Consider the following 144,179-nt stretch of genomic DNA (forward strand, 5'->3'; position numbering starts at 1 on the left):
ATTGCAAAGAGGTCTTATTAAATTGTGGAGGTTTTCTCTCTCATCTTTCTTTATGTTTTCATTGAAAGCTAAAATTGTACAACTTGCTCATAAGCAATTTAGAAGTACATTTTATTTTCAGTCCTGTGTAAATGATCATTTTTCTCACTTTCTGAGGCTGGCAAAATCAGTTGTTTCTAGCTTTTATACACACACACACACATACACACATACACACATACACACACACACACACACACACACACACACACACACACACACACACACACACACACACACACACACACACACACACACACACACACACACACTATTTCCCCTTCTAAGAAATCTTCCAGAGAGGAGACTGTGGAAGTACTACTGTTGGACATAGTCAAGGTTCATAAACAAGAGTTAAATTTCAGTTACCTGGAAATGCCCACATCCTGCCAGAGCTATACTCATTCTTTTGTTTATAAATTCGAAGTTGAAATTAAACCAAATCCCAGTCTTTCTTCATTCCAAATTTTCTCTTTTGGCAAAGCTTGTATTCTCAGTTCAAAGCAAAGAGAGGCATTTCTTTTTGTTTTTGTTTTTCTTGTTTTTTTTTTCCTTTTTCAGGGGCTCAAGGCTCTTGGACACTGAATGTCTTTACAAAGTACCATTTTGTTGAGTGCAAAAAATAAAAGTAAGAAACAGCTGGGTTACATTTCCTTTGAAATGCACACTTAGTTAAAATTAAGGACAAAAAAAATAAAAAATAAAAATACACTAGAGAAAAACACTTTTTGTTTTGCCAAGACCCCAAAATCCATTTAAGTAAAGGAGGCTGTAAGGAAAGAGAAGCGATTCGTGTAAAATGTTTTTGCCAAACCAATTCCCTCTTCCGTGGTACTGAACTTCATTAAACCCAAAATCAAATGGTGCAAGACACAGAATTAGTTTGAACTGGATTTGGAAACAGTTATGGGTCTGGCCAGCATAGAGGTATTAAATAAATATTTCCTCTCTCTTCTCCCTTCTACCTAAGAATAGGGTTCTTCCTACTTTCTCCATGATAGAAGATTCTCAAACAGAGGGATTGAATTTAAGTAGAAAACTACATTTTAGTTACTGAAGTTCCTGGAAACATGTTTGTGCTACAAATAGTAAATAAATAATAAAAGTGATTCCACGGAATGAAACGTTGCTGATTCCTGCCAACTGGCTTTCGTCACACAACAGAAAAACAAAAGCCCATCTTGCCCTAGAATTGTTGGTAAAGTGGGCCCATGTGTTGACTTCAATGCGATTGATCAAATACCAGTCAGCACCAGTCAGGAAACCAGGTGCTACAAAAACGTTAAAAATGAACGAAGATGTCCATAAACGGATGTAGGGAAAAACTACAGTAAAAGAGCCAAAAAACACCCCATAAAACAACTCCCATTGATTAATATGGAACTTATTCAAGAGTTCTCAAGATGCAACACTTCATGAAATTGTTTCTCCTAAAGTAGCTTAAAATCTGGGTATAGAAATGTCCACCAACAAATTGCTTGAAAGGGATTATGTGATTATTCAGTTGTACCAATTGAGAAGTATGTCAGAATGGCCGAATTGGTAGTGATTGTGTATTTTACAATCTCCCCTTAGAATTTCCAGAACCAAGCTAAGTAAGAAGAATATTATTATGGTGTTATACATTTGTTAAGCAGCGATTTACTGCCTCATGCCAGTGTTGACAAAAATTGAGAAGCAATCATCTGTCCTTGCAAATCTTCATCTTTTCAGATGTCTTTCTACCCCAACCCCAACCCACAGACATAACATTTGTCTTTGTTTTTGTTTTCTGGCCAGTACCAGTGTTTTTATGCAAGTCCTTGCACTTCGGTGGTTACTTGGTTACTTGGCTAGTGCTCAACCCCTTGAGCCACCCTCTAGCCTGGCTTTTTTTTTGCTGGTTATGTGGGAGAAGGAGTTTCTTGGACTTTTCTGCCCAGGCCAGCCTCAAATGTGCATCCTCTGAATCTCAGTCTTCTAAGTAGGATTGAAGAAGCCAGCCACCAGCACTGGACTCTAACTTTTATACCATCCTCCTATGCTGCCTGTGTTCTTTTTTATCACTGAGGGAAAAGAATCTAATAACACTAGGAATCTAATTAACACTACAGTGCCGCTTCCCCCGCCCCCCCCTCACCCACTTGCTATATAGAACAGGGTGGCCTTGTGTTCTTGATCCTCCTCCCTTAGCCTCTAAGGATTGTGAAAACAGACAGGTGTGTTCAGCTAGAGCTCGGCTCTTGTCACTGTTAAGAATGTGCTTGACACAGAGCTTCATAACGCAGAAGGCGTATTTCTCACCAGGGTTTTGGGATGGAAGTCATCAGTAAGATATGGACTCCAAGGACAAGGGTGGCCAAACTCAGGTGGCATTCTGCCAACAGCAGGAGCTAAAAAGCATGGCTCTTCGTGCATGGAAGATATGAGCATTGCCACCGAATTCTAGGCACATGGTTGGCGCCAAAGACACAGCATGCTACTGCAGGGGAACACGACCCCACAGCGAAGGAGTCGCGTGTGTCATGTTCACATTCCACAGGCCCCAAACATCCCTGAGGCTCTCCCACACTACCCAAGCCCCAGTCTTCGGACTGGGTTTAGGGGATGAACAGTATCATCTGGAGAAGTGAGGACAAGCAAGCCCTGGGAAAAAGATGTTCCCAGAGTAGAAACTCCAGTGGACTGGGAACCACCAATAGGTGGGTACCATGGTGTGTGTGTGGGGGGGGAGATTGGAAGAGTCATACCATGCTAGGAGAGACGCAAGCTCAACAGGAAGCATCTGGGGCTTCCAATCTCCCATCACCTGTACTCATTGCCGGGGAAGGAACAGGAAACAGAACACGGGAAGAAAGCCTTCTAGCCATCTTGGAAACACACTAGATCAGTTTAGTCCAAGAATCAAACCTCTGGCCAGAGGAAGGCCAAATCAGGAAGAGAAGGCAGGAGCTAGGACAAACAGATTTCAGAAACAGTGGGAGAAACAGACCAGGAAGGAGAGGCTGGGCTGCCTCTGTGGGCCAGAGGTACTCTCGGCTAAGTGGACGTTTATCTTGGGGACATACTGACTTTCACGTTGATTACAGTCCTGCCCTTCCTCCCTTCAGCAGACACCTCTGCTCTCCAACTTCCAGAAGGGCAAGGAGTGATCTACATAGTCTGATAGAGTAGGGTTTCCATGTTTCCTAACGAGGACAAAGCAACTGTTTTCAAACACAAGGAGAGCTCAAAAACGTTAGAGTAGAAAAAAAGTTCATCGTTGCACAAGTTCCTGCGAGTTGATCAGAGCATCCAGGAATGGAGGAGGTCTTGGGTTCGCGTGGGCTGGTGAAAGCTTCTGCGCGTGCCCCTCAGCCTGGCTGCGGACGCTCCTTAAGATCGGGCAGGACGGAGTCGTGGCGCACAGGAAGATACTGCTCAAGGGTCGGTAGGGACTGTCCCATGACGGGCCTTGCTTGCCTCTCAGTTTGTCTTGCTAAAGACTCCAGTCTACCTTGCCCGCACTCTGCCCACCAGCCCCGGCGCCTTCTCTCCCTGCTTAGCCTTCCTGGCAAAGACCCGCCTTCCTTCTAGTCTCTAGCCAAATTCGGTAACATCCTAGTTGCAAGATCGACCCCGTTCTAGAGTTTCCTTAGTTCAGCATCCTTCTTTTGTTCTTTGGAGAGTTCTTGGCACTTAACAAAAATGCCAAATGAATCAATTTAGTTTGATTCTGGCTGGACTCTATCAATATTAAATACAGTCAGACAGAGCAATTCTGACTTCAAGTGGGATTAGTGACATCGCTCGGTTGTTGTGAGGAACAAAATGTTCTAGCGAGGACTGGTGCACCAGCGATGTTGAGATTTATGCGGTCAGTCCACATGCAGGCCCACTCGCATCTGAAAGCATGCATGTGTGTGTGGAAGTGTGCATGTGTGTGCACGGCCCGTGCATGGAAGCGTGCATGTGTGTGCATGGCCTGTGCGCGGAAGTGTGCATGTGTGTGCATGGCCTGTGCGTGGAAGTGTGCATGTGTGTGTGCACGACCCGTGCATGGAAGCGTGCATGTGTGTGCACAGCCCGTGTGTGGAAGTGTGCATGTGTGTACACAGCCCATGCGTGGAAGTGTGCGTGTGTGTGTGCACGGCCCGTATGTGGAAGTGTGCATGTGTGTGCATGGCCTGTGTGTGGAAGCATGCATGGGTGTGCACAGCCCATGTGTGGAAGCGTGCGTGTGTGTGCACGGCCCGTGCGTGGAAGCGTGCATGTGAGTGCACAGCCCGTGTGTGGAAGCGTGCATGTGTGTGCATGGCCCGTGTGTGGAAGTGTGCATGTGTGTGCACAGCTCGTGCGTGGAGCCGGTGCTGTGGGCGTCACTGTGTTTGATTCTGGCTTTCCATAGAACAACAAACTAAGTGAGACTCCGAGTCCTCTGGGCATGGGTAGCCGTGGGGAGCGTGGCCTCGACCCTCCTCCTCAGACTAGAGCCTGAGAAGCCTCCTCCATGGCCACCGTTCCGCTTTGTGGCAGAAACCGAGGCCAGCTGTCTTCAGGACAGCTCATGGCTATTGCTGTGGCTGCTGCTTGATTCAGAATCTCCCCGACGGAACCGTCTCTTACTTTCCATGCTGGGCCGTGGAGCCTCGGCTTCCCTGTGCCACGAGAGGAGCGCCCCTCTCCCGCCCGGTGCGCGTGTCCACGGGCCCTGTCTCTTGGAGCAGTCCATTAGGACAGCACGCGCTGCCCTGGGCACTGGCATGACACAGTCAATGCAAGGCTGGAAAAGCATCCTCCAAGTGAAAGCCAATCTTCGTTTTCAAAGATCCAGACCACTGTTCTTCCAGACTGACTCCCGAGCGTGTCTGCAGTGGAAATCTCTCTGGGGAAGCCTCCTACTTCCTGAGTAGCAACATCTAACTCTTTCCAACTCAGCTGTACCCTGGCCTCAGGAAAAATGGACTCCAATTCTTCCGGCAGCCTATAGTAAGGCAGCCTACTGCTACGACTACTATTGTTGTTACTGAGATGTCTGCCTGGCATCCTCTAGAGAGTATAACTTACTTGAAGTACTCAGGGGCTATAAAATTAGAATCCTTTTTTTCCCCTCCAGTCCTGAGGCTTGAACTCAGAGCCTGGGCACTGTCCCTGAGCCTCTTTGTGTTCAAGATTAGCATTCTACCACTTGAGCCACAGCGCCACTTCTGGCTTTTCCTGAGTAGTTTATTGGAGACCTGCCCTGCCTGCCTTCCTGCCGCACTCCTCAGTTCTCAGCCTCCTGAGTAGGTAGCATTACAGGCGTGACCCACCAGCATCTGGCTTAAGATCAATTTTTTAAAAAGCTACTTGTGTGCTGAGTATCCCACATCCAGCCCTTTCCCAACTATAGGAAAAGGGGCATCCTGGCAAGTTTGATATTGCCCTGGGGACTCAGGCCTGGCAGGTTCACACCTGAGAGATCTAGAAGACAAGACATGGCAGCCACCGACCTAACTTACAACAGGGCTGACACGTAGGCCTTGGGAATGCCGGAGTCCTCCATTCCGTCCTAACCCGCGCACCGGCCTTCCTGACATCAGACCTAGAACCTTCTCTCTCTGCATTTGAGTTGTCTCACCGCCTTCTCTCCTTGATGATGAGTCTCATAGATTTGTGGTCCTTCCACAGTGTCCAACCCAGCCTACAGACGCCTCCAACAGCTAGGCATCATCTTCCAGATCACCTCCCTTTGAACATTTCCCTCCATTTTGCTTACCTTTAGGATTCCATGTGTGTAAAAGCAAAGTAAGATACCCGTGAGAGAAGTAACACTTAAGTTATTGCCTTTCTTTTGCATTTCCATGTTAATAAGTTTCAGACCTTTCTTCAGAGACGATGTCCAGGAGAGTTGGAGAACTAAGTAGCATGGAGCCGGGACACTTCCTAAGAAAGGAAACGAGACTTTGGGAGGCAAAGTGTGAAGCCATTCATTTTTTTTTCCTGTTCCTCACTTTTGCTTTGCACCCACATTAAACTGCAGCATCTAAACCTTAGTAAAGAAAAGGATTTCCTGAAGAGCACCATGGATCACGCCTGTAATACTAGCTACTTAGGAGACTGAGATCTGAGAATCACGGTTCAAAGCCAGCCCAGGCAGGTAAGTCCAGGAGACCCTTAGGTACAAAAAAGCTGGAGTGGAGCTGTGGCTCAAGTGGTAGAGCAGTAGCCTTGAGCACAAAAGCTCAGAAGTAAGGGTTAGGCCCTTTGAGTTCAAGCCTCAGGATCAGCACCAATAAAAGGGGGTGGGGGAGGAAGAGGAAAGAACAGAAGGAATGAATAAATGCAATAAGGGAAGAAAGGAAAGTGTTTCCCAACAGAAAACACTTGCGTTGCTGCTGGATATTTGGGAGATGGTGTGGCATGCCACCAGCCTGTGGTATTTATTAGTGTCACTCACTGAAAGTGTGTTCCCAGAGTTGCTGGGTGCCATGTTGAGACAGAGCCTGGCCATCGTGCTCTACGCCTGCCCCTCAGACATGAGCGAGACGTAGCTCAGCCCCAGAGCTTCAGCCCAAGCGCATCTGAAATAAGCTCAGGTCAACGCCCCAATCAAACCAGACAGCCTGACTTGTTCTTCCCTGACGAAAACGTGAATCCATAAAACGTATTCACTTCTCATCATTTAGGGATTTATTTCCGCAAGTCCTCTGTCGTTAAAGAGTTTCGTGCATACATTCCCCTTCCCGGGGCAGGGATTACAAACTCCTAACGATAGTAAATTATTCTCTTCTGTGCTGTAGACTACGATTACCCTGTGGAATTTTCTGGACGGTTCTGCAAGGCACCACAGCACTAATGATGTGTTATTTATACTGCACACTGATTTTCTGCTTTGTTTTTCTTGAAGTTTCTCCTCGGTCCATCTTTTTTGATTTATCATACATTTAGCAGACCTAAGTATGAAAGTCATTTTTCTGTCACTCTTCGAACTTTCAATGAACAAGACTTTATGGAGTGTAATTTTTCAATAACAATGAAATATTAGAAGCCCTACTAGGAGTTCCTGATTTGCTTTCGGCCTGCATTTTTCTCTCTCCTCCACTTCCCTCTCTCCCCTCCCCTCCTCCTCTCCCCTCCGCCTCTCCCTCCCTTTCCTTCCTCTTCCTTCTCTTCTGTCTTCTGCTCTCCTCCCCTCTCCCCTATGCTCCCCTCCCCTCCCCTCTCTTCCCTCTTTCCTCTTCCTTTCCCTCCCCTCTCCTCTCCATTCCTCTCTTCTCTCCTCTATTTTCCTGTTTTTTCTTTTCCTACTCCCTCTTTTTCCTGGCTTTCCATCGTGTCACCTGCAATTTCCATTGCCTCTGATCTATGAAAGTACATATCTAGCAGGTCGGAAGCCTTTGCTTGTAAACCATTACACAACCTCAAAGGAGTGAAACAGATGGCTACAACAGGCTGTGCGCACTAGAAGATCAACGGCGTTTGACTGTTGGACTTAGCGTGCTGGGGAAGTTGGAGGCATAAGGAGGCACAGGAGAAGCTTTCTAAAACATGGCGCCTTCCCGCTTTTCCTTTGATGCTCGTCTCTTTTATATTTGTATCTAAGACGCGCACCCTCCTACCATTTCCCCCTAAGAATGAACAAAGATATACTGTCTAAGTAATCAATTTGGATTCAAATAATCACTGCCGTGTTTGGGCTCTGTGATTGAAAAGTCTCAAGGTTTTCTAGAAAATGGGTAAGTTTCCACGAAGTTTCTTCAACATTCCAGTTGAAGAGCATTTGGCAAAGGATGCACATTGCATGAGTTATTTACGTTCTGGGTGCATTCTCCCGCATCTCCTCTGGGTCTGCTTCTCTCCTCTCCAATCATTTCATCCCATCGTTCCAGAAGCCAAAGAGTCCTTTCAATAAGAAGCTGGTGCGGCCCTCATGACAGCCGAATTGATTCCTTCCAAGAACCATGGCGGCAGCCCCTCGCCACACGGACGCTTTCCATGTGCTTGCTGAAGGAGGCTGACTCCTCTTTCAGACTCAGAGAGGAATCATTATTGATCTCAGCCAGTCCTAGTACTTCTCTAAAAGTCTGAAATGTGATTTACCTTTAGGCCTAAAAATGTGACTTAAAACTAGCCAGTGACACATGGGGAGAAAGCCCCTGGGGATACTGAAGCCAAGATGATTTTCTGTCAAGAGGGATTCAGGATTGAAGAGACTTTTGGCCAGGATCTATGGCAGAGCTCAGCTACTTGCCCTAATGCCCCGTAGTTCCCAGTTTAAGTCCCAGCTCTGTGTGGACGTCAGTTGGGCCGCAGGTCCCCTGGTAATTTTCCCCACCTCTGAGGCTGGCATCCCGTAGGACAATGGGAGTCTTCAATAAGGGATCCCTAGAACAATCCTAAACATCTCTGCAATTCACATGCAGAATGCTCTTAGTCACAGATGGCAGCTGGTGCAGAGTGCTTTGGCTGAAAATCTCAGTGGCCTCTGTATTCGATAGTGCTGCTCCGAAGGGCTGCCTGACTGTTCTCGCCAGCCTGTGTGTGTCTCCAGGCCCCAGAGATGCTGGCTGCCCACGACAAATCCTCAGACAGCAAAGGAAACGTGCATGTGACCTGGGTCAAGAACCTGTGGCCTGGCTTTGAGCAGGATCTTTCATCAGGGGAGAGGGGCAAAGAACTGGAACTCTTCATTTCCGTTTATAATAACTCTTTCTGATACAGTACCCCAAAGTCTCCTCTTCTACTCTTCGTGTAACTAACCCTATTATTCCTCTTCTCTGTGAATCAGAATCGCCAACCTGACGAGGCATTGGTTCCTGGGTTTTCTTATTCCTGAGTACTATACAAAACTAAATATTGTTTTTCCATGAAGTTTCTTTCCTGGACATCTTATTTCTCAGACAAGAGTCTCACTTGCTTGCCCAGCTCCGCTGGAGCTTTCAAACCTCCGCCCGTGGCCTCCTGCGTGCTGGCTGCCCAGGGAGTGCCACCACGCCTGGCAAGAAGTTTTTGTTTGCCGGGTTTAAAGCTAGAACTTCATGCTTGCAAGGCAGGTGCTTTCCTGCTTGAGACAGGCCTGCGGCCCTTTTTGTGAGACATCGTCTCACATTTTGCTGGTCAAACAATGCTGCAAGCCTCCTGTTATGCTTCTCACGATAGCTACTGTGAGAGGCAGGCGCGCCCATGCCCAGCATTTTCTGTGAGATGGGGTCTCGTGAATGTCTTTGCTTAGCTAGGCCTGAAGCTACCATCCTCTCAAGGAAGCCCTGGGAGCGGCTGGGATTACAGGTGTGAGACTTAGCACCTGGCTAGATTTGGAATACTTGAGGGTTATGCCCCTTTCCTCTTCATTTTTCTAATTCTTGAGATTTTCCCGGTTCTTGACCTGGAGGCTGTCATGCCGTTCTTCTCCTCTTCATGTTTATTTCTCTCTGCTCTGTTACCCAGCATGCCGTTCTTCTCCTCTTCATGTTTATTTCTCTCTGCTCTGTTACCCAGGAGGCTGCACAGATAGATCCCAAAGTTGAATACTTTGTTTCCGTTCTTGCACTGGTAAGTTGCTTTGAGTCTGAGCGCAGCCAATCAGAACAGGGGACACGGCACCCCCTTTTCTTAGCTTCTAAAAGCGCATTTGCTTGGCAAAGCCTGGCGGTACAGGCTTGAGGGCCATCCTTGGCACCACACCTGGTTGTACAGGTGCATCTACGCCTAAAACTGCAGCGTTGTCACCAAATGGCCAGGCCTGCCTGGCCTCTGCCGTGACGGTGGGATTCGGCGTCCAGCCGGCGGGGGAGAGTGATAGCGGTGCCAGTGGGGGCCTGGCATCCCTTCCAGACCTCCAGCCAAGACTCCATGGATGGAGGAGCTGCAGGCGCCCTTCCAGCCCTTCCCGGGGCCTCGTTAGCCAGCCCTGTTTCTGTTTCTCTTGCTTGCATCTCCTATCTCATGGTGTTCTATACACGATGGGGTCTTTACAGTGAGAGGCATGGGATCGAATCCCACCACCCATGTACTGGTAACCTTGGCAATGAGCTCAACATCTGGGCCTCGGCCACCTCCTGGGGAGCAAAGGGGAAAGACGGTCCGCTGCATGCGCTGGGTATCATGGAAGGAATAGTATTTCGTATTGCTGAAGGAACGAAATTTTATGTGTAAACTTTCTCTCACCTGGGTTGAAGTTAAAACCTGACTCAGTCGGCCAGGAATTCAGTTTAGTTGGGTAACTGGAATGTGCACTTATTACCAATAGGTCCCATTTATATTCATGCAGAATAGCATCGTGTGGGCTGTTCTACATACATGCAACTGCATTTATTAGTGGACTTAACCTTTGCGATAACCCGAGAAAGGAGATATTATTCCTCATATTTTATAGATGAAGAAACTAAAACTTCTAAAGGGGTCGAATGTGAAAGATCACACAGCTGGAACTGAAGCCCCAGGCCTCGGACACCGGAACCTGGGATTGGAAGCAGCTCACCCATATGAACAACAGGCTCAGAGGAGAGGCTGGGGTACAGAGGAGAGGCTGGGGGTACAGAGGGGAGGCTGGGGTACAGAGGAGAGGCTGGGGGTACAGAGGAGAGGCTGGGGTACAGAGGAGAGGCTGGGGCTCAGAGGAGAGGCTGGGGGTACAGAGGGGAGGCTGGGGGTACAGAGGGGAGGCTGGGGCTTGGAGGAGAGGCTGGGGGTACAGAGGAGAGGCTGGGGGTACAGAGGAGAGGCTGGGGCTCAGAGGAGAGGCTGGGGCTCGGAGGAGAGGCTGGGGGTACAGAGGGGAGGCTGGGGATACAGAGGAGAGGCTGGGGTACAGAGGGGAGGCTGGGGGTACAGAGGAGAGGCTGGGGGTACAGAGGGGAGGCTGGGGGTACAGAGGGGAGGCTGGGGCTTGGAGGAGAGGCTGGGGGTACAGAGGAGAGGCTGGGGGTACAGAGGAGAGGCTGGGGCTCAGAGGAGAGGCTGGGGCTCGGAGGAGAGGCTGGGGGTACAGAGGGGAGGCTGGGGATACAGAGGAGAGGCTGGGGTACAGAGGGGAGGCTGGGGGTACAGAGGAGAGGCTGGGGGTACAGAGGGGAGGCTGGGGGTACAGAGGAGAGGCTGGGGCTCAGAGGGGAGGCTGGGGGTACAGAGGAGAGGCTGGGGCTTGGAGGAGAGGCTGGGGCTCAGAGGAGAGGCTGGGGGTACAGAGGAGAGGCTGGGGTACAGAGGAGAGGCTGGGGGCTCAGAGGAGAGGCTGGGGGTACAGAGGAGAGGCTGGGGCTCAGAGGAGAGACGGGGGGTACAGAGGAGAGGCTGGGGGTACAGAGGAGAGGCTGGGGCTCAGAGGAGAGGCTGGGGTACAGAGGAGAGGCTGGGGGTACAGAGGTGAGGCTGGGGGTACAGAGGAGAGGCTGGGGGTACAGAGGAGAGGCTGGGGGTACAGAGGTGAGGCTGGGGGTACAGAGGAGAGGCTGGGGCTCAGAGGAGAGGCTGGGGGTACAGAGGAGAGGCTGGGGTACAGAGGAGAGGCTGGGGCTCAGAGGAGAGGCTGGGGGTACAGAGGAGAGGCTGGGGTACAGAGGAGAGGTTGGGGGTACAGAGGAGAGGCTGGGGCTTGGAGGAGAGGTTGGGGGTACAGAGGAGAGGCTGGGGTACAGAGGGGAGGCTGGAGATATGTGCAGCACATTCTGCTGAGACCGCAGGCCTGTGTTGAGGGGACCACAGACGCGTTTGGAGAAGAAGCGGCCACTCTTCTAAGACATCAGGCCACAGCAATACTAGAAACCCATTTCACATAATGTTCTCATGACTTTCGCCCTCTGCCATGCCCGCATCAGCCAGAGCCCAACTAGATCTTCCTCATTCTGAAATGCAGCAGATGTCGTCGCTCTAGAAACGCTTCTCTGCCTTTCCTTGGCTGAGTCACAATGCCTTCTATCTGCACACATAAGGGGCACCTCCCCATACACATATGGGCTCCTGTGTCTCCCAGTTACTTGCTTGTGGACCCTGTGGGCACAGTAGCATTAGGGGCCTTATTCTTACCCACTGTTTGTGTTTTGCTTATGGAGCACATGAGTTCTTACCCAGTGTTATACTCACAACTTCCACCACAGTGCCTGGCACTTGGTAAGTGCTCGACCAGTGTTTAGTGGGTGAATGTGGCATGAGGACCTCCAGAAGAGAAAACCACAGAAAGCCACGAATCTGGCCAACAACCGAATGTTTGGAGGAGGAAAACATTTGCCCGTGTCAGAACTTTGCCAGTGTCAAAATATTCTGGCCCCTTCCAGACCTTGATTGTGAAATGACGCGTGATGAAGGGTTATGAGGGGTATTAAATTCGAAGAGAGACGGGGATATTCTAATTAAATGAAAAGAGAGGGGGTATATGAAAGACACACGAGGATTTCCAATCTGAAGAAGGGGAAACTACCTGCGTGAGCTCATCGCCAGCCACGAGCTTTGAATCAGCGGCGATTGGGAGCCCAAGGCCTGTGCCTGTGTGTGGCTGTGTACGTGTGTGTGTTTTATGTGCAGTCCAGTCCTCCATGAAGTTTCGCGATGAATCATTCTGTAGACGATGGAATTCCACACGCACTGGTATTTTGTCCCAAGCGATCCTCCCCAAAGTCTCACACTCAGAAAAATATTGGATCTTTTTCCAACATAACATTTTGATTACACCGGCTCCAGAGAGTCTGGGTTTGTTCTCTATCTGCATGCCTTTTGAGGGAAAGAGAAAAAAAAAACCACATTTTGGTTGTGACAGACCAATACATGCACCTGAAACATTGTCTGGGTAATCTAAGTGTGTTAGGGTATGTGCCAAGAAGAGGAATGTGGGGAGGGGTGCAGGAGTCAGGGCAAGGCAGGCAGAGCGAGGCAGAATCAAAAGCAGGTCCTCAAGGGTAGGAGAACAAAGATCATGAAGGCCTTTCAGGGGCAATTCCTGTGAAACAGAATTGTTTTCCTGAATTGTGTAGTGCAGGCTGAGAGGTAGAGAGGACCACTTTGGAAAAGGATGACGGTGGTCAATAGAATGCAAGAGCAGGAGGAGTCATGAGTGCCACAAATAAATCTGAGGTTTTATTATGGATCAGCATACAGTAAGACAACTTATTCATGTGCATGTCTATGAATTAGCACATGTTCGGATTCATGCATGGCCGTGGAATTGTTCTATCATCCCTAAGGACTCTTTGTGAGGTCCCTTAGCAGCTCGCCTTCCTCCTCCTGGGTGGTTGCCTACCTGCTACCAGCACGGTGCTGTCTTTTGAAGAATACCATCTTGCCAGTAGAATTATGCAGTATGGAAAATGTTGACACTGCTTCTTCAGTCAGCATAATACCAATGAGATTCCATCAACAGTTTATTCTTTTTTTATTGCTAAGTACTATATCATTTCATACCTTACCGGCTCCCAGAAGTGAAATAGGCTACATTAAATGGTGGCTGGTTCTCGAGAAGTCATATATTCAAGCAGTTGCTCACAAAAGATCATTAGTGGAAATCTAAAAAAAAATTGCACGATAGACATCAATCTTATCTCTTCCATCTAGTCCTGTTAGATCCAGACATTAGTGGACTAGGTTTGATGCAGGTTTCTGGTTGAGACCACTGATTTTCTACACAAGACCTGAATCATTTAAACCCTGAAAGACAGAGAGAAATCGAGCTACTTTCATGAGTGATGTTGGGACCCAGGTCCACACCACATTCTTATGATTAAAATTTGATTTTTGCATATGTTACAAATCAGTCAGGGAAAAGAATTTCTTTGTATAGTGAATGTAGATTGGGTTAGCTGGTCTTAGAAATAATGGAAGAAAGAAATTCCTTTTACTAACAAAATTATTGAAAACATGATTGGTGTCCTTTCATTATCATAGAAGGGTATCGTTATTTAATTATCTGTGAAATATATTGCCTTTCACATACTTTAGTGCTGATCTACCACCTTGCCTGGTTTAACTATTTCTTATGGACTCAATGGTATTACTAGGTACCTTAATGGCTGGATTTTTGTTTGGCATATGTGATGTCGTGTGACAGAAAGTGTAATGCAAAAGCTGTGGTTTATTCCCTCAAACCGGATGAGAGGCAATGCCCTGCCACACTCAGACATGGGCTGAAATGGGTTCTTGCAAACTTTTTGACAAGGCTGGCTTTGAACGGCAATTCTGACCTCCTCAGTAGCTGAGACTACAAGCATGAGTCACTGTACCCGGCACACTTGACCTTGTCCCCCAGTCTCCATAGATTCCTAAGGGTGTGTCAGCCAGTCAGTATTAACGGGATGCTACTGGGATTTGCCTTTTGTTTCTTCTGACCTACTGTCACCACTCAGACTCCTACTCGTACTTCATAGGATTCTCAATGTTACCTTCATGACTCTGGGCGTCTAACACGTAAGCCAGCCTATGGAAGACACTTGGTGTGTGTGTGTGTGTGTGTGTGTGTGTGTGTGTGTGTGCGCGTGCGTGCATGTGTGTGTGTGCGTGCACGTGTGTCCCTTGTCAGAGTAATCCAAAGCAGCTTTTACTAGTGCCATAAAGTTCTAAAAATACTTGAGTAAACAACTCTTTCAGTTTTTATGCTCTACTTAGGATTTGGTCTTAAGTTCAGTGGAAACAAAATTGGGAGACAATTTCCACTAACAGACAACCGACTATCGTTTTTCCTCCTTTCAATAATTATGACTTTTCCCATTTCTTCTTCGCTGAGCCTGAGCTTTCTTCCTGAAGACCCCCCCATTCTCCCATTCCCTTGGGAAGAGATGTGCATCGAAGTTATCTCATCCGTGAGAACAGAAGATTCCAAAGGCGCCATGTGAACCCGCGCTGGGGAAACCTAACTTCCAATTAGACTCCTGCCCAAGTGCAATTTCTTATAACCCAATGCCTCAAGCATCGCAAGGAAGATGATATCGATGGCATCAAAGCTAGGGCTCAAATCCATTAAGTAACTTCCAAGGGATTTCTGGAGCCAAGATTTAAATCTCAATCTTCCAACTCCAAATACTATTCCTATTTGTTCCAAACTACACACAGAGGAACAGAAATCATCTCGGTGACAACTGCCAACCTGTTTAACCAACACCAATTGGACTCAGCTAATCTTCCAGTTCCTGCCTCATGCTTATCATGGAAAAACCAAAGCAGGATCTGAACACACATCTGCTAACCACAATGTCATAAAACTTGACAGAGCAATGAGGTATTATACTCACATAGAACGCTATTTGAGTTCCACCTCTACCCCTTACATGAATATGTTTCTTCGACTCTCTAAGGCTCCGTTTCTCGTGGACCAAATGCAAGGAGTCAAAACTACCCCTGAAGATCACTAGAGTAGGGAAGGAGAGTCTAGGAACACATCTTTAGTCCACTTCCTAGAATGAGGCACTTCCTCACTGAATGGCGGTGGGAAATGATCACTGCTGTTGACGTACTCATTATCATCTTAGTACGAACATATTAGCTAATGAATTACATGTACATTTGTGAATATTAGTAAGTGGTTTCCAGTACTTCTTCTTTCTATGCATAAGAACATCTAATCATGGGTAACAAGTTCCCACAGTTTAAGTGGGCCCCTCATTTACAATTAGATTAATTTTGGAAACAGCACACAGGGTAGCACCGCACTGGATTACAGAGCAGGTCTCAGGAAATGAGATGTAAAGACGGTTTCCTCAAAGCAATGAATTAAAATCTTGGTAGAATTTGTGCTATTCAGAGTGTATTGAAATGGTAGGGGATTATATTTCTGCCAACTTTCTGCCAAAGAAATACATAAAATAAAAAGTTAATTAGAGATACAATTTCCAGAGATTTTTTTAATTTCAAAATTAACATTCTCATTCTGTTTACTTCTGAGAAGTAAAATGAAACCATCAACCTTTTCCATTATAACCAGTTATTTATTCTATTTTGGTAAAATCTCCGAATGGAGGATTCTCCCGAGGCACATTTTCTTTTCCCTTTCTATTTTTTTTTTTTTAAATAAGACAACAGATTAAGAAACAAAAATAACACTTTTGCCACAGTCATATTTAGAGACTATAACTATTTTAAGAAGATAATGTTGGGAAACAAATCTAACATAATTTATCAGATGCTTCTTTTATGTGGAGCAATATGGTGAATTTAGATAAATAAATACAAAACATTAAGTTGTGTCATTAAGACAGAAATGAAACACATGGGCGATAATCCACAACCAATTTCAAAATTAAACACTGATGGTAATTACATAAATGTAACACAGAATGACAGCATTGGGTCTCCATGAAAATAAGGAAGCAACTGAGGAACTACTTAATGAATTATTATAAAATATATCCATGTTGTTATGTTTCTTAAAGAATAAAATGTAAATTCAGAAGAGTATTATAACCTAGGAAGGAGTCTGGAAGGAAATAGTAGGCTGCATCAGTGTATGTATCCAGCAATAATACCAAATTTCAATGGCAGATGCATTGTCAATGATGATGTTTTCTTATTCATTTCTATATCTTCTTTATCTATATAATGTTTTGCTTGCTCTGTTCAGATGTCTTTTTCCTGAAGAGATAGATAGATATTAGATAGATAGATGATAGAATATTAGATAGACATATCAGAAGAATACATCATAGATACTATCAAGGATGGATTTAAATCCTTCCTGAGACATAGTAGTTGGAAACAGTGATGAAGTACATATTCCTAAAGACTGAATCTAATTAAACTAAGAAGACGGAAATGGTTTGTTATTATAAATATGATGGTAATAAATATAGTAGACAGATGAGAGATAAACACCAAGCACTTAGAGAACTTTTAAGAATAAAAGAATATATCCAATAGTGATGAAACCTATAAAAGGCTGTATAGGAGAGAGAGACAGAGACAGACAGAGACAGAGACAGAGACAGAGACTGAGAATGTTTAGGGACACCTTATCTGAGTAGTTGAATGATTATTTTGAGAAACACCCGAATGGCAGAAAAGCCAGCCAAATAAAGGTCTGGAGAAGCATTATAGCCAGAGCAACCAGCTAAAGCAAAAACAGGCAACAAGTGTAGTGTGGTGGAGAACAGAAGATAAAACTCTCTGAATTGAATGCACTGGACAAGAAGCGATATGAAATGAAATGAAAGATACATCACAGAGTCTCAGTCCATTTGAAGTGCTATAACAAAATACCACAGTAATTTATAATGAGCTGGATCATTTTTCCTACTTCTGGAGGTTGGGAAGTTCAAGACAAAGGAACCTTTATTTGGAGAGGATCTTCATCATCGATCGCATAAGGAGAAAGAAATAATAGTATCAGTACGTTCATGAAGGCAGAGCCCTCTCGGCTTAATAGCTCTCTAATACCATTCTTGATACCTCTTCTGGATTCCATTAAGATGACAATTTTGAACATGAGTTTGGGAGGAGTCAAGCGGACACCATCTAGGTCTTTACAAGAGGAAGTCAATTACATCAGCAATGCTCTGATGTGACTGTTTCTAAACTATTGCTCCAGCTAATGTGTGGGAAGAGGTTCACAAATGTGCAAAGGAAAAGGAAGGTTCAGTTGTGAAAGGGAAAACATGGTCATGGAGACAAGAATAATGGTTTGTTGAGTAAGCGTGGTACTTAGCACTTATTGGTAGCTAGATTCATAAAGTATAGAGAAGAAGAGAATCAAAAATTGAAAGGTAGCTGGACCTGGGAGAGCGAAGCGTGGAGACGCCGTGAGGCTCGTGAGATCTGGATAGAAACTGGCCTTGGGAGGCGTTGAGACAGGAGAGGTAATGATCGATCTGCTTAAGGAGTCCGTCAAGGACACAAAACTGGAAGTAAGAAAACGTAGAAGCGTTAAATTCCAACAAATGTGATGGAAAAATCTGAAGTGCGAAGGAACTTAAAGGGACAAAGCGAACTATTTTCAGAATGTGTTGGACCCCTCCATCAAGGATGTTAATTAACACGCCAACTTGCAATCGCGGCTTTTCTCAGAGGTGAGCCCGGTAGCTGGATGAGCGGGAGGGCCGCCCTGGCCTGGGAAACAGGACTGGTCATTGTTCCCGTGTCCTTCATTCACACCCCCAATTTACCTCAGGGCTGAGATGTGTCCAGTTGTCCTCTCACAAAACACTAATTCTTTACTATGTAGATTTATATTTCATTCATTCGTATAGCCTCTGAAGTGTCTAGCCACACAGCTATTCTGATAGGAACAAATAATAAATATTTGTTGACTTAAGTGGACGCAGACGACTCATCTGTCTATCATACATTTCTATTTCATATTGCATTCTAAAAAATGCCTGTCTTCTGTCTTCTATCTACTTATATCCCTAAGTATTTGGCGTTCTTTGTATGGCTAGCTTTTATTCTGTATATTGTTACTTGAATTAAACTACAATAGTCACATGTCACTTGTGTTTCAGCCAGTGAATATTTGGCTTTATGCTCTCCATTTCTTCACGCCGGGAGCACTTTGTCCACACATAAAACAAACAATGCTGTCTGAAAGTTCATCCTAATAATTAACTTGAATTTATTACTCTGAAAGCACTGAATCCTTCATAGGCACTGGAAAGTGTAAACCGTTTGTGCATCATTACCCACAGCCCTCTTGAATTAGGTATAATTGGGAAGAGTCGAATCTCTCATTATTCACGTCATTCCTGTTTTGCTATTTATTCTCTAGCAGTTGCTCACATTGAGGTTGCATTGAACTGTTTCAACTTGTTCAACCAGTGCTGCACGTAGACCCCTATTTCTTTCCTAAAGCTCATCACCGCTCTTCCTGTTCTATCAAATTGTGACTTAATGTTCCATCTGCTACATTCTATAGATGGTCTCCATAATCCAGATTTCTTGGTGGATGTCAGGATGAACGGGACCACATTGTTTTGCTGTAGACAATGAACGCTAATGTACCCATCTACCTTCTTTTTCAGGTCTGCCACATTTATTTTTTCAAGGGATTATATGTATTTGTACATATAGCTTTGAGATATTCCTGAAACTCTTCCCTGAACAATGGAGTTATGTGGTTTAGTTCTTGAACCCAGTTCCAGGCTGTATCAATAGACATGGTGAAGTTAACTGCATCTCAAATAAGATTAAGCCCTACTGAATGGACGGATATGTACAAACCTGTGACATGACTTATCAATTCGCTAATAGGGTTGGGATTCCATTTAAATTTATCCGTTAATACTGGCGAGCTTATTCAGTTGAGTTGGCTTCATACCTCACTGCAACATTATCTTCTCTTGGTCTTGCTTTTCTTGGCAGAAGCTCTCACCTTGTGACACTGTAAGAGCACTAATTTTTTAAAGTACAGTCAGATGACACACCAGGGTTTGAATTCTGTCGCAGTGACTACAGTCGCAAGCTTAGATCTTTGTTTCTCTTGGAAATTCATCCCGTTCCAAATATTCTGACTAAAAGACTTAAAAACTAAGAAAAAAAATTTTTTTCTCAGCCTTCTGTCCTTACCCACAGATAAATTTGAAAAGTGTAAGTTGACTGATGGCCACAAAGTTGCTGGTAGAATGCAATCTAAACACTTCAAGGAGAATAAAATCTGTGGATGATCAGCTTGTTACTCGAGACTGTGAGACCTAGCCCGGTGCCAAGTGCGAGGTGCTCACAAACGCTCGCCACATACCTGACATCAGAATAAGTCACTCAGAAGGCGTTTGGCCAACACCACGACTTTCTCTAAACATTTCCCCCAAAGCGTCCTTCCTTCGGTGGAAGTTTAAATTTCACATCTTCAGGCTAAAATGAAATTCCTTAAATCTTTCCTTGCATGACTTGTTTTGAAACAGAGTAAGCTTTCTCCTTGATTGACCAAAATAATTATGCCTGTGTGCAGTTTCCAAGATTCAAATTGGAAATAAATCTTAGCAGGATAAAATGTCTGGCACGGTTCTCTGCTGGGTATGAAGAAGTGGGGGTCGGGAGCGTACTCTGAGAAGATTCGGGGGAGAATTCAGTGTTTTAGACTCGGAATGCAGCTAAGCGCATCTAAATACATGATTCCCATTCACGCCACAGCTTCTGTGCTTGGGTCGCACCTGAGCTGCCCTGTGCCCTGAACAGAAGGGAGATCTCATTGCCGTCACATTGATGTCACCCATGACATCGATGACATTCTGAAAGGCTTTTCCCACCCTTGGGTTTCTCCTGAGAAGTTCCTTCCAGATTTATTTCTTATGGTTCCTACTGTGTATGAACTTTTGAGTATGTTTCGAATGTGCTTTGCCTGTCGTAGGGGGAGGAATGGAGTTGGAAGGCAAGGCCTTGTATTTGCAAGGCAGGCACTCTACCATTTGAACCACATCTCCAGACCTTCTGCACACCAGTTTTCTGGTCGTGTGTCAGGGTCCTGCCCAAAGACAGCATCAGACCTAGATCTTCCTCCCTACAGCCTCCTGCGTGGCCAGGGGGATAGGAATGTATCATCGTGACTAGTTGGTTTGTTGAGCTAGCTCTTGCTAATATTTTGTCCCAATTGTTTCTTTCAGCTTCAAACCAAGATGCTCCTATCTCCACCTTCAAGTGGCTGGATTCCAGACACAGAGCACTCACTACCCTGGCCCTAGCTGACTTTTGATGTAAGGTAAGAATCCAATACGCTTTCCTGAAATAGTCAAGTTCAACACCATTCAACCTTTCATTGAGTAGTGTTTTTACTTTATAGATATCAAGGTTAAAACCTATCAGTACCAGACTAATCTCAGGGTCATGTGACCTACTAACCCATCAATTGAAGCCTTTACAAATAGCATAGGCTAAACAACTACCTCTCAGGATAAAGATGGTTGAACAATAGTCATCTGTGCGTGTGAAGGGTTGCATTACTGGGAAATAGTTTTAAGGTGAAAACTTCTGAATATTACATATCCAGAGGCTAGAATGAAAAAACAAAAAACACAAAACCTGTCTACCTTCCCTGCGTCTTGGATTTCTGGAGAAATCCTCGTCTCTGCTCCTCCTAGTAAACAACTGTCTTCTGATTCCTGGATTGCACCACATTTTCCTCCTGAATTCCTGTTCTCAAGTTAGCCAAAGTCAATTTCTATTACTTGCAACCAAAGAATCTGAACTAAACTAATAGAATCCCCACTTGATTGAAGTGAAGCTTCCGAGACCAAGTAACTTGAACAAGATTCCACAGCAAGCGTACACAGAATGTGAACCCAGACCGATTCACTGGAGAACCAGCCTTTCTCTGCAGCGGCACCAGAACACGCATGCCACTTTTGGTCTCCTGAGGTCCCTGTGCTTAAAGGTAGTGTATCGGTGCCAAGATTTGGGAAACAAATGTGACCTCAATAGCAGGCAAGAAAGCAAATGATGCTCACTGGAGAATTCTCTCTCCAATAGACAGATGTCTGGCTATTGTATATATTTTCTTACATCTGTGTACAGATGACTACGCTGAGTTTGAGGAGTTCGGGTTTGATATTTAACTACAGTATTTATCCCTTTGGCTTAAAATTGCTTCTGAAACTTGAAGGTAAAATCCATAAAGCCGAGCAAACACTTTGATGATGTACCTGTGAGTTTCATTTTCACACATATCAATGGGATATTAAAAAAAAAAAGACCATCTCTCTCGATCAAATCCTGCACACTTCACCTTCCTTTCTTTCATTAGTTAACCCCTTTGCAATTAGTTAACTTGTGGCTAAGGGATGCTCTAACTTTTGTCTGTATCTGTAGATGCTTTTTCTATTGCTGTTATTGTTGTTGTTGTTGGCAGTACTGGTGTCCAGACTCAGAGTTTCATACTTGCTAGACAGGATCTCAGCTGCGTCAGCTATACTCCCAGCCTCTACTAAGTGATTCTTTTGGATGTTCTGATTTATCCTATTGCTAAAAAATCAAGTTTCCCACAAAACAGCTCCATCTATTGATTTTTCTCCTTCTTCCCATCACAACCTTTTTTCAGCCTTTTGTTTCTGGATCTATCGAATTGATTCCTGTAAGTGGTTTGAGACAGAGCTCCCAGTTCATGAATTAACCCTGTTTCAGCACCATTATTAGTCTCTTCTTTCCTCAATGATTAGTCACACTACTTAGATCATGCATCAGAATGCCATATGTGGACACCATGTTTTGTGAATATTTTCCTAGCTAACCACAATATTGTCATTGCCCTAGAAAAATTCAAATATAAACTATCCGTATAACATAATCCTAGTTCATATCTAAATATCTCCACCTTGTCAACAAAGTATCTTTTTTTTGCTTTTTTCATAAGCAAAAATTCCATCATTTAATTCTAATGTTTACTAATGAAAGTATTTTAGTGTTTACTGATTGAGGATGGCATTGCCGTCTTTTCCTTTTTCTTTTTGAACGTTATTTTCATTACCTTTATGTCGCTGCACAAAGTGTTTCAATCCCACATGTCAGTTTGCAAGTACAATGCGATGCATCCCCCTTGCCTCTCCAGCAAGCTAGACCGTTCCGGCTTCGCATGTGCGCATTGAGCATTAGGACTGTTTTTCCCACCCTTCCTCTCTCTACTTGTGGTTCTGCTCCTTTTCACCTCCCTGCCGTCTGACAAACATGTTTCAGCTTTTCTGAAAGCTATAATTCCAGCCCAGCTTTTTAACTGTTTATTTTGGAGATGGAGTTTCACGGTCTTTTCTGCCTGGGCTGGATTCAAACCTCAACCCTCCAGGTTAGTAGCTAGGATTCCAGGTGCTAGCCACTGGTACCCACTCAATATATTTTTCTTTTTGATCACTCTGGCTCTTTAAAGAAATGGAACCAGTCATCTCATTGAAATCCCACAATCAAAATTTGGCTGGCTGAGGGTTTCCATCTAAATGTCATACTTCTTGCTTCTTTTATCTCTTATATTGATATAAACTGAAAGTTTGGTTTACTGGGAAAATGAGTTTCAGGTTAAATATGTCCAAGACAAACACATTATAGAGGATGTGGTGTGCTTTGAATTATATTGCATCGAGCGACCCATAAAATCAGACTCTGTTGTTTCTGATAATAGCAAATTTTAGGACTTAAAATGGTAGGAGTTAGATATTTCCATTGTTAGGTTTTAAAAATCCTTGTAATTAGAAATTTCATGTTTTGGCTCCAAGTATATCATATATCATTCCCAAATATTTCTTCTAATGGTCTTAGTACATTTGATCGTCATTACAGCACCCAATAATTTCATTATGGAGTTAAAAATGGTAGAAATGTCTCTCTAACTATATAAAATTTATGTTTATTAGTGTGCATTTATCTAAAAAGAAAAGTTTTCTTTCACAAATTAGAAGGAAACTATAGTCCTTTGTAAAATTATTATGTGCTCGTTTTCATTTATTTACCAATTTTCACAATATCCGTTGCTATAGAAAGATCATTTCCAAAGATGATTTGATCCATAAAAATGCCTTCCTCCTGACATATCTCAACTAGACTTTGAACTCTCGCTTTCCATTTTGACAAAATGCTCCCAGATAACTTTACTTTTTCTTTCTGACCCAAACCATCAACTCAATTATTTAACTAAACCATTCTGATTCCCTTAATCAAGAATTGTAGTGGAGACAAAAATCAACCCAGTTGCTTGTTTACTGGGAAAGTATATTTTTTAGTCATCATAACTGAACAGAGCAAAGAAATAACCTTTAAAAGAAAGTCTAAATTCCACACTTGTCTTTTTGGCCAAGGTAGACTAATGAGGACCAGACTTTCACCCTCTTCCTTGAAACAACCAAAAACACATTGGGCACTCCACATGGAATGATTTTCAAGACAATGACTGCAGAGTGACCAAAGACAGTGTTCCCTATAAACAAGATGAATTTTAGGATTATTTAAATTTATTCCCTTAAAAGTTTTTAAGGAAATAGCCCAAACAGCAATGTCTCGAGCACTTCCTAAGGTGAGAAATGAAGGCAGCCAGAATTTTCAAGTCAAGTGACTAGAGTTGAAAGGCTGCAAAGAAAGGAGACTGTAGTCGAAGTGGCACACGGAAAACAGGGGTGTAAGATTACCACTTAGCTGGCACTAGTGAAGATCGACACGCGGGATTAATAATATCAGTCCACGGGACACAGAGGAACTGACAATCGTGCCTATTCTCACCAGGAAGATGACAAAAACCTCAGAATTTACAGGTCACTGAGTGAAGTATTCAGAGAAGGCTTGTCTCAGCCTTACAGAAGCAGAATCATTAGTCTTCTTCTGTACCAACCTAAACAAACAATACTCCAAAATTTTAAGTCACTTCCACTGAACTTAGCAGTATCTCAGGATAAATTTCAAGGCTCTCGATAGGAATGTAAAGATTTGTAGCACCCAATAAGTTGAAATTCAGACTGTGATGTAAAAAAAAAAAGCAAGAATATATGACCTCTCATGAACTCTTAAATAAAAAATGATCCCAAACAAATATATGTTGAAGATTATTAGGAAAGTACAAAATAATAGTTATCACAAGTACATTCCACATATCCAAAAAAGTAACTAGAAATACTGAAGGGATGATACTGACAATAATCAACTTCTAGAAATGGAAGTTATGCTGAAATGAAAAATACACTGGATGAAATAAGACACAATGAAAGATGCAACCTCACAGAAGAAATATCAGTGAGGTTGAAGACATAAAAATAAGAACTCTGCAATATTAACTACAAGGGAAAATAATTACAAAGATTAAAATGACACCAATGGGGCATTAAATTACACAGATGTGTGTATGTGGGGTGTGTATTTGCAACACTAAAAAGGCTACAGAGAAAGTATATGAGGAAATGATGTGTAACACTGGGAGTTAAATGACAGTCTCATGCACTTCCCTCCCGGACTGCCTTCTAACCACCATCCTCAGACCTCAGCTTCCTGAGTAGCGCGGATGACAGGGGTGAGCCACTGAAGCTGAGCTACAACTTCTGCTTTATACCTTCTCCATTGCTCATTACCACCCAGCCCCATTGCCACTCCCTCATTTCCACTCTTATTATTTTTTAATTCTGTGCTTGGCCTGGGGCTTGAACTCAGGGTGTGGGCACTATCCTTAAAATTCTTTTTTTTATTAAGTTTTTTATTGTGAAAATACTGTATAAAAGGATTACAGTCACATGAGCAAGGTAGTGAGTATGTTTCTTTTGCTCAAGGCTAGCACTTTACCACTTGAGCCACATCAGTGAGTTCACAAAGATACTTTTAAGCAAAACTTCCAATTTTTGGCCTTTACAGATTGCAGTTAATTGGAGTTAATTGCAGTTCATTCTTCCTGGAGGAAGAACAGGAGCATTAATTCATCTCTTCTGAGAGAACTCTACCTCAGGTATCCGCAATGTGTGTGGAAGGAAATATTCCTTTATTTAAATAAAAACAATTGTTTTTATTCAACACATGGGAGGTAGACCAACGTTTGGGCACCCTTGATGAAATAATGACGCTACGGGCTCTCCAATCTTAGGCAAAATTGCCAAGGAACTTGGCAATTCTTGGAATACTATCACGTTAACACTATGAAAAGGGACAAAATCAAACGTTGTCTTCTGATGCTACTCAATACAAAAGTATCACAAATCAAAAAAAATAAAAAATGAAACTGTTCCCGTACACATTCCAAGTCCTTCCGGCCTCCCAGGCTTTGAGTCACCAGATCTGATTTGCTTCCGGAGTCCCCGTCAGGTCCGGTCCCTCCGCTCAGCTGGGTTCTCCTCCCGGAATGACTCAGAGCACCACTGTGACAATCCCCAGTGCGTCTCTCCATTTACATGCCAGTTAGACTTCCTATCTCCTCTCCTGCCTTAGGACAGAGTAGGTATGGGACAGGGGTGATTTTGACTCTCTTTCTTGCGAGAATATCCATCATTCTTATTAGTGTGTGTAGTCAGATGAAGTCTGAGTCGCCACTATCTACATGAGTCCTTCTGGTCTACCTCGCTTTCCATTTATTATTCAACGATATGCCAGGTAGCTTTGAAGCTATCTAGTACAACTGTCTTAGCAACGTCATCGGTGTCTTTCTCGCAGACTTTAAGGGACATGTGGCAAGGCTTTCCTTACTTGATGCTTCTGTGTGTTTGGATATTTTAAGCTGTTTGCCAATTCTTGATATAACATTCTTCTGGTTTCCTTGCTTCTTGGTCTTGTGAGTTCTTCTACTTATCTTTGTCTGTTTCTAGGTCTTGGCTAGATTGTAACCACTTTTTACACTAAACCTATTTTCTTCCTTCTATGACTTTCCTTTTCATCCCTCTACTAATGATTCTCAAAATACTTTCCTAAACAAGATCTCTCACCCCACATTCAAACTAGGAACCTGCCTACTGAATATTTCTATTTTAGTCTATAAAGCTGCTTCAACATAATCACGTCCCAGGTTAAATTCTGTACTACCTAATTGTACCCAATTCATTCCTACCTAATCCTTCTCTTCCCAACTCTACTCTTCTTAAACCGTGTAACAGTGATTCATTACCAGCCTATAATTCATCCAAACCTGAAGCCCAGTCATCATTCCCACCCTTCTCTCTCCCTCTTCTTCAGTGTCTTGACGAGTCTCCCTCTTCATTAGCTGTTGACTGCCCTACCTATTATAATTACTGTTATTGCGACCTTAGTTCTAGTCTTATCATCTCTTACCTGGATTATTCCATAGACTTCCATCTTCCTGCATAGAGAATGTCCCTCATCCAATCAACTACTCATGGCAGTCAGAAAACATTTTCTAAACTCTGAACCCTATCTCCAATTCCTTAAAATTCAGTGGCTCGGTCTGCCCCTCCGATAACGCCGTAACTGCCAGCATGCCTTACAAACGTAGCCCTTCAGCCGTTCTTCTGACTCTGTCCTTTTGCGTCACACTCCACATTCCAGGCATATGGAACTCTGCCCTTCATTTGGAATCAATCCCAAGACTTCCTTCTCACTGTCCCCACCTCTTAGGTGGCATCACAAATCCCCCTTCTTCTTTGAAGGCTCTCTTACCCTCTCGTGCCTCGAGAATGAATTAAGAATCTCTCCCTTTGTCTCTGTGATACCAAGCATTCATCCCTCATACACATGTTCAGACTGCAACAATAACTTCTTGTTCCCAGGTCTATAGCTCTAATAGATGATGAGTCATTTAGGCAAAAAAAATCTTCACTTGAACAAGAACCTGACATATGACAAGTACTCAATAGATAACAGTTAAAGGACTATATAGTTTATGCATACAAACACAAATGAATGATTTCTATGGCAATGCTTATTCTCATTTGTTAACGTATCTATTAAGATTCATTTTATGGGATTAAAATGTGCAAACATTGCTCTCAGGTGCATATGATTCTAGTATTTGTAAAATAATACCCATAAAATTCAAAGTTATCTGTATTATTTTAGGCTGAATGCTTTTCAGATCCCTTGAGAACGGCAAGTAGATAGTAGTTCCAAGAATTTTTCTGGATTTTACATTTTTAAATGATAACAAATTATACTTAACAAGCACTCCATGTGTGTCAGTGATCTGCGAGTTGTGTATTCGATAAATTAGCAAATCACCCTAATAACCCAGTAAGATTACTACCACCCCCTTTTGTGCTTTTTGTGTGCATGGTGCATTACTAAATCTTCCCTACAACCCATTTGCTGCTATCCCATGTTACAGCTGACAAATGAGACATCTTGTAGTTTAGTAACTTCCTGGAATAACTAGTAATCAGAGCTGAGATGCAGCCCAGAAAGTCTAGTTGCACAGCGTGCTCAACTACCAGGCTTCCCTGCCCCTTGCTCGTTGTGGTCAGGGAACTCTTTCATATGAGTATTCTGGCTATCCTTTGAACTAAAAACTAACTTTCTATGTTGACACATGTAAATAAGCCATCTGTTCATTTGAATTCCACAAAACTCACTCCAAATTAACTTTATCTTTTGAAATCAAAAGCCCCAAAGTGAATATCTATGTCTTTCCTTCCTCCCTCCCTCCCTCCCTCCCTCCCTCCCTCCCTTCCTTCCTTCTTTTCTTCCTTCCTTCCTTCCTTCCTTCCTCCCTCCCTCCCTCCCTTCCTCCCTTCCTCCCTTCCTCCCTTCCTTCCTTCCTTCCTTCCTTCCTTCCTTCCTTCCTTCTTCCCTCCCTCCCTCCCTCCCTCCCTTCCTTCCTCCCTCCCTCCCTCCCTTCTTTCCTTCCTTCCTCCTTCCCTCCTTCCCTCCCTCCCTTCCTTCCTTCCTTCCCTCCCTCCCTCCCTCCCTTCCTTCCTTCCCTCCCTCCCTCCCTCCCTTCCTTCCTCCCTCCCTCCCTCCCTCCCTCCCTCCCTCCCTCCCTCCCTTCCTTCCTTCCTTCCTTCCTTCCTTCCTTCCTTCCTTCCTTCCTTCCTTCCTTCCTTCCTTCCCTCCTTCCATTCTGATACAGGGCTTTGCACTCAAGGCTTGCATGCTTGCTAGGCAGGCCTTTGACCTCTTCAGCCACTCTCCCAGTTATACCTACTCTTATTATAATATAAAATAATGCCTCCCTTTAGGTGCTTTTGTTTTCCCATAAATTTGAACAAGCAAGCACATAGCACTGAATTTCCTTTCTAAGTCTCGGGACTAAGTGTTTTGCAGGACCAAGTACAAAATGAAAATGTAAGGCCCTGACTCAAAAGTTATTAAGCTTCTCGGGGCGTTGACAGCGTAACAGTAATCTAAGCAAGAAACCCTTCTAAGCACCAAGCCCTCTGAGACTGCTCAGGAACGCATCAGGAAGCTGGTCCCTCTGACTTCTCCAAAGAACACCTACACGTTGCATGTAGTTGATGCTCACTTGAGAACGGGGCTGCTTAGCTTTGTATTCTTAGGTTTAAAACACCACCTTTCAGGTCATCCTCAACATCGTATCACAGCCATGGACTCTTTATAAAATCAAAGGAGAAGCTATTAAGCACAAAGTGTCTTACATGTTTTATCCACCCTGATACCCACTTCTTCATAACTCTATGCAATAGAATTAAGTTCTTATTTTACAGAAGAATAAACACACTGAAAGATAGTTAAGCAACTCCCATAAAACCACTTAGCTGGTAAATTAAGGAGCTACTAGTTAAGCTAAGAGCCACCTGCCTGTAAATCCCCTGGATTTCCATTATGCTAGGTCATTTCTTTTGCAGCAATGGAAAAAAAAAATCTTAATCAGTCGTGGACTAATCATTTGAATCTGAGACAGTCAGTGTTGCTTCAAGAAAATGCAAACTTGCTCTTCTTTTCCCTGTGTCTCTCTGTGACTCCCAGATTCCTCACCCGTGGGCACAATTACGGGTAGGCCCAGGACAATGTATGATTTTCTTTGAAGGAATGAAGCTATCTTTTGAGGCTTGGCCACCTCCCCCTGGGAATGCTGTCATGGTCCTTCTCAAATATCAGGGCAGATGTAGTCTATTAGGAATTACAAGGCCAGCTGTTGTTTTATATCATTAGACTTTTGCAACCAACTGGGAAAATCCACTTCTGCCAGGAGGCAAGTCTCCAGGCTCTGCAACAAATATCAATTCTAATTTGGTTGAAGTTGTGCAGGGTCATTTTTTTCCCTATTTCTCAGGGTTTCAGAACTGATTCCCTGCACACTCATTGGAGGTCAACCTGAAGTATGTCACATTTTCCATATAGGTTTAAGAAGATGTGCGTTTCTCTGACCCTCTGAAATGAGCTGGGTACACGTTTTCCATCTAGATGGAGACATATGCCCTCGGAGTGAAACTGGGCATGAAACTGTCTGAGACTTTAGCTAAGAGCAGCGCATGGTTTGCAAAACCAATCATCTGGCCTTGGAAAAAGAAAAGAAGAATTCTAATTTGTTCTTCTCTCTCGTGAACAGTTATATTGTCCAGTCAGGGTTATTAGCCATCTAGCAATTCACAAGTGGCCTTCCTTGGCAAAGCCGATTCGAGGCTGACGGCAACCTGATGATTTCATAGCATTTTAGAATCATGAAGTGTTAGCATTGGAAAGGACGGCGGCCATCCCCTCATGTAAATACCTCATTTTCTAGATGAGGACACTGATGTGCAGAGATGTTTCAAGGTGGCTGAAGTCATGAAGCCAGCCAGTCAGTTTGTCCTTGAAATTGGAGCTTCTGGTTCCAGGCTAGTTCTCTTTTCTTTACCTCATAACTGCTCATTTTATCTCGCTGATGTCAAAATCCACTTGCTTTTATTCTGCAGTTACCAGTCTGGCAGGGATGCTATTGGAATAAGACCACTTAAATGAATCATTTAAATAAGCACATACTTAGCTTATAAAAAATATTGTAGTACGCAGGCTGGGAAGTTGGCTCAGTGGTAGAGCGCTTGCCTTGCATGCATGAGGCCCTGGGTTCGATTCCTCAGCACCACATAAGCAAAAAGAAAAAAGCCGGAAGTGGCGCTGTGGCTCTAGTGGTAGAGCGCTAGCCTTGAGCTGAAGAGCTGAGGGACAGCGCCCAGGCCCAGAGTTCAGGCCCCACGACCGGACCCCAAAAAAAAAAAATTGTAGTACGCATCCCGTGTGGCCTTCATTCTCCTCTTCACTTACTCAATCAATTAATATTTATTAAGCATTTAAAAAGGCATAGTAGACAATGCGGTAGAATTCACTGCTTATTTTTGCTAAGACAATTGATATTTAATTTTTGATCAAAAGGACATGCAAACAAAGAATTAATCATTTTTAGACTATGTAATTTTAAATCTAATCTAACATTTTAACTTAAAGGAAACTAGTAGGACAGATGTACAAATAGTTTTTTGTTTTAGTTAATAATCATATATATATATATGTATATATATATACATATATATATATATATGAAGACATGAAAACACCATGGGAAACAGGCTAAACTTGTATTGAATATGTTATATGTAATGTCATTGGATTGACTCAATTGGAGAAACCAGCAGCACAGGCTGAGGGAGGAGCATGGACAAGGCTTTGCGCAGAAGCAGGAAGGTCACGCTTTGTCTGCAGTCATGGTGGAGAAAAGGCTGCTCAGCAGGGGAGGAAGGTATGGAGGTAGAGCAAAAATATTACCTCTGTTATTGGAGGTTTCTGAACATCAGGGGATGTTCTTGGGTAGGAATATTAAGGTAAAGGCATGGAGATGAGTTAATCTGTATTTGTGGATGGTGTGAAAGTTGTGCTGAAAAAGCAAGAGAGCAGAAGCAGTTAATAACCACAAATGTGTCTTCCCCCCATGTACATGAGATGATCCATTACCAATTACGTTTGGTGACATTGCTTCAAAATCATTCCTTATTGTCACTCACGTAAAATCTGCATTTCACTATCTAAACTCAAACTGTCTCAAACCAAACCCCTAAATTTCTTGGCTGATATCCTCAAATCCGTTCCTCTAAATGTGCTATGTGACTCTGTGCGGGGCAATTCCATCCTTTAACAACGTGGTCAGACCAAATCTTGAGTCATGCCTGACTCTTTTCTCATGTGCTACATCCAGTATCTCAGGAAGTCTGTTTTTCTTTCCCTCCACAGTCTCTCCACTGCTCCTCGTCTTTGCCGCCACCGTAGTCTAAGCTCTAGGATCTCCATGCTGGATCATCACTGTAGCCTCCAAAACTCTTACCCCATTTCTATCCTTGCCTCTTGTTAGCCTGTCCAAGGAGTGATGGATGGCTGAACTTTTACACTCCCATCCAGGGATATTTGGCAATATCCGAAGGTATTTCTTATTTGATTATCACAACTGAAAGAGATCCTGGCCTCTAGCAAGGAGAGGGCAGGGACGCTCCAATTGACCGTGCGTAAGACACCCTGCAACATACAGGACTGTTTGATGGAAAACGTCAACAATTCTGAGCTTAAGAAGTTCTTATCTCCAGCATCACCACTATGCTGGGAAACAAACTACGTTGGGAAACAAAGCTAATGTGGAGCCCACTTCTATTTGAAATGATTAGAGATTATCTATTGCACTTGGAGTAAAGCTAAGGCCAAGAATGCCTCAGGAGCACCGTGAAGATGGCGCCTTGGCGTAGCGTCCTGATGTCACCTTCTGTCACTGTCTGCCACGCTCCTTTGCTTCAGAGACACGGCCTCCCTGTAAGCTCTCAGAGGTGTTTGTGTTCCTTTCCTTCAGTCATTCACAATGCCTGGGTGGTTCCTAAGGCAGTTCACTAAGTCTTTACCTCCCCTGACTCTCATACACTCTTCTAGTTAGCATTACAATCTGCTCCCTCCCTGTCAGTTTCTGACTCTCCTTGTTCTTTTTTCCATAGTCATGATTTACCTTCTGTTGTACTTCTTTATTGTGAGTATCGTTTGTTGTCCGTCTCTGGAAAAGCTCCATAGGGGCAGAGTTCATCAGTGTACCTGACCATGGAGTTCACCAGTGTACCTGACCGTGGAGTTCACCAGTGTACCTGACCGTGGAGTTCACCAGTGTGCCTGATCATGGAGTTCATCAATGTACCTGACCATGGAGTTCATCAGTGTGCCTGACCGTGGAGTTCATCAGTGTGCCTGACCGTGGAGTTCACCAGTGTGCCTGACCGTGGAGTTCACCAGTGTACCTGACCGTGGAGTTCACCAGTGTGCCTGACCGTGGAGTTCACCAGTGTACCTGACCGTGGAGTTCACCAGTGTACCTGACTGTGGAGTTCATCAGTGTGCCTGACCGTGGAGTTCACCAGTGTGCCTGACCATGGAGTTCATCAATGTACCTGACCGTGGAGTTCATCAGTGTACCTGACCGTGGAGTTCATCAGTGTGCCTGACTGTGGAGTTCATCAGTGTGCCTGACCACAGAGCTCATCAGTGTGCCTGACCGTGGAGTTCATCAGTGTGCCTGACCATGGAGTTCATCAGTGTGCCTGACTGTGGAGTTCATCAGTGTGCCTGACCGTGGAGTTCATCAGTGTGCCTGACTGTAGAGTTCATCAGTGTACCTGACCACAGAGCTCATCAGTGTGCCTGACCATGGAGTTCATCAGTGTGCCTGACTGTGGAGTTCATCAGTGTGCCTGACCGTGGAGTTCATCAGTGTGCCTGACTGTGGAGTTCACCAGTGTACCTGACTGTGGAGTTCACCAGTGTACCTGACCACAGAGCTCATCAGTGTACCTGACCGTGGAGTTCACCAGTGTGCCTGACCGTGGAGTTCATCAGTGTGCCTGACTGTGGAGTTCATCAGTGTACCTGACCGTGGAGTTCATCAGTGTGCCTGACCGTGGAGTTCATCAGTGTGCCTGACCGTGGAGTTCATCAGTGTGCCTGACTGTGGAGTTCATCAGTGTGCCTGACCGTGGAGTTCATCCGTGTGCCTGACCGTGGAGTTCATCCGTGTGCCTGACCGAGGAGATGTGTTTGCACCAAGGAATCAATGGAACCAAGGACTGTGAACTGAAATCTTCAAAGCTATGAATTCAGATAGATCTTTCTTCTTTGTAAAGTTTTTTTTTCCCCAGCCATTTTGGCACAGTGCTGAAAGGTCTAATACTTGCTGGCTAAATACTGATGCTGCATCTGTTTTAAGGAGGCCAGTTTCGATGTGTGTCGTTGGTGGATACATGTTTAAAGAACACATTTGAGCAGAGCTGCTCTTTCTACAGCAACTCAAAAGTGTTTTCTCTAATCCCTGAGCGTCTCTCCCTGCTGTGCTCAGCTTTAATATAGCAGATAAGCACGTATTCGGGCACTTGATCCTATTACACACGCACATGCGTTTATTTACCCCCGGCATGCCAAGAACGTGTGCTCATGCCCCAGATTGGACTCCACTCCACCCATGGGTATTCATAGCCTTCAGAAATGGGCGGGCTCTCCAAGTCTCAGTGGGCAGCAACTTTTGCCAGCACCAGATTCTCTTCTCTTCTTCTCTTCTCAGTGGCCAGCATGTCCCTGGCACGACAGAGCCATTCCATCTAGCTGCGTGACGAACAGCCATGACGGCTACAAAATAGACAGAGGGGCCCGTGAAGAACTCTCCGTTGGGTTAAGGTTTTTGGATTAAATTATAAATAGATTACTAAAAATATGAGTGTCTAAAATTAATTTTCAATATAATAAATCAGAAACTGCTTTTTTTCCATGAGGGGCCCAACTTCTTGGTATATTACACGAATTCCCACTAGTTTTTTTTTCCAGCATTTTTATCAGCGCGCACGGATGGTACAAGTTCATTGTGAGACTTCCATATACGCCTATGACATAATTTGATCACATATTTGATCATATATTTCCTCTTATCTACTCTCTTGTCTCTTCCCCCAGCCCTTTTTTCTTTATGATCTTTTCGTACCTGTACACAGTGCGTTACATTTTCTGAAATGATGCCACATCCACAAAAGTCAAGATGAAAAACAGAAGCAGATGTGAGTTGATTAGATGTTAGTTAGTTTCAGTTAGTTGAATTGTTCACAACAGAAAATATGAATTGTTGTATACTGAGAATGGTTGGCCCGCGGCTTATCTTCCTGGTCATGACTGTTTGAAGCAGTTATTCTCACCCCCTTTCCAGATCAGGAAAATGAGCTTCATACGTAAGGAGCTCAGATCTGCATTTCACAGACACCCTCCCCACCCCGTGACCTGTGACCTCAAGGGCAGCACCAGCACTGGGTGAGAAAATCAAGTGAGCTGGCGATAAGTCTTTGAAGCATTTAGGAAACAATTTCTGATATTCAATTTTTTTTCTTTTTTCATGTGTGTCTTTTATTGCAAAGATACTGTACAGAGGGGTTACAGTTACATGCGTAAGACGATGAGTCCATTTCCTATGGAACATTGATACCTCCTCCTTTGTTTTTCCCCTGCCCTCCCTTCCCTCCCCACCTCCCCACCTCCTCCACCCCCCACCAAGTTGTAAAGTTCCTGTTCAACATAGTGTCTTGTACGTCTCATTGTTACAATGGGTCAACCTGCATCCTTGTTTCAGCATCTGATTTTTAATGTCACCTGTTTAGTGAAATTCACACAGCTCCCTGGAGAGAGGAGCTGCACACAGAAAAATCTAGTCCTGGAGCTTTTCTCTTCTTAATGCAGTTATTCCCGGAGCCACCCTGTGGTTTTGTTGTGCAATTAAAAACTCTGCTGGGCTTAGCAAGCTAGTCTATCCCTTGAGTGGTTTTCATGAAGGAGCGTCTTTTCTGTATATTACTCTGTATATTATTCTGTATATTACACTTCCCTTTTCAAGGCCCATGAGCTCACATTTCTCCAGAAGCTGAGAGAAATGACTGGTTCAATATGCCCGAGTTTCACGATCTGATCACATTCACTGTTAACTATGTTGGTATATTTTCTTGTATTAAAATGTGTTCGAGCGTATTTTTACTTGTAGTCAATGCATATTTTCCCACTGGATTGTATTGTCCTGATGTCTATTATAAACATGTAAATGGCTTATGAAAGAAAAAGGCCACCAAGGTATATTTGCACGTGCCATCGGCCCAAGGAAGAGCAAGTCTCTGTTTGTTGCCTGGCTAACTTTGATGCCAGCACCCGGGGACAGGAACCTTGCCCGGCATGGGAGAGTGCTGTACAGGACCGCACTGCCAGGACACACTGCTTGAGCCTGGGTCTTTGATGCTGCCCAGCTCCTCCATCCTGACAGCCACATAAGAGCACATGGAAAATTGGGTCTCACTTTAGAACTCCCTGCGGGCAAGCGGTGGCCAGGGGAAGGGGCACTGAGGAGCACACTGAGCTGTGGATTTGCACCTGCAAGCTCGGGCATCACTGGGAGGTGTCAGCCCTCCCATGGTGCAGCTGGGCTTTAAAATAACGTCCCCGTCCTTAGCACAAGCACCACCATTCGTGTATGTGAGGCTTTTTTTTGTTTTAATCTTTTGCTATTTTTCTCATATCCTAAGGTCAATTTCTTAACACTCCAACTAAGATGGTTCATCTAAAGATGAATGTGAGGCAAATGAGTAGATGTTAGTCATGCTCCGAATACTTTTGCACGCGTTATCTGATGTCATTTCACAACTTCTCTGTAAGGCAGATATTGATAATCACAAGTCGCAAAACTGAGCGTGTGTGTGTGTGTGTGTGTGTGTGTGTGTGTGTGTGTGTGTGTGTGTGTGTGTGTGTAGAGGGGTGCGTGTGCAAATGTGTGCATGCTCATATGCCAACACTGGGGCTTGAACTTAGAGCTTCACATTTTCCCTTGTCTTTTTCATTCAAGACTGGTTCTGTCACTTGAGTCACACCTTAACTTTTGGTGTTTTGCTAGTTAAGTGGAGATACGAGTCTCAGATCTTTTTCTGCCTAGGCTTACTTCAAGCCCAATCCTCAGATCTCAGCCTCCCGTGTAGTTGAGTGTACAGGCGTAAGCCGCCGGCGCCTGGCTATGAGGCTGAGATTCCCAGAGACCAAACGATTCCCTTAAATCACCGAATGACGGAAGGGAGGTGGAGCTCAGGTTTGGAGTCGTGGAACATCACCAACAGGTGCACACACAGGGAAGAGAATGTGAGATAAAAGGCAGACAAGTCAAGTTATGGCAAGTAACTGGAAATTAAGGAGACAGACGACTTCCACGAAGCAAGAGGATGTCCAGTAACCCAAGGACAGTACATGCTTTAAACTCCCCCAGGCAGAACGTCTTTAAAATAATTTAGTAGGTGTCCAGAAAGTTGATTCCATGGTGTAAAAAAAAATTAAGGAAGGGAAAAAAGCACGTCTTATCAGCTAATGTGTGTCAGTGTATCTTTCACTAGAAAATGTGCTGTGCACATGTGAGTACTAATAATGATAATGACAACGAAACTGATGAGTTGAAGTCACCTTTGGCACTGAACTTGCCAGCTCTCACATAAGTAGCATATGATGAGGAACGCTCTGCCCCATTACCAGTGTGCTGAGCGTTTGGGTCTATAATAAGAGCTTTTTGAATCCAACACCCCTTTGGTGGAGGTCCAAGGGCTAATAGCACACAAGGCCAGGCACACATAATGGCCATCATTCCAATGAAAACTGAAAAATTACATCAATCATCTAGGGATTTATCCACAGGAGACCAAACATCTGGATGACGGAGTGATTCCCAGTTTTCAATGAGAAGATGCTTGCATCTGCGTGTCATGCTGCAAGGTGAATAAGCGTCTCCGGAGCTTGCCACTCGATGGGTCCCCAGAACGCCTGTCATGCATTCGCTCCGGTGACCTCGGTGAGAGGGAGCACTGTGCGTGGCCAGCCACTCCTTTGGGATCCGACTCCAACCTGTATACACACCTGCAGCCTAGTGGAGGCAGACAGTGAGGTCGGTGCAGGGAAAGCAGTTTGTCCTGTGTAAGAGGTCGCTGGTGAAGAGAGCGCTGTGCGGTGTTCAGGCAGGAAGACAAGTTTATCGCATTACCGAACTGCTGTGCATGGTGGACAGGCGCATGGCTGAGGGGACGGAGGTCCCACCTGGACTTGAGTATGATCCCAGACGTCAGGAGAGTAGGGAGCAGCAGTGAACTCTGCCGGAGAGGCTTGCAAGAGTGCAAAGAGGAGGTGCCATTCAATAAGTATCTCATTCTTTATTTTTTGTTGGTCGTGGGGCTTGAACGCTGGGCCTGGGCACTGTCCCTCAGCTCTTCAGCTCAAGGCGAGTGTGCTACCACTTGAGCCAAAGCACCACTTCCAGTTTTCTGGTGGTTTATTGGAGATAAGAGTCTCATGGACTTTCCTGCCTGGGCTGGCTTTGAACCGTGATCCTCAGATCTCAGCCTCCTGAGTAGCTAGGATGACAGGCGTGAGCCACCGGTGCAGGGCAGCATCTCATTCTTAATATATGCATGCTGTAAGTAGAAGAGAAGTTTCGAGGAAATAACATAGGTGAAGACAAAGAGACACTGACATCAATGGTGCACGAGAAAGGAGAACTCAGGAGGGGCTGGAGCGCGAAGCTATGCCAGCTCAGCTCTCTTGCAGCCGCAGCCATCGAAGACACGGGGAGAAGACCGTAGACCAGAGGAAGAGTTCCACCCAGCACCAGCCCCTACCCTTTGCCACCACCAGGTAGTTTCCTGGGGTCCAAAGTGCCCCACCCCTGTGGCCCCACGTAAGTGCCGGCACCGGCCTTGCTCCCCAAGGCAGATGCTGTGGCTGATGTGGGCACTGGTAGCTGGAGAGCAGCCGTCTGCACCTTCCATGCGTGAGAAGAAACTCCTGGAGTCCAAGGACCCTCCATAGGATCTTTGTTTCTTCAGGTTGTTATACATGGAGGATGTCAACACAAGGTAGGGTGATTGTCCATTTCATAGCTTGCAGCCTGGCTTTATAACATTAGTCCGTGTAAATGCACACTATGTATGTCTCCATGGATACTGTGACCCAGGTATTGTAAAGGTTAGGGGCAATTCTTGTCAGATATGAAGCTGGAACTAGGCTCTGAAGAGTTAGTTGTCCGTGACAGGTTTGGCTGAGGTCCACTGAGAACGTTTTTATTATCTGTGGTTGCACAGAGGAGCCATCATTCAAGAAAGCCATTTGAGTCCAGACCCCGTGACCCATGCCTCCCTCCCCCCGAAATATTCCCACCCAGCCCCCAGCCCAGCCCTTCCCTCACATTCCTTAATTTTTTAGGATGTGTATTGAATGTTTTCGCCATTCAGCAAAGCAGCGTATGTGTATAGTGCAGCCTGATTCCACCAGCTTCTCGTCAGCATTTCGCCTGCCCTCTGCCCACCTTGTCCCTTATTTTTCTTAATTTTGTGGCACACAGTGCATTCTTCACTGCACGGTCCCTCTTTGCCCTGTTCTTTTGTCTCCCCCTCTCCCCTCCCGCAAGCACACTGCCACTCGCGAGCATCCATTTCTTGTCACATTCACTTATTTTGTTGGACTTTGGCTCCATTTTGCCAGAGAACTATACTATTTGAGCTCTCCATTCGCAGAGATAGTTGTTCAGTGGACACAGGTGGCTGTAATCCTAGCTACTTAGGAGGCTGAGCTCTGAGGGTCACAGTGCAAAGCCAGTCTGGGAAGGAAAGTCCGTGAGACTTTGATCTCCAGTTAACCAGCCAAAAGCTGGAAGTGGAGGCTCACGCGATAGAGTGCGAAGCTTCAGAACAAAAGTGCCCAGGCCTTAAGTTCTGGCCCTCATACCCACACACATACTCGAAAATAACTATCTTTTAAAGGCTCAAGTCCTTCCCTTTCATACCCTCTCCAACTATCCCTACCCTCAAGATGCCATTGCTTTAAAATGAACATTTTAATTACCCACAATATCCTGTTTATCTTTTAGGCCTAGAATGTATTGCATTACATTAATGAAGACAAACTACAGTAGGTAATTAGAAATACTAGATAAAATGCCTAGCATTTCCTTTTTCATCTTGCATAGGTATCTTACACAGTATTTGAACGCTTAATGATTCATCAGAAAGGAAGTGTTGATGAAAACCAAATTTTGGTGTCACAACCGAACCATGTGCTGCTGCCAAACTTTTATATGTCTGTGTGCCTTCAGGGCTGGCTACGTCATTTTCAAGAATTGATTAAAATTAAAATGTGAAATCTCCTGTCCAAAAATTATTCAGACTTTCAGGAAGGTAACAGCAGAGTATTCAATGAGGGCTGGGGCCTCTGAATTCAGGGCATGCATGTCTGTAGGGTCCGTGTCTCTGAATTCAGGGCATGCGTGTCTGTAGGGTCCATGTCTCTGAATTCAGGGCATGCGTGTCTGTAGGGTCCGTGTCTCTGAATTCAGGGCATGCGTGTCTGTAGGGTCCGTGTCTCTGAATTCAGGGCATGCGTGTCTGTAGGGTCCGTGTCTCTGAATTCAGGGCATGCGTGTCTGTAGGGTCCGTGTCTCTGAATTCAGGGCATGCGTGTCTGTAGGGTCCGTGTCTTTGAACTTGCTTGAGACAGGATGCTTCTCCTTCAGGCTTAGTACACCCAGTGACAGAGTCTTTTTTCATCTCCAGAAGGGCAGTGCAGCAGTAAATGAGATGGTGCCCAGATGGTCACTTGTTTAGTGTCATAGTTATGTACCAATGTGTTATGATATATGTAATAGTTATGTAAATGTGCTTTAGGGAAAATACAATTTGTACATCAATCAATAATTTATTGTTTATTATATTTAGGGACAAGGCTAAGTTTAAAAATGGGACAAATGAACAGAAAACTATTAAGTAAATAAGGATGCAGGTGGTATACAGATGTGGAATGAAGGATAACATAGGAACTTAAGGGACTAAGATTTGAAGACAGTGGAAAAGCTGGAAGATTCGGATGTCCTAATGACTTTATATGTTTGGTAACTTCTTGGGCCCTACCTGACCTTTGATTTTTTGTTCTGGTTGATCCCAATTTCATGTTTTCCATTAGGCTGGTGATATGTTTTGCTTTGTTGTGAACAAAGGCTGCTAAAGATGGAGCCTAGAGAGAGGCAGTCACAGACCATTTCCTGAGTCTCCTACTCCAATTTTGAAGACTGGGAAGACATATACAAAAGCTGTTTCTACAGTTTGCCAGTCAGCTTTAAAGTACTTCCAGTGTTCTTTACATTCCTGATTATGGTAGATATCTAAAAATGTTTGCTCCATGGATAATAGTTATGTTTATACCAGTTGTTGGCCTTCCCAAATGTATACATGGACACATAAAATTGAGCAGAGATTGTATGTGATATAATTGGTTGAATTTATACTATTTCTCTAGAGTACATTAAATGGTATAAAGTACAATCCTAACTTTACATGATGTTTTTAACAATCCGTACATATGTGCCTCTGGGAGATGAGTCCCAGAAGGCCAGGCAGACAGCGTATTTCTAGCTCTTCTCATTCTCAAGTTCAAGACATTTTCACCTTTCATTTGTTTGGGTGCTTAAGACCAGGGGCCCAATATCCCATTCTAGAATGCCTTTTCTTCCTGCATTCACGGCGGACTATTGCTCCATTGCTGAGAGGTGTTAATCTTAGAGATGTAGGGAACAAGAAATAAGAAATTCTGGGAATTCCCAGGAATTCCAATAACCTTAAGTTAGTCTTAAAGTACTTTTAACCTTGGCTAGAGTCTTTGCCCATTATTATAAATACCTAAAAAAGTTAAACAAATTATGTTTATGTTTATATCAATATTAATAACTAGTAAAGAATAACTATTTGGTACTACTAAAAGGATAGAGCCTATGGCTATTATTGAAGCATTGGAAAGCACCAGAAGACCTTATTAGAGAGATAGTGTTTAAATAATGGAGCATTCAAATCATCCAATGAGATGCATAGCAGTTTAGAGGATCACATGTTGGTATTACTAATATAAGGATGTATTCTGCTCTCAATCCCATTATTTCTTGAAACACTACTCAGAGACTCTGTATAAAATATTTCATGCCATTAAACTTAACAATCTTTATTTTATTTTCAAGAATGACTCACCCTGAGCCTCCTACAGGGACAGGCTCATGGGGCAAAACCATGGTAGCAACCACAAGCAGTACTGACCAATTAGAGCCTGGTCCCTTCTCACTGTATGGGCTCCTAGTCTGGGCTCGTTAAGTGCCAGCCTCAAACCTTTGACTCTGAGGGCATCGTTTCCTGAGACGTTGGTGATTCAGGAACTTCTCTTTGTTAAGTTGAACTCTCCCAGAAGATGATGTATTTTTTTAGGTTTTCCCAGTTTCTCACCTGATTTTGTTTGACATTCGGGATTAGAAAAAGCGAATTAAATGTAAAAGAAATGCTAGGGAAAAAAGTTTCCACATGGCAACATAACATAGAGCAGGGCGCAGCCGGATCATGCGCATTTGGGTGGGGAGCAGTTACACTATTTGTATTCCAAGAAAGAGAAGGGCAACAAATGAGATTTTTAACGACATTTCCTTTTTGAAACAATGAACCTTCTCAAAACTTGCATTAGGTCACGAGTGTTCTATATGGAATTAAAATCCATTCTCTTCCCGGGAAGAACTATTAGTTAGGAGTTAATTGCTATTGCTTGTTTAGACTTTGTGTGGCTGTCAGATTCTTGCTGAGTGGAGACCTTCTGAACAAGCAGCTCCCTAGCATGTCCTAGCTAGACCAAAAGGACATGTGTTTCCCATTTAAACTTTTCATTGCCCCAACTGAAAACAAATCAGCTGTGTCTTTGAGATCTTAAGGGGAGAAGGTTGGGATTTATTCCTGGACAAGCCTGAGGAAAACATTACTCTAATGAATGAAATATGTTTGTACAAAAGACTTCTTAAAAGTATTGCATTAGTCTTTCCTAACTTGATCTCCTGTTCCTTAAAGAGAGAAAAAGAAATGCAGGAGGGAAAGAAAAAAAAGTTCGTGGGTATTAACCTGGCTTTGTCCTCAGCTGAGAAGTAATGGAGAAACCTGGCTTTGGTGCAGCTAAGCTTCAAAAAGTAGTCTCTGTCTCTGGGGATTACCCACACACCTTCAACAATGTGGCCTCAAAAATCTCATTCTCTTGGCTTTATATAGCAGTAGAAACCCACTTCCTGTTTTCTTAAGCCAAATTCCTCCACCAATGCAATTTTTCCCAAGAAAGTATTCACTGATTTCTCAATGCTCAATGTGGTCAGCAAGAAAATTGGTTCTGGAAAAAAATATTTGCTTTTCTGCATTCAAAATAATAGTCTACTTAAGACTGCAAGCCCACTGAGGAGGAATTTTGGCTTATTTTGTGTTTTGAACCCTGATGGAGCTCAGGAAATTGGAAAATGAATTTATTTTCCTTGGCAAAACTGGGGAATGCTTGGTTTAGTAATTTGACAGTTTTTAAGAGTTCAAGGTGGCAGCACAACATGATGAAACCACTCTCAACGCTGCCCGTCAGAAGCACCACGCAGACCTGCACGTCGGATTCTCACTTGTTGTTAGGAAAATTCATTAACACTAATGGTCTTATTCTGAATTCTGTGTGAGAAAACTGCCCTGAAAATACGATCTGTCATCCTCCCTCCTTCCCTTCCTTTTTCCTTCCTTTCCTTCCTTCCTCCCTCCCTCCCTCCCTCCCTTCCTTCCTTCCTTCCTTCTTTCTTTCTTTCTTTTTCTTTCTTTCTTTCTTTCTTTCTTTCTTTCTTTCTTTCTTTCTTTCTTTCTTTCTTTCTTTCTTTCTTTCTTTCTTTCTTTCTTTCTTTCTTTCTCTTCTCTCTTCCTCTCCTTCCTTCCTTTTTTCTTTCTCTCCTTCCTTCTTTCTCTCTCTCTCTTCCTTCATTTCTTCCTCTCTTCTTTTTTTTCTTTTCTAAGTTTGATTTTGCCATAAGAACATCTCAAAACTTGCATGTTGCAAGGTTTGTGAACCTTGTATCCCAGAGCTGGCCACTGTATTAGCTCATGAGAAGCTGGCAACCTACTTGTTCTGGTACACACCACTCAGAGTAGAAAAAAATTGAGAATACTATCTACAAGGCATATGATAATTTTCCATATATAGTGATATATATGCTAATATATAATTTTCATATTTATTATAGTTTTTCATGTATGTATATATGTCTGTATCTATAAATGACACATTTACATATACATTTTATATCTTTATGTATATTTGAATCTTATATATATAAATTTATATATATTTTTCACATACAAGTTAGAGTCAAGTTTAGAGTGAGCTGTAGAAGTCATTGTTCCATTACTCAGATTGGTGGTTTACCACATGGAAAAGTCTGATATATAGTGCTTTTTCTTTTACGCTTCCCCCCTACAACCAGCCAGACTGGTATCTCTTAGTGAAGAAAATTTTAGTAGAATTATCTGAGTTACCTCTGTGACTTTTTTTCCCAGTCCTGGGACTTGAATCTAGGCCTGGGCACTGACACTGAGCTTCTTTTGCTCACGACCCTACCACCTGAGCCACAGCACCACTTCTGGCTTTTTCTGAATAGTTTATTGGAGATCAGAGACTCACAATCTTTCCTGCCAGGGCTGGCTCACACAGCAGTCCTCAGCCCCCTGAATAGCTGGGATTACAGGCGTGAGCCACTGGTGCCCGGCTGACATCTACGATTTGACCTAAATTGCCTTCTGGCTTTCGTAGTTCATGTTCAGAGTCTCCCTTTTTCATGTTGGCTTTTTAAAGACTCCAAGGTTTTCACCTGATTGTCATTCTTTTTTTTGTATATATTTTCTTTAATTTACAAATGAAGAAAAGACTTGGGTTCCGCAACTTGCTCCACAAGGCACTAAAAGCAAATAACAATGCAAGGTCTTCACGCAGTCCATGTTTATCCCGTTACATCATCATTCCCTCAAAGTTCCCTCCATAGTTTCCATTTTTTCCCTAATTCTTTAGTGAGAGTCTCGTACCCCATTCATGAACTTCTCTCCTGCATCCATCCCAGGCCTCCTGTGGATCAAAACTATGCACTGTTCCTTTAAGACCATGTAGCCCTGAAAACAGCTCCTTACCACATCAGGGCAGGGTTGGGGTCAAGGCTTCTGGAATGGAAGACCCTTAAACAAGCAATAGAGGCAGAAGAAACCCCAGCCCCGCCAGGGGGATTTAGACACGAGGACAGACTAAGAGAAAGAGTTGGTAGAAATCTTTCAGACATCAATCCCTCTTTGTAGAAAGCTTTGATTGGATGAGTAGAGTTATATATAGAACTTTCCTTGGCTTCTTAAAAAAATGTAATATAGCATCCCTCTTCTCTGTTTGGCTAGAGCAAAGCTGATAACTACATAAACACATCCCCTCCATCTCCAGCCCACAGGTGGCCCTGCCAAAGTCGTAAGAGTAGCACGCCCAGCATTTTTCTATGATTAAACCTTGAAATATAACAAGCACAAAAGCGCACAGATAAATGCAATGAATGTGCTATACTCACGACCCAGATATCTATCTCTATATAAGTAGATACAAACATACATAAAGCCTACATATACAGATATATGTAGATAGATAGATCTCTATGTAGATATTGTCTCTATAGATCTATAGATCTCTATATAGAGACTATATACAGAGATCATCTATCCTCTATCTATCGGTCTATTTATTTATTCTATTGGGCAGTCCTGGGGCTTGAACTCTGGGCCTATATACTGTTCTTGAGCTCCTTTTGCTCAAGGCTGGCACTCTACCCATTGAGCCACAGCTCCACTTCCAGCTTTTTCTGTGATTAATTGGAGATAAGAGTCTCACGGACTTTCCTGCCCAAACTGCCTTTGAATCTTCATATCTCAGCCTCCGGAGTACGTAGATTACAGGTGTGAACCACTGGCGCCCAGCTGAACTCATATTTTAATTAATAAAATATTTCAGATGTATTTCATTCACCCAGAATGCCTATCTCAATTCCATATACTTTCTCGGAAGTTGAAACAATTCAAGAGTTTTCTAAGGTTAAAGTTACTTCTCATTATTATGCATCCTATTGTATTTTCCTACATGTATTTCCTACATGTGATGCTGTCTGCATTTTGAATTTATATACTGTGGAATACTTCTGAGACATATCCAAGTGGATGCATGTAGAAGTGGTTCATTCATTACTTATTTCTGATTAATATTCAAGTGCATAAACATATCATATTCTATTTCTCCGACCATTGACGGACATTTTATTTTCAATATTTTGCTGTTGTGAACCATGCTGGCATAGAGTTTCTGTTCATGTTTTCCTGTGCACATATGCAAGTTTTTCTAGCTCTCCAGGATGGCTAGGCTTATTTTACCTCCACTAATCTGGGTGACATTGAGCAAATAAATACATAACTCTGAGAGATCGTTTTCAGATGCCTTCAATTTGTAGACGACCTAGATAGCTTCCTCCTTGTTATCGCTAGAATAACATGAAGGGATATTTTCCAGGAATCCCAGAAAGTCAGGCACTACTCTTAGGGGCATGTTATTTAGTGAATTCATTTACTGTAAAGTTCAATGATTTTACTAGGTTATGATTTAAAAGGCAGGATGTGCCATGTAACTATGTACCGTATATTTCAATGGTCACTCTGAAGGGATAGTCTCATCTGGTTGTTGAGACCTCTAAGTTTATAAGTAGGGACTCTGGAAGGTAGATATTGAGATGTGGAAGCAATGTGTTTACACCTCACATACTAATTGCAGATCTGGTGAGGTTTGGTAATGTGGAGAACCTAGAGGGTCACAGTACACGCATGGTTAGCTCTTCAGTACCAGAGGTGAGACTGAAGGTCAGAATCTGCCCAATTACACACGCAGTTTCCCTTTTAGAGAAAAGGCATGAAGTTTAAAATTGAGTAGAAAGTACTGAGGCTTAGGATACATTAGAGAGACCAGGTGTAGTGGTTCACATCTTTAATCTCAATGCTCAGGAGGCTGAGCCAGGAGGATCTTGAGTTCCTGGCCAGCCTGGGCTGTAAGGCAAGACCCTGGAGAGAGAGAGAGAGAGAGAGAGAGAGAGAGAGAGAGAGAGAGAGAGAGAGAGAGAGAGAGAGACAGACAGACAGACAGACAGACAGACAGACAGACAGACAGACAGACAGAGACAGACAGAGACAGACAGAGACAGACAGAGAAGACAGAGACAGAGAGAGACAGACAGAGAGACAGAGATGGACAGACAGAGAGAGGGAGGGAGGGAGGGAGAGATCCCATGGACCTGTTAAAAGGTAGCACAACACTACCACCACTGCCCACTGTAGATCCCGACTTGCCAGGGTGCTGGGTGAGAACACAGTCATCATATCTTCTTTGCCCAAAACCACTATGTCACTCTGTCCACAGAGAAGACTGGGATGATGCCTTGAAACCAGGGTCCCAAGGATAAGCAGAACTCTTGAATCCCATCCTGACAGGTGAAAAATGAACTGAGAGCTGAGCGCCGGTGGCTCACGCCTGTCATCCTAGCTACTCAGGAAGCTGAGATCTGAGGATCACGGTTCAAAGCCAGCCCGGGCAGGAAAGTTCAGGAGACTCTAATTTCTAATTAATCACCAGAAAACCAGAAATGGAGCTGTAGCTCAAGTAGTAGAGCACTCACCTTGAACTGAAGAGCTCAGGGACAGTGCCCAGGCCCAGAGTTCAAGCCCCACAGCTGACCAAAAAAATACGATTTAACTAGATTTTTGGCCTTGTTTATTAGCAACAGAGTCAGAAAGTTGAGGCAAAAGGCAGTTGAGCCATGCCTTAAAGAGGCACGCGTCGGTCTTGCACTCACTACCATTCGTGGTCAGCTCTCAGGGGGACTTACGGGCAAAAGTTGAAAGCAAAGGCCAACGCAGGCAGAAGCTGAGGAGCGTCGGTCCGGGGAGTGAGCCCCCCCCACTTCCCGTCTCACGTGCTGTCCACAAGTAAACGCCGCATATCATTTCGCTCTGCTTCGCCCTCAGTCGGAATTTTACTGCTGCTCATTTCTCTTCTCCATACCCACCAGGGATGGTTAATCAAGCCATTTGGCTATAAGGTGCAGAGTCATCAGAAACTACCTACACATGTGCTTGAAAAATCATGTTTTTAATGTATTTATAAAGCACCCTGTGATTTTTGTTTATTTTGTATGTTCTTTCCCCATGATAGATCCCCTGTTGTCAGTGTATTTGATTCCGGTGCCCTGCATCTTTCTAATTTGGGGAGGAGAAGGGAAATAACAAAATCCTGAAATAAGGATACAGGTTGACCCGTTATAACAATGAGATGAACTTTACAACTTTGGGGCTAGGGGAGGGAAGTCGGGAGGTGGGGAGGGAAGGGATGGTAGGGGGAAAGCAAAGGAGGAGGTAACAATGCTTGATAGGAAATGGACTCATGACCTTGCTCATGGAACTGTAACCCCTCTGTACAGTGCCTTTACAATAAAATATATATATATACAAAACAGTTAAACAGTCGTGTGCCTCCCAGCCCCGGGTAAGTGCCTGGGGCGTTGCTGGTGCAGGTCAGGCAGGGCATGGCGAGGGGGAAGAGGGAAGCCAGGCAAGCGCCCCCCTGGACCTGGGTCGTCTACCAGCCCATTGTCCCGTTCCAGCTGACCACAGCAGTTCCTTCTTTTAGAGGCTTCTCCCAACGCATAACCAAGTATCCTGCATGTGGCAATCTGGCCAATCAGAGGACGCCACTTTCCTGACTTCTGGGCTGTTTCAAAAAGGCCACAATAACCCAAGCCAGGCCACATTCGTTCCCTGGGATTATTCTGCTTAGAACCAGTGCAGAAAATTCTTTCTTTGCCTCTTGCCAGAATGCAAATCAGTGAAAGCTGTTACTAGCCCTGTTTTCTGTCTGCCCAAAAACTAATGAAAACAAGAGAGAAAATGGGGGTTGGGGTGGGGAGGGAGATAAAAGCTCAGTCCTTATCTGTTCCCGGGCTCAGCACAAAGTACCCATTAAACATCTGGATATTCATTTCTATTTTTTTTATGTTACAAACCATGCTAATCAATCGTAAAATTGCATTCTACACTCCTACTTGAGCAAATACACCTCCATCCCAACACCTGAGAAGCCAAGTTTGTGTTAGAATGCTCAGACTTGGAAAAACATGGGAGTACAGGGAGGGTCAGATCCCAGGAGTCTACTTCTCCTCATCCAGCACCACGTGTCCACCAAATAAAAAGGACATGTACAAACGTGCATGGCGACTGTAGAATGCATAACCCAGGTCTGTGAGTACCCCAGACACCCAGGCTTGGGATAATTTGGTCAAGGGTCTCGAAAGCTCAGACGCTCGTGGTAGAGCATCCAGGTGGGCATCTGGAGGAGTGCATGGCATCTCAGAGAGGGAGAGGCAGGAAGACTGTATCTGGCCAAAAGGTATGTCTGCATGTTTGCATCCACCTAAAATTTGCATATTGAATCAGCATCCCCGCCAGCTGGCTCTGAGGAAGGTGGGGATACTGGGAAATCATCATGCTTAGATGAGGTCAGGAGGGTGGAGTCCTCAAGACTCTGGCCCTATCAAAAGGAAAGGAAGTGAGCTCACGCTCTCCAGCTTGTGGGCTGTGACGAGCAGAGAGCCGTCCCGGCCTCTGAACCTGATGTTATTCTGATCTGGGACTCTTAGCCTCTAGATCTACAAGAAATATATCTCAGCCACCCACTTTAGAATCTAGAGACAAAGTATGGGCTTCATTCCAAGATCTAAAATTCCTAGTGATGGTGTCCTGACTCTGGAAAACTTGGAGACTGAGTAACTACCCTTGGAGCCAAGCCTTTTTGACAACTAGTTTGATAAGCTTAGAACGTGATCTCCAACTTCCATCCGTATTCTTGGTCAGGTCCCATTTTCGTATCTTCACTGCCTGGACGATTATATTTGATTTTTCAGGCTTAATAATGTATCTAAAACTTCAATTGCCATCCCCTGTGACTGGACCATTCTGTTTCTATTGGTCTTTTTGTCATTTTTTAAAAATCAGGGATGTGTTCTTCTACTCATCGGTTTTCATTGGTTTTTGACTCTGTTCCTTCTACTACGTCCTGTTAACTCTTTCCTTACAAGATCTCTCCCCTCTTCCTCTTTGTTTTTTGTTTCCCAGGTAACAAGTTTGATCTATTTCCCATTCTTGTTCTGCTCTAGTTTACCTTCATTCTTTAAAGGACAGCCTTACTAAAACAGTATATTTTGCATGGCTTTTTTTCTGCTTAATAACCTTGACTAGATCTCCGTGGCCTGAGGAAAAGCTCAAACTCCTTTCTCCCAGGATGAAGATTCAGCCTCAGCCTTCAGAACTTTCCTCAGCTCCGCTTTAAAATAAACTTTCCATCCCATCAGCAATCATCCTGCCATGTTTCCCTGGGCCAAATTCCTCGCATCTGTATCACTGCCCTTATTCTGTTCTTTCTATTTCCCACTCCCCGGCCAAATAAAAGCTTGTTGATGACTCCCAGTTTGGCTATAAAATGCTTCTCCCACTCTCGCTCATGTTGTCTTTCTCTTTCTGGAATCCTTCTGTCTGGTTTATTTGTTTTGATATTTATTAAGTTATTGTCCTGAACTGTTCTGTAAACTTGTCCAAGCTTGAGTTGTCTTTTGCACCAGATATTGTGTGCAAACAGAACTTGTATCTCACAACGTGGCTTACACGTTCCATTATTACGCCCCATGCTATGCACAAGGGGTACTTAATATACTGCATGTTGCTCCTTACATACTCCAACATGCTTTATTGTCTTTTGTTGGTCATCAAGTATCTATTCTTACTGTTACTTACGATGTTGATTTTAAAAACACTAAGCTTTCATAAAAATCCTGCCATACATTTACCCATGATTCTAAAATCCCCTTGTGATCACCACTGTCATTACTTTTTAAAAAATCATTATTTTCCTTTTGTAACAGGAAAGAATATCGTATTCTGATAGAATTCTTTTTCTCACAAGTCCTTCTTACCTTCACTCATATGAATGTCAGCCTGTGTTCTAGCAGATGTCTTTAAAGTTCAAAGAGTTTACATTGATCCAGAAGAATATGAGTCGTGTAGCAAAGACACTTGCAAAGATACTACCATAAAAGACACTATCTAGGGCCTGGTGCTGGTGGCTCACGCCTGTCATCCTAGCTACTCAGCAGGCTGAGATCTGAGGATCTCAGTTCAAAGCCAGCCTGGGCAGGAAAGTCTGTGAGACTCTTACCTCCAATTAACCACCAGAAAACCAGAAGTGGCGCTGTGGCTCAAGTGGTTGAATGCTCGCCTTGAGCTAAAGAGATCGGGGACGGCGCCCAGGCCCAGACTTCAAGCCCCACGACCGCCCCCCCCCACTCCCCCAACAAAAAGACAGACAGACAGATAATGAAATTTTGCTCATTAATCAGGAAGAATGTATTATGTAACTTGCAGGAACAAGGCTGGACTTTTAAAAAGTATGTTAAGTGAAGTAAGTTAGGCTCAGAGAGAAAAAGGATGCGCATTTCCTCTCATAACTGGATGTTAGATCTAAATTACATATTTGTCTATATACATATAAACATATACAGGGTTATATGTGTTCATACACAAATGTATTAGCTAAAATATGGTATGTGAAGTGTAGGATTCCAATGGTGTAACTCCTTTGAGCAATTAACTTCTCCTTCAACAAAATGAATGCCAAGAACCTGGAAGGTGGGCTGTCAGGGAAGTGCGGTCCAGGGGCTCAGGGGAGGTGAAGGGCGAGAAAAAGCGTTGGTGAATGCAGTCATGATATTCAACATCTGTATGTGAAACTGGAATTGGGAAAATTGAGGGCATGATGGGCAGGAGGGAGACTGGTTTACCCTTTGTGCCCACAAACTGGCGTGTTGAATGGAAACCCCTTTGTACAGCTATTTAAGGATAACAAAAAGTCAGCTCAAAAAGAATGAATCAGCCGACTCCAATGTGTATAACGAAAGACATCACTGCATCGTTCTTTCATTTTATTGAAAAGGAATCATTTCTACTCTAGCGCAAACAATGTATATTTTACATCATAAAGCAAGATATAATTTACATTTTACATTTCTTACGAGATCTTTATTCATTCCATTTTTTCTTTTAATTAGGTCACCTCTTCTGGCTTAATCTGCCAAGTGCCCTACAAATCAGCATGTTTAGGGAGCAACTGGGGACACAGATGGTTCATAGGTATTCATCTGCATCTGGGAATACAGCTGGTGAATAGGGCTGTGCCTGCAGTCTGGGGCACTGGGACCCTCTTCTGCTGCCTGGCTGCAGGGACAGAAGTCGACTCCTCCAAACCACTTATCCAACTTGTTTCTAGATCAATAATAAGCAGACCAAAGTGAATGCTAGGACGACATGTGTACTTCCTGATCACATGCTCAGATAATAGATGCTCGTGCGTTGACCTACCAGCAGTGAGCATTCTCGTGACTAGCCAGCACCATTGCTCTGAGAAATTTCCAGACATTGCTTGTCCAAGGCACGAGATGAAGGTTTTCCCGACTGTTAGGGTTTATAGGCACAAACTTTTCTGTTGGCCACTGGACATGGGTGTCAGTGTGACGGTTTCAAATGACTTGTTTCACATGACCCTCTACCTTTCCTCTCCTGCTTCTAAGAGTCACCTCTTCCGAGCAAACCCTTTGCACGTGTGATTTGTGCCTGCTCTCCAGAACCCAAAGCCTCTCTTTAAACTCCAACCCTCTAAAGTTTGGATTACACTCACTTCTCAAGTCAAAGAATGTTTTGATCTTCAAGGATATACTGTTCCTTCCAAACCTGATAATCCACAGCGATCAATGGGACAAAAGAACAACAAATGGAAGATTTCTTAGAAGCAAATAGTGCATGCTGCATAGTGTTTTACAGGAACCTCCATAAAAAATGTTTTAGTTAAAATAAGAGAGTCAGTGGTGAAAACTAAATGCAAAAGATGGATGCCCTTCTTATTACTGGAAGAAGTACAGAACCGTTAGAAATACATACTCAGACTGGTAGCTGTTAGATTGAAAACAAAGTTACTGTCAGCTCCATCTGATCAGAAATACTAATAGTCATTAAAAGTGCATCTTACACTCCAAATTCCTTGCCTGTCACTCAGAGTTCAAAGCTGGTATATTTAGCCAAAATCAACCTAAAGCTTTCTAGCCACTAATAATTGAAATGACTAGAACCAAGCTGGTCAGGATGAGAATAAGTTAAAAATGTGTCTATTCTGTGTGCCCTTAGTTATTCTTTAATCAGATGGCATACTTTATGAGACATCTAAAAATATAAACCTACTTCTCATTTCCAAATACAAGATTGTGAGTTCGTACAACATTGTAGCATTCCCTTGCTAGAGACAAGCCTTCCAGATACCCTATCATTCCATTGGTTAGCACTGTACACCTTTACAGTCCCTTCTTCCCATGGCTACAAAGTGCTGGCCACACCGAGAACACAGGAAAGCAAAGATGAATACAGCCTCACAACACCCCTGTGAGGTAGGTAAGAATTGCCAAGCCCTTCTTTTATGAACAGGTAAACTAAGGCACAGCATGCTCCAATGCACCTGGCAAGGAAGTTAGGAAAGCAGGGCTGGGAACAGAGAGAATGAAACAAAGAAGTCTCAGCTGGCTCTCTCACCCCAGAGGCTAAATTTTATTTCAAAATACTAAATATATATGTGTGTGTGCACACGTGCATGTGTGTGTGTGTGTGTGTGTGTGTGTGTGTGTGTGTGTGTGTGTGTCCATAATTGTATTTAAAATGTTGGGAATTAAAGCCAACTGTTAAGTACTCACTTGAACATGTTTAGTATGTTTTGTCTGTTACAGTTCCAGGGAGTGGAGAAAGAGCAGACGACTAGACACTTTTCCTCCTCTTAAGTGGAATTCCCTGGCCAGGTCGGAATGGATCAGCATTTCATCAGCGTTCTGACACCAACCTCCAGGACATTTTAATAGTCAGAAATAACTTCTAATGACTGAAATCTCTAAGGTGAGGAGTCCTAGTTCTCAAACAACACCCTTGCCAACTGCTCTACCACCTTACTGAGAACATTTGTGTAGAAAAAGAAAACAAGCAAGATGCCTAATTAATGTCCCACCGCTATGGCAGTGGGGACGGGGAAGTGTGAGTTTTGCTTTTTTGCTATGTTTGAGAAACTGCAAACCCCAGCTTGCAATATTATATATATAAAATATATAAATATATACAGTATATATATAAATGTGCGTCTGACTACACTGAAGGCACCAAAGAGATGTAGGCCATGCATTTCACAATTCAGTCTTCATTTTCCTGAAGAAATTTCTGTCCCTCTCAAGTGAAAAAAAAAATATTTTCTCCATCAAATAGCCCTTAACAGCAAATCCTTGAAAGACAACCAACAGTCTTTTCACGTAAGACTGCTGATTGTTTGCAGGAAGGTGTGAAGTATATCTACAGCTTAGAGCTTAACTCTGTGGTCGAGATGTAGAGTTTACAGCTTAGAATTAGCCAGATTGAGCCAATTAGGTTGATCAGTCAATCCAATAATAGGCCAATGATCAGAACTTGTCCACGATTATTTTTTCTAGTAGCTGATTGGAAAACCTTCTCATAACCCACAGACGTGGAGACCACGAGAAAGACAATCATGTCCGGCATAGATTCTTCAGAAAGACTTTGGCTTTTCCAACATTCTGAGGGAGAATCTAGGAAGATGATGGAGTAAGGCACTGAGGTCAAACAGGTTGATGAGAAATTACAGGTTAATCGCTTTGAATATGGATATATGTATATATAGGATTTCTTTGGCTACTGCACATTGTTTTAAATCTCATACAAATTATGAGAGTGGGTGGGCTAGACCTAACTGATGAAGCTTGGAGTATATGAAGCAAAGCATAAATAGAAAGAAAAAATGAAATAAACACACAGAGAAACAAATGGTGGTAGTGTTCCAGAGAGAAGAGGTACATTTGTTAACTAATTTTCATTTTGTTCCTCTCCTGCTTTTCTCTGCCATGGTCCCAATATTTTAGTTCTGTCTTTGGTTGGTTTGTTTGTTTATACTTGTTTTCCTCCAGCGGATGAAGAAATGACAGAGCAGGACAGGTGTCTCATGGTTTGTGATCTCTTCTTAGGCCTGTTAAATCATTGTGTTTTCCTCAGTTGACTGTTGACACCTGGTTCCTCTGTAAACTATATTCCTTGGCCTTCAGTCTCAGGTTGGCAATGCTGTTGGCCATGTTGATACCCTGTGCAGGGCTATTGTTGGCACATGTGGCAGAATAAGTGGCCATGGCGCTGTAGGGACAAAGGAGAGAGCAGGGAGAATAACAGACGTTAGTTTCACACAGCTGCAGGAGGATGTGTTCCGGGAGGATGTCCTTGCAGGATGGGGCAGGCAGGGACAGGCAGGCTGGACCGGGGTCTCAGGAGGCTCTTACAACCCCAGCTCTCCATGCGTCTATGGCGTTTGGAAAGAGGGTGGTCCTGTTGTGCAATGCCAGGGAAGGCGGAGGAGAATGAGACAGAGGGAGGGAGAGGCATCTGCTGCGCTGGATACAATGAGTCATGACTTATTTCTGGGGTGAGAGAAAAAGTTGCCTAGTAGGTTTGTCATCAGCTGACTAATTAAAGCAGTCTTTAATCTCATTTTCTGCCTACATCACCCCGCCTGAAGAGGGTGGGGAAGTGAAGAAGGAAAGCAAGCCATTTGATAGAAAATTGAAGAGAATATCGCTTCTGTACTCGAGATGGCTGTACTTTAGATGATCAGTTAAATACCATCACAAGCAATGTGTTTGGAGAATCAGATAATCCAACATAACTTATTTGCTTCTCTTGATACACTTATTGATAGTATCAAGTACTGCAAAATCAAGAGGCTCCTACCCACTGGCTTTGATTTTCCATAGCCTCTTCTCCAAAATATGTGAGCAGTACCTAACTGCCTTCTGGATCCATTGTGGTGGGAATGGTTAAGTTTCCTAAATAAACTACACAGGGCTCTAGTTTCACATGCTTGGCCCTCAGCGGTAATGCTCGCTCACTCCACATTGCTGAGAAAAACATGAAGTTGATTTTCATTGTCAGGAACACTGCTGGGCTAAAATTCATCAGCGGTGGATTTTCTTTATTATTAATTGCATCCATGGATCTCTTATAAAGGAAAAAAGAAATGGTATGTTGACGTTGGGTGCAAATTCTCCTTTACTTTATCCTAAATAGTTAAAAGGAGTCACATTTTAATGAAATGAAAACATTTCTGGATGTTTCTAAGATTAGCAAAATCCCTTTCAACCGAGGGCTGGAAGGAGATAGACTTATAAATGGAAGGGCATGTGCTTTTCTGCCGCCTGCCTTCCAGTGGAATTCTGTCACCCACACAGGACTTTGTGGTTCTGGGGATCAAGTGACAAGATCAGAAAGAGAGAAAACTGAAGCTGTTCTACAAATAGAGAGACCATATCACCACATCGTCAAGACTCACAGCCAAAACTCTTAATCGTCTATTTAACCTCTGAGACTAGCAATTAGGGAAAAATCAAGTTAAGAAGGTATAATTTGTTCCAGATCACTTGATCTTTCCAGATACACTCATCTTTAAAAGCCTCAGAGCATTGATACAAGCGTGTGAGAGAATGTGTGCACTCCCATATGGATGTGAGTTACTACAGAAGGGTGGAGAGTTGAAAGGGTTATAAAAAGAATCTGGGGCACCAGTGGCTCATGCCTATAATCCCCACTACTCAGGAAGCTGAGATACGAAGACACCATTCCCTTGCCCAAGAAAATCAGCCTAAAAGCAAGGAGAGAGGCATGGCCCCAGTGGTAGAGAGAGAACTTTACTTTTTTCTTTTCTTTTTATTTGCCAGCTTTACTCTTATGGCTCATTTCTGAGTCAATGAGCTAAACAAGTGTAGGTTCTCCTTTGGTTTTGTCATATAATTCAATTTTAATTAATAACTTGTATATCACTTTAATTAGTAACTTATATAATATATATCACTGACCTAAAGCATAAGCTTTATCACTCTGATATCACACCTGCCTGTTCACTGTGTCTTCTGGTAAAGCTGATGAAATACCTAGCGTATGTTTGGTGCTCAATAAATTAGTGAGCTATAGCTAGAGTATGATTAAAATGGGTTCTACGCAAGTGCATTGATCACTATGCTCTGAGAATGACTTCTGTGACCTATCTGACCAGTATTCTTTCATTGTTAAGAAGTAGTTCTGTAAATTTCACTATCTTAGTAGAAAGAACAAAAAAGGCCATAGCAAAAGAAGAGCTGATGGTTACATAGTCTGGGGTTCATAGTAAGTCATTTCACAATAAAAAGAAAAACATATCAGCAGAGGTAAGTTATGAAATAGGCTATCACTTCTTACCATTGTCCACCACAGGACAGAAGTGGTAGGTTTAGATTAGGAGTGAGATGAATGACCAGAATGGCACACTAAAACAAAGTCTTTTTTTCCCCCAGAATGTACCAACAAATATCATTTGATTCAGAAATCCATATGCATATAATCACTTAGATGCTTCCATTCAAGATCCTATAGGGTTCTTAGGACATACCAAGAACCCTAATATTTAAGAAAAGGTATCTTTAGTGCTTGGGAATCTGACTGGTAGATTATTATAAAAAGCAATCAAATCAGCCTTTCTTAACCACATGCTGGTGAGAGAATTAAGTTGTGAGAGTGGTACATAACGTCGTTTCAAACACAGACCAGTAAACTTGGGGTTGTGAGGTGTATTGTCTGTTAAGGACTGATAATAAAGTTGGACGATTTCTCTATACACAAAGTGAAAACTGTGAGAACCTTAAAAAAAATCTCTGGTGGAAAATTGCAGATCGTCATGGAATTTGTGTTAGGTTCTTGGCTGAGGTTCTGAGAATTGTGTTTTCTGTCATTTAAGAATCAGGACCAGCAAAAAGTCCTATTTCATAGAACCCCACACTGCCTTTGGTCACCAGAGATGGGCTCTCTTTCCTTAGCAGACAAAAGGAAATGGAACCATGGGGATTATTTTGGTTTACTGAAGCTGTTGTAACTGTTTTCCAGAAATGTCTACCATAGTAGTGACCACACTTCTCTCTCTCTGCCCCAGTTACTTCAGGGTTGACTAACTGCACCATCTGTTATTCTAGTCTGGGGACTTACTATGGTAAGAGCTGCCTTAAAAATATTGAGTGCATCTCCCTCAAGTTGTAATAACTGAACTTATTTCCGAGTTCCACGGTCAGCACACACAGAATGAAAGAGCAGAGGCCGAGCGAGGCGCTGGTGGCTCCCGCCTGCAATCCTACCTACTCAGAGTGCCGGGATCTGAGAATCACAGTGCAAGGCCAGCCCAGACAGGACAGCTCACCTGACTTGGAGAGAGCATCCAGGACCTGCGCTTAAACCCCAAGACTGACACGCAACAAAAGAACAGAGGCCATCTCAATGTATAGCCTTTCACCAAGCATTTAGAATCTATAACCGTCTAAGAGGGGCGTCTGATGGTTCGTCCATATACTAAAGAAAGCTATCGCTCACTCGAATGATGTGCTATGCAGCTAGTTTTACAGCGTGAGCTAAATATGCCATCTACTCAAGTGATAGGCCGTCCTTTGACCTAACAGGGCCACGCAAGCCTTGTTACAGGCCAGAAAAAAAATAGAACGAATGTGTGCATAGTCTAAGAGCAGCTTAGGCGTGCTTCACACATGACATTAGAAGAGGGAGAGGACTTTCTTCCTGAGGTGACAACACCCTGGAATGGCTGCCAACCCAAAAGAGTGCTCACGATCACCTGTTCTTCTTGTCATGGAAGCTTCTAAAGCTGCTTCAGCACAAGAAAGAGAACCCTAGAATAAATGTCTTCCCCAAAGAGCAGGCCACTGGGGGTAATTAGCTATTTTCAGCTCCATTTATGTACCCTTCAGACCATGTAAAATGACCGCTTCTTCCCAGCTAGGATTAAACATCCTGGGATAAAAAGCTAAGGCTACCACCAAGTGATTAGTATATGCTAAGGACAAGACAACAACTAAGAATCTGTTTTACAACCAAGTTGCTGGTGTTGTGTTCCCTTGGAAGGAAGAGATCTGAGCTGAGTCAGGAACTGAAGGTCTGGAGGTGATTGATGGCACCGTTTCTACTGAACTTTTAGTAAAGCTGCTTTGTGCCTGTGACCAAAAATGACACTGCCAAATAAAATGCATTGAGATATTCGAGATTAAATGTTTAAAAAAGGCTTGTGTTCCATGTGTTGACTCTTCAAGTCTGTCCTGGGACTTTCACCGAGCTGACACATTCAAGAAAGCTTGGAATTTTTTCCATTTCCTTATTTGGAGATTCCTAGCAGATGCAGGCCAGCTATGGCCAGCAGCATACCAACCACACCAGCAGGACTGGAATAATGTTTGCATTGGGACACGTCATTTATAATCCATTCAACCCATTCTGAAAGGTTACTGTGAGGAAAAATGTGTTACAATAACTGCCAACACCAAGAAAATACAAAAAAAAATGCTACTAACCAGATGATTTTGAAGGCAGGAAACAAATGGGCATCTACACATTTGTTTTCTAATCACCCTTAATGTAAATCCTACAAATCACCAAACAGTTGATGATAACTTTTTTTTGGTGGGGGGAATAATATTTGACTCTGTTTCAACTTTAACATTGTTTTCGATTTGGCTTGTTTTGATAATGATCAATTGTTTAACATTTCACCCAAAGTCAAGTGTGTGGGCTTTAGAAGTCTGTGGGTCTCTCTGAGGATCTAGGGTTTCACCAGCTCTTTAACAAAGCTGTAGAGCTTGCAATGTTGAGACACTGGAGACCTTTGGAGACCATCTCTTTGGTTTGGTCTTTTCTCAACTCAAAAATAATACAAGCATACTTGCTTCATCTAAGAAAACTCAATGCCAAATGTTGTAGGAAAACTTACTTCTAAAGAAAGATCCCATCAATGCTTCTGAAAGGGATCTTGTGTGACTTAAAAAAAAAAATCATTTCTTGTGGAGGATCCGTGGCTCACGCCTGTAAATCCTGGCTACCAAGAAGGCTGAGATCTGAGGATTGCTGTTCAAAGCCGGCCCGGCAGGGCAGTCTATGAGACCCTTTTAACCAATTAACCAACAAAATGTTGGACACGGATCTGTGGCTCAAGTGGTAGAATGCTAGCTTTAAATGAAACAAAATGCTCAGGGACATGGCTCAGGCCCTGAGTTCAAGCCCCAGGACAGACACAGACACACACACAGACACAGACACACAGACACACACACACAATCATTTCTTTCTCTTAGCTTAAAAATTCAGAAGATGATTTTTAATGTCTATTATCTCTTCTAAGTGGACGCACCGGGACTTGATTTCACAGGTTAGCCCTCCGTTTTCACTCTGTGCTCAACGATCCCTTCTGCAGTGGTTCATCTTCCTAGGAGTGTTTGTATATATAAACCCCGTGAATCTTACGTCCTTCGGTGACCACCAGCTCTTCTTTTCCTGTCTGCCCTTGCTCATCTATAGGTTCCAAACACTCTTGTGAGTGAGAGGAAGCTATTACTAGCTCAATTTAGATAGAAGGTGACACACAAAGATCAATGGTCTGAGAAGCCAAAGTAGCCAGGACAAGAACACACTGAGGTACACGCTAGTCACCTAGAGCTTTGCACTGAGGGTGAACAGCGCTGCACCCCCATTGTAGGGGGCAACTCAGAGACGCAGAACCCCAATCCACCCCGCCTTCCTGCCGCAGTCTCCGTTCCTGTCTCGGCCATGCTTGAGGGCTGCCGAGGCCTCTCCCGCTCCCGCTCACTGTATGGACACATGTCCTCAGGGCCCTGGCTTCCTCACGGATTCCCTGCGTGAGGACTCACTTCTGAGCGTGTCTACGGCTTCAACAAGAGCACTGATTCCCCCCTAGCCCTGCCCCCAGCAGCCACTCCCACCCTCTGACAAATTACCTTTTCGGGGTCCTCCGTTAGAATCCGTTATGAAGTCCCTCGTGTAAACAACATCTTGGGAGGGACGAGGATCTATTTTTGAAAGTGTGAAAGGGAGAAATGAGCCAAATGCGTTCAGCAGATGTCATGCAGCACCATGACCGCGACCAGACGGGGGGAGGAGGAGGAGGAGGAGGAGGAGGAGGACGGGGAGGACGGGCTGGGGAAGGGAGACGCGGACAGGGACTTTCCACTTGTCACCAGCTTTCTTTGAAGTCTGCCCTCCCTCTCAAAATAGCACTCTGAACCTATGGTGCGCAGCCAGGCCGTCTGCCAGCTGCCCTCCGAAGGGCAGAGAGCTCTAGGGATGGGGTCTTGGCTACTTTAGCTCAAGTCCTAGTCAAAAGTCCATGTCTGGATTGATCACTGATACCCAAAAGGCACAGCACTGAAAATCAGCAATAATTCTCTGGCTCCGTGCGCTTCTTTATTCTCGCAATTTGCTGTGGGAGGACAGTTCTGAACTAAGAAGCAGGTATGTGTTCCCAAGGCAAGCTTCCTTCCACAACCACACGCAAACCAAGGAGACACCTGCCAAGGAACTAGAGCGTGCTGGGAAGTGCTTTGCTCTTGGGAGGGACTCTGCTTCGGGGCCGACACTGTCACCCGTAATAGGCCTCAGGGAAGGAGTGAGGGCCATGAGTTGAGGCGGCCAGGCGCAATCCTGCCTTACACCTGTGGTCTACTATTAATTAGCAGGACCACTCCCCCTTTTCACTCAAAGTGCTTTGGCTTGACAAGTCATATCGCCACCACTCTGAATTCATAAAAGACGCCCATAAAAAAAAAAGGTTGGTTATTTTCCCCATACTTCAGACATTTTGCAAACGTGCCCTGGTTTACTGTCCTTCCAAGAAAGCACCTAGAAATCAGTAAACGGTTCTGTCTGACAGAGCTGTGTCTTCACTGACCCTGGGATGCTGTTTCGGACCTGACACAGACCCTCCATCGGAAAGGGTTGCTGAGAGAGTTGTAAAATCATATACTTCTCATCACCGCCAATATAGCGTAAGGTTTAATGGGAATAAAATACGGGTAGATGTCCTCATGTGTTGGACAGGAACAGGACTCACAAAGCATGCATTCTAATTCTGCTCACTGAAGACTTAAAAACAAGTGTTCAGTCTCCTCTTGTTTGGAGCCGGAGCAAGGAAACAGCTACCACACAAGAGTGTCCGCAGATAGGAAGTGGCGCTGTGGCTCAAGCAGTAGCGTGCTCACCTTGAGCTGAAGAGCGCAGGGACAGTGTTCAGGCCCAGAGTTCAAGCCCCATGACCAACAAAAACAAAAAAACAAAAAACAAAAAAAAAGAGTGTCCGAGGATTAACCAAGAGAAATGTCTTTTAATGAATGTAACATGTGATGTAACTAACTTGACATCGTAGTACCAACAGAGATAGTACATTTTCCATATCACTGAAGGTCCATTATTTCTTTTGTTTCCCATTACTTGTTTTTCTTTTATATTTTATTAACAATAGTTATATTCCCTAGCAAGTTTCAAAGTGTAAAATTGTAATGAATATTTCTAAACATAGTAGAAAAAAAATCTCCAAGGAACAGAACCACTTTTGCCATTTTTAGAAATGAACCAAAATATAAACACTTCAGCCAACATTGAGTCGGGGAAGAAAAACATATTACTGATAAATAACTGTTTTAAACCATTGCTTTTCTACTCATATTGGAGATTAATTTATTTCTCATACATAATATGAACCATCAGTTTCTATGGTATTGTTTTAATTAATTTTTACAAACTCTGGATCTAAGAGAGAAATGATATAAATGCATACTGTGGAATGAGTAAAAAGGCTATATGATTTTAAGAAAAGAGTAGAATACAAAAAATATGTACACTAGGGCTATATCTACATAAAATATTGAGCACTAGCCACAAATATGAACAAACTAATCATGTCAAGATGGTCAGTTTAAGGGTGCTTTTGAAAATGTGTCTAGAATTTTACATAAAAAGTTCAGTTAGCGTAGGATATCTCCAAAAAAGGCACACAGAAATTGTCATGTGGATAGCTTCAGTTCGATGCCCATGTACGGAAATCCTATGATGCAGGCACTGAGCTGGACTTCTGCTTTGGTCCAGGCCGTCTACCACAGTGCTAGTTCAGGGAAGGTTACATCTCCATCTGTGCACTGGCCGCTCTTAGCACAGCCTTAAGAAGGACCACACGGCAGCCCTCTGGACTGTGGATAGCTGCCGTGAAAAGTTCCCAAGGAGAACACAGGGCTGATACCTCCTGGTTACTCCCAAATTCAAACTAGGGGTCTTAACACACCCTTTTGATCTATGCCCATTTCCCAAGGTGTTGAGTGGGTCTGTAGGATACCAATGTTTGTAGGAGAGACGACGTGGCTCCCACTTATTTAAAATACTACAGAATATATGGTCTTCTAAATGTGCTGCTGGTAAACCTTCTAGAAGAATCTAAATTGTAAGACACACAGATATAACTGACCTCTCAAAATCAGCAGAACCAGGGAGAACACAGATCCAGAATAGGACTTTGCTGTACAAAGACCAGACTTAGGTCATGCTTTCATTAGTGACGTTTCTCTAAAAGACTGACTTGGGATTCAAAACCAAAAGAACCATTCGAGTGGGGCTCTTGGCTTTGACCAGAGCTTTTACGTTTCACAAGTGTGTCATTTCACATTAGGGAAATCATATCTCCTGTAACTACTTCGTGGCCTCTCTTTTAGCCAGCCATCAACCTTAATAACGAATAGGTAAATAAAACCATAATTCATGAAGTTGTGAATACTTCTTCTCCCCGGGGGGGGGGGGGGAGGGGAACTGGTATCCTGAACCTGGTTTTCTGGGGGTTAAGGAGATCCGTGTTGACTGATCGTGTGTTAACCACAGGCATCTCAGCTGTGTGGCTGGAATAGATCTATGGTTTCTGATCACATAATAAATGGAGGTTAAAAGCCTCACAACATGACTAAAATATTCCTCTGATTTGCTTCTTCAGAAGTTTTACCTTTTTCATATAAAAGTTAGGTATAAATTGTACATTCGTCTTATTTGAAGACACACATATGTTCACACACACATTTCCCCCATACACACACTCATACGCTGCTGTCCAAAGAAATCTTTAGCCAAGTAGACAAGAATTAGCTATAGATATGAAGGCATTTGGGGCCCTAAGATATCTCCAGTTAATAATAAAAAAAAATGAAGGTCACAAAAGTGATCAGAGTGACCTTGAGTTTTCTTTCCTTCTCTCTGCCATTTTTTCTCTTTCCTTCTCTCACTCTCCTTCCTTTCTTTCCCCTCTCTCTCCTTTTTTTCCCTTTTAATTCAAAATCAGTTTTACTGTGAAGTTCACCTAAGTGCCTGTTTGAGTTATTACACAATAAGAGCATAATAACTCAAACCTGTCTTAAATTTGGGAGTGGGGTAGCTTTCTTCCAGAATGGTTGTAAGAGGGCCACGGGGCACAGCTTAGCAATGAACTTTTCCTTTAGGCTCTTTCCCATCTTTTCAAGAGTTCCCGAGTCCAAGAGGAGATTGCTGATGGCCTGCCCCCCTCTCTCTTCTGCCCCCAAGCCCTGCTCCTGGGGCAACGAGCAATCTCCTGTGAAAATCTGGGGGTGTCAGCAAGTTGAGTGTCTCTGAGGAGGTTAACCATGGCTGATGGCTGGGCATTATGTGGGATGGAGCGAGGGGGTGGAGCGTCATTCACCTGTACGGAGAGGCTGTCCCCCACGAGAGGTAATCCGTGGGCCGGGGAGCGGGGCGGGGCACGATGGGCTGCTCCACGGCCGTCACGTCTCCTGAGTAGGACTTGAGGAGAGAAGCATTCTTATTGGCCAGCATGGCTCGCTCATTCCTGCGGAACTTCGCTCTTCGGTTCTGAAACCACACCTGGAAGATGGTTGGGACAAGGGAAGGACATATTCAGAATGTGGGGAGATGGGAGAGACAGACAGACAGACAGACTTGGCAGACAAAGTGGCCACCTGAAGGGAATTCTGGTGGTTTTTACTATACAATACTTTCTAAGGAAGATATAGAGAAGGTCTGACATTCTTCCTAGAACAATAAAACAATGGCAGGGCCCTCCCGGGTGGGTGGCTACAGCTCTCAGGGCTGATGGTATAGGGCTGGAGAGTCCCTCAGTGGTAGAGCATGTGCTTAACACGTATGAAGCCCTCAGCTTAGTCCCTAACACACAAATAGACCAAAAGCAATGATGAGGCACTTCCAGCGATCAAGACTCCGGAGATGAGGTCTGTGACTAACCAATGGGCAACCACGAACGTCACAGCCCCTGTGGTGACTGCAATCCAGAAAAAGAGGAGGCGTCTGGGACGCCATGGTCATTCTTATAACATGCTGACGTTTAAAGAAGTTTCCGTATCTCCAGAACCAGAGAGTCGGACAAGGACGTGGGGCTGGGGCCAGCTTTACTTGGGTAATGCAAGGACCACCATCGGTGGAAAAGAAGGAGCGGCCAGTGCTCCCCACAACCAGACTGCAGTCCTCCCGGGACTCTGGAACGGGAGGAGGAGCGTGCCCTGAGCTGCGTCTTGCGGAGAGCGGGCACGCGCACCACCCTGCTGGCTGCTGCCCACCGCTGGGCGTGAAGGTGCACAATGATCACGTGGAGAGTCTCCTGACGTTCTAGAAAGAAATCTTTTTGCAGAAAAATCCAGACGCAAAAGGCAAGACGTTGACTGGATCACATTTATTTGTAGCGTATGGAGGAATGTGTGTGGCACGGATAGTATTTGCCAGTGCTAAGAGCCTTTGGGTGCACTACCTACAGAATTTCTAGTCACCATGGTATTTCCACAAGTTTTATCATTCTTAATGTAGAGCTGAAGGAACTGTTTCACTGATGTGAAGCAGTTGGCGCAAGTGACAGACGGCTGATTTTTAACACAACGATGTCCAACTCCTGGCCCTATAACTCTTTCAGATGACAATGCAATTTTACCCATCTGTTTGTGTACTCGGGAAGTCTAGGAATACTGCGGCTCAGACCCCATCCCACATGCTAGAAGAAAAAGATGAGAAAGACTCCGTCCACTGCTTTCCTGAGGTCCACACTCCAATTAAGGAAGGTATGTACATTGGAAACACAGAGAGGCAAATATTTTAGGTGCAGGTGTAGATGCCTACAACGAGGTATGCAAGAGGGAAATCCCGCTGGTGAAAAGGCTGCAGTATCCACCGAAGCGACCATGGGCTCACTGCCTGCTCGGCCACGTCCGACTGCACACTGGACACCCCACCCCACGTCCCAGACCTCCACCGCTTCTTTCTGTCGTGCCTGTTACGTTCTTACTGAAGTTATCATTTTAAACGTGAATATAATCACACCAATGCCCTGCTGGGTATCATCTACTGGCTTCCCATTAAAGAATGAAATAAAAACTTCTCACCATCAAACAGTGACGTTCAGAAATCAGCTCCTTGTCCAATCACAAGGTCATGTCACTCTCACCTACCCTGGCCATCGATCTTCCTAACTCCCGTCCTGGGCCTGAGGACCTCAGGACTCCTGGATGGAGCAGGCCACGCTCTACTACGTATAGTCACACACGAAGCCCCCTCTGCCAGCCATACTCTCCCTTCCGTCCAGTGGTCAACATCTTCTACTGTTAAGAGATTTGAACTGCACACCACCCCTGCTGGGACGCATTAGAGTGGAAAGAACACGATTTTAAAGTCTAAAGGGCTTGGAGAAAATACTTGCCATACTACAATGAACACTTATTCTTGGATGGTTATTCCTCTTTCCCTTTGGATCCCAATCAATTGGAGGTAATGACATTTACAGGGCAGTTGTGAGATCGTCGAGACTGGATGGTTAATAGATATGTACTCCCCACCCCCCACCCCCACCCCCAGCATCCCGGATCATTATTTCCTCTGGAGATTCCTTTACCGTAGGCTTATGATATCATAATCTGATGGTTTGTACATCTGTCTCCTCTACCCCAGACCATAACACCCTTAAGGAGAAGCCTAGTGTCTTATTCATCCCAGAAAATAAAACACAGCTCCAAATGTACAAGAGGTACTCATTAGGTGTTTGAGGGAAATGAGACAAAAAAAGAAAAGAAAAGGGGTGAAATTACTCTTGCAAAAAGGAATAAAATCGGGCCCCTCTATAAAGGGACTTCGCCCTCTAGTGGGTGGTGCTGATCCATAAGCAAGTCCATACAGTATACGTCCTAGTATAATAACTGCTCCGAGTATTAATAAAAGCAGAACTAGATGGATTACTTCACTCTGGGAAAGGGTAGGATTTCACGACGGGAGAATGAACTCAGGGAGGAAAATTCTCCCTACTCAGGAGCTAAGAACCCACAGCACTGAAAGTCATCAGTATGTAGTGTGACATGAAAGGGAGAAGAAAAAAATCTGTCCCCTCTCCACAGACAGACAGACAGACAGATAGATGATAGACACACAGATGATAGAGTTTGTCTGATGTGATAGGGACAAGGTAGTCCCCCAACTCAAAATTAACTCTTGCACATTTTTGTTTAATTTCTCTCATTTTGTCTCATTTCTGTCTCCTGAGGAGTAATTTTCGGCGAGACTTCTCTTTGCCTCAGGGAGAAAATAGTTCACACTTTCTTTTCAGATACCTCCAGGACCTCCCCACCCACCCAACAAGTCTGTGTTCTCAACAAGTTGCTCCTACATGGACGCTGTCTCCTTACCGGTCAAGATGTTTGCTGCCTGACTCAAGCCCCCTTAGTCTAGAAAGCTATACTTTACAGCAAGAAATTCCTCTGACTCATGGTGGACATAAATATGCAAATAATAATTTTTGTAGGAAGACATGACAGATTTGTCACACGTGTTTTGTAAAAACAGCAAAGCACTACTTTTAAATGGTCAATAGACCATTATTTATTCAAAGTGTATGTTGTGTGTGTGTGGATGTGTGTGTGCATGCACACGTGCACACATGCACATGCTGGTGATCAAATCCAGGGCCTTCAAGATGCTAGGTGAATGCTTTACCATTGAGCCTCATTCCCCGCCTTCAAAGGCCTGAACTCTGGATTGACAGTCCATCATGCATATTCTATATTGACTAATTCCTAGCCATCTGACGTCATGTTCAGTGCTTTAACCTGTCTCACCTCCATTTTCTCAGCTGTAAGATAGAGGATAACATCCATTCATGTTAGATCAATCATATCAAGAGCATTTCTTTGCATGTAAGGGCTTCGTCAGTGTTAAGTACCAGATGAGTATTACAACAATGACTGGCTATATTGTTCCTTACGTGTCTAGCTTGCAGCTGATACATTGTAATGTGAGATTTAGAAGGATGTGCTCTTTTCCCTTTCCCTTTGCTTGCACCTTCTTTTGCTTCCTCACTCAGAGGTGGAGAATATATAAAAAATCATCTGCTTGAAGATGTTCATAGCTCAGGTCCACAGTTCCTGCTTTCTACTTCGACCAGGGTTCATAAATGACAAGTGTTTGGAAGATTGCATCTCCAAAGGTGAGGGGGAAGGCTAAGAGGATGGAATGCTAAAGCTCAAAATGGCCCCCAAAGCTCAAAATGAAGGCCGGGGGGCACACAGTAAAATATTACCGGGTGTACAACCTGAATCGGAAGGGGTCAAAGCAATGGGGGGGGGCAAAGGGAGTTGTAGTGGGAAACATTCTGACCTTTCAAAAGTATTGAGTCTGAGTTTTCACATTCTATGCAGCCCAAAGAAACACATCTAGACCCTGGAGTCTGTCCACATGGGATCCACACGTAACCCTCACTAGCACCGGAGTGCCTGAAATCTATGACTTGGTTTTTGTTTGCTAAATAGATGCATATTTCATAAGTACGGTGACTCAAATATTACATTAAGGGATTGTAACTCATCAACTATAACAGAACTGTAATAGGAGATGGAACGGTTCCTTTCAAACTAGAAAGTTCTACAATGCAACCTGCCAAAGAGCCTTGTGTTATAAACATGATTTTGATACAGTGAATCGATGCTTTGAGCACTTCTGGCCTGCGTAACTAGTTCGCTTCAGAGTGATTATTTTGACACAGCTGACTTTGAACAACACTTGGAGATGGGCCTCCAGACTGCCTGGCGCCCCCGCCGCAGCCTCAGTTACCTGCACTCTGGCCTCAGTCAGGTTGACCCGGCGGGCAAGGTCTTCCCGCACAAACGCATCCGGGTAGTGTGTCCGCTCGAAGACGCGCTCCAGAGCCTGCAGCTGGCTGCTGTTGAAGGTGGTCCTGTTTCTCCGCTGCTTTCTCTTCTTCTTTTCCTCTGAGTTCAGCTGATCATCTACAATATAAATGTGACGGTCAGGAGCCCCATTCACTTCAGAGATCCCAGTGAACACTTAACAGAGGAAAGAGAAGAAGACATCTCTCGTGAGGGTGGCTTCATTGCTCACATCCTTGTCAAAGTGCTGCAGCCTAATGCAGCTTCGTGCTGCGCAAATGACGCGCAGGGACCCCCAGCCGAGCTCCTGCCTGGCTGTTGTTTCTGAATATGAGCCCAGAGCTGAAGAGAGGCACGTGGTGCCTGCTCCTTGACGCCTGTTTTGTCCATGAGGGCTGGAAGGAAAAAAATCCCCCACCTACTTTCTCTCCAGAGATGGAGAAAGAAGAATCGGTCATTTCTTACCATTCTTGTGCTAGACGATAGGAGGTTCACGCAGCGTTTCATAACCCCCCATGTCAGCTACCTCCCGGTCATCCTCAACACAGGAGCGCAAGCGCACAGCGTGAGAGGAGATGGCCCCGCCGAGGACGCGGGACGGTCTCCAACTCACGGCCATTCTCTCGGCGGCCCAGACTGATTCCTGCCAGCATCCTGCCAGGCTGCTTTGCTAAGCTGGGTTCTCAGGGGCTCCTCCCCAGATCAGAGCTGAGGGCCCCACAGGAACAGCCCACACTAACATTACTCCAGGACTCACCCTAAAAGAACCAAAGAATGAGGAACCAGATCCTGAGATTCCTGAAGGGACCCAACTCAAGGTTGAGCTCTCCGGTCCTGAAAACAGGTTTGCGGAATCACAAGCCGGAGTGTTTACCCGCCAGCTCCCTCCCGGGTTTGTTCCTGGTGCTTCCAGAAGCAATGTCACAAACAAGCTGAGCGTTCAGCCCCCTAGGGCAGCCAGAAAACAGTGGGCTCAGGTCTTGAGTCCCCACCCAGCTGCAGACAAGAGCGATGGGGGGTGAAGCTGACTGCAACACCAGCTGTGCGGACACCACCATTAAACCATCACCCAGAGGCCCAAGCTTTGCAAGAGTCTGTGGCTCATAGAGACCTGCAGCATTGAGTGCCCACGCCCAAGGCTGAAGGGCTAAATTGACATTCTCAACCGCTTCTCCCCACAGAGGCTCAAAGAAAGTTACAAGGAGTTGGAGTGAGGATGGGAAGAAAGGAGAACTTGGAGGCACTGGGAGTGTGGCTTGGTGGTAGAGTGTTTGCCTAGCATGCATGAAGCCCTGGGTTCGATTCCTCAGCACCACATACACAGAAAACACCAAAAGTGGCCCTGTGGCTCAAGTGGTAGAGTGCTAGCCTTGAGCAAAAGCAACTCAGGGACAGTGCCCAGGTCTGAGTTCAAGCTCCAGGACTGGCAAAAAAGAAAAGAAAAAGGAAAGGAGATCTTGGACACTTGCTCCACATTAAATAGAATAATAGCTCTCATCGCTCCATCTCTCCTGTGCACAGTCTCATGATCTTCTGTGATTATAAAAACACAACACATTCAACAACCACTGGCTTGAATCGTGGCGTCCTAATTGAGCTACCATGTTGCTCTTATTCCAAGTAAGAACACATCCGAATTTGCATGTGGATTCAAAACACACCTTAGATTCGGGATCCTACGCCAGATCTTTTGGTACCTGATGCCTGAGGCCGATCTTTTGGCTCAGACACCTCCAGGGCTGCCTCTCTGCACACACCTAGGGTCTTAGAATAGAGACTGCATATTTCCGGTTAGTCATAAAAAGCATCAGACACAGTAAGCATTTGCTGGATGTGTTTCATCAGGGCGCATGAAACGTTGCTGGTCCTTAGAAAGTGTTTTATGCGATCTCACTCAGGTTCCACCAGCCAAGGAGCTGCAGCCAGCCATTGCGTCTGCTAGATGAATCCTATCTGTGTGTGTTCACCTAGAATGCCAAATCAGCCATATTTCGAGAAGGGAGACAATTCGATCCTGATTCCTGGGCTCTGTCTCCACTGGTGTCACTAAGTATGGCACTATTTAGCTATTAGTTAAAATTTGCTTCCAGTAATATCTGCACCAGACTGAAAGCACACAGAAGCCAATGGCTTTCGGCAGTTGCCTTGAGCATGTGTTCCCCTACCTGTTCAAATGTCTGGAAGAATTTGTCTTATTCCCTCCGCCCCCCTTTTCCCCCCAAATCCCCTGTGTACAGTTCTACATACCTTGCTCTTCAGGCCTCTCTGATCTTTCAAGACTTTGAGACACTACCATAACTGAATTTCAGGCTTCCAATAAATAAAATCTGCAAACCACCCTCAGCTGCCGAACCTTTATGAAACAGAGACCAGTCAGGCGTGGAGCTGTTCTCTTTCAATTTAAAGGGTTGCTCTTAGGAAGCCAACACACCATGATTTGTTGCTTTCCTCCGAGAAAACTCTCAGGTTTAAGAATAAATTCTAAGTCGTACGCTGCTGTCTAAGCCTCTGTCTCCTTGCACTGCCAAACAGTGATCAAGACCAAGACTACTTTATGGTTTATTCTAGTACTACAACCTGCTACATCATCTCTCGGCAGTTCTTTGAAATCTTTCCACTGTTCATTCAAATCCCACTGGCTGTCCACCATACACCACCAACTCCCCCGACATGGGAGTAAGGGAAATGGAGAATTACAGTTTATGACAGGGAATAAATAGCTCTGATGACCTGAACCGATTCCAGCGAAAGTTTCCCAGTGAATGTTCTTGTTGTTTTTAACAAATGAAAACATCAGTCCAGATCATGTTGAAGGTGAGAAGAGACATTCAAATAACAGGGCTCCCAGGGGTCTCGATCTGGCAAACGTCCTTCAAAGTGCAAACATAATACGAAGAGACAATGAGCGGGCATGGGAGGCGGCTGGAGCGGCAGCCTGCGGCATCTCTGCCTTTGCTCACTAATCACAGACTCTCAGCTCCCAGATCCCGAGCTCAGAGGAACAGGCCCCGCACGGTATCTTTTGCTGCTTGGGAAGAAACATAAACACTGAAGAAGTTTACACATTCAGGGCATCTGAAGTACCTGGAATAAACAGATTTATCAGAGTCCTGGCTCTGCCTGCACAGAGAGCTTTAGCAGTGTGCTTTTACCATTGCCGGAAGCCCCTCTTTCTTGTGAAAGCTGATTTCGAAACTTGGCGTCTAAGGATACTGATGCAAAATTAGGGGACTCAATGTATATTGTTCTTCAGCACTCTGAAGTGACTAGGTCTCACCACACTGCATAACAACCATGAATTAGGAATGTATTTTTTAATTGAGATCATAATATTTCTAATTCAATGTACCTTTATAGTTTTATCGAACTGAACAAACTTTGGGTCTGCGGTTTTGCCACTCTTTCAATCCAAACAGACAAAATAGGACCGTGTCACTTAGAATCGTGATCTATGAAATACTGGCACCAAATACCCCCCCAAAAATGTGTAAAATCCAACCCTATTATTTAACGGATGAAGTTAAGATCTAGAGGAACAAAGTGGCTTCTTTAAAATCATGATAAAAGTTTGAAATCTGAAATCTGAAGCCATGACACCTAATTCCATTGTGGTGTGTAAGAGAGAAAAAAATACATCAGAAGTGTAAATAGAAACTACTACCTAGGGACAATGTTTATGGGAAAGAGACATTTTCACAAGAGCTATAATCAAGAGGGACTAAGAAAGAGGATGAATGTGTACCATATGTCAGTCCCCCAAGAATCACCATTAAAAAAATGCAACCAATGGGGGAAAACTGAGGGACAATAAAAGATGGGCTGACATTGTCCAAAAAAGGAAATTTACTCATCACCTGCTTTATAAAATAGTAATCCTGCTATTTAACACCTTAATAGGAATAATAAAATAATAGTAGTAATTTTTAATGCAACCATGGGCTGAGGATGTGGTTCAAACAATACAACACCTGCCTAGCAAGTAAAAGGTCCTGAGTCCAAACCCCAGTAGTGCCAAAAGAAAGAGAGAAGAGAGGGAGGCGGGGAGGGAGAGAATGCAATTATTCTCATTGGGAAGGCCCTGTTGGTCCAGATGTTCTCACATCTTCTTTTTCAGTAGTCTTCCCAAGTATATTCAGCTCCACCTTAGCATACCCTCTCCTCACAGTCATAATGGCACTGGTCTTCCTTTTTAATACACTGTTCAGTATCTCTTCCTCTCGACACATCTCAGATCTTATCTCCGCTGTGAGATTTTGCCAACAGCTCCAGTCCATATTGATCTCACTCTAAAATCATATGCATGTGTGCGTGTGTGCATACATCTATGTATTATCAAACACTTTTTAAAAATTACGATTCAACTTTTGTATATACTGTTTGCCATCTTATGCACTCACGAATTACTAAGAAAAGAGATGGGACCCCTTGTTAAATTAAGTGACCAGAAAAGTTGGGAGATTTTAGAGCAGTGTTGTAATGTAGAAGCAGTCCCAGAATTTTGGAAACTTGGTGATTCACCTGAGATCCTAAAGGGTGGATAATTTCTGAATTTGAATTATTTTTACTAGTGCAAAGCAAATAAGTAGGTTAGTGTTACCTTCATCTCTAGATAATTTGAGCTGCAAGGGGAAAAAAATCTTTCACAGCATTTTTTTCCAGATAGGCTGGCCATCAGATTTAGACACAAGAAAAGTTTTGTAGTCCTTGTACATGTAGGAATTGTTCCTTCATTTTTATCCTTTCCATAAAAATAGCCCCATGATAAATGAATTATTTAAGCAGTCGGAACACATACTAGACAGAAATGCTCGAGTGGATGGTCCTGCAATGGAAGTTAACATATACATAAAATGTTTCCCAAGGATAAAGGCCACACGTCCCTGTGTCTACCCCACTATGACTTAAAGGGCACAACAGCACTACTGTTGGGGCTAGCCTTGGACTCACCCTGTGAGTGCAGAGGTGGTGCTAGAGGAAGTCATGAAGTCATGACACCTTTGAGCTGAGGGCTGCCACTGTGGGCTGACCCTGACTAGGATTTGGGCCTTGGAGCTCCCGAGTCAATGGCGGCCCAATGTAATTTAAAGTTACAATAAAAACATATTTTAGGAATATAATCAGAATACAAATGGGTTTCATTTGCTTGAATCACATCCATTTAAGAAGAAATCTGATGCAAGAAGATAAAATGCCAGCTTCAGTAGCAGAAACCAACCACCACATCAAAGCTAGTCATCTGCCTTTTGGTTAAAAATATGGCAGGCAAGTGGATCTAAAGTACAGCCCGCTGATCATTTTATGGGCACTGAAGAATGTTTTCAAAGGAACCTATATTGCACAACAGCCACTTACTTTAATGGGATTTGTGTGGGTCAGGCCCTGTAACCTTTGGAAAATTGAAAGGAAGTATAATTGCAAAAGCCACTAGAAACTGTTGAGCTTTTATTGTATGGCCCATGAAAAGCAGGGAATACAGCTGCGGCGTTCAGCTGCGTCTCTTTGGTTCCACTTAGCTTTCACTGAAATGAGGAGAGCATCCTTTTAGAATATGCCTTGATCATGGGCACACACATGGGTCACTGAACTGGGAACCCTATGGCCATATCCATGGAGCTTAGCACATCACAACCACAGCCAACGCGTTCTCCACGCCGGATCCTCCCCTGTCCTCCACCACCGAGTCTCAGCAACTGTCCAGAGGGCCCGGGCCCTTCCAGCGCCAACACCCAGCTGCGCCCTCCAGTTCTCAGACGGTGCATCCACCGGCTCCTACGCTGTCAATGCGATTTTTTTTTGTTTGTTTCATCTGTTTTGTTTCCCTTAAATGGAATTTGGGGAATGACATTCCTTGGAGTAAAATGATTCTAAATATATGGGGGGGGGAACCATTATTTTAAATGGTTTCAACCAAAAATATGAGCCAGTGGCACCGTGCGAAGTGGCTGTAACTGTAGACATGCCTCAGTGTTTAGCTCGCTCACGGTAGTCAGGCTCACTCTGAAACACAAACCACGGGAGACTTCACGGTACCCTAATGTGATCGGTATTTCTTTCACTTCCTCATTCTACTTCTGTTCTTTCACCTTTCTAGGACAAATATGTTTCCATAGAGCCAAAATTATTAATGCCATCCATGGTACTTTCTCTGCTTTAACTCTTTAAGACATTTCCCTTAAGGACATTCTTGATCAGAACTTCCAAGGTTGTCCAACCAAAAGCAAGCCTTCCTGGGCACGCCGACTTCAGGGCTCTTGCCTTCCTCTGTGGCTACATTGATACTATCCCCAAGAATGATGCTTTCCCTGTGACGGTCAGTCTATCTTAAACTGCAACTTCAGGCTATAATATTTCTGTTTATAGCAAATTGAACTTCTCAAGAATGCTCAGTAAATAAAATGAATTATCATGAAATAGTTATACGTGAATGTTTTTGTTGGAAATGGGGTATAGGCCAATGGTAGAACATTTTCCCAGGATGTCTGTATACAGGAGGCTCTGAGTCTTATCCTTATGACCACAGAACAGTCAATCAAACAAACAAGCAAGCCTTGTAGGAGTTGAATTGTGCTGAGAAGACAATGCCTTTGCTTTGACTAAGATACAAAGTTCAGGCTTCCGACATGTGTGCTACCTGTAATTTCTCTATTGATTAATCACTTATTTGTTTTATCCAATTAATTGCAACACACAAGTAAAGAAGAAAATAAAAACCTTTTCCAGAAAGTGGTAGAAAGAAAGCCATGGAAGGAAATCAGGATAAGTGGTTTTGCTACAGTCCCTGCCCACTTATCTGTGTGACCTGTGGAAATATACTTTGAGACTCAGGGCCTCGGTTTTCACACCAACAATTTGGGAGTAAGACTACTTACTTCTTGGGATAGTTTGAGGATCTAATCAACACATAATGGGCACCTAGTCTGATCCCGGGCAGGAATCTGTAAGTAGATTTTACTTCTACAGTTGCTGCTGTGATTTCTCCTGGAGAGGAATAGACTACATATAACCATCCTCCTGTTCACTGCGGGCACAGAGGCATCCCCTAGAAGAATAACTGGAAAGAAAGCAGGAATCTCCTATAGGTATGTTGCTATTGCTTTAGTGAGGGTTGATGGAGAGCATAACTGAGAATTAGGACACTAGAAACATGAATGAAAGCCAGCAGGAACTGAGGCAGGAGGGAGACCCAAAAGTGTTACAGGAAATCACGCCACAGATGTGGGTTCCCAGAGCTCTTCAGGGAAGCACTCGCTCTTTCGCTGTTCGTCAATTTCTTACAAGCCAAGTTTTCTTGTACATGGAGATTTTGGAAAGAAATATTTACCAAGCAAGCAGAACTTAGCACTTACAAAAGCAAGGAATCAATCTCCTTGACAAGCAATATCACTAGAAATTAATTGTTTTTAATACACAGGAAAAAGGAGGAAGGCCAAGGGCTAAAGGCAGGCTATGAAAATTCAATTATTTCCCAGCCCATTCGTTTTAGGTTAGCTAATTTGGTTGCCACATGACTAAAAAAAAAAAAAAAAGTTGGCTCAAATTACTCAACATTTATTCACTGGCTTTTCTTTTTAAATGTCTGAGCCCTTTGGGAAAATCCAAAAGATGAAAAGAAACCAGGGAAGGCAAAGTTTGGGGAAGCATTCTGAGTGAGATTGTTAAAGCTTTCCAAGCTTGGTTGTTCCAGGTGTGTGGTCCTCTCGGAAGCGGCTGGTATTTGACTAGAATCACAAACAGTCTTCAGGAGGTAGGAGCTTCTCCTGCATCTCCTGATGGTATTTTTCCTTTGTAGTAAGACTGTTGTCACATTGTAAAAGACAACACATCAATCATGACATTGCCCGCAAAAACTGACACCTTCTTATGAAACAACTGCCACATGCCATTTTTTAAGATGATTTGCTTTTTTGTTGTTGTTGTCGTTACAACTTCAATGCTATTTTTTAAGACCTGGGAAAAACAGGTTTAAGAAAATACTTCTGGAAGCAGATAGCAATGAAGTAGACATCTGCAATTCATGAGTTAGCAAGCTCAGTTCATGGAAGGCAGGAGTCATGGAACAGGAAAGGCTCTTCTGTTTGAATAAAAAAAAATAATTATGAGGAATTTGACTCTTGAAAATAGAAGTATGACTTGCATTTCTTCAAGTTTTTCTTTTTCACTTTAAGTAAAAATGGGCAAGATGCTGCAGCGGAGAATTAGCTTTTTGCCCCAATAAGAGACAGAAGCAGGGGTCCTTCTGTAACTCTGTGTAAGCGAAGTCCTCTGAAGAGGAAGCTGGTATCTCATCTTGGAGACAAATAATCTGCAGACAGCAACGTGCTAACGCGCTCAATCTAAAAGGCTTTACACTCAAAATACTGTGTAGGTAAAGAAAACGAAACCGCGGCGGGCATAATGATATTTTGTGAGGAGAATGCCATTCTGTCAAATCCCCAGGTTTTCAATATTCAGCTCTGTAACCTGGCTTCCAGTCTGTCTTCTCAGCCTGCCAAAACAACATGCATGTCGCCCGGCTACCTTAAACAACAGAAATGTGTTTCTCAACCTTTTGGGGGGCTAGCAAGTCTTAAGATCTGGTCTGGCCTATTCCATTGCTGGTGAGAGTCCTCTCCCCACTTATCTTCCCGGCAGAAAGAGACAAGGGACCAAGACAGAGCTCTCTGCCCTTCTCACAACAGTACCAGCTCCCTCGCGAGGACCCCACCCTTATGATCTCATCTAGATCTAATGACTTACCTCACCTTCAAACCGCCACATGGAAGGGTCTAGTTACATCACGTGACATTCATTTCATGTCAACTGCTTTGAGATCAAACGAATACAATTCTCTCTAAGGATGCTAATTTTTAAAAAAAAAACAAACAAGTTACATCTAGTTCCTTCTATTTTATTTGTACCCATATCAGTGTGGTGGGCAGTGTGGAACAACTGTGGACAGGGCGGAGAAACAGGAGGCTCAGACTGGGGCTCGGGGCCAAGTCGGTGAGGTCAGCCCTGCTGTGTCACGGGCCGAAAGTCATGAGCTGTGTCACTGAGCGCTCTTCTAACCCGTCCATGTGGAGACACGGGATTATTTTTACATTTGGAGTACCTAGCCCTACTCAAAACCTCTGGACAATTGTTTAAGTGATGGCTGAATTGTGTTATTTGGGCGGTAGTTATTTTGGCTGGGTCATACATTGGATGAGAGCTGTGCTGCCATGACTATGGCTGGAGGAAGCCGGGCATCTGACAGAGCCCTGCGTGCCGAGAAGCATTCTGCAGGAACAAGTCTCTAGATCGAAATTAATGTGAGCTTTTAAATAAGAAATTAGTTCAACTTTAACTAGATCTAGAAGTAGAAAAAAAATCTAAAAAGTTTCTAAGGCGCAGTTAATCCATCCTGAGTAAAAGGAAACAATATTTACTACGTACTTCTCTCATCTTCCACCCTCCTTACACTCCTCATGGGGTTGGTAGCATTAATCTTGCTGCAGACACGGTCCAGATCAACCCCCACAGGCTGATCCCCAAACTGGTGTCAGTAACAGTGGTGGAAGCCAACCTTCATCTCCATGTCCTCCTTGTCCATCCAAATATGTATCTATACTACCTGCTACGCAAGTGGTGTGCTCAGTACCCAGAGCCTTTATATAGTCTGCTAGCAACAGACTTTATAACTGATTTGCTAAGCAAAATCACAAGCACTGGAACAGTCCAGTAAGCATAAGTGAAGTGTTGTCTAGTAGAACTTGTGGCTCTCTACGTCAGCACTGGTGCCCTAAGTACTAAGTCAGAAGGTAAACTCAGTCTGAACCCTGTCTTCCATGGACCAGCTTCAGCATGCCTTTCTCAGCTACACTATTATTTTCATTTCTTGTCACTCCATTTTCCCCACCCTAGTTAAACTGTTAATAGTTATGAAACATGTTTTCCTTATCTTTCATTTATATTTTCATTTGATCTTATCTTTTGTTGAACAACACATCCTAGACTTTACCCTTGCCCATTGACTTTACATTACTCTTTCCTCTTCCAAGTCTCAGCTTACTTGTCAAAATAGACTTTTCCTCATTATTCTCTTGGGTAATCTAATCTGCTTTCTAACCTTGGCAGCAATTTCCAATTGTTTGTATTAATTGGCTGCATACAGCTTATAACTTGGACAATTACCCCTATGGACCTATTTGACCATCTTGCTCCCAGTAAACACAAAAGAAGTCTTTCAAAAGACATAACTTAGAGGAGAATGCAGCCGTAAAGTCAATGACGATCCTACAAAATGAAGAAACTTGAGGGAGGGGTAGTGTTGGATCAAAGAGTGATAAAAAGGGGTGAAATTGATCAAGATGCATTATACTCATAAACTGTTTTATTGAATAGCAACTCCTTTGTGGAAATACTTAAAGATTGTATATGTATGTATTCATCACGTTTATCAATTATGAAACCAAAAAAAAAAAAGACGTAATGGTACAGTTATTCCTAAGTTCCAAAAAGAAACAAATGTTTAGCTTGAGGTTCTATGTTCTTATCCGTGTTATCCATTCCCATTCACTGGCAAAGGAGCTTAGGCAAAGGTTTGGTTAATTCATTCTCTAAGGGGCAGGAACGTTAATGCCTATTGGCCACACCCAAAGCTTATTATAAGGTGATCTCCAGGCATATATGCAACTGTTTTAACTAGTAAAGAAGTTGATGTGCTAAGGTTGTATGATGGGGGGAGTTATATTTTGGCAAAAGTATGTAAAAGTCCATGTGGAATAATCTCATTCCACTGAATCATGTCCGTGGATGCTGAATGGCTCTAAGGAAGTTCTTGTGAAGAGGTGATTCTGTCTGCTGGGGTGGAGACCTCTGAGTAATCTCTGTGTCACCATGACTCACGCCCTGACCACCACTGTCAAACCCCAATCATCTGAACGCTGGCAAGAAAAGAGTTCTGACTGTGCATTTCACAACAGGAAGAAGCCAAGATGGACAAAAGACCAAAATTCTTTTAAAAAGTTGTGTTTTTGAAAATGAAAATGATAACTAAGAAAGAATAACTAGGGATAAGGACAATAACTTTTTCATCAGCGTCACGATCTTTCCTTTGACTTCTGTTCCCGCATGCCTTCACTTACAGGTAGACTTTACTCCATATTCTTTGGGATTTATTTTTTTTTAATATTTTCTGTGTTTAATTGATTCAACTTTTAAATTGCTTTAAAGAAAGGTCTGGGAGGACAGCATGTTGAACCCAGAGCCAAGGACAAGCTAGAATCGGCTTGTGTTTAATGTTACTACATCCAGTGCCCAAACATTGGCAGTACTTTCATTTGTCTGCTTTTTCATTTCTTTTTCTTCTTTGCCTGATGGATTGAAATGGCATAGAGCTGAATGCTGTATGTGTTGTACTTAGATGTTGGTATGTTTAAAATAAAATATTTCAGGGATCATGTGAAGAGCGTATGAACTCAGAATGACAGCAAAGTAAAGCAGGCTCTGTTGGGGTGGGCTACCAGCTGCAGACAGGGTAAAGGAGAGTGAACATTAGCATTTTACTGCATATGCATATATGAAAATAGAACAATTAAATCTGCTGAAATTGTCCTCCGAAGAGTCAGGTGAGGGAGAGTAATGGGAGACTTTGGTCAGGGTGTATTGTACACATGTATGGGAGGGAATCGTCCCTGTGCAACTACTAATAAAATATCAATTAAAAAAGGAAAACATTCAGATTAAGTAACTAGCTAGAAGAGATTTGAAAATAAAATTTCATAAACATTGTTTGCCACTGATCAAAGAGAAAGATGTCTACAGTAACTGATGTGTGTCAAAGGGACAATGCCCTGAAGCCGCATTTTAACTTCTGCTTTCCAGCCAAAGGGAAAAGCAGAGTGCTTTCAATGACGTCTTCCCTTTTCTTTCTGTTTGCAGGTATTCTGCAGACTCCTGCGGGACGTTTTTGCGTTGCTGTGTTTGGTTGTTTCTATACTGGGGCTTTCTACCCTTACTTGTCATCATTCTTTGACGCCATTCAGCTTCTTTCTGTGCTCAGACCAGCTAAGTTTCCCTACTTTGAAGGATAATTACGATTTTATACGATTCCTTTGCTTCTTTCTTTCTTTCTTTCTACCTTTCTTTCTTCCTTCTCCTTCCTTCATTATTTTTATTTTTTTGGTTCTGGGGTTTGAACTCAAGGCCTGGACGATCTCCCTGAACATGTTGCTCAAGGCTAGCACTCTACTATTTGAACTATAATTCTACTTCCAGTCTTTTTTGGTGGTTAATGGGAGATGAAGGTCTCACAGTCTTTCCTGCTTGGGCTTCGAACTGTGTTCCTTAGATCTCTATCTCCTGAGTCACTAGGATTATAGGCATGAGGCATCAGAACCCGGCCCCCTATAGATTTCTAATTTAAGCATCAGTCTCAAGTCTTCTCAGGGCCATGAGACACTGAGTTTCCCTAACCACAAATCCTAAGTGGACACCAAGTGACCTAAGTACAGTCAACTTACTGGCTGGAGAAAGTCCCCCCTCCCTTTAATATCAAAGCTTATTTCTGGTTATAGCCCCAGGCCAGATTTACACAATTGATTTGATACCCTTTTTTATATTTTCAGCAACTCCATAGTATTCCATTTTCTTCCATAGAAATTCATAAAATAATCAACTTTAAATAATGGGAAGAAGAGGGTCTAGTTGATTAGAAGTCAGACAACCTGACTTCTTACCTTGTCTCTCTAGCCCTAAAATGTCATTCACAGGAAGAATATAACTTTGTCGATCAATCTGGGTTTCTATTTGTGCTGTGGCCCAAAAGCACATGGAATCAGATTGCTTTTAATAAACTTTCCAATTTTAAATTACAAAACGCACTTGACAATAGATAAGCCTAGACCATTAACTAGGTTTATAGTAAAGAATAATGTGCTTATTTGTTCATTGTCTCCAATTTTGGATCCATGCATGAAAATAATAATAGATTAAAGACATATCATGCAGTTCCATGTACATATCTATTTCTGAAAGAAGTTCGCAACGCTCTTGATATTCAAATAACACTAGCAATGATCGTAGATTCAGTGTTATGTCCAGCTTGCATGGATGCTTTTATTCTTTTAGATAATTTTTAAGGAAACTAATGAGGTGTAAAAGTTGCTCAAATGTTGGAGAAGAGGGGAAAGATGAAAATACATTGTAAAGTTACAGGGTTGTAATGCAATCACATTTGAAGAGAAATAAATTTTGTGTATGTGGGGTGTCTGTGTGTATGTGTCTGTCTGTCTGTCTGTCTGATGCAGAGAATCCTCAGCTAAACTGATAACAGCTAGAAACATGAGAAATAAGGGTAGATCCAATTGCCCATGGTAGGAAGTACTGATCTTTTGCATTGTGAAAGGTTTATCTGTTCAGGCTTCCTGCATAGCCCACTAAAGCTACTGGGCTGTGTTGTCATGACCTGGTCTGGCACTAACTATATCTGGGGTAATTCACTTTGACATATTTGTTTCTAGTGGGAGCTCCCAGACAATGGTTCATATGTCACTTCCAATTGGACCTAGCTGTAAACAAAAGAAAATTTAAATAGCTATTTCCGGTCTTTGAATGTAAATAAACCAAGTGCACAGCACAGAAGGTTCTAGGTAAGGTTGGCTGCAAGTTGTGCTGGCTGGCACCACCAGGTACTGCATCCATGGGGCCCTAAGTAGAGCATAATGCAAGCATACACACAAAGGGAACAGTGGGGGGGGGGGATCATGGAGTCCATTAAAGATGAATCACAAAGGTTAACCTCTGAAAGTTTATACAAGGAGATGATCCCACTAGAACCGAAGTGATATATGCACGTTTGGAACCATTTACAGTGCATGTTTCAAAGTTAGGACCAAAGCCACTATGTAAGTTTTATGGGTCCCTCCAGAAAAAAATAAAACGTTTCTAGTCAGGACTGGAAAAATAATAGGACAAAGCATCCAGTAACAACAGAATAGAGGTCTGTTCATACGATTCCAAGCTGATACTCTTCCAAAAGGAAAAGATCCAGAAAAGTAATTTGTTCCCCACATGGAGTGTGAAAGTCAAGATTAGAAAAATACTGGTTGTAGCATATTACACACAGGGTGGTTGTAGCATATTACACACAGGGTAGTTGTAGCATATTACACACAGGGTGGAGATCTACTGGGGAAAATCTGTTTGCCATATTCTTTGTTCCAGTAAAGATGATCATGTAAGTAAGTTTGTCCAAGATCATCATATGTGGGGGCTCAGGACCAGAGACAGGAAATACATGTCACCAGCCTTCCTGCAGTACGCCTATCCCCGCCTCTCAAGATTCCGACAGGCAGAGCCGGCAAGTTTGCACAAAGTCCTACACAATGACCGCAGTGACCAGAGGCCAATAAATCAGCTACATCTTGTGTACCTTACTTCACTTATGGATATGATGAATATTTGGAGGGTGTTTTTTGTGGTCTCAAGCCAAAAAGTTAACCACAGCCCGGTGATTTTTGAATCTCAGGGAAAAAAAAATACCTGAAAATCTATACACCCCACGTTAGTGAAGTTGGAGAGAACAGAATTTCATCAGAGAATGATAATGTCATTTCTTAGATTTGAGAGGTTTTTTCTTCCAAAGATCATAAAACCCTCTCACACATGTTATTTCAGTTATACACCAAATGTCTCTGGTACAACAAAAGATCAGCTTAACACAGTTTTAATTTTTAGAAAGTATTAATATTTTAAGATAATTTAGCAAAATGAGCAAAGTCGCATTTACATGATTTAATATGCAATGGAAACTCATGTTTAGTACTATTTTAGAAAAATAGCAAGCAAATTATTTTTACCTTTTACTTACAATTTTTATTTTTTATTTTCCTTTCCCAGCTATTCTAGGCCAAATTAATTGCTCTCCTTTCTCAACTCTGAGTTAGTCCTTGATTCACACAGTATAGGACACTATTGTATATTTTAAAATTCTTTGTATTTTAGCTTCAATTAGCTGTGAGCTACAGAACTGATTCTCAGTGTCACTCAACAACAACACAATAATCTTACTTCCTGAGCTGCAGTTCCTTTTCTATGTAATGAATTTTTAAAATCCTAAGTATCTTAAAGGATTGTTGTGAATTTCAAAGAAGATGGCTTCCTAAACACATTATATAAGAAAGACATTATTATAAACTCTGTAAAGACAGAGTAATTGTACTTTTTATATGCTTTCCAGAGTGTAATGTGATGTTGCAGCAATGTGATTTACCAGGTAAGTATTAGTAAATATTTATTAATAACAAACAATTATTGTGTACTTTCTGTGTGCTAACAAGCACCCCGTAAGTGTTTTGCAAGATCTAGGTTGTATTTCACCGTCCTAGGATGACACTCATATTACTACTGTGTCTATACTGCAGATAAAGAAATCAAAGCTTAGAATTTTGGACAGCCTGGCCAAGAGATCACAGGTGAGGCCTGGGAACCTGGCTGCAAAACCCAAGGAAAATACTTTGCTCTACCCAGCATTCAAAGGACAATGATTCTGATCTCTCAAAGGTAATAACATTCCATTCCTAAGAGCTAGCAGGAAATAGAAGAGGTCAGGCATGGTGGCACATATTCAGAAGTCAGATGACAAGTTTGAGGTCAGCCTGGACAACATAACAAGAACCACCAGTATCAAAAAACAACTGTTTAAAAAGTAGATAGGGTGCCAGCCTGGGCAGGAAAGTCCCTGGACTCTGATCTCCAATGAACCGGAAGTGGCACTGTGCCTCCAGGGGTAGAGCACTGGCCTTGAGCTGAAAAGTTCAGGGACAGTGCCCAGGCCCCAAGTTCAAGCCCCATGACCACCACCACCAACAACAACCAGTAGTAGCTAGGGTGTCAGAGGTGCGGTTCAGCAGTAACGTGCCTCCTAGAAAGCTCAAGACCCGCAAATGAGACACCAATATCACTGAAAACAAAATGAAACGTGTATATGAATGCGTGAGCATCTTTTGGGAGAAACTTAACCCAGAAATTGAGAGAACTGAAATGGCCCGCGTTCTTGATTATGATTGGGTAGCTGTCGTGGTTTTCATGAGATTTTTTTGTTGGAGGAATGTTTGTGTGCATTTTGGTTTGTCTTTGAGAACTGGAATTCCAGCCTGCAAGATGTTTCTACTGCTTTTCTAATCCATCAGTTACAAGTCCTTCTCCAAATTGTGGGAGCAGGCATCTGAGTTTGCGTGGGGTTGACGGGAGCAATGGTCACTGCGCCAGTCTGGTACCATCCATTTGCCCCAGCACCGTACATCACTGAAGTGCCCCGGCCTCAGTGTTCTGGAATCTCCGAGTTGTTTGAAATACTCTGTTACTGCCGTCTGTGGGAGAGCTATGCTATATTTTTTGTCTTCAAGTGCTACAAAAACAAAATTGAACATTGTGTTCACCTTTCCAAAAGTGCTTATAAGCTAGAACAATGGAAAACATACAAAAATGTCAACATGTGAGCTCTTCTGACATGAACACACGCAAGATCTCAGTCTTGACCCCATACTTAAGAAATTAGGTGCCTTTGTGGTGGAAGCGCTATTTTTTGTAGAAATGCTTTTCCGCTTTCCCACATACTACCCCGCCATGTAGTACTAAGGACTGCGCAGAGAGAAGTCTGGCAAAGCCATGTTTTAGCTACTTCTTCGGTTCTTTTACTTTTTAATAATTTGGGGAAGGAAATTTTATCACCTCTGAAACTAATTATTGAACCAAGCAAGCAAGGCATTTGGACTGGGTAAAGATGAGATGATCAGATAGATGCCACAAATTAAATTGAATTCTTTTTTTTTGGGGGGGGGTCCGGTTGTGGGGCCTGAACTCTGGGCCTGGACGCTGTCCCTCAGCTCTTCAGCTCAAGGCTAGCGCTCTACCACTGAGCCACCTTCCCAGCCCCAATTTTATTTTATTTTGGGGGGGGTCCAGTCGTGGGGCCTGAACTCTGGGCCTGGGCACTGTCCCTCAGCTCTTCAGCTCAAGGCTAGCGCTCTACCACTAGAGCCACAGCGCCACTTCCGGCTTTTTTCTTTTTGCTTATGTGGTGCTGAGGAATTGAACCCAGGGCCTCGAGCATGCAAGGCAAGTGCTCTACCACTGAGCCACCTTCCCAGCCCTTAAATTGAATTCTTGCCTGCGGGTTATAGAAGCCTTTAAGCCGTGGAATTCAAATTAAGGCGTAATGGCAAAGGACGCTGTAGATTTCCTATCTTGTGTTTCCTTTCTGCTTGACGTAGGGTACGCTCAGAGTAAACAACGGCTGCTGGTAAGCCTGTTTGGTCACTGGTCCACACTACTACTAAAGCTTACAATTTGGTGGGAAAGCAGACATATAAGTAAGGAACTTCAAAAAAGGAGGGACCAGCTAATGATGAGAAAAGAGTCACAGGAAGTCAAGAGGAATTATTTGCACTGGATTTTAAGAGGGGAAAGAAGAAACACAGTTCTTAACCAGTGTGCATGGGGGGCTATTTGTAATGGGCAGAGTAGGGTGATTTCATTACCCATCCTACTCCTAGATTTTGACTTCATTTACTCCTCCCAGCAGTCCTACGGAGGGTGTCACTGTCCTGATGTTAGGGTCGGAAGCGTGGGCCCCTCAGGAGCTCAGGGCAGGACAGTGAGGTTGCAGTTCTGCAGCTACTGGGCGTCCAGGGGCTTCAAGAACAGAAGATGAAGCCTTCGGCCAGGCCACTGACAGAGGCCTGACGTAACAGGCTCCATCCTTCCCCGCAGGAAGGCAGAGCCGTTCTCCTCTCCTGACGGCACCCTGATGCTCTCATGAACTTGACTTGGGCTGGACTTTGGACAGACGTCTTGGCTTTTTACAGATTCAGAACTTATCAGGGGACCAGGCCTGCTACTTTTCACACCCAAGATGCATCTGACTCTCTGATTCCTTAAGTTCTACCATGGTGCTCTCTACTCCTCATTGCTCACGTTCTCCTCTGTCTAGGTCCGTTTTGAACTCTCCAAGTAATCTGTCTTACCATCTGTGAAGACTATGAAGTATCTAAGTTACTGGGGAAGCAAGGGTGACTTCGTGGCATGTATTCTCTAATACAAGGAGGACTTTGGAGGACTTTCCAGATGGCCCAAATGCACATCCTGAAAGTCCATCTAGTCCTCTATGAGGAGTCTGCAACCACACAGTTCATCAAAAGCCTCTGAGTAGCCAGAAGGTTCTCTGCCTTCCCTAGTGAGCTCCCGAGTCCCCAAGTTCCTCACGTGAAGCAATCTGATTCATAAAAATGACTTCCAGTGGGTAACAATGCTCAACAGGAAGTGTACTCATTACCTTACTCATGTAACTGTAACCCTCTGTATAGTATCTTTACAATAAAAAAAATTTAAAAAAAAAATTTTAAATGACTTCCCCAAGCCTAAAATCAGGCATGCCAGTTCACTTCCTTAACAAAACGCTTTACTGACATTTAATTATGTTTATATGCTTAGGTGGGAAAGTCCTAAAAAACTCATCTGTTTACACTTGGGGGCATGAGAAACATATCGGTGTATTGTTTTGTTTTTTCTTCTTTCTATTTCTCTGCTTATCTTTCTTTCATTTTCTTGGTGGTGCTGAGGATCAAATCTAGGACACTTAGCTTCATTCCCAATAGATTGTTTCGTTTGTCAAGGTGATAATGATCAATTTAGACTCAAGGAATCCTGTCTCTCTGAGCCTGAGGTGGGGCAGACCTTGGGGAATCTTTTTCTTAACCCCATCTTCCTGAACAAACTGACTAGGGAGCCACACTGTTCTCATCGGAAGGTGCTGGGTGCAAATCAGAGCTCCTGAACAGAACAGAGAAAAAGCGGAACACATTGACAAGCCCAAAGAACCTTCTCGTCTCAAGGACCCAAAACATTCACTCCTCTGAAAGGCTTTTGTACAGAGAATAGGAAGAAAAAAAGTAAAAACAAGTTTATTAATGTTTGCTGAAGAAACAAAAAAAATGTTCTTTTCCACAAGAAAAGTCCTTTCTGTACTGAAATTGGCAGCTGGAGGGCCCGAGCATTTATCTCCTGCACAGAAAGTGCTCTGTCAGGCAAATTGTGTCTAACAATAAGCTGCAAAACACACCACAGACTTCCACTGTATTTTATTTGGCAGAGAGGAATTATTTCTCAGCACAAAGTATTTGCAACTGGCATTGGTTAAACACGAAATTACAACCTTTAAAAGCCTTATTTATCATTAGCTGAAAACGTGCAGACTTCACTATCCATTCCCCTGACAAAGGACTACAGCTGTGGACAGGCACACAGGGCAACAAGTCTCAGCCTGGGCCTTGCCAAGGGAAGGGCTGAGCAGTTAAGAGCCAAGGGCACCTTTCCTCTCCACCATTCCTCTACTGACTCACGCGCCAGCCTCTCGCTTTCTCTCTCCCGTCACATTGGCTCTTGGAGGCTGGTGGACCACCAAGCCTTGCACAGAAACACGTCCAACTGTCTCCGTGGCATTTCTTAAAATCCATTGGTCGCATGGAGATGGCAGCAACTTTCCCTGTTCAGTACTACACTCAACGTGTTCTGTTGACTGAAAGTACGAGATTGATTCCTGAAAGCTAAAGGAATCATGAATGCAGTGTTATTCTTATTCTGCTGCTTCCAGATGCTACATGGTCCTCAAAGAGTGGATTTTAATAAGCCAAAGGCTTAACCTGCAACTAGTTCTACCCAGCCCCTTACTGGTGCTTCTGGGTCTATGGAAGAAGCCTTTACTGGTGCTTCTGGGTCTATGGAAGAAGCCTTTACTGGTGCTTCTGGGTCTATGGAAGAAGCCTTTACTGGTGCTTCTGGGTCTATGGAAGAAGCCTTTACTGGTGCTTCTGGGTCTATGGAAGAAGCCTTTTTGGTGTGGTGTTGAGGCATCTACCCATCCCAGCCAACTTCATTTATTTCTGAACAGAAAAACAAAGAGAGGTTTTCTTTTCTAGTCTCACATTGTTGTTTTTTCTCAAGTGGTTGATTTCATCATTGGAGATTGCTCTCAAGAAATAAGAAGCACAGGTAGTTGTACGTCCTCACAACTCTCCAAGAGAGTATCAGGCCGTCAACTGTGTGTCTGCCATTGTGCTGCCCATTGAGTTAGTTTCAGTGGCCCTCTCAAAGAAACGAAAGCTTACAGACTGATATTCATTTCTTCCTATTTTTGTTTATATTGGCTTTGTTTGTCCTAGTGTACATATACTAAGCTGTGTGAATGCTCTGGCACAATCTATCAAACCACTCACATGAGATGTGGTACAGTGTTCAGTAGATAATGGAGGTGATGATGCTGATGCTGACTGTGAATACGGCATTACCAAAGTTAAAGATAATGATGATGGACAGGGAAATGTGTGGCACTACAGGTTAGACTTATGCTATCATTTTAGTGACATGAAAGAACACCATATATCATATGTACATGATATGTATGTATGTATCTCTCTCTCTCTATATATATATATCTATAGATATAGATATATATTTATATATACATCGCATAAGGGATCACAGTTAAAGCCTGACATATTTTTAACTATATTCAGCAAAAAAAAAAGCCCAAAAGGCATTACATCCAAATGCTAACAAGTTTTTGACTCTGAGTGATACAATAGTGGATATTATTTTCCTTTTTCTTCCTTTCTATATTCCTGTCTGAGTTTCTACCATGAGCTTGTCGTAAATGTATTATCATTGAAATAAATAAGGTCAATACTAGCAAGGAAAACAAACCAGAATTATTACATGTGAGATGATATTATAAGATTTCAAGGAAGAACTTTGTTCCCATTTTACAGTAGAGTGATGGAGATTAAATGGAAGAGATGAAATGGCTTGCCCAGTGGGAACTAGACCTGTCTTACCAGCAAAACTATGGCACTTTGATCTCCAGACCTGCCTCTCTCACTCGAACGCTGTTCATTTCTCCCGGAATGATGCATGTACGGATGCCCTGATATTCCATATCGCTCCCAGTTTTTAAGCATTTAAGATACGGATCTAGTCCCATGTGCAAGCACTAATCTCTCCTGATCAGAGAATGTTCTCTCACAGTTGGTCTATTGGGCTCACAAAAACTGTCATAGGCTATCACTTGTGGATGACCTTCTCAAAAAAAAAAAAATCACAGGAGTTTGAAAGCTTTATTTAGCTCTATTAAGTTCAAAGAATGTGCCAGGCAGATTGGCAGTCCAAAAATAATCTCCTTTTATTGGCACTCTAAGTTAACTCATGGAGGACTGACTCAAGCTAAATTAAAGCTTTCATACAGCAAGGCCCAGGGATTTTTTTTTACTGAGTGGTAAACGTTTTCTCTCTCTGTGAGAACTTTACTGTTTCCTTCCTCCAAGAGAGGCTGTACTTAGAGGCAAAGAAAGTAGCTCACAGCAGATCTGTGAGAATTCAGTTTATTTGACAAAGATTATTAGTGTAAGCCCCCAGTGTGGAATATTAAATTTTTATAGGGTTTCCTAGTTTCAAAAGCAATTGACATATAAATCAAAAGATCCTGACACATAGCAAAAAAAAGTATTTATTGGCTTTTTTAAGCTGGAAAATTGGATTCATCGAGTCACTGGGTGAGGTGTCTTCACTTATACGTGATGAATAGCTTGGCAAATCCTAACCACCTCCCTGTGGTCCCCCTCAGTGCCTTCTGCTGACCTCTTCTAATGACTGGAATCCCGATACCGTGGTCTCTAAGGACTACACCCCAGGGACCAGGCAACGCAAACATAAAATCTGAGATAAGACTCCAGCTGCCTCATTGTCACTAAGAAGGAATGCTCTGGCCGGGCCGTGGTTAACTCCGTATGTCCTGATGACACCCTGTGCGTCCCAACCAGCAGAAGACCAGACCCTATGCGCCCTCTCTCCTCTCTGTCTACCTCGTGCCGGGGATGAGTGACCAGGACCGAGGGGTAGCGCCTGAGCATCCCCTCTGTCCCACTTCCTATTCTGTTTTCTGGATGTTTCCACCAACAAGGACAGGGCAAGCGAAAGGCAGAAAGCTTTATGCTGAAGTTTGAAGAAAAGTATACTTATATTTTATGATTCCATAATGAACATCTAGAACATCCAAGGAAAACCATCTGAAGCTAATCTATCCATGTATTATGGCTAGAAAAGTGAGATTTGTGTGAAGGTTCTAGAAACTAGAGGAGCAAACACAACAGTTTACCTGAGGAAAGCTAAAGGGGAGGGGCGAGGCCAGGGTTGGGAGGTGGAGGTTCAGGTTTGTATTTTTTGCACCAAGAAATGTACGTGAGAAACCATGAGCTCAGAGTGCTCTTCTAGGTTTCTGGGTGATTGGAGTGGTGAGTACAACTAATTGACCTATCCAATGGAAAACAATGCAAGAATGACAGTATAAGACCGCTGGTCCTGGGGCTGGGAAGGTGGCTCAGCGGTAGAGCACTTGCCTTGCATGCCTGAGGCCCTGGGTTCGATTCCTCAGTACCACATAAGCAAAAAGAAAAAAGCCAGAAGTGGCACTGTGGCTCAAGTGGTAGAGCGCTAGCCTTGAGCTGAAGAGCTGAGAGAAAGCGCCCAGGCCCAGAGTTCAGGCCCCACGACTGGACCCTCCCCCCCCCAAAAAAAACTGCTGGTCCTGATTCTAAAGAAGGAAAAACGATTTTTTTTCCTCTGTGACTGAGGATTACATATTTCCCCAGCATAAGAAAATGATAAATGACATCTTCACCCCAAGACCTGACCCCTTCCTCCTTCCACCAAGTGTACATGAATGGGGGGTGGGGACACATTAGAATGTTTAGGTATGCAGGTATATTGTGTATTATAGCATCCTGTTCTGAGTGGCTCCATCCATAATACAGCTAAAAGAAAACCACAGGCATTGCTTACAGGGCATTCAACAGGAGCCAAGGTTTTGGTTACAGTTCTGTAGTCACCAAGCTGATGAGGTACAAAGCACAATAGTTTCCTCATTTTGCAGACAAGAGGTTTGGAAGGACACACTCTTTGCTCTAACAACGCATGATACAGAGTTACGGCATTAGTCTGACTAATGTCATCTGTCTTACATTTTGGGCCTTCCAATGGGACTAGCAAGCCTTCCTTGCCATCTTTGGAGAGACAGAATCTACAACTCAAGTTCTGGCAACTACAAGTAAGATTAGATCGGCCTGGAATCTCTCGCCATGGTTAGACTTTACAGGTTTCCTAAAGTATTTCATGAAGAGGCTAAATGGCAAATTGGAGGAATCAATACCCCGAGTTTTTTCTTAATTTCTAAGTCTGTTATTCTAACAACAAAACAACCCTTAGATATCATTCTTTTGATTTTTATCTGCAGATACCCTCTTAGGCACAGCTGTCACTCATTAAACTCCAGTGGCCAACAGCACTGGGTTAGTACAGGGAAAGGAAAAAGGGAAGGGATAAAGTTTTATTTACAACCTGCTTTCACTGTTAAAATGGAGATGGCCTGAATGACTAAAACCATGTACTTGGTGCTAAACGCATAAATCTGCTCTCTTAAAACAGCAGTAAAATACTGAGTACATTTCCCAGAAATGGAGCACTCTCTCCATCCTGCATGTCTATGACTATTCTTCTCAGCGCTTCTGCCTAGGTTTTGAACAGGACAAGCAGCCAGCTATGTAGGGAACAAACTCACCTCTACGCACAGGCTGTGCAGCTGTGCCTGCACACCACGTGCACATGCACGGAACCTTCATATCCTTCTATAACATGAAGGAAGCTGCCCTGCGAGACAGCACATCCTTATCCATGGAAACTGCCAGGTTAAGGCCGGGTCGCGTCTGGCTGGGCATCTCGGCTCCAAGAATACGTGGTTCGATCACTTGGAAGCTCTCGTTCAACTCGGAGCTTGAAGATTCTACAAGTTACAATAGTTTTCCTTTCACTTTCCTTTAATGTTCTCTGTGTTTTCTATGTTGGCAGATTCTGACCCTAACCTAAGAAAACAAAGTGTGGTGGTGCCCACATGGGGAACTGCGGCCCTGGGGCTGGGCCGGACTCCCGCCTGGACCCGCCTGTGGCGGGAAAGTCCTCGGAGCAGCCGCTGTCCTCTGAGGGAAGGATGGAGGGATTCATTCTGTTTTCCCCACGAGCTCCCTCTGTGGGGTGAAGCGCTGTGCTTACTTCTCAGAGGCAGAAAACAGGAAAACTGAGGATCAAACACCTGTCGATCCGATGGAAAGACTGCCTTCCACTGATTTACTTCGTGAGCACAAAACTCAGCCATTTCGCCTGCCCAAACTGAGATCAGATTTCTCGGAGAATGGACTTCCCTTATCCATCTCATCTGAGAAACTTACTCTGAATTTAGGGCTGAGCTGCTCAAAATACATTTCTGGAGAAACTGTGAATATTCAATTGCCATAGCCACCCCATTATTTACCTTCCAAAATACTCTATGTGCTCTGGAACTTTCTATGCCTCAAAGTTTGCCTTTGAAGGGGCAGGCCTGGCCTCTCTAGGAAGCAACACGCACTTTCAAATGACTCAAGATGGGATGGTTAATTTAATGGGGGGGGGGGGGGGAGAGTCTGTGACGAGAAAAAGGGAGCCGCAGCCCAGCAAGAAAGTCACACTGTTATTCTTTCCCAGACCCCTTCCTGAGTAAGGCAGTACTGCCATATCAAATATCCTGTTTGCTGAATGCCAACTTCTGAGATTGGTATGTGCACGAAATTACATCACGCCACCCAGCACCCCCAGCTCTGTCCCCTGACCTCACCTCCCTAATCACATTTGCATGCTGCCTCCGCTCCCAGACAGTCAACTTGGAACCTTTCTACAGCACATCTTGCTGCCCAAGTCATTTATCAATGCTAATTCTTCTCTGCTCACCTTTATTCCTTTGTGGTAGAGTCCTGAGATTAGTAACCAAAACAAAAGCTTGGTATTTCATTTTTCCACAGCTTCTGTCTCCTGGGAACGCCACGATACTAACAGCACACATAGCAATCTCCTGGAATGGCTGAGGTCACAGGCTGGGGAAGAGGGCCTTGACTAGCCAAAATGGAAGAAATCGAAGGTTGTGTTGGCCCTGGATCAAGATGCTGGTGTGCTAACATGCTTGACGATGTAGGAAAAATTCCAAGATCACTTAATGATGAAAAGCAATAAGGCTGTCAAATTTTGCCTGGAGAGAGAGAGAGAGAGAGAGAGAGAGAGAGAGAGAGAGAGAGAGAGAGAGAGAGAGAGAGAGAGAGAGAGTGTGTGTGTGTGTGTGTGTGTGTGTGTACATATATGATTAGGTCAACTCTTGAAATTCCCCAGAGTGTGTGTGTGTGTGTGTGTGTGTGTGTGTGTGTGTGTGTGTGTACATATATGATTAGGTCAACTCTTGAAATTCCCCAGGGTACTTCTTGGGTCAAGGGCTTTCTGAGAAGGTAAGAGTTTTTGATGATGATATAAAAAATTTCCTAATGTCTTTGTTGCAGAAAAATATAAAGCCTCTCTCCTCTCTCTCTCTCTCCCTCTTTCTCTCTCCTTCTCTCTCTCTCCCTCTCCCCCTCCTCTCTCTGTAGGAATGCTTTCCCTTATTTCTATCCAAGTTCTCTATTGGACCTATATCAATCCTCAATACTTGTTATAGATTAGCACTCCTTGAAAAACAAGATCTTACAACTACCACAGATCCATTTTTTAAAATAACAGAACACTAGTAGTTTGAAATAAAAATGCAGCTTCAATTGGTCTCTAAATACACTCAGCAATTTAATAATAATGTAAAATGATCCTTTAGCAGGGAAATGTAGCTATGTTTTAGAGAAAAAGTCAACTATGAATTGGGAAGGCTATCCCATAGGCTTTACTGGGCCCCATTTGTTGAGATTTTTTAAGTTCTCCAAATACAGAATTTACTCAAAGGTGTTGAAATCTATAGAAAAATAAGAAAGTGGATTCTTAGTACAGAAGGATTTATGTCCATTATTAAGCATGGCTTCCTGGTCCTAAAGGGGTGTGGATATTGTTTCCTAGAAGTATAAACTCTAATAAATCCTACTCCAGTTTCGTACAGTCCAATCCCCCATAGTTTATAGTTTGCTCTTCTCATGTGGCATCACTTCCAACTTGATATTATATTGGTATAATATACACACACACACACACAGTCTAGGCCTCTTCACAAATTCAAATTTCCTAAGGGTTAAGGAACCTGTATCTCTCTGAGTCCTTAATCTGGTGCCAGGTACACAATAATTGTTCATCAACTATTTCTTGAACACATGTAAAAGCCCCTTAAAGAACATGGTTTAGTGATGTCCAAATTCATTTCAGTGGTAATTCAATAGAGGCAAGTTATTCCTCACTCTTGATGTCATCTCTATATCACTTTATATTTCACTCGGGTTGATTAAGAAATATTTTCCCTCTTTCATTTGATCTCTCGGTCACAATTCAGTCAGCCATACACTGCCCATCACTTAGTTTCCTCCATTCAGGTAAATCTTCATGTTTTATTGTCGTTGGTAGATATGCAAAGCAGTTGCATGTGACAGAACAGTGTGTGAATACAACATATCTTGACCAATGTCGCTCCTTTCGTCAGGACTACGGAATCTTGTTGAGTTTGTACTTGCTTAGCCCGCTCCCATCCGACCTCCTGTATTTCATGTATTCACTTAATAAATACTTCTTTTAGCAGTAAATTTCCCAGTTGGAGAATGGTGCTAAGAAAAAAACATTGTGAATAAAATCTGGCCTCATTGGAAAGGCTCATGCTGCTTTCTCTACCGTCACGTAAACCCGATGAGGGCTATGAGTGCGCTTCAACGTTCAACGTATCCTCCTCCCCGCCATCAAGCCTTTCCCAGAGACGTCATCTGAGCCATGCACACATCTCCGTATTCTGACCGCCATGCAAGTTCCAGCGCCAAACTGACCCCGGCCCCAGGTGCTCCGAAATTTCCATCTCTCTGAATAGCTTCTAAGTTTTATTCATACCCTTCCCAGAGTCATACTGCCAACAGTCTTCTAGTATGTAGTCCATGTCACCACATTTAATCTGCCCTGACATTCGAACGCCCAATTTACACTCTAATGCCTGTGACAAAATTCTCCTGTATGAGGGGAAATGGGAAAGTCTTGTCTTACTAAATATGTATTTTCTCACATATTCACATTCAAAAAGTAGAATCCTGGTGGTAATGCCTGAGTACAACTGAGAGTAAACATTAAGACCCAACCAAGTTTTCTTATGTACATTGCATATGCTTGGACTATTTGTGGGGGAAACATTGTCAATTATAATAATTTCCTCCTTCCAAATAGTGACTAGGAATATTTCCAGTCTTTTCAACTCCATGGGCCAGGTTCCACGCGTAAAACCTTTCCTACGAACTAAACGATGTTCTGTGATTCATTGAGTCAGCTCAAAATTACCCATCAGCGAGGTCGTTTCGCTTGCGGTACCTGGTGCTTGTACTCCTTTCCCATTCTCAAGAGCTACACAGGGCTCTACAGAGTCCTGCGAAACTGATACCAACCCACTGTAAAAAAAATAGTTTCTTTTGTCTGTAGAGAGTAAAGCATACATCTCCTTAGCTTTTGGTAAATAGGAAAAACCTTAAATAAATTGGGAATCTGAGACTGGGTGCCAATGGATTAGATAGATAGATAGATAGATAGATAGATAGATAGATAGATAGATAGATAGATAGATAGATAGATTCATAGAATATTAAATCTACAGGTCCTGGTGAAAAATGTCTTGAATATCTATTTTAGCTCAGGTTGTCTTTTATCTGGTTTTAAAGTAACTCATAAGTTTTGAATGTCTATTAATGACACCCTTCTCACAGAACTGAGTCGAATGAAAGGGGTGACATTGGTGGAGACGCATTGTACTCTTCCAATGATTTGTTGAAGGGCAACTCCTTTGTACAACTACATAAAGGAAACAAAAGTATCATTAAAAAATAATAATATCGATTTTTGCTTGAACTTGAGTTACCATAAAATCATCAACTGGGTCTTAATAATGAAATTGGCCACTCTATAAAGTCCAGTAAAGAAAAAAGGAAAAGCAAATTTCAGAGATTCTCACTAAGAAGTTCCTAAAACAACATTTTCAAGTTTCCCACAATAAAATGGGTAAGTAACTTTTCATAAGTGAAATATACCCATTTTGTTTATTTTGAGAATGAAGTCATTTTGGTACTCTTTTCTGAAATGACCAATCAGAAGATGGTAGGAGACTTATTTAAATGCCCTCTCTTTTCTACATGAATAGTTTCCACAGTTTTAAATACAATATTTCTGCTAAATAATTTTTATAAAATCTAGCTAAACTCAATTATGAATCTAACTAAATCTCCAAGGAAAATTAAAAGTTAGAAAGCATTGAAAGCATTGACTTCATACTGTCTCTACAAATTTAAGACATCGATTTCTTTTAAACAGATAGGTAAATAAGAACAATTTTTCAGAAAAATAAAGAAAAAGAATTTCTTTTCCACTAGTTAGTCCAATTTCAGAAATAAATATTAAAACTATTAAAATGCATTTTTCTGACCATGTTGTATGCAAGAGGTGCTGGTATCTCCCTCAGTTCTTATTTTGCCCTGCTTTCTGGGATCAAAGTCAATCTCAAGCTCTAAGATTCATGTTCTCGCCTAAGATCTCTAGCTTAATAAAAAATAAACTTTTTTTAGAAATGTAACAAGAATTTAGAGTCACACAGCCAGCAAACAGATATTCAATTCTAGATGTGTTGACTTCTAAATCGTAAAGTAGGAAACACATCATTCTTGATTTAAAAAATCTTGATGCCGAGCTTTAAACAAAATCCACTGCTCCTCGAGGTCCTTTCTCTTTCTTTTTTTACTCCCCTCTCAGCAGTGGTCTTTGGATCGAGTAGAAGTATTTGGTCACTTGCACTTTGACCTCAGAGTCCTCTGAGACTATATATTCATTTTGAGAATGAGTCCCTTTAGTTACCTAAAGTGTCCTCAGACTTAATTGTTTCCAGATGTTTACAAATATTTCAAGGAAATAGCCACATCATTTTTATGGCTGGGTGATAAAGCACTCCGCAGCGTCTGTTCAGTTGTAAAATAAGGTCCAAGCACTTATTATAAAATAACTTTCAGTTGACAAGGATTTGCTACATGCCAGACACAATGCTAGCCACATTCAATCCATTATCTCATTTAATGCTCACACATTAGTGAGGTGTGATCATCCTCAGCTGAGAGAAACAGAGAAGCTCACAACAGCTTAGGACCAAGCTAGCTCTCCTCATATTTTCTATAACGGTATCCTACAGCTCTGAAAGTCACAGCAGGAGAAAACAGAGGAAGAAGAGAGAATTGTCTTTATTTTTATTTTTATTTTTGTATTGCTATTACAAAGGAGAGACTTTTAAAGTGTGGCGTATTCTTCATATCAAACGAGATTGCCTTTAAGAAGCTAAAGAAAGATTGTAGACTCATTATAGTCAACAACATCTGTTGTTTAGAACCCAGCTCTCACATACGGGGTGTTTAAGTTGGTATGTGGAAGTGTTTATATTGTTTTTCACTGGCAATGTTCTGGCTTGTGAAAGAAAGAAGAGGAGAGGAGAGGAGAGGAGAGGAGAGGAGAGGAGAGGAGAGGAGAGAGAAGACCAAGTCGACTGTTTATAAAGCTCTCATCATAAAAATCCTGCTTTTTTTTAACGTGCTCATACTCTGGCAAAAACAGTGAGTGCTAGTAAGACAATATAAATGCCTCACAGTCCAACAAGCGGAGAGAAGCAAAGCTTAAATTGTTTCTAAGGCACTCCATGAAGGTTCCTTCCATTTCCCAGACAAGCAAGAATCAAAACACCTTCTGTATCTATGCTTGAAAAAGGTTATCTAGTCCTCCATCTGTCGGCGTCTCTGCGTGTGACCCAGCTGACCGTGTTGCCTGAGTCGTCTGCCCGTGAGCTGGGATTCCTCACGTGTAGACTGATCATGAAGTGCACGAGTTTCGGGCGTTCGGGAGGATCCGTGAGAGGTGCCGCCATATGCAGACAATTAAGAGGTGCCTCTGCTTGTTCTGGAAATGACTCTCCTGGAACTGTCTGCATCGCGGCCACAGCCAACGGCCGCCTACCAACAGGAAATGTCAACGGTGCCTGCCACCTCCTCCTCTCTTCTCCTGCATAGCTGCCCCTGAAGGCTAGAATCTGAACCAGTGTCAGAAAGTGCTGACCTTGGCAAGTCACATTTCCCCAGTCACACTCCCCAAGGCTCTACAGAACTCTGGGACTTTTGACCTTGTTGAAAACCATGGGATTGTTTGCAGGAAAACTCTCCTCCCCACTTTCCTTCTTGACCCTCTGCCTCTCCCTCCCCCTCCTCCCCCTCCTCCTCCCTCTGCTCCTCCTCCTCCTCCTCCTCCTCCCCCTGCTCCTCCTCCTCCTTCTCCCCCCCCCCCCCCCCCCCCCCCCCCCCCGCATCTCTGTCTGCAGAGCTTCATGGGGATCCTTTCAAAGAAAAGCTGGGTTGTAAAAAACAGAGCTTCCCGCTTTGGCCTGCTACGGTTTTGGGTCTTCTAGACAAGCCGTTTCTCCAGACTGCCCTTCTTCCCTCACCAAACAGTATTTTTATTTTAACAAATATCTGAAACACAAGCAGCAACTCTTTCTTATCCTGAGAATCTGCCAAGCTCAAAAAACAAAACAAAAAAACAAAATAACATGTACTATTTTAAATCATTCCACATGTGTTTAATGCTGGTAAAAGGTACCAGCCTTGTAGGCCCAGGATCTATGTATTTTAATTATAACAAAATAGGACAACATCAGCAACTTCCCAAGAAATCTGCAAGACCCACTCTGCAGTCCTGGAAGCGTACTTGTAAGACGAACGGATTGAAGTCCACTCCCATTTGCTTGGTTCACGTTCATAGTGTTCCCAACTCACAGTATTTTGACTTGTAAAAAAGAGAAAGAAAATGGTACTGCACTCACATCCCATTCAAAAAAACACTACCCCTTCCCACGAAGCCTTTCATTTGGTATTCCTGTTAGATACGAAAATTCGACCCTCCAACCCCCTAGCCGCTTGCTACCATCTCATTATACCAGGGCTGGGTAGAAATCTTCACCAGACCTCAAACCACCATGATTTAAAACAATAAAGTAAAATAAAGCAGGCGTGATTCTGTCTGTTTTCTCAACAGGCCATGGAGTTCAAGCGGTGGAGATCTCCATTCTTCGGATACAAATTTCAAACTCACTTAGTCCTGCCCATCAGAACGAATGCATTTTAAAACTCTGAGGTCCAGTGACATTTTCAGCGCCCAGCCCATCTTCGCTCTGCGTCCTGAGCTTGCCGGCACTTGCGTCGCCTTTGACAAGACGACCCCAAAAACGGGGTTCACAGGGGTGGCTCCCCTGTTCCACGCACCCAGTGCCTTCCTGCATCACACGCAGGCTGGCATAAACCAGTGGATCCTAATCCAACTGAAGACAGCTGGAAAAACTCAAAGAGATGAGCCTGAAATAACGTCAGATACAACGGACCTAAAGCCAGTATTTCCATCCTAAGTAAAAAGGTGAATAAAATTTTCTGTGCAAAGAAATGAAGAGACTGAACTACTGAACTCAGCTTCAGTCTTGAGCAACTGCGTAGCTGTAGATTTACGTTGACTAGAATGTATCATGTGCCACAGGACTGCATAGAAAATGCGAGAAGGTTCAGAATGCCGAGAAAGATGACATGATACAGTATTTCTTAATATACTTTGTCTTTTCTTTTCTCCTCTCTCTCTCTCTTCCTCTCTCCTGATGTTCCAAAGTAGCAGAATACTTAAGTTATCTGAGGTACAAAAATCTTCACATCCAGAGAGTTTATTCTGGTCATTTCCAGCTACTGGCTGTTTCGAGGTTTGGAATCCCGTGGTCGGGGTCTCTTCAAGCTCATAGAGCAGGCAGCAGAGGGGGGGGTGCTAGACGGTTTTGAGCCTTTCCAGCTGGAACATGAGCAGCAGCTGAGTGATAGGAAAAGGAGGAGGCGCAGGCTGGAGGAGGGAGGAGCAGGTTGAAGCAGGGATGGAGGAGCTCAAGATCAGTGGTGTTAGAATGGGACTGTGAGCTATGCGAGGCTCAGTGTTACATTTGTCTCACCCATCCGATGGATAATCTGGATAATCGGCTCCTTTGCAAGAAGCCAAATGCTTTACTGTCCTTTAAAGTGCTGGGCGTGGCGTTGGAAATCACTTGTTATCAGAATGAGCAGTACTAGGCAGTATTTTCTGATTTCAACCCGTCGGAAATATGATTTCACTTTTATACATTGGAGGAAAAATAAAAGCTGACTGATCTCTGGCTCTCCTCGTGGCCACACCTGAAGGGGCAGGAGCCCAGGTCTAGAAGCACAAGTAATTGCCTTGCTAGGACACTTCAGTAACCAACGGGTTCCCTTGTCTGAATTGTAGTCTTTAGCAATACTATCTTCTGATGTTTTACTAAATTACAAAGAGGCTGCTTCTGCAACATTGAAAACAGAACCCTTCCTTTCTGAATTATGATGAACAGCACCTGAAGGGTTTAAGTCTTCAAACAGCAAACTCGAGAAAACATGGCTCCCACCTTTCACTCATCTGTTCCTGGGGGGCTGGAACATTTCAGACATCCTCTGGGTATAGAACTAGGCGGCTAGGTGATGCACACCTTCAATAAGGCGCTCTGGGCCAGAAAACACCCCCTCGCTGAAAATGCCCAGCACCTTTCATCTTCGAAGCTCAGCCAGCTCCCGCCAGCCTCCTGAGCCTGGGTGCTATGCACTTTCTGGGTGCATGTCTCTAGTCTCAGCACCCTGTCTAGATGGCTACTTCAAGGAACTGTACCATGGTCTTCCCATGGCTTCTGCAATAACCTCCTTTTTCTCTTCCTCCTTCCCTCCTTCCCTTCCCCCTTCCCTTCCTCCCTGCTTTCTTTCTTTCCTTCCTTCCTTCTTTCCCTTCCTCCCTCTCTTCCTTCTTTCCTTCCTTCCTTGCTACTTTCCTTCCTTCCTTCTTTCCCTTCCTTCCTTCCTACTTCCCTTCCTTCCTTCCTTCCTCCCTCCCTTTCCTTCCTTCCTCCCTCCCTCCCTTTCCTTCCTTCCTTCCTTCTTTCCTTCCTTCCTTCCTTCTTTCTCTCCCTCCCTGCTTTCTTTCTTTCCTTTCCTTCCCTTCCTTCCTTCCTCCCTCCCTCCCTCCCTTCCTTCCTTCCTCCCTCCCTCCCTCCCTTCCTTCCTTTTTGTGCCAGTCCTGCCAGTCCTTGGCTCAGGACCTAGGCACCGTACCTGAGCTTTTGTGCCCCACAGCTCTGCTTCCAGCTTTTGTGGTAGTTAACTGGAGGCATGGGTCTCACAGGCTTTCCTTCTCAGGCTGGCTTTGAACTGCAATCCTCAGATCGCGGCCTCCCAAGCAGCTAGGAGGAGAGGCGGGAGCCACGGGCACTCCCGGCAATGAGGGTGTACCTCTCCTCCTCCTCCCTCCTCCCCTCCCACCACACCACAAATTCCCACAACCCGAATTTCTCCAGTGGCTCCTACTGACATCACACTTAGACTGTAGATGAGCTTTGTGATTATACAAATTCTTATCGTCTTGCGTCTACGTACATATGCATCCTCACCTGTCCGCAAACCCCTATTACTCACTCTTCAGGTCAGGTTGATCTTCTTCTGTTCCTAGCACATAGAAGGTTTGTTTGCTGCTGCCTTGTAGACCTTGCACCCTTCATTCCCTCTTCACCTTTCTCTCTACATGGGTAGCTTCTTTGAATTTCATTCATATCCTAGCTCAAATAAGCCTGCTGCAGTCTCTTTGTAGCACTTGTCTTTAATCATAATTGAGTTATTTATCTATGTATGATCTATGTATTCCTTCCCAGGGGACTAAGTACTGTGAGAAAACCATTTGCTTGCTTTGGTAGCTGCGGCGTCCTCAGCGCCAGGAGACACTCAATACACATCTGTGAAGTCGATACAAAGAGTGGGGTAGAAATGTATTGGACCAACTTCATGCTCTTAAAGCTAGACCTCCTGCTCTGCTGTGTCAGCCAGGGGGCCTGAGTATCCAGGGCTTAAACGACATTGATACAACCCATTATTTTCCATTTATCGATTATTATATATGCTTATCTTCCTCCTAGGGAGCCCCAAAGAAGTGGGGGTGAATAGAATGATGGGGGCACTAAAACCTCCCAGGCAGTCTTGGAGAATCCACACAGCTTGAAAGGGTTCTGTGAAAGTGATCAGCACCAAGACACTGCCGGCTGAGGGAGGCGGCGGCACGGGAAAGCTTCCCAGACTCAATTCATCTACTTCTAAGTTTGTTCTAGAATGGCTTCTAACCCATGATGCGGGAAGGACTATCTCTTTCCTCCTCACCATGGAACCATGAAGCTACCTCTGGCTTCTTCCACCAACAATGAAGTTTAATTTTATCATACATCTACTAGTAATTTGACATCTTGGACCTGTCATTGTATGACAGTACTTTACAGCCCAGCATCCAACCTGGTAAAAATTCAGAGCTCCGTTCCATGTCTACAGTACATAGAGTATGAAGTACAGACTACACCAATCGATCTGGGCATGCCTGATTTAATCCTCCAGCGATTGCTGTTATTCCCATGAGAGCCCAGAAGGGCTCCTGGCCTATGTAAGATCACTGGGTTGGCAGGATCCACGGTCAAACTGAACTATCCACCCCCAGGAAAGCTTTCTGCCTCACTCCAATGTCTTTTCTGGTCCAATCTTCCAATTAATCCCTTCAGAGAAGTTTACTGATCCTTGTAACTGATTTCAGCTTTGCTATTTACCAGATACCAAAGCATTTAGTAGCATCAGGAAATTTTCTTTGCAAAGGTGTCATTTTCTGATGGTTTACTTGCATTTTAGAATGCTTAATCCTAAAGACATTCTCTAGTATCTAGTATGGTATCATTTTACTTTGAATAAATGTCACCAAAACATTCTTCAATTGGACTAATTTCTAATTTTCTAGCCACTGGAGGGCAAGTGGGAGGATGAATGGCATAGAAAGGGTCAGAAAAAAGTTCTGACTTTGCTATAACTTAGTTTGAGACTACAAGCAAGTTACTCAGTCTGCTCCGAGTCTCAAAGTCCTGTTCATAAATGGGAAGCGACACTATCTTCCTACTCAGCATTGTTATGAAAATTGAAACAACATAACTAGTAGAATCAGCTAACACAGTGCCTGGTCCCCATAAATCTTAACTTCTTGCTTTAGCCCCTGTATCTCATTGAGAAATCCACTAGTTACAACTAGTAGAATCATTTCTGAGCTGCAAGGCCAAATATAAAGCATTATGGAGGAACGTCTAGAGTCTCTTTGCTTACAAAGAAGCTTCTTGTCTCCCTTGAGTTAACAGGAATAGAACCATGTTACAGTTATGGCTCAGAAATCACTCTCACATGAGAAATGACCATTCTGTGGCAGCATTGTGTTTGTTATCAGCCATATCAAAGCCAGGAACTGTCTTTGGGAACTGTCTCTCACCCCCCCCCTCAAATAAACTCATTGGGACGGTGTGGCAGTCTGGATTCCTTTCAGGGAATCAGAGGCAAGATGAGCAGGCACGAAGCCTGAAGCATGGGTTGTCAGGACACCTGGTGATCAACTTCTGACGTACTCAACGATGCAACAAGGAGATTCGAGGGAACACAACCACAGTGCCCCGGGGTTCCACACGTGATCCAATGTGAAATAAACAAGAGCCAACTGTGAATTATGAAGCTGTGATTCCACCGAGGGGTTCGTGATGTCATAAACCACTGGGGCAAAGGTAGCGTCGCCAGAGGACCCCAGCGGGCCTGGAGGCCTGTAACTCGGCAGTCGGCTTCAGGAAAGCCTTGGGCCTCCGGCTGAAGCTGAAGCCTCACCTCTCTACTTTCAGGAGCTCTCCTTTTTCTTGATGACTTCCTCTGAGCTTGCTCAAATCGTACTTATTGCGATTTTCTGAATGCAGTTTCTTTCTCCTACTTAGTCCAGTGGTGTATCAGTTAAGACAGGCTGACCAACAGGCCATTCGGACAGCAAAAGACGATTACACATATTTCGTTAGAAAAACAAAGCCTGATTCTTAATAGAACATCTATTTAAGAGCCCTGGAGTACACCTTAAAAGGGGATATTTTAAATATAACCTTAGTATGTGTTAAAGCTTGTGCCCCACTAAGGGAATAAATTCAGCAGTCATTAAACATAATAAATCTAGGAAAGTGAAATTTCACAAAGCATCATCTGAGAAAAGGATACATGTAAAACTTGGCTTCATCAGCTCAAAGAGAAAATACATAATCAGAAAAAAAGAAAATATGTAATCAAATTTTTTTTAAAAAGTTATATTTTATCAGTAATCAGGAAGTACATTATAAAAGAGTAAGAAAAAGAAAGGAAGATGGAAAGGAACTAGGAGGTAGAAGAAGAAGGAAGGAAGAGGAGAAAAAGAAAGGAAGAAAGAAAGAAAGAAAGAAGGAAGGAAGGAAGGAAAGAAGGAGGGAGGGAAGGAAGGAAGGTAGGAAGGTAGGAAGAGGAGGAGGAAGAGGAAAAGAAAATATAGTTAACTAGCTAGCTGTGAGGGTGTATGCTTGTAATCCCAGCTAGCTGGGAGGTAAAGGCAGAAATATTCCAAGTGTGAAGCCAGCCCAGACAACAGTATCAATGAGATATCTTAAAAACACAATTTTTAAGGGCTGAGAGGTTAACTGAAGAGAGATCACCTTGCCTAACATGGGCACGGCCCTGGGTTCAATCTGGAGTACCAAAAAATGAGAGAGAGAGAGAATGAGACAAGGAGGAAGAGACAGAGGAGAAAATAAAGAACATAAAGAAGGAAAGAAGGAGGGGGGAAAGGGAGAGAAGGAAAGAAGGAAGAAGAGACGGAAGGAAGGAGAGGAGAGGGGGGGAAAGGAAGAAAATACATGCTGTAGTTTAACTCCCTGAATGCGGTGTGTTTTCATTTGAAAACTTCCTTGTATATACAACTAGACTGTGACTACCAGTATCCAGGAGATGGCCACTTTTTCTTTCATGCATGTGTTTCTAACGCATTTATAAGATTATTTCTTTGTTGCTTTGTATGTCCCTCCCCCACAGTGTAACCCCCGCTTTCACTATATTTGATGTCAGTATAACATGTGGAGGAGATGGGGACAAACAAGTCGTTTAAGGATTCAGGTGGACCTGTTGCAACAATGAGAAGTACAAAATGTCATGTCAAAACCAGCTTTACAATGTCGGTGTGGGGGGGGGAGGGGGGTATAATTGGGTGGGGGGAGGGGGGAGGCTGGGAAGGGAGGTGAAGGGTAAACAAAGGAGGAGGCTGCAATGCTTGGTAAGAAATGTATGCATTATCCTGCCCATGTAATTGTAGCCCCTCTGTACAGTATGTTCTCAAATAAAATAAAATTAAATTTAAAAAAAATGCGTGCCTCTCCTGGAAGAAGTGTGGAGATAGCCATCAACGAAAGTTAGAGTTGGTATTTTACGTCCCACAACCCTTTCCTCAAGTTGTTTGTCCTGGTGTCATGCAAAGTACTTTCTTGAGCAGGGCCTGGCCGGGCCAGGCTGGGGACGGCTCCGTGGGAACGCTCTTGTTCAGTGCTCCAGCACTCGCCAGCCAACCGCTTGCAAGCCACCCAGGAGAGCGAAAGCACCACGCCACGGATTCTGACGTCGGACACATCAGCCTCTCAGTCCCTGAAACTGCACGCTCCTGATTGGAGAACTGAGACTGGCACGTAGGGAGGGGATGAGTAACTAGAGACAAAGAGTGTGACCCATGGAGTTGTCCTCACAGGAAATGTGACGATTCCTCACCAGCCACGGTGGGAAAGCGTGAGGTGGAACACGTGTTCATCCTTCGTGCTGCATGGCAATCACCTGTGCTACGCCACACGCATGAGCTGGGTGGTTCTGGTTTCCAGAGTAGGGGCGTGGCCTAGCTTCTGCCTGTTTAAGACCCTCAGTTCATGCTGATGCAAATGACCCAGTCAGAGAGAAAAGTGAATTGGGTGTGGGAAAGACATACAGGAAACAAGTGAAGCAAACAAAAGCCAAAGGGACACTTCCCTGCATAAGGAAGGACAACAGGAACCCAGAACCCTGCATTCGGAAGGACAGACACTACACGACAGATTAGAGGCAGCATTTCAGGCACGTGTCAGAACCGCTATTCAACAGAGTTGAGAACAGCAGCAGCTGGAGGGAAAGTGATGGAGGACCGTGACAGAGTGGCCGAGCACCCGCGGGCTGCTGGGGACGCCCACCTTGCTGCTGTCCAAGTCACACTGTGGGCCTCCATCTGGGGAGATGCTAGCACTCCAGCCCTGGTGTAACCTGTCCGTGGTGTCTCATCCAGTGTTCAGTCTCCTCGTGCATTACAGCTGTTAGTGCCCAGGTCTACTGTCTAAGAACGCCAGGCAGACTTAGTTTGGGAGAAAAAAAAGGAAGGAAGGAGGAAAGGGAAGAAAGGAAGGAAGGAAGGAAGGAGGGAGGGAGGGAGGGAGGGAGGGAGGGAGGGAGGGAGGGAGGGAAGAAAAAAAGAAAGAAAGAAAGAGAGGAAGGAAAGAAGGAAGGAAGGAGGGAGGAGGGAGGGAGGAAAGAAAGAGAGGAAGGAAGGAAGGAAGGGAAGGAAGGAAGGAGGGAGGGAGGGAGGGAGGAAAGAAAGAGGAAGGAAGGAAAGAAGGAAGGAAGGAGAAAAGAAAGAAGGGGAAGGAAGAAAGAAAGGAAGGAAATTAGGAAGGAAAGAAGCAGAAGGAAGAAAGAGAAAAAGAGGGAGGGAGGGAGGAAAGGAAGAAAGAAAGAAAGGCAAGAAAAAGAGGAAGGAAGAAAGAAGGAAGGAAAAGAAAAAAGGAAAGAAGGAAGGAAGGAAAAGAAAGACTCGTAGATACTTCATAATATAAAAATTCAGTCTGCATGTCTTCTTGGTATATCAAATTTCAAAGCATTATTGTGAAAACAGGTCACATACCAAACTGAGAGCAGCATGTTTCTATCATTCAACTGGGTAGGAAATCTAAGTTGGAGGCAGAATGGAGACCTTATTACAATCCCATGGAGCACGGTGAGTATTATGCATGCGTGATAACTTCACGCCAGTGCCACAGGCTCTCGGTGGAGTTGGAAGGTTGCGTGCATGTCGCATGGCTGGTCTGGAACCTTACTGGCTATGCCAGGGCTGCCTGGATAGCATTCTAAGTTGCATCATATGATCTCCATACATTTCAGAAGCTGGATGGAAGGGAGGGATGTGTCTTCCTCAGTCTCTGTTAGTGATGACTGAAGCCAGTGGGAATAGAAAAGGCAGATGCCATCCCAAGTTACCAAAACTCGGTCTTGACCATTTCGTCATGGAGAGGAAGGCTGGTCTGAAAAGGAGACCCACAATCAGGGCGGATTTTAAGCCTAACTCCAGAGTCTGCCTCACACTTTTGGTGACGAATGTCACCTCGCGTTTCTAACTGTGGATTAAAAACACACGCGGACTTAGTCACTCACATCACATTCTGTAAGCGTGTGGCCTTCTGGAGCACAGTGATACTGTCATTTCAGTAGCCTTACATGAACGGGAAACTACACTGAATATATATGCAAGCCTGGAATAAAAGATGCTTCTCAGGGGTTCTGGGACAGAGTTTTAAGCGAGTATTTATATGTGTCTTCAGTGGGAAGAGCTGGGAGAGCTGGGCAGATACCTCCTTCCATTATCCTTTTATGACCAACAACGACCCCGCGTTATAGGTTTTGGGGTAACAGGCAGTGCGTGCACTTTGTTTGTAAATGAGGAGAGCAAGGCCCCGAGAGTTGCCTGTTGTGAATGGCGGGACCATAATTTAACACAAAACTCCCTGGACCCAAGATAGAATAAATGGGAATCCTAGCGTTCCGAAATCCAAAGCAAAGATTTCTGTGTGTGCACACACAGTAGGATGGCAGATTGACTCTAAAGCTTAATTCATGTTAAGTACACACTGTACCACTGAGCTACGTGCCCAGTCCCAAAGATGCCTCATGAAATAAAGGTCATGAATGCATTTTTAGTTTGGATCTTTACTCCATAATTCACATAATTCCTCAACTGATCCCTTGGGATATGGTGTGTGTGTGTGTGTGTGTGTGTGTGTGTGTGTGTGTGTGTGTGTGTGTGTGTGTGTGTGTGTGTGTGTGTGTGTGTGTGTGTGTGTGTGTGTGTGTGTGTGTGTGTGTGTGTGTGTGTGTGTGTGTGTGTGTTCTTTTTTTCCAAATGTTTTTCTCTTTGGGGCCTCTGTTTCCCTAAAGAAGACAGGCAGAGGCAAGGCAGTTACGTGCCGACTCCACAGTGAAGAATTCAGGCATGGTTAATTTACAAGTATTTGTGCACTATGGCAATGTATTGCCAAGTGTCATGCTATACTTCTACTTTCTAGCTCATCTCGTTTCAGTAAGTATTAAGGGATCTGAAAGAATCTGATTGACATCCAAGATGGTGGGATTTGATTTAAAACAAATATAAGAATCATGCAAGCCACCTCCTCATGGTCCATTAAAATTCTCTAAGCCACCATTTTCTTATAGATTCATAGAAACAAATATGCTAGCTTTACTTACCTCCAGCTTTCTGAAATATAATATTTGTATATGTTAAGTTTATGACATAGTTTCACATTCTACTTTACTCTGCCTTTCATGTTGTTAATGTTGTTAATACTTTCTAACAAAGTAAGTTGTCAGTTTCCAGGGAAAGGAATTAAATCAACTGGTGCTTTATGTATTTAATTCAATTAAAATGATTGTGCTCCAAAATCTACTCCAACACAGACTAGATTTCCTGGTTCTCAAGAGGAGAAGGAACAGGTGAATAGAGAGAGAGTAGGTCAGCTCCTGTCATAATGTCCCACGTACCTCTGTGAACACGGAAGCAGGTAATTGGAGGAGATAGGTAGTAAGTGGGGGGGGGGGGAGATGGGGAGAAATGATAAAAAAGGAATGACCTTGATTAAGATGCGTTGTGCTCATAAATGAACACGCTGAACTGCAACTCCTTCATGTGACTACATGGAGATAACTTTAAAACTAAATTTTAAACAATAAATAAAAAGATAAATGTCCTGGTTCTTAAAGGTAATCCCAGGTCTTTAAAACAGAAAACCTCAAAGAGGGTAGAAAACAGACATTCTCACTAATGTCAAGAAAGGGGAAATGATGGCGGAAAGGGAAGGGGAAGACAGGAGGGAGAGGAGACATTTAAATAGTTAACTAGTGCTCTGGATCTTCCGAGCAAAAAATGATCACACTCGGAAAAATCTCTTGGTCCCCGAGGGGAGCGAAGTAGAGACTGCGGCCACAGCCCAGCCTGCAGGGGTGTGATTTTCTGTTTCTCTTGTCAGGAGGGATTCGGTCTCTGAAATACGCCTAGCAAAACTGCAGATTTCAGCTCTATGATTAATGAAGTAAATTACATTTTATTTCTTAAATGTGTGGAGGATTCATCCTGTGGTCTTCCCCCGATCTTAAGGATTAGGCTGTGAAAGAGCACATCTGGTTATGAGCAAGAAGCCCTCTGGGTGGTTCTCTTCCTTTCCTCCCTGAGAAAAGAGGCCGGGTGGGGAACTACAGATATTTTTATTGGGCAAGTGTGTTTTTTTAATTCTCAGAAGTGGTGATTACTCTCTCCCTTGTCCATGAGAAAAGAGAAAGGCTGATTATTAAGATGCATCTAATTCATCATCTAAAGTTCTGTTTGATATGACTTCCTGTCACTTGTAAACTATTTGTATTCCTAGAGTAGCGTTTTTAAATTCCATCTTTCTTAAGAATGATTCTTAAATTGCCCTTGTAATAATTATCTGTATCTCCCTCCGGTGATAATTGCCACTTTAATTAAAAGTTCGTGTTTGAATAAAAACACATTACCTTTCATTGTTTTTTTTTTCCTCCCAAATGTTTCTTCCTCTATTAAAATATACTACCATGTCCTGGGCTATGCTGCCATTCTATCTTTATTATCCTAGGAGCACAGAGAAATAAATAAGGATTCTTCTCCTATTCTCTACTGCTGTACGTGTAAGCCTTCACATGTTTTAGTAAAAAGAAATCCAAGATCCAGGGATCGACAAGAACAGATTTTTTTCAACCCCTTCTTTGTCCTCATGTTGTGAACTGGGTCTTCTCAAGTCATCTAAACACTTAATGACCGAGTAGTTCTCTAACCATGTTCCAGGAGCCTGAGCTAGGTGCTAGGCGAGCTCCGCCAACTTCCAAAGAAGAAGTGTGTCTCTTGTCTGTCTCCCCGCCAGAAAAACCGAAGGGAAAAAGAAACTGTTTACTCTGAAGTCCTTTGGGGCTGAAAACGCATCCATTAGAAGGCGGGTGCAAGGAATTCTTCCCTGCGAGGCCTGGCTGGCAGAATCCATGGGAAACCTCTGCGGGCTGTTTATGTGTTTGTTTGTTTAACTTTCCTGATGAAAACAAGTGGGACAAATGTTTGTGTGTTTTCTTAATTTAGGGGAAACACGATATCTGAGAATGGGATTAAAAATTCCTCCACTGATTAAAGAAAGATCAGTAATCAAGGATGTTAATACAATGTAATCCAAAATTATGTAAAACTCAAAAAGAAAGTATTGTAACACCAAAGTAATAACCCAGCGTGGGGAAATATAGGCAACTTGGCTTTCCTATTTTGATTTTTAATCTAAAATTCCATACTCTTCAAAAATCAGTGGATGTCATAATTCAGTATTACTTATAATTTACTAAGTTACTTGCAACTAGGCAGTGCAAAGACAGTAAAATCATAGTGTGCCAAAATTATCAACTGAGCTTATTTTCTTACACTGTGGAGCAGTATAGTTTGTGGATATGTTGTTTTCTCCTACTTAGAAGTCTCTAGTCTTAAGAAAATCATCAAGGCAAATTAACGGTCATAGAATAGTTAGCAAAATAAGTCAGATGCAGAGGCACTAACTTCACCAGAGTATCAATGAAGAAAGTGGTTTTGGAAAGGGATTGCTTAGAAGTGGAGTCAGGCAATCCAAGGTCTCACAAGGAGGTCTGATGAGAGAGGACCTTGGAAGGGCATGAGCAGGTTTCCCCAGAGGCTTGGGGTGAGGACTTTGCAAATAAGAAGTCAGAGAAGCAGAAATGAGACTGAGAACATGGGGAAATATACCAGCTTACCCAGCCTGTGAGGGAAATACTTCACACCTGTGTGTTGTGTGTATGTGTGTGCGAAGGGGGGGGGGTTGGAATAAGAATGAAAGATTAAGACTCTAGAGACTGATCAGTCCAAAAAAACTCAACCCATTTTTATGTGAAGAAGAATGAAAATCAATTGTGCGTTCTAAAGAGGAGAGCTAAACTATGTATTTATGGAGGAAGTGAATCTATCACTCAGCCATTTGACAAACGTGCTAAGGATGCATTGATTCTCCCTGTGCCCAGGGGAAGAAAACTATGGGTGCAGGGAGCTCTGAGTTAGGATGGTACAGCAGCGTGGGTGAGATCTGACGGAGCTGTGGACTCGATACATCACAGAAGGAAGACTTGCTGGGAATCAGAGACGGGAGACGGGGAGGAAGAGGGAGTCAAGGACGGATCTGAAATGTTGCACCCATGCGCTGTCATGCAGGAAAAGGGAGACATCTCCGAGAATTTGACTGGGGAAAGGGAGCTCATTAGCTCCACTTTTTATTGTTTTTGAGATTGGAGCATTTTGTGACATTCAAATGTACATGTCAAATAAATTTAAAGATTTACAGCTCTGTTGTGGGGGGAGGTCTTAAAGCTACAGGATCACCAGACTGTAGATGATTATTACAATTGAGGGGCTAGACGGTATCCACAGGCAAAGAGCATAAAGTGGAAAGGAAAGGGTAAAGTGACTAGTACTTTGGAAAAATTAGAAAGACACTTGAGTAAAGAAGAGGGGCTCATTCTACTATATAGTAAGCACTACTGAACTCAGGGAACAGTTTGACAGCTGTCCGGGTGACATATAATAATCCTGACCAGTATTTAGGAGTAGCACCAGAAAGATATAGAAAGAAAAGTCTAAATGTACACAGCTGGTGTTACCACCCAATCTGAATTAATAGAAATATATGAAAAAGATTAAACGCAGAGATTTAGATTCAATACCTTTTTCGAATGAAGTTCGAACGAACTTTGCTGTCTATTTATAATGAGCTACTTGAAAAAGTAACAGAATGATAACCAGTCTACTAAGCCACAATTTCCCAATTCCAAAGAGGTCTCTAACTGGGCTATCATAAAATGAATTTACAAGAGAGAAAAAACAGATGTAGATATCTAGTGCATAACATATCATTGATTTCAGCAGCCTTCTCTTTTCTTTTTGGAAGATTCTAGAAAACGATATTTAAGGGGCCTTTTAAAGTCCCAGTTTCCTCTCTGTAAGCACACAGATCTTGCACAGATGTTAGTGCAGAGGATGCACAACAGAGAACAGAGAGAGTAGATCAAGAAAGACAGGAGTCTGGAACACTGATTCGCATAGCACACAGGCCCAACCCAATCCTACCAAGCCTTTTGTAAAACAGCACCCGGCATTTGTGTGGGAAAATGCATGGAAGTTTGGTGGAATTGTGGTGCTGTGATTGTCACTAAAAGGCTGGTTCGGCTTTACACTTTTCCCACAACCACTCTCTGACTCAACATTTGATTGAGTTGGAAGCCTGGGCCTTGAAGAAGTTGTATGTCTGAAGTTGCATCTCTGAAGAGATTTGTCCCCCTATCCACGTGCAGTAATACTGAGAGAGCACTCGTCTGATTTGCTGCTTCTTTATCATTTATACCACCTTCCCGCATTACGAGGTCTCTTAACATATAGCGACATGACTGATGATGAGAAATTTAGTGAATGTTCTTATTTTCAGACAAATGTCTGTGGGAAAGCGATTTCCCTTACGATTCTGGCCTCCTGCTCCAGCTTCCAGTGAACACTCCAGCTCAGATTATCCCGCGAGGCGAATACAACCATCATCATCTATGCAAAGAACGTCTTCGCCGACCGAGCCAGGGTGCGGCTCCCACAGTTACGGCATCTCCATGAGGTTAGAAGAGCAGTAAACCGAGTTCGCAATTTGTAAAGGAACTTAAGAAGTGACCCTCAATCCCTCGAGCCCGTTGCCCACATGGAGCAGATCACTGGAGATCAGGAGTAACATTTGGAAATGAAAGCTGTTTTAGACGCTCTCGCTCTGGTCCACGCAAGATTTGAGGGGCTAGGGCTGCGTTTCCTTTGGGGAAAAAAGGTCACCCCAACTCCAGGACAGAGCTCTAGGGTACCAGATAATTCTGCCCAGTGGGAAGGCACCAGCTACTCTGAGGCCTCCTGTGTCTTTGAGCATCTCAAGGTCATAAGTGAAAGAATCACACCCTCATCCTCAAAGCCAACCCTTCTCTCTCGCCCAGTAAATGCAGATGCCAGGTTTAGCACCTGTGGACTCCAAGAGACAGTGCTCCTGACCGGTCTCCTCCTGCCCCGTCCCCTCCTGCCCTGTCCCCTCCTGCCCCGTCCCCTCCTGCCTGTCTCTCCGCCTCTTTCTGGCTCACCCTGGGACCCGGTCCCCCTCACCGCGAAGGCCACACGGACAGCAGGCCCTTCTCGCAGCCAGCAATCTCCACGTTTCTCTCCAACTGTCACCAGTGTGCCTACAGCCCCGGGTGTCTCCACACTCGCCACACCCCTTGCGCTCTGCTACCTGTCTCCTGTCCTCTCTGGGTGCCCAGAGGTGGGGAAGGCAGGGTGTCCGGACCCCAGCCTGGGAGGCTCGCGCCCCCTGTCGGAAGGACCGGGCAAGAGGGGCTCGTCTCTAGGCCGGGCGGCCTCCTACCTCTCCGACAGCGGCCCTGCTGCCCGCGGCCCGGGATCGCGTGCAGGGCCGGGGCGGGCGGCGCGGGCCCCCAGGACACGCAGAGGCACGTCGGGCTGCGTTTGAAAGGCTTACGTGCGCCTTGGGTCCCTCTCGCTTCTGCTCCCTCCGCACATTTCCCTGCAAAAAGGCGAGTGTGCAAAGCCGGCGGCAGCCCGCGGGAAGCGGCCCGGCGCGCGAGCGGTGCGAGCCGTGAACGGAACGCCCGTCCCCGGCAAACAGCGCCGAGAAAGCGAACCAAAGAGGGTCGGGGCCTGCGCCCAGCCCCGATCTCGGGGGTCAAGTGAGCACCCACATTCCCGAGGGGCTCCCCGTGGGACCCCGGGCCCGCTGGCGCCCCCAGTTCCCGACGTGGGTGCAGAGCCGTGGGGAGCTGCGCGTTCAGGGCCCCGGAAGGCGCTCTGAGCGCAACTGGGAGCCCTGGGCGCGAGGCCTGGGACCGGGAGAGGCCCGGCGTCCCGGCCCCTGCTGCCTCGGGGTGCTGACCGCCGCGTGCCGCGTGCGCATGGAGCGGCCGCGCCCGCGAGGCTCGGCCCAGGGCGACCGACGGAGCCGAGCGGCGGCGCGGGCTCCCGGGGCGGGGCCCGACCCCAGGAGGCCGAGGTGGGCCGCGTTTGGTGGCGCCTGGGGCGCTGGTGTGGATGGCGGCGAGTCGTTAGCCCGAGAATCCAGCTTCCGGGGGGCACCCCGGGCTGCGGCCCGGGAATCCAGCTTCCGGGGTCCCCGCCGAGACCCGCGCGAGCCAAGCCTGGTCGCGCGAGGACGCCGGCCCGGGCTTCCCGCAGCTCACTGGGGGAGGGTGTTCTTCCGACGTGTGTCCTGCCCGCCCCCCAAAACCCCTCTCCTACCCCCACCCCCAAGAGAGACCCCAGAGACCGAGCGACTCCACGCCCCCCCCTCGGTGCCCGCGCGCGCGGCCGCGGTGCAGACGCGCTGTACCCGCCTGGGTGTGAGACGCACACTGCGGCCCCGGGGCGCGGGGTCCCCGGCCCACGCGCGGGGGCCTCGACCTCCGGAGCCGGGGTGGGCGCGGGGACGGAGCCCGGGGTGTCGCCCGGAGCCAGGCGCCGGCCAGGCTGACCTCTCCCAAGTGTCTCCAGTGCAAAGCGAGCGGGGTTCGCGGCAGCCGGCTTGGGGGGAGGGCGGTGACCCCCGAGTCAAAGCTGCCACGCCGGGTGCCGCGTCGCAGAGGCCGCGCGGGACCCGGGGTGCGGTGCCACTCCGCCCCGCGGCGCCCGGGCCTGCGGGCGGACGGGCGTCCTCCCAGAGACGCGCTGCGGGAGCCGGAGGGCCCGGCCGCGCGCACCGGAGTCAGCCCGGCCCCGGGGTGAGGCCCTCGCCCGGACAAAGCCACTTCCCCCGCCCGCCGCGCCGCCCGTGCGCCCCGGTCCGGGCGCTCGCAGGCCGGGCCGGGCCCAGCGGTGCGCCCTGCGCGCTTAGCCCCGGCCTGCGAGCGCCTGTGCGCGCCGTCTAATTGACTTTCCGGCTACCTTTTTATGAGTACATGTGTTTCCAACAAAAGGTCTCATTAGGACAATCTGGTTCCACTAATTTAGAGGTTGGGAAAGAACGTGGGAGACCGGCGCGCGCTCCCCCCTTCTTTAAGAGTTTGCAGAAGTTGAGATTAAGAAATGACAGGGGATGCACTGGCCCCCCCCGCCTGGTTTTATAACCGGTTCCCTCTCGCTCGGGCTACCTGCCCCGTGCCGCCTGCGATCCCACTACACACCACGTACCCACAACAGCCATCTGATTCCTAACGGGGGGGAGGGGGAGGAAGAGGAAGAAGAGGAGGAGGAGGAAGAGGAAGAGGAAGAAGAGGAGGAGGAGGAAGAGGAAGAAGAGGAGGAAGAGGAAGAAGAGGAGGAGGAGGAAGAGGAAGAAGAGGAAGAAGAGGAGGAGGAGGAAGAGGAAGAAGAGGAGGAGGAGGAAGAGGAAGAAGAGGAGGAGGAAGAAAGGAGAAGAGAAAGAGGAGGAGGAAGTTGCTGTTGTTTAAGAAATTTACTGAGCTGGATAGTGGTGGGGGGAGAAATCCACTTTTAGAAAGGAAATGGAGCGGATACACTGTAAGATGAGGGCGCTGAACTGTTGCTTGCTGGTGGGGTTTGGGGAGGTCAGTAAGAAGTCCCCACTCCGGACACTACTTCGTTCCTCGGTGCTACACTCGACTAGGCTGTCCGTCCCAGATTCTCCGAATTAAGAACCAAATAGTGCAAATAGAACCAAATTGCTAATTTCCTTAGGAGAAGAAACCGTAGGCAGGTCGGGAGTCCGGACTGTTTCTCTCCACCTGGGAAAATCAAAGGCGAGGCCGCAGGCTGGGTCTGTCTGAAGGGAAGATCTCTTCCCGGGCCTGGCAGCGATCAGCGGGGCCGCGGACGCCGCCAGCCTGGAGGCCGAGCGAGCCCGACGCCGCGGGCCCCCATCTGACCTAAAGAGCTGAGAACCAAGGACGCCAGCTCCCCGGCCCCGCTGGCATAACGGGCTCCAGCCTGGCTTACCCAGACAGCGGCTGCGGGGACTTCTGCCGGCAGCCGTTTGTTCGAAGGCCCCGGGAAGCGCGGCTCGTGTCTTCGGGCTCCGGGCTCCTCCAGAAACGGCAGGCCGATCCCGCCGCGCGCAGCCTCCGTCCGGAGGCCTCGGAGCCTCCCCGTGCCTGGAGTCGGGCATGACCCAGGCAGGCCCCCAGTGTTTCCCCATCCTCCCGGGACAAAGGACCCCACCTCTGTCCAGTCCGTCCCTGCCCCTCGGGGTGACCCAGGGCTTGGCAGCCACCGCGGGGCCAGGCGGGGTCTCCCACAAGTCCGTGCCCGTCTTCAGAACTGCTCTGTGCCCGGCCGTGGGTGCCCTGCCCAGCTCTGCTTGGTGCCCAGAACAACGCCCTGACCAGTCCCGACACCTCACTCGTCCTGGGGTTTGCTTGCAAAAGACCAACAGCCACGGCCGGCGACCGGCGACCCGGCCGGCGGCGCGTTCCATCTGCCTCTCAGCCTCCGTTTCTGTCTCGCCCCCCCCCCCCCCCGGCCTCGTCCTTTGGCCCGCGGCTTCCCCAGGCCTTGTTTTCTGTCGGAAGTGCAGCTCTCAGTGCCCGGGATCACGGGAGCGGGTGCGAGGAGCCGCCGGTCCCGGCGCGACCCCTCCTCGTGCCTGTGCGTTCTCTGGTTTCTTTGGCACAGGGCGCGCGACCCGCGGACGGCGCGCGGGGCTGAGCGGGGCTTCCCAGCAGCCCCACCCCAAACCCCAAACCCCAGCCCTGCGCCCAGTGCCGCCGCGCTTGGGGACCCGACTCCGCAGCCCGGAGCGGCAGCCTCGCCGCCGGAGGCCAAGGCCGTGCAGAGGCGCCGGCGCCGGGCCGCTCGCGGCGGGAGCGGCCGAGGCTTCCCGGGCTCGCGGAAGAGCCGGGTGGGGAGCCGAGCCCCGGGAGCCGAGGCCCCTCGCGGCCCGGCGCAGGGGCGAGGGCCGGCCCGCTTCCCGCGGCGCCTCCCAGCCCCGGCGGCGGCTCTTTTCTGAGTTCGGAAACCGCTGGCCCGCAGTTTCTAAGCTTTATTTTTAAGTCGGGGATAGCAACGTTTTGTGAAGCCTGAGGGTTGGAAGGCGCACCCCAAGTCCCGGGTCTCACGGGTGACCAGCACCGGCTCAGATCTCCCCAGGGAACCTCTCCCTCTCTCGCCCCCTCTCTCTGTCACCTGGGACGCCCTGGGCGGCACGCCGCGACGCCCCAGCCGCGTTCGTAAGGCAGAGTGCCGGGGAGCACCGCTTTCATCGGAGAGGGGGGCTGGGGCGAGGCCATCCCTGGAGAGCCAGGCCCCCGACAGCCCCGCGACTCTGGGGCGCAGCGGGAGCTCGCAGGCCCTGTGCCTCGGCTGCCCGGGGTGTCCGGGACGCCGGGGCCGCGGGGCCCGCGCAGGGCGCACCGCCCGGGGCTCCCCGCGCGCCCAGCCTCCCCCGGCCCGGCGCGGCCCGCCGCGGGCCTGCGACCCCGGCCTCCCCGGCCTCCCCGGCCCCGGCCCCGGCCCGCACTCACTGTCCTGCTGCGGGGTGTCGCTGCCGCTGGTGAGGCCCGGCGACTCCAGCAGGCCGCGGCCCGCCTCGCCCGCGCCCTCGTCCGCCGGCGCCGCCACCATGTCGCCCGCCTCCTCCAGGTCCAGCAGGTGGCTGACCGAGAAGTTCTTCTTGGCCTGCAGCGGGTCGAGGCCGCCCGGGCCGTCCAGCCGGCCGCCCAGCGCCGCGGGCCGCTCCAGGACGTGCGCGTAGCCCGAGGTCATGGCCCGCCCCGCTCCGCCCCGGTCCCCGCTCGCTCCGCCGCGCCGCGCCGCTCCGGTCCGCCCGCCCCCCTCTGCCCGCTGGAGTCCACACGCGGTGGGCGCGAGGGGGGGAGCCGAGCGCAGCGGGGAGGGGGGCGAGGGACGGAGGGAGGGCCAGAGAGAGAGAGAGAGAGAAAGAGAGAGAGAGAGAGGCCAGAGAGGGGCCCGGAAGGCCGGGCGAGGCGGCCGGAGGCGGGGCGCGCGGGGCGCGGGGACCCCGCACCGAGCTCCGCACCGCGGACCCCGCGGCGGCCCGCGCTCCCGCAGCCAGGTCCGGCGCGCGCCGGACAGGGAACCGCACCGAGGAGTTCACCTAACACTTGTAATGATGGAACAAAAGTGAGCCCGGATCAGAAGAGAGGGAGACAGGGAGAGAGAGATGGAGAGAGAGATGGAGAGAGAGGGAGAGAGACGGACAGGGAGAGACGGACAGGGAGATGGAGAGGGACCGGAGAGCGCGCAGCCCTTCGCCCTCGCAGCTTTCCAAAACCTTGCCCAGCGCTCACTAAACAGAGGAAGGAGGAGGGGGGGAGGGGAGGGGAGGGAGGAGGAGGGGGAAGGGGCCGGCGGGCGGGGCCGGGCGAGCAGGGAGGGGGAAGGCAAAGTCGGCTTCCAAAAAAAAGAAGGCCAAGACGGCCCCGTCCTCCCTCCAGCCCGGCCTCCCTCCTCCTCCCTCCAGCCCGGCCCCGTCCTCCCTCCAGCCCGGCCCTGTCCTCCCTCCAGCCCGGCCCCGTCCTCCCTCCAGCCCGGCCCCGTTCTCTCTCCAGCCCGGCCCTCGTCCCCCCTCCAGCTGGACTCCCAGCACCCGCCCTAACACTCCCTCCAGCCCGCGCCGCCGACCAACCGGACCCGGAGCCTCTGCAGCTCCGGAGCGGGCAGGTCCTGCGGAGGGGCTCTGCATACGAGTGTATACGTACAGGTGTGTGCATGTGTGTGCATGTGCGTGCCTGCATATACGTACAGGTGTGCGCATGTGTGTGCATGTGCGTGCCTGCATATACGTACAGGTGTGTGCATGTGTGTGCATGTGCAGTATAGTACAGGTGTGCGCATGTGTGTGCATGTGCATGCCTGCATATACGTACAGGTGTGCGCATGCCTGTGCATGTGCATGCCTGCGTATACGTACATGTGTGCGCATGCCTGTGCATGTGCATGCCTGCGTATACGTATGTGTGTGCATGTGTGTGCATGTGCATGCCTGCGTATACGTACAGGTGTGCGCATGTGTGTGCAGTATACGTACAGGTGTGTGCATGTGTGTGCATGTGCAGTATACGTACAGGTGTGCGCATGTGTGTGTGCATGTGCATGTCCGCGTATACGTGCATGTGTGTGCATGTGCGTGCCTGCATATACGTACAGGTGTGCGCATGTGTGTGCATGTGCATGCCTGCGTATACGTACAGGTGTGCGCATGCCTGTGCATGTGCATGCCTGTGTATACGTACAGGTGTGCGCATGTGTGTGCATGTGCATGCCGGCGTATACGTACAGGTGTGCGCATGTGTGTGCATGTGCGTGCCCGCGTATATGTACAGGTGTGCGCATGTGTGTGCATGTGCATGCCTGTGTATACATGGGTGTGCGTGTGTATATGCACAGGTGTGCACACGTATATGTGTATGTATGTGTGTATATGTGTATATATGTATTTACACACCTATATAGGTACGTGTGTAAAAATAGGGCTTCCGAAATCCAAAGGAGGGCGGCAGCTCCCCCAGCCCCTCCCCTGCCCTCTCCCTCTCCCCTGCTCTCTCCCTCTCCCCTGCCCTCTCCCTCTCCCCTGCTCTCTCTCCCTCTCCTCTGCTCTCTCCCTCTCCCCTGCTCTCTCTCTCTCCCCTGCTCTCTCCCTCTCCCCTGCTCTCTCTCCCTCTCCCCTGCTCTCTCTCCTCTGCTCTCTCTCCCTCTCCCCTGCTCTCTCTCCCTCTCCCCTGCTCTCTCTCTCCCTCTCCCCTGCTCTCTCCCTCTCCCCTGCTCTCTCTCTCTCTCCCCTGCTCTCTCCCTCTCCCCTGCTCTCTCTCTCTCCCCTGCTCTCCCTCTCCCCTGCTCTCTCTCCCTCTCCCCTGCCCTCCCTCCCCTCTCCCCTGCTCTCTCCCTCTCCCCTCCTCTCTCCCCTGCCCTCCCTCCCCTCTCCCCTCCCCGGGACGCAGGCCCTCTCTCCGGCACTTCAAAAGGCGCGGAGTGGCACGCGAGGCTTTGTGGGAACACGAGAAAATTGGGGCCCCGGGAGGGCGGTCTCCACTTAATGGGAGCCTGCAATTACCGAGAACCTTTGAGCCCGCCTGACGCTCCACAGACCCCTCTCCCCCTCCCCCATCCCCACCCTCTCCCCTCCCCTCCCCACCCCCCTCCCCACCCGCCTCCTTCCCGGGCACAGTCGGATCAAGGAACCCCTGTGGCCCGCAGCTGGGGGGGGGGCGGGGAGGGAGGGGGGAGGGGAGGGGGGAGGGGGAGGGAGGGGAGGGTTAGGGAGGGGCGGATCTATCCCCGGTGCAGGTCCAGTTCCCACCCCTCGCCAGACGGACGGGGCGGCACCCGGGAGCCCGGGCCCTTCCGACGCCCGGCGCCGCCGCCTCCGCCTCGCTCGGGACCGGGGAGGGGTGGGGCCGCGCCGGGCACCGGGGAGGGGCGGGGCCGCGCCGGGCACCGGGGAGGGGCGGGGCCGCGCCGGGCACCGGGGAGGGGTCGGGCCGCGCCGGGCACCAGGGAGGGGTCGGGCCGCGCCGGCCGCGGCCTCTGATCCGACCGTGGTCTCGCGGACGGGCCCGGGGAGGCTGCGGCTCCGGGCGCGGCCCCGCCCCGCGCGCTCGAGGGCAGGTTGCGGGGCGCGGGCGGGGCGCCCAGGCTGGGGGGGGGGGACCCGCGGGGATCCCGGCGGAGGGCCCGGAAACCGCCCGCCCGGACGGCCGGGCCCAGCCTGTGCTCGAGCGCGCACGCGCACGCGCCCCGCCGGGAGGGGGACGGGCGGGAGCCGGCGCCCACCGGGCGTTTGATGCCATCAAAGGCCGCGGATTGAAACCAGATGTGCGCCGGCCTCGCGCATCCCGGGGGGGGGCGGGGAGGGGCTCTCCGCCGTCGGCCCGCCCCCGTCCTCCCCTCCCCGCCCTCCCCCTCCCCGTCCTCCCTCCCCCGTCCTGCTCCTCCCCGGTCGGGTCCCCCTCGCCCCGCCCTCACACCCCTTGGCCCCCGTCGCGCCCGGGCTCCCTGCAGTCAATGTCTTCCCTGGCCAGGCACGGGGTGGGGGGCTGGTGTGCGGGGTGGGAACGGGTGAATCTGGGGCCCCCTCCCCAAGAACTGAACGGAGGTCCCGACGCTCCCCCCCTGCGTCCCCGGGCCCCACAGCGGGGACCCCCCCCCAGCCCAGGGCTCCCTGCGCCTCCACCCCAGCCCGGCCCCGACCGCCCTGGGGACAGAGGTCCGGATGGGCCGGCGCTGGGACGGACGAGGGGGGGGAGGGGGGCGGGGGTCCCGTCACAGGGCGGGCCTCGCTCTCCGGAGGGTCAGACGCCTGCTGGGGAAGCAGCAACCATGCCAACCGCCCCAAACCTGCGCCCAGCATCGCCCCAAACCTGCGCCCAGCATCGCCCCAAACCTGCGCCCAGCATCGCCCCAAACCTGCGCCCAGCATCGCCCCAACCCTGCGCCCAGCATCGCCCCCAAACCTGCGCCCAGCATCACCCCAACCCTGCGCCCAGCATCGCCCCAACCCTGCGCCCAGCATCTCCCCAAACCTGTGCTCAGCATCGCCCCAACCCTGCGCCCAGCATCGCCCCAACCCTGCGCCCAGCATCGCCCCAACCCTGCGCCCAGCATCGCCCCAAACCTGCGCCCAGCATCGCCCCAAACCTGTGCTCAGCATCACCCCAACCCTGCGCCCAGCATCGCCCCAACCCTGCGCCCAGCATCGCTCCAAACCTGTGCTCAACATCGCCCCAACTCTGCGCCCAGCATCGCCCCAACCCTGCGCCCAGCATCGCCCCAAACCTGTGCCCAGCATCGCCCCAAACCCAGAGGCCCGAGGCCAGGGAGAGGGAGGGCTTTGGAGACTGGGGGAGGGCCCCCACCCAGCAAGGGTTCAGGGGTGCAGGGCCCCCGGCCGGGGCAGTCCTCTCGAGCGCGGGACCCTTCGCCATGCGGAGCAGCTGCCTCCTCTCGGGCCTCCTGCGGAGGCCTGGTCTCAGCTGCCCTTCTGCCGGGTCTCCCAGGAAGGAGGCCCCACGCTGGGGCTCAGGCTGGGGGAGCTCTGTCTCCCTGGAGCAAATCTCCTAAGCAAGTAGCGCCCGTGGGACTGACAGCTCTCCCTCTCTACCTATCCCCTCCACCCCCACCCTCCACCCCCCACCCCCCACCCTCCACCCTCACCCTCCAGCCTCCACCCTCCACCCTCACCCTCCACCCCCACCCTCCACCCTCCACCCTCCCTCAGCTGTTTTACATATATTATATGTCTATATATACATACACACATATATATGTGTGTATATATATATATGTCTCCATAAGAAGGGCTTTTTCCATTGGCTTTTCTCTTTAACAATTACCACGGGGTTGGATGTACACTCTGATGATGTTTATACATATCATTTGTAAATCGTTGAGATTCTGGATTGTAACTAAATGTCACCAGAACAACCCTAAATGGGGAATTTATCACTAGCAGAGAGGTGTACTTATCTGCGGAAGCCTAAGGGGTGCTAGGGCCAGAGAAAGGGGGTCCTGGATGGCTTGTCTCTTCTGCTGTGTCTAGGCCGAAGCCTAGAGAGGCCAGGCAAGATGAGAAATTGGCGGACTGAAGTTCTCTGGGCTCAGGGTGCAGTTACCAGGAGAGCCAAGCACCTCCAGAATTCCAGAACAAGCATCTGGCAGAAAGATGTCAGGCAAAGAGACCAGGCAACATTGTAGCTAAGGGCCTCTTCCCTCACCTGCAGCTAGCCAGAGAACTCAGAAGGCCCCAGGGGAAATGGCCTACTGTTGCCCCTGTACTTCTTTAATCACTCCTTTGCTTTCCCCGTGTGACTTCCTTTTAGGAAGAGTTGGAAGGAAAGCATCTCTAATTCCAAATCTCCAAACATGTGTAGGTTTTCCCTTGGCTTTAGCTTCAACTCCCATCCATCAATCAACATTTATTAGAGTTTGAAGCTTAGATGATGTAACCAATCAGAACCTTCTTCCTCATGACTCTCCCAGCAACTGAGAGTGACTTTCCAAATATTCTTTGTCTCAGCTCCTTTAGAACAACCATTTTGGGATTCCTTCGCAAGTAAGTGAGAACAAAGCTAGGACTAACGAGGAGAGTTGCCAAGAGATCCGACCCAGGTAGGAAGGCGCTTTGGTTAATAGCCATGTACCTTGGGTGGTCCTATTCATAGGTTTGGTATTGATTACTATCCAGGGTTTCCTTGGCACTGGAAGCTGGCAGAACTCTGCCTCATCTGGCTAGCAGAATGCCCCTCCCCAAAGCAGCTTCCCCCTCTGAGCTAGAAGCCAGGAGTTGTAATCCCTGACATGTTAATAAGCTGACATGGTAATCACACGTGACAGGTCACAGGTCCCATGACACAAACAGAAACTATGCTACTCTCGTGGCAAACAACACAGTGTGGGGTAGAAATTCCTCCTGCTCATGGTTGACAATCTAGTACATATTCATCAAATGAAATGCTAGATGGATTCTGCAGGATTGCTTCATATTCTTGAGAGGGAGCTGTAATGTCAGACTTCTCCTTTGCCCTTCCAATTCTCCTTCAGTGGCATTTAAGGAAGATTCCTTCTGAGCCTGGGCAGATGCTTTCCAAACCACCCCCAGCTCCCTCAAACAGGGCCATCAACTCATTTTGAAAGATGGCAGTAACGGAAGGAGGTAGGTTTAAAAACACCATTTCCAAGGCATAGGCTGGTGATGGGTCTTTTCTATTACGATCTATATTCAGGGGCCTTCCAGGGCTTCCCTGGACCCATTTACACCTCTGACACCTGGATGTTGACTCTGCATCCCCTGGGGACCTGAGCAGTGGCGATGCAGGAAGTGCTGGGCAGGCTTCCTAGAGCCCCGTGCCTCTGTGCTGATCACAGAGGTCTGCGCCGCCACCAAGAGTGCTGAACCCTCCAACTCCTCTTGGCCTTGTAGACTATTTTCCCTCAGATATTGATATTCTCCAGAGTTCTGTCTATCACACCTTCACAATAAATAGGTCACTCATGAGACTAATTACCAACTTCTTTGTCAAGGAGTCAAAGATTTGAAAAGAAAAATTTCTAGCCTGGAGCAGCTGGTGGCTCACACCTGTAATCCTAGCTACTCAGGAGGCAGAGATCTGAGGATCAAAGTTTAAAGCCAGCCCAGGCAGGAAAGTCCTGTAAGACTCTTATCTACAATTAACCACCAGAAAACTGGAAGTGATAGCTTCGAATGAAAGAGCTCAGGAACAGCACCCAGGCCCACAACTGACTCTCTCTCTCTCTCTCTCTCTCTCTCTCTCTCTATATATATATATATATATATATATATGTGTGTGTGTGTGTGTGTGTGTGTGTGTGTGTGTGTGTGTGTGTGTATGTATATATATAAATATAAATATATATATATATATATATATATATATATATCTGAGACAGGGGCTTGCTATAAACCTTACCTGAAGCTTGCTGCATAGCCCAGTTTATCCTCAAGCTCATGATCCTCCTGTTTCACGCCGAGTGCTGCGATTATACAATCATGTCACCCCTCTGTAGCGCCATCAAAGATGGTCCCCCACTCTTAGTACTAGGGATGAAGAAAGGCCTCGCTCATGCCAGGCAGGTGCTCTACCACCGAGTCACATCCCTAGCCTCAGTCTTAAATGGAGTCACCTCCTGCGTCCTCTTGGGCAAACTACATGAGTTACGTCTCTCAACTTCCTCATCTCTCACATAGGGCACTTGTCAATGTATTTATGACATTCGGCTATGAATACATATATGCCTAAACCTTGAAATGACAGTCCCTAAACCTCCAATGACAGTCCCTGTAATTAGAGACTTGGTCCTGTAATCCTAGCTAGCTGCTTAGGAGGCTGAGATCTAAAGGACTGTAGTTTGAAGCCAGCCAGAACAGAAAGCCCAAGAGATTCCATCTTCAAAACAACTAGCAGAAACCTTGGCAGGAGTCATGGCTCAAGTGCTAGAGTTCCGGCCAGGCAAGCTGAGCAAAAAAAAAAAAAAAAAAGATAGTTATCTCTTTGCTGGGTATGCGCGTCTATTGAAGAGACAAACTCAACAAGTCTAAAACCACCTTCTGGCCGTACATATCCATTTCCCCCAGTAAACCCCCAGAAGTTAACTCAACTGTCTGTCTCCTCTCCAAAACCACCCCAAGCTTATCTAGTTACTATTGTACCTAGCTATCGGCAATTCTGTCATAAAATAGGTAACCAATACTTGCGGAATGGAACTGGAGACTAAGCAATAAAAGGGGCAGGTAAATTGGCAACTCTGAGTGTGGGTATTAGGATAGATCTATGATATATGGCCATGACAAGTGATCAAGGGGTCTCGTCCAATGCTCTCGGAGGAGACAGTATACGCTGTACCCTACAATCTCTGCTCCCACTCATCTGTTTGATCGGGCTGACTCGGGTTGGATTGGTCTACAAAGGATCGTTGGGAGGATGGACTGAGAAAGGGGAAAAAGGAATGACAAGATTCACGTTCAATCACAAATCAGAGGATTCTTAAAATTGGGTTCTTTTTCTCTTGTATGCCCTACCCTCTCCCCACCCGATGCACCAGTACTAGGGCTTGAACTGAGAGTCTCATACTCTTGCCTTGGCTTTTTCACTCAAGGCTAGAACTTGAGCTTTTTGAGAATCTCACGGATTTTTCTGCCTGGCTGATTTTGAACCATGATCCTTAGATCTCAGCCTCCTGAGTGGCTAGGATTCAAGACCATCAGCGCCTGTTCATACCTTCCCCCTTTTGGAGGAGGTTGGTTCCTAGCTTGTCATGGAAAACTCATTAGCCATGCAATAATAGCAGGGTGCTATTATTATGTTCTTCCTTAGTATGTTCTTCAGTGTTCTGAAAGTAGCCTCTGGTTCTTGGACAGAAAGAAGATGAGTCTGCCTCTAGTGAAATTGCTTCTTTCTGGAAATGCAGGTGCAATGGGGGAGTAGATCTGTAGTTACACAAGCGGTTGCTTGAGTGATCTATATTTTCAGATTCTAACTATTTACCTCTTCAGGCAGAATGTCACTTCTCAGCAAGATGACTGTCTCCATTGGACTTTTCATGTCTGTTGATCCAAACACCTAGCCAGAAAAAGGTGTAGTTTAGAGGCGATCCTTCAGGGCCTGCTGTATTAGATACACATGCCATTAACCCTGTAGATTTAATAAAGGAATAGAACCTGCTCATAATGTACTCAGTGCCTCAAAGTGGGGAACACAAACTGGTATTTGTGAAATGATTTGTGTAGCAGGGTGAATGACTGAACGCTTTATCGCTCAAATATTACAAAAGCAATTTCTTTAATTTCTCTGTGCCTTCAAGTAATACAACTTTGGTGTGTGGGGGGGGGGGTTGGAGGGGATTGGGAGGGGCGGGGGGAGGATGGGATGGGAAGGGGAAACAAAGGAGGAGGCTACAATGCTTGATAAGAAATGTACTCATTATCTTGCCCATGTAATTGTAACCCCTCTGTACAGTATTTTCACAATAAAAAAAAGTATATGGTGTTAAATTGAAACTCCTTTGGACAGCCACTTAAAGATAGTATTTTGATTGTTTAATCAAAATGGGCTTTAAGCCTAAGCATGGTTAAAAGTACAGTGTTTAGAAAGTTATGATAGTTCTCTGGTAATGGCAGAAGGCTGAGAAGACAAACCCAAAACCAAAGGAAAGGAAGACTGGGATCCCCAAAGTCTCGAGAAAATCAGTCTGTTCTGTTTCTTCTCTTCCCTCCCTCTCTTTCTTTTCCTTTTTCTCTCTTTCTTTTTCTATGTTCCTAGTTTTACTACAATTGAAAGGAGCATGGGTCTGACTTTTGCATCTCCCCGAGGACTGATACGTTTCTTCTCAGGTTATTTTTCAACTTTTTTTTTTTAACCGTGATGTCTTACTCCCACGCTCTCTCTGACCCATTTCTGAATAGGTCATTTGTTCATGTGTGATATTTGTAATTTTTCACGAATAACTCCAAAAAGCAATTGTGAAAATGGGGGGACATGGAATAATAATAATAATAAATGACGTGGAAAAGAGAGTATGGAGTTAAGTGATTCTAAAGCTTTTGCATTCCTCCATTTGAGAGGAAAATGTATAAAGTGATTAATTATAGACTTCTTAAAAGTTAAATTAAACTCACTTGCTACAAATTTGAGGTTAACCACTAAGAGAATATAAATAGAAGATATAATTTCAAAACCACGAAGGGAAAAAAAAGAATTAAGAGAAATTATTAAAGTCAATAGAAAAAAGGGGAACAAAAACACACAAAGATGCATGGAAAATATACACCACAAAACTAAGCATATCAGCACTCACAGAATTAGGCACAGATCAAGACCATCATTAAAAGTAAGAGTTGGCCAGACAAGCTTTAAAAGAAAAAGTCAACATTGTGATACCAAGAAAAGATACACATGACGTAACATGCCTTCAGACTGAAAAGTATGAAGACAGAGTTAATAAGAGAAGAGATTTTGAAACCTCATTTGTTACATGATAGAATACCATACAACATCTAAAATCAAGTTATCTCTCCATATTAATATGCACACATATCTATGTTAATTGATGCAGGTCTATTAATAAAATATTTGAAAATATAAATAAATATGAAGATATGGAAGTATACATGAGTATAATAGCATTTTATGGGTCTTTCAAAATATACCAACTGTTCAATATTGTTCTTGAGTTTATAGACTTGTAAGCTTGTAAAATAGAATGTTGACAAATTCACAAGTTTATTATGCCTTTATAGAAGAAAAGAAGAAATAATTGGACAGAAAATTAAGGTAACTCCAACTTTAAATATTTGATTTTTACCAAAAAAAGTCGAGAGAGTGAATAACATTATCAACATACTAACAAAGTAGTAATAATAATAGACACATTTATTGTTACAACCATATAGCCGTATAACAGGGAAGGAGAGAAAAGAAAGGAAGGAAGAAAGAGCTATCTATATCTGAAGCTGCAGCCAAAGCTATATTTCTACAAATTACCACAAAACTAGGAAGAACGGTTATCAACTATTTATAATTAGAAAAGCAAACAGAGCTAAGGAATGTAAAGGGATAATGGCTGGCTAGTAATTGTGGCTATTCAAGAGGCTGAGATCTGGGATTTGTGATTCAAAGACATTCTGGAAAACAAATCTGAGACTTTTATCTGTGGTACAAGCCTTGGTTCTGGCGCGAGTGTGTGCGCGCATGCACGTGCACACACACACACACACACACACACACACACACACACTCAACCCAGAATTTAATAATTTATAAAGAGAGAGAGAGAACAAACAAGAAATGGATTCAAGAGCTGGTTCCATGAAGAACAAAAAAAAGAGATAAAACCGTCATGTATACATTTAATAGCACCAGTGACCACTCAATACCACTTTAATACAGCTCAATAACCTCAAGAAATAACTGAAGGTTAAATTCATTAACATTTCCAGCATTAGTAGTTGCACAATCCTCTGAGCTGGCCTTTGGTTTATGTTTCATTCGCGGACAGGGACTGACACTAACTTGATCTCCCTCACTTCCTCGGGGATAGAGGTTCTCTGGCGTTGACAGGACTGTGACAGATCGGCTATCACCGTGAAGTGAGAAGCCCTGGTTCTGGAGCATCCCTCCATTTTCTTCCTGCATGGCAGTGATGTTACTTACTGGGTTTCATCTTCACACAGTCGTGCAACGTGCAGATGAGCAGAAAACAGCGCTGGCTGCAGGTGCAGAGACGCTCCTGTGATGAGTGCTTGCCGCCTTACTGAGAACCTAGCCAGACCTGCTGCTTCTGCCACTTCGGAATTACTAGGCGATGTCTGAGGGCACCCAAGATTTCTACTCCACACACACTCCACACACACTCCGGAGCAGGGGCAAGTGCTATAACAGTTGTGTGTGTGTGTGTGTGTGTGTGTGTGTGTGTGTGTGTGTGTGTGTGTGTGTGTGTGTGTTTTCTTTGAGGCAGATAGAAGCCAAAGAAACCACAAAATCTAAATCACAGCTCTTCCCCAACCTGCATAAGGATTTCAGAGACAAGTGCCTCCATGCTGTTCGTTTCATCCACGTATGATGAGCCCTTGGAGAGTTTTTATTTTTCTTTTTTGTGCTGGGAATTCCATGTAGGGTCTCACATTCTACCACTCCACCATGCCCTCAGTCCTAAGTGTTCATAGTATTAGTGGATATTTAGCCTGCTATGATGGTACACTCCTACAACCTCAGCACTCAGAGTGACAGACCAAAGGATTGTGTGTTCAGGATCAGCCTGGCCCACAGCAAGTTCAAGACCAGCCTGAGCTACATAGCAAGACCCTGTCTCAAAAAAAAAACCCCAAACATGAAAAATTCATATTCAAAAACTGCCTTGAGTTAATCTCTCTTCAACACCTCTGAACCGGAAGCACTCTTGGCCTTGATTAGAACCAAACTTTGAGAAACTGTCCTATTTCAGTAAGAATGGAGAAACTGGACCACTTGTGTAGTATTGCTAAGAAGGCTCACGTAGACAGACATTATGGAAAACAGTATGGTGGTTTCCCCCAAAATTAAAAGTAGGACTATCACGTAGAACTATCTATCAGTCTTACTAGTGGGTGTGCATTACATCCATTTACATGAAATCAGGATCTTAAAGATACAGCTGTACTCTTGTGTTAGTTACAGGGTTATTTACAACACCCAAGACATTGGAGCAACCTTAGTGTCTATCAACAAATGTCTATCTATGGTAGGGGAGTATTATTCAGCCTTACGGAAGGAAATCTTGTCACCTGAGACAATATCACCCAACCTAGAGGATATGAAGAAGTGAAATAATCCAGGCACAGAGAGAGAGAGAGAGAGAGAGAGAGAGAGAGAGAGAGAGAGAGAGAGAGAGAGAGAGAGAGAGAGAGAGAGAGAGAGAGAGAGAGAAATGCCACAGACCTGAGTTAAATGTGGAATGTCAGGAAAGTTGAACTCACAGAAATGGAAGTAAATGCTTGTTACTGGAGGCTGAGGTGCTAGAAAGATCGAGAATATGTGGGTTCTAGAACACAAACCTCGGGGAGGAGAAAATAAAAGAATCTATTGTTTACTATGGCAACTATCATCAAAAGCAAGATATTGGGTATTTGAAAATAGCTGAGAGTAGACTTTAAGTGTTCTTACCTTTAAAATGATAAGTATTTGAAGCAATGCACCTGTCAATATGCATTGTTGCTTTTCAAATAAAAGACAATATAAAGACACTGAGGAGAAAAAAATCTCACAAATCACAAGTAAGCCTAAAATGTTTGTGATATGTGTATCACGAGGGCCATCTTAGCTCCATTAAAAAACTGCTTCAAAAGACAACCATGCACCAGTTTGCAGCAAACACTTATAATCCCAGCAATGGGGAGGGGGGGAGAGGCAGGAGGATTTGACTTCTAATCTCTTCTTGAGATCCATAGCAAGATTTAGTCTCAAAATAAATGAAACAACAACAAAAGTAGACATACACAGCGTGCATTTACGGATGTCTCTGTTCTGTTTACTTGATTTATATCAGTGTTATCCATGATCCTTAACGTTATTGCTGTATTAATTACATTTGTGGACCACATAGTGAAGGGTGAGTTATGTGGGGTAATGAGGATTGTGTTAGTGTGAAGTCGTTAGTTTAAATACACTAGATTCTAAGAAGTTAAAAAGAGCAAATAAAACAGTTGATGCTTTAGAAGGCATGATATCATTCACTTTTAGTATAGTTGATCTTTCTGAGCTCCATATTTGTTCATTTTTTCATTGTTTCTTTTGATTTCCTGTAGTTTGATGGCCAGTTTATCTGAACTGGGTCTAATCTGCCGTCATTTTTGTCTACAATAATGTCTATTTTGTTGAGGATTTTGATGTTCCGCGTCTATTAATTTTCTGAAAATAAAAATTCTATTAGAGGAGACTTTGAGAAACAACTCTAAAAGTAATTTCAATGCTAGTTTTGTTTTAATCTGGGTTTAAAGAACAGCATAAGGATCTAATAAAAGTGTGAATATGTCTACAAATTCAGGTCAAGAAGAAATGTTAAACCTCCGCACCAAATTGATTTAATTTTACTTTAAGCCCTCAAGCCACAAGGCAAAAATCATAAGCATTAGTGGTTCCTGGATTTCTCTGTCCTGGGATCCACCAACAGTTCTTAGATCTTACAAAGGGTGATGACACTGGAGGTGGGCATCTTGTCTTTGGTCTCTCTGCCACACTGATAACCATGGGAATGTCTGCCTCCCACATGACTCAGACCCATGGGGCTTTACTGCTTCTGTACGTGTGTAAAGCCAAGACGCTTAATGCTGAAATTGCACATGCTCCCATTTGCTTGAACATGGTTCAGCTATTTCCACTGGGGGAATCTTAGCATATTCCATGTGGTGCCCTGAGAAACAGGGCCTCTTCTGTTCTTAGGGAGGAAGGAAAGCAGGAAAGAAGGAAGGAAGGAACGAGAGAAGAGGAGATGGGGGAGGGGAGGGAAGGGGAGGGAGGAGGAGGGAAGGGAAGAGAAGGGGAGGGAAGGAAAAGGAAGGAAAAGAAGAGAGGAGAGAAGGGGAGGGGAGGGGTGAGGAGAGGAGAGGAGAGGAGAGGAAGAAGATCAGAAATTATGGTTCCCTTGCAGAAACCTAATGTATTTCGGCCTGCATACCAGGTGTGCCTGTTTAAAAGACTTAGTGGGGAGGGAGAGATACTTCTGTCAGTTTGCCTGCAGGAACCCCACAAAGTTATCACAGTGAAGATCTGATCCAATATCTCCTGTTTCAGGAAGGAGAGGTGCTATTTAAAATGTACTTGTTATTTTTGTTCTCAATAAGGCCTGCTCCCCAGAGAAATGTTAACAGAAGTTAAAATAGTAGCAATAAGTGATCATGAAATGGTACCTCCTCTTTCTAAACACACGTAAGTAGAATAGGCTTAGTGGTTATAATATCTAAACGAGGTGGACATATACCACCTTATGGAACGCTCTACAGGGGAGACAGGAGCAGGAAAGGAGCAAAGCAATGGAACGCCACTTAGTCAGAGTTTTAAAGCACCACAGACACTATTACCTAACGGCACATGCGTGTATAGCAAAAATGAAAACAGCAAAAACATGCACACAAATTTCAGGCTACATCTACCCTGAGTGAAGGGGAGGAAATGGAAACATGGAAGAAGCCCAGTCTTCCAATGTCATTTGCAAACGTATTTCCCACGTCATCTCACTTACCAGGAGGTAGATGCGCAGCAAATACATCCGTCCACGGAAGTGTGTCTGATAGAGCTGGTGTGAGCACAGCATTTCTGGGTACATTTGAACTGTCCATAATCAGTTTTTAGTGTTAAATATTAGAGATACTAATTAATGAAATATTACCACTTAAATCTTTTTAGTGAAACAACTAGCAAAAGTGACTTGTTCAGCTGTGGCCGCGGGATTGTCTGTCTCACCCGTTTAGGACAGATTTCTCCTTCCGTAATTCTTCTCTGTATCTAATGAGCATCTTGTCCTGTACGTGGTGATTTTAACATTTTATTTACATACATGAGTACTTTAACCCGAATTCGTATTAAATACTAATTGGGTGCAACAGAGTTAATTTCTTCCGATACGACTTGGTTCAAATTAATACTACCAACGTTTTCTCTCTTCCTCCTGTCAGATGCGAGGTAAGCATATTCCTGACTAGCTCTAAGCTTCTTCAGGGTGTGGCTGGAGGCTTGCTTTCTGCCAGGCCTAGTGGGATGTTGGCTCACAGTGGTCTCCAGATGTGTACGTCCCTGTCCTGTCTCGGACACCGCATTACCACGTGACCTGTGCCGAGTCACTTCTTTCTGCTTGGCCAGAACAGACGGTTGTAATCGTGATGCGCTCCCTCTTAGAGACCTGATGAGAAGCTACTGGGAACAGAGACCATGACCACTGCGGACATGATGGAAAGGTTCTCGGCTGAACATTCGTTTCCTCCCTGGTTCTGTGCATCTTTTAAAATGTATCTGTTAAGACGACATGATACTATACCTCCATGATCCCAAAAACTCCATCCCCAAACTCTTAGAAATCATAAATCACTTCGGCAAAATAGCAGGATACAAAATAAACCCACAAAAATCAGTTGCCTTCCTATACACTGATAATGTACAGGAAGAGAGGGAAATAAAGGGAGCAACCCCATTCACAATAATCTCCCGAAAAATAAAATATTTAGGAATTAACCTAACCAAAGATGTAAAAGAACTATTTAATGAGAACTATAAAAAGTTAAAGAAAGAAATTGCAGAAGACACTAGGAAATGGAAAGACCTCCCATGCTCCTGGATAGGCCGACTTAATATAGTAAAGATGGTAATACTTCCAAAACTAATATACAAATTCAACGCAATTCCTATTAAAATCCCAATGACATACATCACTGAAATACAGAAAACAGTCCAAAAATTCATATGGAACAACAAAAGACCTAGAATAGCCAAAACAATTCTAGGGGATAAAGACAATATGGGAGGGCTATCCATGCCGAACTTCAAACTCTACTACAGAGCTATAATAACAAAGACAGCATGGTACTGGCACAAAAACAGACCCGAAGACCAATGGAACAGAATAGAAGATCCAGAAATAAATCCACAGGCCTACAGCCAGCTGATATTCGACAAAGGAGCCAAAGACATACAATGGAAGAAACACAGCCTCTTCAACCACTGGTGCTGGGAAAACTGGGCAGCCACATGCAGAAAACTAAAAGTGGACCCCAGCCTATCACCATGCACCAACATCAACTCAAAATGGATTAAAGACCTTAACATTAAACCTGAATCTCTGAAACTACTGCAGGACAGAGTAGGAGAGACACTTGAACTAATAGGCACAGGAAGGAACTTCCTGAACAGAGTCCCAGGGTCACAACAAATTGGAGAGAGACTCGACAAATGGGACTACCTTAAAATAAAAAGCTTCTGCACAGATAAAGCTATCGCAACCAAGCTAGAAAGACAACCAACTAATTGGGAAAAAATATTTACCAGCAATATATCAGACAAGGGGTTAACATCCTGTATATACAGGGAACTCAAGAAACTAATCCCTCCCAAACCCAACAAACCAATTACTAAATGGGCAAGGGAACTAAAGAGGGAATTCTCAAATGAAGAAATAAAAATGGCAAAGAAACACATGAGGAAATGTTCATCATCCCTGGTGGTGAAGGAAATGCAAATAAAGACAACCCTGAGATACCACCTTACCCCAGTCAGAATGTCCCACATCCACAAATCAGCCAACGACAAATGCTGGAGGGGATGTGGAGAACGAGGAACGCTATTACACTGCTGGTGGGAATGTACACTCATACAACCACTTTGGAAAGCAGTCTGGAGGGTCCTTAGAAAGCTAAAGATTGACCTCCCTTATGACCCAGTCATACCACTTCTAGGCATCTACCCTGAACAACAGGAACCAATATACAAGGACACGTGCACCTCCATGTTTATTGCAGCACTGTTCTCAATAGCTAGGATATGGAAACAACCTAGATGCCCCACCACAGATGAATGGATCCAAAAATTGTGGTATCTATACACAATGGAATATTATGCAGCCATTAGAAATGACAAAATAATGGCATTTGCAGGGAAATGGATGGAGCTAGAAGGAATCATGTTGAGCGAGGTAAGCCAAGAACAAAGAGACAAACAGTACATGGTCTCCCTGATAAGTGGATGATGAATCCAAAATGTTAGGTGATATGACAAAACTAACAGGACTTAAGAAACAAAGAACTCCCACTCATCTGGTTGAACCACTACCAAATATCCCCATGCTGCTGATCACATATATGGTATATAACATGTGAGCACCGTTATATATTACAGACTGTGATAGACAATTTGCTCCAGGAAAGTTAGAATGAACTTGTGACTTTAAATGAGCATCATTATTCCACAATACTGTGAATTTCCGGAAATTAAGTAATCACTTAATCACAATCAAAAAAAAAAAAAAAAAAAGAACCTTGGGGAAGGGAGGGAGGGAGGGGATGGTAGGGGGAAAACAATGGAGGGGGTAACAATGTTCAAGAGGAAGTGTACTCATTACCTCACTCATGTAACTGTAACCCTCTGTATAGTATCTTTACAATAAAAAAATAAAAAAAAAAGCTAAAGGACAATAAACCAGAAAATAAAATAAAATAAAATAAAATGTATCTGTTAAGAACGAAAAGAATAGGGGCTGGGAGAGATAGAGTGCTTGCCTTGCATGCATGAGGCCCTGGTTCGATTCCTCAGCACCACATAAGCAGGAAAAGCTGGAAGGGGCGCTGTGGCTCAAGTGGTAGAGCACTAGCCTTGAGCTGAAGAGCTGAGGGACAGCGCCCAGGCCCAGAGTTCAGGCCCCACAACCAACAACAAAAAAGAAGAAGAATTACTTGATTAGGCTTTTCTGTTAATTCTGTCTGATATATATTTATACATATATGTGTATATATAATATTTATACATATGTGTGTATATAATAGATTTATACATATGTGTGTATATAGATTTATACATACGTGTGCATGTGTGTATATATGCATGTGTGTGTATTTCTCTGACCCCAGTGTGGATTGGCTTTTCAGGTATGAGAGGTTATCTTTCCATTGTCCTCTCATCAGGCACACAGTGTTTCTCTCTTCTTTCTCAGGAACACTGAGATCACGCAGTCCATGTTCAATTGGCAGTGCACTTTTGTTCGGTGCCAGGCCCATGACCCGGTCTAGGAGCCGTCTGGTCTTGGGTCTGGGATCGTGTTCCCTTCCATCCCCAATCTATGTTCCAGACACTTGCGAGTGTCCTAAGGACAAGAGGCCAGGCCGGGCTGGCATCCACGCTGTAGGATTCAGGGACAGAGTCACATTTCAGAGTGTTGCAGGGCCGTGATTGACAATGCCCCCACAGTGTCCATGGGCGGTGGAAGGACGACAGGAGGAAAATAAGCTGCCTGGGTCCACGTTGTTCAGGGCTCTGTTTCTCTTCCATCTGCGGCCTCTCTGGGCCGCCCGGGTTGGACGTGGACATTGAAGCATTGCTCACCAACGCCAGAGTCGCAGGAACGTCCTGCTGTGCTTTTGATCTTCCCATATGACTGAATTTCCTGAATCATCATGTTACCCTGTGTGTGCGCACATGTGTGCACACGTGAATCTTCTGGCACATCTCCCAGAAGTGCTGGTACTGGGACAAAGGGTCTATTGGTGCTCTCAGAATGTAATATTGATCACTTTGGCTTTCCTTGGCTCTGAGCCAGCGACTTCCTCTTCCACCAGCACAAGATGGCTGTCGAGACCGTTGGCTCCTCTCCTGTGACAGCCTTCGTGGCCCCTTCGTGAGCAGCTCTGCGACTTTTCAGAAGCCTTGAAAAATGCTGTTTAAAACGGGAACTTTGTGCTTTACCAACTATGGGCAGGAATGTGGTTCTTTTAACCCTTGTGCTCAGTGGTAATGCTATATTTAGTTACCCTGTGCTCTCCAATAGCCAATGGGGCAGGAAAGTTAATCACACGGAATTAACTCAGTCGGGCTTTCTTCTCTATTTTTGCACAATTTTCTGTCTAGGACCAGGTTTAGTCATCTCTACAATTTAGGCTTCAGACTTAATGGTAGTTCAAAGGTCAAGTGCACAAGAACAAGAGAGAGAAATCTAAGATTTCAAAGTACATTTTTTGTCTATTGTGTTATCAAAAGTATAAAAATAAATGTTAGAGAAGAGACGTTGAGGCCAATGCTTCATGTTTTAAAAGATACAAACTAGGGGAGAGAATGATGGAAGATGTGACAATGATAAAGATGCATTGTGCTGATAAACTGATCTGTTGGATGATAACCCCTCAGTACAATTAATGGTGATAAAACTATAATTTAAAAAAGATTCAAACTCTCAGCGTCCACCAGAATAGCATAAAAACACCATAATTATTTTCAGGCAGATGTCTTTCAAATCAGAACATGCCTATAAAGTTTAGACCTTTGATTTCTCAATGGGACAGAATCTTTTTTTTTTTTTTTCTCTTTCCTCATTTCCCAAGCACTGTGTCTAGGACTTCACCTAAGCAGAAGGAGAAATAATCTTTTTAAACATTTTCTTTCTAAATGTCCATTCTGTATTTGAATTTCATTTGATATTGATATATCAAATCTGTATTGTCTTTCTTTTCAGAAGAAAGATCTGAGTCATCACAAAACACCTGCGTATGAATTAATTTCATGGACAAATTTCTCTTATTGACAGAAAAGGAGTTTCGGGGCTTTTGTTGCTGTTGTTGTTTCTGGGGTGTTTTGGTTTTGTTTTGAGGGTCCAGGAACAGACACGCATAGTGACTCAGAAATCATGGCATCGGTGAGAGGGAATCACAGAACGTTATCTGTGGGCTTTCTTCCCATGGTGAGACCCCCCCCCCACTACCGAGATGCGCTGTGCTTTATGAAGAGATGAATCAGGTGCTTTGAGTATCCTCTATTTTATCTGAGTCCCCAGGGATGCCCAGGGCAGGTCTTTCCCCCAGCCAAGATGAGATTGAGTCTGGATTCCGCACATTCCACTTGTAATGGAAAGAGCACATGCCTTGGGGTGGGTGGGAGCTGGTGAGCATCCTCTCTCTGTCCCAGCTGTGTGACCTCAGAGATGGTATTTCACTCTCCAGATCACAAGCTGCTGATGTCCCCCCGGTAGGAATAACACTGCTTTAGCTCAGGGATTGTGGTAAAGCTGAGATAATGGATACTGAAGCCCTGGCCCCGCATGGGACACAGCTGACTGTTTCAGAAATTCCCTTCGCTGCCAGCCTTTCAGTCTCAGTGCTGTCAGGCAAACCCCGTGGAGCTCATTTCTTTCTTTTTTTTTGGGGGGGGGGTCCGGTCATGGGGCCTGAACTCTGGGCCTGGGCGCTGTCCCTCAGCTCTTCAGCTCAAGGCGAGCGCTCTACCACTTGAGCCACAGCGCCACTTCTGGCTTTTTTCTTTTTGCTTATGTGGTGCTGAGGAATCGAACCCGGGGCCTCATGCATGCAAGGCAAGCGCTCTACCACTGAGCCACCTTCCCAGCCCCAGGAGCTCATTTCTTAAACAAACCAACAATGTAGGCAGAAAGACTGTGATAGTTAAGAAAATTACATTCATGTTTCTGCTCTCACCAGTGTCAGATTTCAAGGTGAGATGCAGCACAGCTGCGAACTCTCTTCCTGTGTCAGGGCTTCGGAAGCAGGTGCTAGGACGGTCCTGAAGCAGAACTGCCGAGTTTGGCAGGCTCTGCCCACCGGTGTTAAATCCTGGCATTTCCAAAGATCGAATCTTGTTCACTGCCCCTGATGAGCACACCTCAAGTCCTGTCTGGGGAAGGAGAGGCAGCAGCATTATGAGTAAACACGTGGTATTATATTCTCTGAATTCCTACCAAAGAGAAAATGGTCGTCTTTGGTGTTGAGTCTGTTTTGAAATTCATGTTTTCAAACTCTGCGAGAGAAAACTGACAAAGAAAAACCAGTTACTCAGTTACTTGACAGTCCTTGGCCTGACGTGGCCAGTCTATTTATTGCTGCTTTTGGGATAATCATATGATGCTTGCCGTTTGGAAAGCCCAGACCCTCATACTCTAACCAAGGAGGTTGCACCCTCCCCCCGCGCCCCTGCGGCACAGCATTTCCCGCCATTGTCGCAGTGTGCCTGCTCCTTTCTAGCTAACCCGCACACCTGATGTCATCTAGGAAACGAAAAGCAGGAACAGAGCTCAGGTTAACAGAGGCAGCAGGAGGGTGACCAGACGATCAACGATGGCACAGACTTGCCATTCAAAACCCATTCTGACCCTTCTTCTTGATGTGAATAAGAGAATAATTGCTAGAGTTTTTTTTTCAGGGTGAAGTAGAAGAGAGGGAAGAATACACGCTTACAAATTCTAGGCAACCACAAAGAGCTCACCTCTTATATTAATTTGAAAACTAATCAGCACATGCATGGGCTGAAATCGCTAAACCTGGGGAAAACTCCACCTGAAAGGGGCAATCTCATCATTCAGGGTGGAATACCCGAATGATTGTGACCTGAGACAAAGAAAAAGTCTTCTCTTACTAAATGAAGCTGATTCCACGCTAATAAAGCTTATAAACAAGACTGAAAGGGTCAAACTGCTTGTGAATAATTTAACAGTATCCCAAACTAGAGTTAAAAAAAAAACTAGAAAAAAGCCCATAACAAGGAAAAATTCATGGGAGCATCCAATGAAAATACTATCATCAGGTATGCAACCTATATGATTGATAATATATTCCCAAAGCTCAATTCATGAGACATGATTCAGATAATGAAATTAGTAAGCTAAGACATTAAACCAATAGCAACATTCCTGTATTCAAGAAAGCAGAGGAAAAACTAAATACCTTAAGTAGAAAAATAGAAATTATAAAAGACAGGACAAGGGCTTGTAGACATAGCTCAAGTGATAGAGTGCTTGCTTACCAAGTGAGAAGCCTTGGTTTAATCCTTAGTACTGCCAAGAAAGAAAGAAAAAAAAGAAAACCAAATTGAATTTGTAAAGATGAAGACTAACATGCATTGGACAAGATTAATGACAGACTGAAGATTGCAAAAGAAAAGATTAATAGTGAACTTGAAGACATAGCAATAGACACAACACCACGTGAACCACAGAACAAAAGAAATACCAACAATAAAGGAGCAGAGCCGGGCGCTGGTGGCTCACGCCTGTCATCCCAGCTACTCAGGAGGCTGAGATCTGAGGATCACAGTTCAAAGCCAGCCCAGGCAGGAAAGTCTGTGAGACTCTTATCTCCAATAAACCACTAGAAAACCAGAAGTGGCCCTGTGGCTCAAGCAGTATAGCACTCGCCTTGAGCTGAAGAGCTGAGGGACAGCGCCCAAGCCCAGAGTTCAAGCCCCATGACCGACCCCCCCCCCCAAAAAAAGAACAAGCAGAGCTTCAACGAGTTGTAGGATAACTTCAAAAAAACAAAAGGTCTGATATATCCATATTTCTAATCTAAATGTAATGGGAAAGAGAATCAAAAGAAATTGAAGAAAAATTTACCAAACAATTTGAACGGATGAAAACTGAGCTCTCAAAATCCACAACAAGCCAGGCACCGGTGGCTCATGCCTGCAATCCTAGCTACGCAGGAGGCTGCCATCTGAGGATTGAGGTTCAAAGCCAGCCTGAGTGGGAAAATCTGTGAAACCCTTATCTCCACTAAAACTACTAAAAAAAAAAAAAAAAGAAAAAAAAAAGGTTAGAAGCAGAGTTATGGCACAAGTGATAGAATGCTAGACTTGAACAAAAGAAGCTCAGGGACAGTGCCCAGACCCTGAGTGCAGCCCCAGACAAGCATTAGGAAAAAACAACCCCCAACCAACCAACCAACAACAACAACAAAAAAAAAACCCTTACGATTCAATTGCCTTACGATCTAGTCACTCTATCCCTAAATTTTTAAGGAACAGAAATTAATGTATGGGTTCCGACAAAAAAATGTGTTCACGGTGCTATATGGCTTTGTTTGTAATAGTCTGAAGCTTGAAATAACTCAAATGTCCATCAGTGAGTGACTAGACTAACATATGATAGTCTCCATGTAATGACACACAGTACACCTTTGCAGTGCTCTGGAGTACACCCACAGATGCGCCAGACGTGTAGAGACCAGCTCTCTCAAGTTACCCAACTCGACATACACTGTGTGTACAGTAGGGCATCCACAGTGACCACAAGCCTCAGAGTCAAGTCGCTTGCTAGCACACAAAACACTGCTGTCATTAATAGTAAATGTTGATACTAAAAACTAGGTCTCCTTAAATACTGTGGACGACCGATTGATTTTTTTGGGGTCCCTATAACATCATCCAACTTCCAATAAGACATGTAGCCTTTCCACAGATCTAAAATCTCTATCACAGTGCTTGCCTGCAGTGCCTGTTTGGGCTTGTGAGAACTCCCGTAATTTTACCTTGCCTTTTGGGGGTCCTTTTGGGGTGCCTTTGAGGAGGTAAGAAACAGTCAGTAGATCACACAGCCATTTCAGTACAGCTGACTAAGACACCGGCCTGCCCGTCTGAGAGTCTGAGAGGTGTAATGTGAGGGTAAGGATGTATAATTTTTATTTTTGAAACTTCTTTTGATTTTTGAACTGTGTCTCATCAAAAACCATTTGTAATAAAACTAAAAGTACAGTGGAGCTGCTTACCATTCAGAAGTAAATAGGATGAAGTCTTCATGCATGTGGCAACATGGGCAAATCTAAAAATAATTGTCTCGAGTGGCATTAGCTAGACAGTGATAGATGATCATTGTGTAGCACAGGATGCAAGTAATTCATACTTACAGAGAGCAGGGTAGAGGAGCAGGAACGGAGGCGGAAAGCATTCTAAGGGGCTCAGGGAGCCATTGAGGTGTGATGTATGCGCTTATTGTCCGACTTGTGGTTATGATTGCATAGACGTGTCACAAGCTGGGAATCTTACATTTTGCCAATTATTTCTGAGGCACACCCTTGTGTCTAACCCAGGCTGATCCTGAATACCTTGTGCTCCTACCTCAGTTTCCAGAGTTCTAGGATGACCGGCATGCACTAGCACAACCCAGCTTTGGGAAAGTTATTTATGATATGTCAGTTGCCTTTTATTAAACCCCATTGATCTTTCCAATCAACAGATTGCTCTATAACTTAATTTAAATTAATATGCTTCGATAAGTGAACCTCGACACATTTCAACTTAAGTTTTTCAGTCTCTCCCCCCCCCCCCCCGCTTTTTTTCTTCTGAAACTCTGAAGTTTGAACCCAGAGCTCCACACAAGCAGGGCAGGTCCTCTACCGCTCGAGTCACACTGCCAGCTCATCAAACAAAAAGAAAAGAAAGCGACATTCGAGTCCTAGCCCTTCTGTGAGCAATAACGGGCAGGATAGTCTCTAAAAGCTCCTTCCAGATATGGTCAATGAAGTTGCTAAAAAAGAAAAAGAAAAGAAACTTCTCCAAAGGGCACCGAGTAAGGAAGAGACTCTGTTGTGGAGAGAGCAGAGTCATTCACAGAGTGGACCTGGGCTAATCAAGGCAGGGAACTCCGCACACGTCCACACCCCTTACGTCTTCCGAAGAATTGCTGTGTGCCTGTGTGCACCTACAAGTGTGTCTTCATGGCTTCCCTTCAGGATACAGGGGTCCCTGTTCTACCATGGCTGGTCAATGTGTGAAGGTGGTTGGGGGATTATGTACTCAGACAACTCGTCTGTTTTGCTTGGAAATCTCCAGACGAAGAGAAACCACATCCAGATGTGATGAAGAAATTAATCTACGTCTTGGACTCTGGGCAGGCGGCAGGAACTACATGTGATTTTGAGCTTTCTATTGTGAGAAGATCTTGTCAGCTGGACATCAATGGCTCACGCCTGTCATCCTAGCTATTCAGGAGGCTGAGATCTGAAGATCAGGGTTCAAAGCCAGCCCGGGCAGGAAAGTCCATGAGACTCTTATCTTGAAAACCAGAAGTGTCACTGTGGCTCAAGTGGTAGGGTGCTCACCTTGAGCTGAAGAGCTGAGGGACAGCGCCCAGGCCCAGAGTTCAAGCCCCACAAAAGAGTTTTGACAGTGTGGGAACTTGAGGCAAAAATGAGCTTCTGTTATGACAACAGTTCCTGGCCGCAAAATATTCCCTGCACTAGCTTCAATTTTCCTTTTTTTAATCTGGTTAGTTGGGGCTATGTGAGTGCTCTTTGCCATAGGCTCCTGATTCTGTAATATTTCCTAATTGCTTGAACTAAATATTCTCTTCTCTGACAACATGATCTCACAGACTATGATGTAGCTACAAGTCAGAGAAGAGACAGCTTACCTTACCCGGATTGGAAGTGACAAGCTCACATTTCAGAATACAAAAATCAATATACAAAATATGTAGCTTGCCCTGGGCCAACGATGAAATATTTGGGGGGTAAGCAAGAATGCAATCTTGTTTACAAAAGCCACAAGAAAATACATGTTCAGCAATAACATTAGCCAAAGAAGTTAAAAATTCTCTACCATAAAAACTGAAAAACATAGAAAGCTATCTTGTTTTGATGTATAGCAAGAAATGGCATTACTAAAATGTCTATATTACATAAAGTGTGTAGATTCAATACATTTTCTATCAAAATATCAACATCATGTTTGAAACAACTAGATTAAAATTTTTTTCACAATTCCCATACAATCACAAAAATCCCTGAGCAGACAAAGCAAATTTGAATAAAAAGAACAAAGCAAGAGACATTACACTACCTGATTTAAAAATATACTATAAAGCTATAATAATGAAAACTGTGGTATTGGCATAGAAATAGACACTTGGACCAAAGGAATAGAATAGAGATCCTAGACATAAGCATGCATCTAGGGCCAACTGATCTTCGTCAAAGTTGCTATGAACATAGTGA

At 45.0% G+C, this 144,179-nt stretch overlaps 1 protein-coding gene and 1 long non-coding RNA gene across 5 annotated transcripts; one reads left to right on the forward strand and one right to left on the reverse strand.

Moving 5' to 3' along the window:
* The first annotated feature begins 18,821 nt into the window (after window positions 1–18,821).
* Window positions 18,822–53,404, forward strand: LOC138819719 (uncharacterized). Its single transcript, XR_011369586.1, has 3 exons — window positions 18,822–18,905; window positions 20,484–20,578; window positions 53,018–53,404. It is a non-coding gene; the product is annotated as an uncharacterized lncRNA (long non-coding RNA).
* On the reverse strand, window positions 51,156–119,006 carry LOC138819718 (paired mesoderm homeobox protein 1). Of its 4 annotated transcripts, none has more exons than XM_070011264.1 (5): window positions 118,234–119,006; window positions 68,310–68,485; window positions 63,895–64,076; window positions 60,146–60,217; window positions 51,156–54,473 (listed from the first exon to the last, which is right to left on the reverse strand). In XM_070011264.1, the coding sequence occupies exons 1-4, from the start codon at window positions 118,472–118,474 to the stop codon at window positions 60,163–60,165; spliced, it is 654 nt and encodes a 217-aa protein (XP_069867365.1). In that variant the 5' UTR covers window positions 118,475–119,006; the 3' UTR covers window positions 51,156–54,473; window positions 60,146–60,162. The 4 variants fall into 4 exon arrangements, with proteins under 4 accessions (XP_069867365.1, XP_069867363.1, XP_069867364.1 ...); XM_070011265.1 differs by lacking the exon at window positions 51,156–54,473 and adding an exon at window positions 55,070–55,331; XM_070011262.1 differs by lacking the exon at window positions 60,146–60,217.
* Between the last annotated feature and the right edge of the window lie 25,173 nt (window positions 119,007–144,179).

This window comes from Dipodomys merriami, unplaced genomic scaffold (assembly GCF_024711535.1).
Source record: "Dipodomys merriami isolate MVZ:Mamm:240054 unplaced genomic scaffold, mDipMer1.0.p SCAF_81, whole genome shotgun sequence".
NCBI classification, from domain to species: Eukaryota; Metazoa; Chordata; class Mammalia; order Rodentia; family Heteromyidae; genus Dipodomys; species Dipodomys merriami.

What these genes read in the sequence shown, in the direction of transcription:
- LOC138819718 (XM_070011262.1), bottom strand. Translation starts at nt 118,474, where the DNA reads ATGACCTCGGGCTACGCGCACGTCCTGGAGCGGCCCGCGGCGCTGGGC. An exon ending in CGACACCCCGCAGCAGGACA is followed by an intron (nt 68,486 to 118,233) that starts GTGAGTGCGGGC and finishes TTTATATTGTAG; the next exon opens with ATGATCAGCTGAACTCAGAG. An exon ending in TGACTGAGGCCAGAGTGCAG is followed by an intron (nt 64,077 to 68,309) that starts GTAACTGAGGCT and finishes ACCATCTTCCAG; the next exon opens with GTGTGGTTTCAGAACCGAAG.